The sequence below is a fragment of the Tasmannia lanceolata genome, unplaced genomic scaffold (genome assembly GCF_043159265.1).
Source record: "Tasmannia lanceolata isolate RefF3 unplaced genomic scaffold, GAP_Taslan_0.1 ptg000011l, whole genome shotgun sequence".
In the NCBI taxonomy this organism is placed as follows: Eukaryota; Viridiplantae; Streptophyta; class Magnoliopsida; order Canellales; family Winteraceae; genus Tasmannia; species Tasmannia lanceolata.
In genome coordinates, this window is record NW_027518688.1 from 21,479,096 (window position 1) to 21,600,991 (window position 121,896).

The following is a 121,896-nucleotide window of genomic DNA, read 5'->3' on the forward strand; positions in this document are numbered from 1 at the left end:
ATAGAAATTATTCTTGTAACTGTCGATAAAGGTTATCATTGTTTTTTTCTCTTTATAATGGACAGGTTCTCTTAGGACAATCGGTTTATGGAAAAACAATAAAATAATATGCTTGGATAGCTTACTTTGATGATAGCATCATGTATACTTGTGTCGTTTATAATTGAATAATTTCAAAAATACATGAACTGTTTTGATGATAATCTATTATTTCAATAGACTATAAAAATTATCATTGTGGTTTGGGTAATCCTTTAAACAATTAAGTGAGAATGATTATAATTTTTGTGAGAATATAGTGATAGCCTTCATCCAAAGGAAGATGTTTATATCATTTTTATTTTGGCAAGGATAATGACTATTATATTGTTTTGTTTGTAGTGTGGATACCTAAAAAGTTATGTATATCTGAATTACATTTTCTTTTATCTTAAATTTTCACCAAGTAAATATTAGTAATTGAATCCAACTTAAGGATTTATGCATATGCTACCTCTTTTATACTTCTGGACAGTATTATGCTTTATGAAGAGAAGTTTATTGTCCACTAGAATTCCAAAGTTTATTTTTCTCACTAACTGATTATCTAAGTCTTTTATTTGCTCTGCCCCTATTCATTAAGGGCGATGAAGGCGCTAGCCCAAGCCCATCCTTAGGGGACTTGCTCAGTCCAAGTAGTACTCCCCTCTTTTATTCAAAAGACTTACCTAAATCTTTTAGATGTATATCCCTTAAGACCATAGGACCTTTATCATTGTAAGGGCAATGAAAAGGGTATCTAGAGCCCTTCTTAGGAGACATGCCTTGTCTCATTTATCCTAGTGGTTATTATCTTTTGGAGAGACAGGCTTTGTCTCTTTTGCTTTACCCGTCATATCTTTTAGGGAGACATGCTTTGTCTTATTAGGAGGTCATTCTCATTTAAATTCGCCCGGTCTCATTTTCTTGTTTACCTCTTTTTCTTTTAGGAGACGAGTTTTGTCTCATTAGTTTTCTTTCTTGGAGACTAGCTCAGTCTTCTCAGAGCTTCACCTTTCTTGGGATTCTTTCCTTTCTTTCATTTTATTTGAGACACCGAATTACTTGTTTAGGACGACCCTTAGGCTAAAAGGGTTTTGTCTTTTTCATCTGACACTTCTCCAGGCTATGGATAACAAGAGTGTTCTTTTTCTTTCTGGTTGTCTCCTTATTTTCCCTTTGGCTAAAAGGGTTAAAACTTTTTTTGAAAATCCAAAATATCAGAAATTTGAAATATCAAAAACACTTGAAAACATTAAAAACTCAAAAACATTTGAAAAATCAAAAATCTCAAAAATCTTGAGTCATTAGAAGAGTAGTTAGGAATTATGTTCCGAACTACGTTGGCTTGATCCCTTTCCAAAGGATACGTAGTGCAGCTTGGGATCCACATCCCGAGTCCAGCCAAACCTTTAAAAATAAACATTTCAAACCCTCCAAAAATACAAAAAAATATTCAAATCCTTTTCAAAAAGATCTTCCCCTAGAGTTAGGAGTCTGTCCTAGATATTTAGGGTGTTTTAGAGTTAGGAGTCGGTCCTGATTTGTATTGATATAGTGTATCCTGTCGTATGAGTGTCCCTAGAGTTAGGAGGTCTCAAGTCGATCGGTTAGACATTTAGTCGAACTGATGGCTAGACTAGGAAGCATATAGTCAGCTCATGGTTTTCATTAGGTTGCACAGCCTAGATACACATAGGATGTGGGGCCCACCTGCATTAGCTTAAGGCTAAACAACTTGCATTGGTTAGGGTATATAGAGAGTCCTAAAAATTACAATTCACTTGAACTTAAGCAATCGTACAAAAAGCTTTAAAAATCAGTCGAGTCTAGTGGAATCGAGTCTAGGATAGCGGTTCTAGATGGTTAGGCATCGTAGTCTTAGAATAGGTCAACGAACTACGTTGACTCCGATTCTTCCCGAGGCCGGGATACATAGAGCAGCTGGGATGGACGGCCATCTTGGTCCGAGTCAAGTCGCATTAGAGTTTTAGGATTCATCTTGTCCAGTCATATATAGTGCCCAACCTACCAGTGGGTGAATACACAGGACGTGATCACGTAGACCGGTCAAATTTTCTCCGCCCGTAAGGTTGATCTCGGGCCGCCAGTAGGGAGTCCTCTGGCTATTGATAATATTACATTGCGCGCTTTTGGACCTGTGAGTCCTGCGAACGAGTGTTCGCCTTGGGTTACGCTACTTGCCAATAAGGTTGGAAATTGGCCACAGAGAAGACTATTAAGTATTTGATTTCTAAGTGAAAAAACTGCAAAACCAAGTGTTTAGAAATATATATTCTAAGTCATTGATTTCAAGGCGGAAAACTGCATAACCGAGTGGTTGGAACCTTTTTTGTAAAAGAATGTGTTTTTCTTATGTAGCTTATGTAGAAATGATTTTCTTGCTTCCTATCAATTTCTGCATTGGCTAAATTTCTATAGCATGTTACTTCTTTTCCCGCACCTACATTGTTTTCGTTTTCCTATTAGCTGGCTTGGATTTGGAAAACCGGCTGGGCTGTTAGCTCATTATGTGGTTTAACAATTTTCAGATTCAGAATGGCGGCAGTAGACTTGCTGAGATCAGGCACTTGGATTGGAGCTTAGGAGATTCTTGCTTTCTTTCATTAATCCAGTTAGAGACTTTTGTTATTTTATTAAGGTGACTGTTATCGAATGAGTATTGTTGGATTTAGATTTATAGACCTATATATGTATTTCCTTTAAGCCTTAATTGAGACTAAAATTTCCGCAATTATTAATCGCTCTGAATGTTGAGAATAGTTAATTGTAAACGAGCCTTGCATGCTTGTAGGGGCGACCCTATGGGCATGCAGCGGCTGTCACGTGCGCCTTACCTCGAATTCTGGGTTCGGGGCGTGACAAATACAATCATATGTCTAAAATAAATCTAGGCATATATCATAGTACTAAAGTCAATGTAAAACATCAATATTTATTAGAAAATTCATTAGGGCCCACCTTGTTCGAAGATCCAAACCACTCATTTGTTGGGCCCCGGTGCAAATCTCCTTTCCCATAAAAGCATATGACTAGAATGATCCCAACTCTTCAATCTGTCACACGGTGTCCTCGGTATAGAGATGGAAGAGTTAGGATCATCCTATGAAGATGATTTTATAGGAATGGCATGTTTGCATTGGGCTCAGCAAATGGATGGTTTGGATTTTGAATAAGGTGGGCCCAAGTATTTATTTAAAAAAAAGGTCATATATGGTCTTCGCATGTAGGTGCATGTATTTTTTTTTTAACACAGTTGGGCCTAGCTGTTCAAAGATAATACTCAGTTGTGTTCCCCCAAAAATCATCTTCATAGCTAAGATGATGCTAACTCTTCAGTTTGTTATATGGTGCCCTCAATTTTAGGATTAGGATCATACTATGGAGATGATTTTCTGGGCAAGGCCTACCTATTCAAAGACCTAAAACTTTTGCTAGGCCCACCAAGGAGTTGTGTTGACAGAGATAGAGAAGGTTATGAGAGTATATATATATGGTTTGTGTGTGTGTGTGTGTGAGAGAGAGAGAGAGAGAGTTGAGGGTGTGTACGGTTTTAAGAGAGAGAGAGAGAGGGAGAATGACTTTATTTTAGAAGGGTGTGAATTCATCATTGAACTTTAAGAGTTGTGAGGGTGGGTATGGTTTTAAGAGAGAGAGAGAGAGGGAGAATGAATTTATTTTAGAAGGGTGTGAATTCATCATTGAACTTTAATTTAATATAATAGGAATATGAGTCAGTAAACTCAGATAAAATTAGGGAGTCGGGTTCAGGTTATATTCGGTTGCCCGAGGCCGCAACCCTAACCCAACCCGGAAATAAAATTGGTTTATTAGCTGGCTGATCTGGACCACCATTTCTAGAATGCGTCATGGTTCAAAAACAAACGGATAAGACAATCTTACTCACAAACATCGGTGGAAAATTGGACAGTTTCACCATTTCTATTCCAGCCACTCTTTTAGAGTCGGTTACTCATGTGATAAATGATAATTATTTTTGAAATGGCAAATTTTATAAAAGAATTAGAAGGAACACCCGAAAGGGAATACCCAAAGTTACGGAACAAAAAATAAAAAACTAATTACACAATGAATGGGACATCAAATAGGAAATTGATCAGACCAATTCATCGAGTTGCATACTATCCCTCTTCAAGCCAACGCATCTGCCTTCTCATTAGCAGACCTTCTAACATGAATCAACTCAATATCTGATTCCGCCAATATATCTTCCATTTCTTCAAAAGGATCCAAAAACCTCCAAGGTCACCACATCTGATAAATGAAAATAAAAACAATTATTTGATCAGTTCAATATCCGTACTAAAATGGTTTGGAAATGTGATTATATAATGGTACGACTAGGATTGCTTGTCCTTGCACCCAACTAAACAATAACTTGAACTAGTATTGTTTAAGTTTAATTTAGTCGGACCGTCAATTTATATTGTTATCTTATGCAAGAAACAGTAGTTGAGTTCCAAAGACCAAACACAAAGTCCATAGAAAGGTCTTCCCGCAATTCATCTAGAACTGGAAGAGGCATTACCTGATAAGGAGGGCATTCATGCCACAAACCGATCATGATGATTTGCATTATTTCAAGCAGTGTGAACAAAATGCTTGCTACATGGAACTCCATCTTACAACTATTCAATGATGTACTAAAGAATAGATCCAAACAATAGAATATTGATACTGATGGCTTGAGTCAGAAGGCAAATAAATTTGAATGCAAGCTGAATTTGTGGGGTTCAAGCCTTTAAATGGACTACATGAGGAAGATGGGGACTTCAAAGAGAGATGAATGAGATCAAATCGATTAACAGGAGATACGGGATATGCATGTCTACGATGGGTCTCTGTTCATTGAAAATCTTTGGATTCGACAATAAAATTCCCATCATCGGTCTCAATCTCAGCTCGACAATTTCTTCTATTATGACCAGGCTTCCCACATCCATAACAATAAAAAACACATTTTTCTTGTGAATTGTCATTGTTATTAGCCCGATCATCCCTCTTATAGCCATCCTTTGGCTTTTTATTTTTCTTCCACTTCCGCTTGCTATTCACCGCAAGCGCTTCCTCATTTTCTTTCACAGACAATCCGGCCATTTGACATGCCAACATCTCTTGATTAATCAAGAGATTCTCCAACTCTAGGAGAGACGGTTGCGTTGGCCAACCCCGAATAGCAGTGATAAAACCACTACACTCAAGCCTCAAGCCGCGGATAATCATTCTGGGCATCCGACTTTCACTAATCTTAGACACCTCGTCTAATTGAGATATCTCATTACAAAAGTTTTTAGCTTTCATAAAATAATCAAAAACAGATAAATTACCTTGTGTTAATGAGCCGATCTCGTTCTTCAAGAACTGCAACCGTGCATCGTTCGCCCGTGAAAAGAGAGATGAGAGTGCCTCCCATGCTTCTTTTGGAGTTTTAGCATCTCTAATATGCTCAATCAACTCCTTCTGTATTGGATCAAGTACGCCGTGGTTTGCATATGTTTTATTTTCGAAAAATCTGTTAGTTGATTTACCCTTCTGTATTTCGTTGGATTTCATTTCATGCAAATCTCTAGATATTTGATCTGTGTTGTATGTTCATTATTACTCTATGGAACGTTTATGATTGGGCCCGAGTGGGCCGTGACTGATGATTAGGTCTGAGTGGGTCGGTTGGTGCCTTCTACATGGTGACTGATGATTGAGTCTGGGTGGGCAGGTTGGTGCCTTGTGCACGGTTACTAGCATAGCTATGAATTGATATCCCGACCTTAACTAGTTGGAGGGTGATAACTGGTACGTAGTCACGTAAAGATCGGTATTTTTCCTCCATAGGGAGTGCTTGATGGTGGGAAAGTTTCTGATTCGTTACCTCTGCCAGGTAGGAGCTGTAAAACTTGGCCGTGACTATGTGGGTCCGATCAACAACCATGCAAGTATGGGATGTTAAGCTGGCATATTGTGATAGCCCGTCACTTTGAGAGGTGATCGAGGCCATAGCTATGTCTAGTGTGGAATTGTGAACTAGTTGAATTAATTGTATCATGAAACCTGTGTGTACTGTTCCAAACTATTAGTTATGTGCGGATTATTCCAATTGATAATTATGTCGCTTTGTATTTATATCATGATACTAGTTTTGCTTTGGAAAAAATATGCATTTATCTTATTTAAATGCTTTGGTCGTGTTTTGTATACTTGATCCAACCGATGCAGATTCTTTGTTATGTATTGAGCATAAAAGCTCATTCCACGTTGTCTATCATTTTTTAGATAATCAACCGTAGGTAGCAGGTCGTGGGGAATGGGAGTGGGAAACGGCTTGGCTTTATTACAGACTATTGTAGCTTGTTAGACAATTAAATTTGTTTATTTACTTAACGAACATCATTATTCGTAGCGGTGTGAATCGGGCGATGTGTGGCCCTCAAGGTATTGGGATTAATTAATTATCTTTTGGATTTTCTTTTGAATAAATAAATGTTTCCGCTAGTTGCTCTGTATATCTCTGATATCGGTTATTTGTGGTTGTTTTGGCCTTGCATGTCCATGTGGTTGTTGTTGGAAATCGGGGCGTGCTACACTGTCTCAGGGACCCCGGTTTGGGGTGTGACAAAACTTTTGCTTTAATCTTATCTCTATAGACTGCCCGGGGCAGCTACAGATAAGGGACGAGAGAGACATTGTCATTCGGTAGAGATCTGTGACGTACCTTTAGTATCATCCACCAGGACAAGTAGAAATATCATTGAGGCTCCATTAATGCCATTTGTGGCAAATTCATAGCCGCCCTAAATTTGGACCCATCGATATTGTTCGATGCTTACACTGTTTTTGATATATGGCGGGTACGAAACTGGGGACCACACTGGATGACGGGTCACGTTCACCTAGAGCATGGTATATTCTTATATTCTCACAAAAAAATTATTTCCATAGGTGGATCCTAGCCTTCCAATCTATAGAGGTTTCCATAACATGTGGTTCATCTATAGACTAGAAGGCTGGGATCATCTTATGGAAATGATTTTTGGGGCACAACCTATTTACATTGTAGCCCATCAAAGGGATGGATTAGATCATCCAATCGTATGCCGTATAGTACTTTTTGAAAAAGACTGAACTACACAAGCTTACACCATATAAAAACTCTAAAAATCAGGGGATGTGGGAATATCATAATCTCACGCCTAAAATTCTTGGGGCACAACCTATTTACGTTGTGGCCCATCAAATGGACGGTTTGGATCATCCTATGACCCTAAATAGGTTGTGGCCAAAAAATTATTTCCATAAGATGATCCTAGCCTTCCGACCTATTGATGTTTCCATAACATGCATTTCCTCTATAGATCGGAAGGCTGGGATCATCTTATGGAAATGATTTTTGGGTCAGAACGTATTTACATTGTGGCCTATCAAATGGATGGTTTGGATCATCCAATTGTATGCCGTATAGTACTTTTCGAAAAATATTGATCTACGCAAGCTTACACCATATAAAAACTCTAAAACTCAGGGGATGTTGGAATATCATAATCCCACACCTAATTTGTGTGGGAATATCATAAAATTCAAGTTTCATACGCTTTGATTTAATTTGTGTTCATTGCATGTTCTAGTGTTAATTGTTGCATGATTAAAGGATTGTTTAATTAAAGCCCAAGTTGAAAACCATTAGGATTTCTTAATTACAATAGAATTTTGAATCTATGGCTCTAGGATCTTTTAATTTTTTTTGGAGAAAAACAATAAAAAATATCTACAGCCCATCTGTAGGCGGATCCTAGCCTTCCGAAATATCTACAGCCCATCAAATGGACGGTTTGGACGGTTGTGCCAAAAAAATTATTTCCGTAGGCGGATCCTAGCCTTCCGATATATAGAGGTTTCCATAACATGCATTTCTTCTATAGATCGGAAGGCTGGGATCATGTTATGGAAATAATTTTTGGGTCATTATATGGGCATTTTTCCTGTCACCTTTGTCATTTGGTGTACTGATTCCCTAACATTGAAATCCTTTTGCCTTAAATTGAATTGGGGATGACTATTCTTGACTAGTCATAAGGAAAAAAAATCCTCTCTCTCTCTCTCTCTCAGGTCAGGATCTGAGGAAGATCTTTCAGCCCCTCTACGTGGCCCAATAAAAACATGCCACCTGTCCCTGGGAAAGTTTCTTTAAGCAATTATGCCGCGTTCTATTTTCTATTGACGAAATGACCATTTTGTCCCTGCCTTTTCAATTACATGATAGTGTAAGCTAGTATGCTTCAAAAAGTGCGCTAAACCATAGGATGATCCCAACTGTCCATCTGACGGGCTATAGCCAAAATACATTCTACCCCAAAAATCAATTTTATAGGATGATCTTAGCCCTACGATCTGTAGAGGAAATAGGTTGTGCCTCCAAAATCATTTCGATGGGATGATCACAACCCTCCGATCTATAAGGTTTTTCCGTAAATCAGATGTACGGTTTAGAAATAATTTGGAAACCGGATATTTTGGAAACCTCTATAAATCAGCGTTGAGATTATCCTATAGAAATAATTTTTGGGCAGAGTCTATTTATGTAGTTGTCCATCAAATGGACGGTTTAGATCATCCTATGGGGCACAATCTACTTCGTAGTAGGATGATCTAAACCGTCCATTTGATGGGCGACAAATGGACGGTTTCCTTCAAACAACTTTCCAGTTTTTGAAGCGTACTGGACTGTACGGCTTACACTATCACGTAATTGGAAACGCAGGGACAAAATTGTCATTTTATCAATAAAAATAGAGCCGGGGTATAATTGCTTAATGCAACTTTCCCAAGAAAAGGTGGCTTGCTTTTATTGGGCCACATAGAGGCGGTGAATGATCTTTAGAAAATGCTTTTCTCCCCCTCCCACACTCTATAAATAGCGCTTATGTTTCTTAGGCAACACATCTATCTACTTGCAAAAATGAGGACCTGGATCTTGATTTTGCTCTCCTTAGCCTCTTTGTTTGGTTCCTATGCACAGCCGACATGTGGAAGACAAGCTGGTGGAGCTCAGTGCCCGGGAAGGCGCTGTTGCAGCCAATATGGTTACTGTGGCCTTTCCTGCGAGTACTGCGGGAATCACTGCCAGAGCAATTGTCATCCTGACTGTCCGCCACAAAACTTCACTACGAGCGGTGATGGGGGTGTGGCCTCCATCATCAATCCATCCCTCTTCGACCAAATGCTGAAGCATCGAAATGACCTCACTTGCCAAGGCAAAGGCTTCTACACTTACAATGCTTTCATTGATGCTGCAAATGCCTTTGATGGCTTTGGCACCGTTGGGGACGTTGACACACGTAAAAGGGAGATTGCAGCTTTCTTGGCTCACACATCCCATGAAACTAATGGTGGGTTTCTAATACCATCCTAGATAGAATGAGAAATAGCCAGTGGAGGGGCTAGGGCTTCCTTACTTCAAAACGTTTCATTCACTCCATTCCTCACTAGTAATGAAAAAGGATAACTAATAACTAGTTAGAATAAAGATAACTAAGATAAGGATCAAGACAACTATAAAGTAATCTAACAAAACAACTAATTAGCATGTGAATGGATAGAGCCGTGTGGAGAGAGGATGCCGGAAAGTAGAGTCGTTGATTGTTTAGTTCATAATCTTCTAGCTCGAGCTCAAAAAATGTTTTCCCTATATATATACGTATACGTAGGGAAAGTGGGCAACTAGTATCTGTGATTAATGGATTCATTAATTGATGTATTCAGGTAAGTGGGCAACTGCACCAGGCGACCAATATTCATGGGGATATTGCTTCCTTCAAAAACAAGGCAAGAATCCAGTAGATTACTGCGTTGCAAGTGCAGAATTTCCATGCGCTTATGGTAAAAAATACCACGGCCGAGGTCCCATTCAAATCTCATAGTAAGTTCTTCTTTTTCCATGCATTTTTTTTTGTTGTTTCTAGATTTAGCTTTCTAGAGATCTATCTTGACTTTTATTTTCGTGCTTGCAGCAACTACAACTACGGCCCAGCTGGAAAAGCCATTGGGGCAAACCTTCTCGCCAACCCTGATCTAGTTTCCACTGATGCTACCGTTTCATTTAAGACAGCAATATGGTATTGGATGACTTCTAAATCACAAAAACCTTCCTGCCATGATGCCATCACAGGCCGATGGACACCATCCAATGAAGATAAGACCGCGGGTCGCCTTCCTGGATTCGGTGTTTCCACCAACATCATCAATGGGGGACTCGAATGTGGCAAAGGGAACAATGTTGCGGTCGCAAACCGCATCGGATTTTACAAGAGATACTGCGACATACTTGGTGTGAGCTATGGTACCAACCTTGACTGCTACAACCAAAAGCCTTTTGCTTAGTTAATTAGGCTTTTTCTATGTATTTGAATAAGTGACTACTAGTGTCATCTATGTAAAAGTATATGTATATGTCAAAGACCATTTGGCATTAGTATTAAAATCCTCTCTAAATATAAGTTGATTAAATAAAACTATAAGGAGGATGCATTAGAAATCTAAAGTGTGATGATTCTACGAAACGTGGCGATCGTCCTTATATGACAAGATAATAAACCAGACCTACAAGCCGCGGATAATCATTCTCGGCATCCGACTTTCACTAATCTTAGACACCTCGTCCAATTGAGATATCTCATTACAAAAGTTTTTAGCTTTCATAAAATAATCAGAAACAGATAAATTACCTTGTGTTAATGAGCCGATCTCGTTCTCCAAGAACTGCAACCGTGCATCGTTCGCCCGTGAAAAGAGAGATGAGAGTGCCTCCCACGGTTCTTTTGGAGTTTTAGCATCTCTAATATGCTCAATCAACTCCTTCTGTATTGGATCAAGTACGCCGTGGTTTGCATATGTTTTATTTTCGAAAAATCTGTTAGTTGATTTACTCTTCTGTATTTTCTTGGATTTCATTTCATGCAAATCTCTACATATTTGATCTGTGTTGTATGTTCATTATTACTCTATAGAACGTTTATGATTGGGCCCGAGTGGGCCGTGACTGATGATTAGGTCTGAGTGGGCCGGTTGGTGCCTTCTACATGGTGACTGATGATTGGGTGTGGGTGGGCCGGTTGGTGCCTTGTGCACGGTTACTAGCATAGCTATGAATTGATATCCCGAACTTAACTAGTTGGAGGGTGATAACTGGTGCGTAGTCACGTAAAGATCGGTATTTTTCCTCCATAGTGAGTGCTTGATGGTGGGAAAGTTTTCGATTCGTTACCTCTGCCAGGTAGGAGCTGTAAAACTTGGCCGCGACTACTTGGGTCCGATCGACAACCACGCAAGTATGGGATGTTAAGCTGGCAAATTGTGATAGCCCGTCACTTTGAGAGGTGATCGAGGCCATAGCTATGTCTAGTGTGGAATTGTGAACTAGTTGAATTATTTGTATCATGAAACCTGTGTGTATTGTTCCAAACTATTAGTTATGTGCGGATTATTCCAATTGATAGTTATGTCGCTTTGTATTTATTTCGTGATACTAGTTTTGCTTTGGAAAAAATATGCATTTATCTTATTTAAATGTTTTGGTCGTGTTTTGTATACTTGATCCAACCGATGTAGATTCTTTGTTATGTATTGAGCATAAAAGCTCATTCCACGTTGTCTATCATTTTTTAGATAATGAACCGTAGGTAGCAGGTCGTGGGGAATGGGAGTGGGAAACGGCTTGGCTTTATTAGAGACTATTGTAGCTTGTCAGACAATTAAATTTGTTTATTTACTTAACGAGCATCATTATTCGTAGCGGTGTGAATCGGGCGACATGTGGCCCTCAAGGTATTGGGATTAATTAATTATCTTTGGATTTTCTTATGAATAAATAAATGTTTCCGCTAGTTGCTCTGTATATCTCTGATATCGGTTATTTGTGGTTGTTTTGGCCTTGCATGTCCATGTGGTTGTTGTTGGAAATCGGGGCGTGCTGCACTGTCTCAGGGACCCCGGTTTGTGGTGTGACAAAACTTATGCCTTAATCTTATCTCTACAGACTGCCCGGGGCAGCTACAGATAAGGGACGAGAGAGACATTGTCATTCGGTAGAGATCTGTGATGTACCTTTAGTATCATCCACCTGGACAAGTAGACACATCGTTGAGGCCCCATTAATGGCATTTGTGCCGGGGAAATTCGAAGCCGCCCTAAATTTGGAGCCATCTCCATATCAAGATATTGTTCGATGCTTACACTGTTTTTGATATATGGCGGGTACAAAACTGGGGACCACACTGTATGGCGGGTCACGTTCACGTAGAGCATGGTATATTCTTATATTCTCAATAAAAAATTCTTTCCATAGGTGGATCCTAGCCTTCCAATCTATAGAGGTTTCCATAACATGTGGTTCATCTATAGACTAGAAGGCTGGGATCATCTTATGGAAATGATTTTTGGGGCACAACCTATTTACATTGTGGGCCATCAAAGGGACGGATTGGATCATCCAATCGTATGCCGTATAGTACTTTTTGAAAAAGACTGAACTACGCAAGCTTACACCATATAAAAACTAGAAAAATCAGGGGATGTGGGAATATCATAATCTCACGCCTAAAATTCTTGGGGCACAACCTATTTACGTTGTGGCCCATCAAATGAACGGTTTGGATCATCCTATGGCCCTAAATAGGTTGTGGCCAAAAAATTATTTCCATAGGATGATCCTAGCCTTCCGATCTATTGAGGTTTCCATAACATGCATTTCCTTTATAGATCGGAAGGCTGGGATCATCTTATGGAAATGATTTTTGGGTCAGAACGTATTTATATGGTGGCCCATCAAATGGATGGTTTGGATCATCCAATTGTATGCCGTTTAGTGCTTTTCGAAAAATACTGATCTACGCAAGCTTACACCATATAAAAACTCTAAAACTCAGGGGATGTTGGAATATCATAATCCCACACCTAAAATTCTTGGGGCACAACCTATTTACGTTGTGGCCCATCAAATGGACGTTTGGATCATCCTATGGCCCTAAATAGGTTGTGGCCGAAAGATTATTTCCATAGAATGATCCTAGCCTTCCAACGTATTGAGGTTCCATAACATGCATTTCCTCTATAGATTGGAAGGCTGGGATCATCTTATGGAAATGATTTTTGGGTCACAACCTATTTACATTGAGGCCCATAAAATGGATGGTTTGGATCATCCTATGGTGTGTTGCACATTACTTTTCTGAAAAATACCGAACTATGCAAGCTTACACTATATAAAAGCTCTTAAAATCAAAGGTAGTGGGATTGTCATAACCCTGACCCTAGAGTTCTTTAAATAAAGGTACATTTGTCATTTTAAAATTTAAAATCATTATATGTTTGAATTCGGTCTAGAGACTTGTCAAATTTACCCCATTTGCAAAAAAATGGCCAAATGCCATTACCAAACTATGTTACTCTTTTCACAAATAGTGCATAGTTGGTTACTCTTCTTGCAAAAACCCCTACAAACACGAGAAGGCATATCCAGTAACTAATTTGGGCATTTTTCCTGTCACAATTGAATTCCTTTTGCCTTAAATTCAATTGGGGACGACTATTATTGACTAGTCATAAGGAAAAAAAATCCTCTCTCTCTCTCTCTCTCTCTCTCTCTCTCTCTCTCCTACCCTCTATAAATAGTGCTTATGTTTCTTAGGCAACACATCTATCTGCAAAAATGAGGACCTGGATCTTGATTTTGCTCTCCTTAGCCTCTTTGTTTGGTTCCTTTGCAGAGCATTGTGGAAGACAAGCTGGTGGAACTCAGTGCCCGGGAAGGCGCTGTTGCAGCCAATATGGTTACTGTGGCCTTACCTGCGAGTACTGCGGGGCAGGCTGCCAGAGCAATTGTCATCCTGACTGTTTGACACAAAACTTCACTACGAGCGGTGATGGGGGTGTGGCCTCCATCATCAATCCATCCCTCTTCGACCAAATGCTGAAGCATCAAAATGACCCCACTTGCCAAGGCAAAGGCTTCTACACTTACAATGCTTTCATTGATGCTGCAAATTCCTTTGATGGCTTTGGCACCGTTGGGGACGTTGACACACGTAAAAGGGAGATTGCAGCTTTCTTGGCTCACACATCCCATGAAACTAATGGTGGGTTTCTAATACCATCCTAGATCGTATTGTGAAAAAAATAAAAATTGAAGAAGAGAAAGAATGAGAAATAGCCAGTAGAGGGCCTAGGGCCTCCTTACTTCAAAACGTTTCATTCATTACATTCCTCAATAGTAATGAAAAAGGATAACTAACAACTAGTTAGAATAAAGATAACTAAGATACGGATAAAGATAACTATAAAGTAAGCTAACAAAACAACTAATTAGCATGGGAATGGATAGAGCCCTTTGGAGAGAGGATGCTGGAAAGTAGAATCGTATCAGTGTCCCTATTTACAATGTCCAATGTCGTTGATTGTGTTGATGGTTTAGTTCATAATCTTCTAGCACGAGCTCACAAAATGTTTTCCCTATATATATATATGCATATATGTGTGTGTGTGTATATATCCCATGAAACTAATGGTGGGTTTCTAATACCATCCTAGATCGTATTGTGAAAAAAATAAAAATTGAAGAAGAGAAAGAATGAGAAATAGCCAGTAGAGGGCCTAGGGCCTCCTTACTTCAAAACGTTTCATTCATTACATTCCTCAATAGTAATGAAAAAGGATAACTAACAACTAGTTAGAATAAAGATAACTAAGATACGGATAAAGATAACTATAAAGTAAGCTAACAAAACAACTAATTAGCATGGGAATGGATAGAGCCCTTTGGAGAGAGGATGCTGGAAAGTAGAATCGTATCAGTGTCCCTATTTACAATGTCCAATGTCGTTGATTGTGTTGATGGTTTAGTTCATAATCTTCTAGCACGAGCTCACAAAATGTTTTCCCTATATATATATGCATATATGTGTGTGTGTGTATATATCCCATGAAACTAATGGTGGGTTTCTAATACCATCCTAGATCGTATTGTGAAAAAAATAAAAATTGAAGAAGAAAAAGAATGAGAAATAGCCAGTAGAGGGCCTAGGGCCTCCTTACTTCAAAACGTTTCATTCATTACATTCCTCAATAGTAATGAAAAAGGATAACTAACAACTAGTTAGAATAAAGATAACTAAGATACGGATAAAGATAACTATAAAGTAAGCTAACAAAACAACTAATTAGCATGGGAATGGATAGAGCCCTTTGGAGAGAGGATGCTGGAAAGTAGAATCGTATCAGTGTCCCTATTTACAATGTCCAATGTCGTTGATTGTGTTGATGGTTTAGTTCATAATCTTCTAGCACGAGCTCACAAAATGTTTTCCCTATATATATATGCATATATGTGTGTGTGTGTGTATATATATATATATATATATATATATATATATATATATATATATATATATATATATATAGGAATTGCTAGCGTCCATCGCAAAAGCGTTTTCGCGGTTGGTCTGTCGGACATGGAGACAAAAGCTGTTGTTTTCATTAACGAGGTGGCTGGTCTGACGTGCACCAAACCAGCCGCGGAAACCCTTTTGCGATGCAGCTTAGAAAATCCCTTTATATGTATATATATATATATATATATATATATATATATATATATATATATATATATATATGAGAAAAGTGCGCACCAACGCCTCCCATTGGTGCGTTTTAGCAGGACCCAGCGGGACCCAAACATTTAAACGAATGGGAGGCGTTGTAACAACTTAAGCGCACCAAAAAAATGGTGCGCTTAACAGTTTTCTCGCTCTCTCTCTCTCTCTCTCTCTCTCTATATATATATATATATATATATATATATATATATATTATGCGTGTTAGTTTTTCAACTTAACGTGGATCTAGTATCTGTGATTAATTAATGATTCATTAATTGATGTATTCAGGTAAGTGGGCAACTGCACCAGGCGACCAATATTCATGGGGATATTGCTTCCTTCAAAAACAAGGCGAGAATCCAGTAGATTACTGCGTTGCAAGTGCAGAATTTCCATGCGCTTATGGTAAAAAATACCACGGCCGAGGTCCCATTCAAATCTCATAGTAAGTTCTTCTTTTTCCATGCATTTTTTTCTGTTGTTTCTAGATTTAGCTTTCTAGAGATCTATCTTGACTTGTATTTTCGTGCTTGCAGCAACTACAACTACGGCCCAGTTGGAAAAGCCATTGGGGCAAACCTTCTCGCCAACCCTGATCTAGTTTCCACTTATGCTACCGTTTCATTTAAGACAGCAATATGGTATTGGATGACTTCTAAATCACAAAAACCTTCCTGCCATGATGCCATCACAGGCCGATGGACACCATCCAATGAAGATAAGACCGCGGGTCGCCTTCCTGGATTCGGTGTTTCCACCAACATCATCAATGGGGGACTTGAATGTGGCAAAGGGAACAATGTTGCGGTCGCAAACCGCATCGGATTTTACAAGAGATACTGCGACATACTTGGTGTGAGCTATGGTACCAACATTGACTGCTACAACCAAAAGCCTTTTGCTTAGTTAATTAGGCTTTTTCTACGTATTTGAATAAGTGACTACTAGTGTCATCTATGTAAAAGTATATGTATATGTAAAAGACCATTTGGCATTAGTATTAAAATCCTCTCTAAATATAAGTTGATTTAATAAAACTATAAGGAGGATGCATTAGAAATCTAAAGTGTGATGATTCTACGAAACGTGGTGATCGTCCTTATATGACAAGATAATAAACCAGACCTACTATTTCTCAAAGTAACTTTATTATTGTGGTTTTTTCATAAAATTATCATCGATTACCCCTTGATATAAGGTGCATAGGACATACATATGTGTCACGCCCCGACTCAATATCCACGCCGGGCACACGACAGCGCTGCACACCTGCAAGGCGAACCCTCAAGCATGCAAGGCATTCGATACCACAAGCAATACAATCATATGTCTAAAATAAATCTAGGCATATATCATAGTACTAAAGTCAATGTAAGACATCAATATTTATTAGAAAATTCATTAGGGCCCACCTTGTTCGAAGATCCAAACCACTCATTTGTTGGGCCCCGGTGCAAATCTCCTTTCCCATAAAAGCATATGACTAGAATGATCCTAACTCTTCAATCTGTCATACGGTGTCCTCGGTATAGAGATGGAAGAGTTAGGATCATCCTATGAAGATGATTTTATAGGAATGGCATGTTTGCATTGGGCCCAGCAAATGGATGGTTTGGATTTTGAATAAGGTGGGCCCAAATATTTATTTAAAAAAAAAGGTCATATATGGTCTTCGCATGTAGGTGCATGTATTTTTTTTTAACACAGTTGGGCCTAGCTGTTCAAAGATAATACTCAGTTGTGTTCCCCCAAAAATCATCTTCATAGCTAGGATGATGCTAACTCTTCAGTTTGTTATATGGTGTCTTCAATTTTAGGATTAGGATCATCCTATGGAGATGATTTTCTGGGCAAGGCCTACCTATTCAAAGACCTAAAACTTTTGCTAGGCCCACCAAGGAGTTGTGTTGACAGAGATAGAGAAGGTTGTGAGAGTATATATATATGGTTTGTGTGTGTGTGTGTGTGTGTGTGTGAGAGAGAGAGAGAGAGAGAGAGGGAGAATGAATTTATTTTAGAAGGGTGTGAATTCATCATTGAACTTTAAGAGTTGTGAGGGTGGGTATGGTTTTAAGAGAGAGAGAGAGAGGGAGAATGAATTTATTTTAGAAGGGTGTGAATTCATCATTGAACTTTAATTTAATATAATAGGAATATGAGTCAGTAAACTCAGATAAAATTAGGGAGTCGGGTTCAGGTTATATTCGGTTGCCCGAGGCCTCAACCCTAACCCAACCCCGAAATAAAATTGGTTTATTAGCTGGCTGATCTGGACCACCATTTCTAGAATGCGTCATGGTTCAAAAACAAACTGATAAGACAATCTTACTCACAAACATCGGTGGAAAATTGGACAGTTTCACCATTTCTATTCCAACCACTCTTTTAGAGTCGGTTACTCATCTGATAAATGATAATTATTTTTGAAATGGCAAATTTTATAAAAGAATTAGAAGGAACACCCGAAAGGGAATACCCTAAGTTACAGAACAAAAAATAAAAAACTAATTACACAATGAATGGGACATCAAATAGGAAATTGATCAGACCAATTCATCGAGTTGTATACCACCCCTCTTCAAGCCAACGCATCTGCCTTCTCATTAGCAGACCTTCTAACATGAATCAACTCAATATCTGATTCCGCCAATATATCTTCCATTTCTTCAAAAGGATCCAAAAACCTCCAAGGTGGAGCCACCACATCTGATAAATGAAAATAAAAACAATTATTTGATCAGTTCAATATCCGTACTAAAATGGTTTGGAAATGTGATTATATAATGGTACGACTAGGATTGCTTGTCCTTGCACCCAACTAAACAATAACTTGAACTAGTATTGTTTAAGTTTAATTTAGTCGGACCGTCAATTTATATTGTTATCTTATGCAAGAAACAGTAGTTGAGTTCCAAAGACCAAACACAAAGTCCATAGAAAGGTCTTCCCGCAATTCATCTAGAACTGGAAGAGGCATTACCTGATAAGGAGGGCATTCATGCCACAAACCGATCATGATGATTTGCATTATTTCAAGCAGTGTGAACAAAATGCTTGCTACATGGAACTCCATCTTACAACTATTCAATGATGTACTAAAGAATAGATCCAAACAATAGAATATTGATACTGATGGCTTGAGTCAGAAGGCAAATAAATTTGAATGCAAGCTGAATTTGTGGGGTTCAAGCGTTTAAATGGACTACATGAGGAAGATGGGGACTTCAAAGAGAGATGAATGAGATCAAATCGATTAACAGGAGATGCGGGATATGCATGTCTACGATGGGTCTCTGTTCATTGAAAATTATTTAAAACAAATCTGTACGGTCTGCCAAAGCTAATAGTCTTCCCTTATTATTGGCTCGCTCTTTCATAAAATTGCCATCTATTACCCCTCGATATGAGGGGGGACATACGATATACACGGGATGGAGTTGATGCAGCGGCATGTCGAGCAAAGGAGAAGATCACCAACCTTCGAAAAAGAATCCTTGAATCCACGAGGAAGATGCTAGAAAATTAAACTTGTATTCAAATTTTCATTCATGGAAAACTAGTTTCATACACCGAATGTCCAATATTTATTGGCTTTTCTTATTTCTCCTTTCCTTAATTGACTCAAACTCTTCTTCACACTTAAACTCTAAATCCTAACTATGACTAAGACTCTAACTTCATCATCAACTAGGACTCAAACAGAAACCATCGTAAGTAAGAATTCAACATTTATATAAAAAATTGTCTACTTACAATATACACTTTAGTTGTATAGCTGGCTGATCAGGACTGCCAATATGGTGGGCCCCAACTAGAATGAGACATTCTCCAAAATCAAGATGATTAGACAATCCGACCCATTCAAATCAGTAAAAACTTAGACGTTTTCACGGTTTCTATTTGAGGCGTTAATTTGAAAGCGGTCGACCAGTTAATAAGGATAATTATCTGATAAGTGTAATTTTAATGTTAAAATGATTTGAGTACCTCCCTAAGAGGATGATAAGGCTTAACCCAGAGGATCAAACAAGAATCGTACCTGAAGCGTACGATACGAAAATTGCACTAGAATCCATTAGGGAATGATAGAACACCGTTTTATAAGAATAGAAAATATGGAAAAAGATGATAGGGAAAAGGGCAAGAATGAGTTAATTCGAGGAAACTCAGGCCTCCATTGAGTTAATTCGAGGAAACTCGGCCTCCAATAAGCTAACCGCACTAAATTTGATTATTCCTTGCTCAAAAGCCATACGACATAGGTAACTAATGCATTCCAAAGTGGGATCCCTTTTGGCCTCCTCCATCACCACCAGTCACCTCAATCTCTAACCCAATCCTCATCCCCATCTCCATTTCTCTTCATCTTCCACCATCCCACTTATCCTGTTCAAAATAACACCTTGGAGGGGAGGATGAATCAAAAGAGGTCAAAATTAAAAAATCAGAGGCAAGGGGATTGGTTTTGCCCATCCTGTGCTTATTACAATTCAAATGGATGACTAGGTGTCGATGATGCTTTCAGAGGAAGAAGAATTCATCACCCTCAGTTTATTGTCCGGTGACTGTGGCTAAGGACGGAAATAGAAAGCTTGATCAGCGGTGGAGGCAGGGGGATTGGTCCTGCTCATCTTGCAATTATTCAAACTTTAAAAAATGGAGTAAATGTCGTTGTTGCCACTTGGATCGTAAACAAAAGCCTTCATATCCATCCCCTACCACATCAGGGGCTGGAGGCCAGATAGTTTCGGAATCTGATCCATGGCCTGACTCTGGGATAATCTCGTCCTCTATGGTGGAAGATGGATCTCTGTCGATCTCTATTTCTGGCAAGGAGGTAGAAACAAGAATGGATTCCTTAAAGGCATGTTTGGTGGGTAGAAGGAATGATTTGTCTGGATCCCTTCAGGATCTATGGGTGTGGGCCAAAAATTCTTGGAATTCTCCCTCCCTCGCCTGCCCGTGTTTACTCTCCAACGACAAGATCCTTTTTATTTTTTATTATGAAGAGGTGGCCTATAGGATTCTGGTTTTGGAAATTGGAATGACTGAGTGCCCCTATCTTCCCTTTCCCATTGGTCCCCAGATTATATTAAGGGCTCTAAGACACTATGGGTCTACTTTTTCGATATCGCATTACATGTGTGGGACTCCTCGACGGTTGAAGGCTTGGGAAATCTTTTTGGGCAGGTTACGGAAGTGAAAATGGAGGGCCTCCATAATCAATGTATGTGTTTTGATTAGCCAAAATCTACGCCCCTCGTTGGAAATTTTCTCTCATTGGGAAGCTATGGATTTCCAATTATTGTTACATGGTTGGAGTCTCCATCCAGGGATCCAGGGGCCCCCAATTGGACCCTGAAAATGGTCAGAGAGATTCTTTGTTGATTGCCTCACCGGGAAATAGGACGTCGGTGCGCCCCCTGGAGATTCAGGCCAGGCGGCCAGTTGGCATTCTGAATCCCTCCCATCAGGATTCAAATTTCAAATTTCCAAGGGCCAGATTTGGAAATTTGCAAGGCTCGCTTCCCAAGCCTAGTCTGAAAGGACATCCGAATTTTGATTCAGGGTCGCGAGATCAGGGCCCTATTTTAGCTCAGAATAATAGACAGTGGCGCAATCCAGCTATGACCAGGATGAATCAGGATTCTAGAAATCATGGTCAGTATTTAGAAGAGGGTGGGCCCTCATTCGTGGCATGCTCGGTATAAGTGCAAATTTCTTTGGGTGTCTTACTTCCTGACAGTTGCACTTTTTGGATGATTCTGGCGTCTTCTGTTGGTGATGCTATCAAGAAGAAGTCCCAATTGATATAAAAATGTTAAAGGATATCTTCAAATAATGAAAAGATCTCTAATTCTGGAGCTACTTTCGAGGCATGGGAAGTTAAAGAGTCTTTGCGTCTTTTGGGTGTTGGCGGTTATTGTAATGTTCATCCCCTCAACGGCAATGGGGCCAGAACGTTGAGAAGCGTGAAGGACACCAACCTTCATAGGATTGGAGGATGGCTGAATTGTAGTAGAGATAATCTTAGTACCAGAAGGAAAATTTAATGATGAAATTAGGAAGCGCCACTTTGGCGCAATTAATGCCGCTTCATGATAGCAGGAGATTCTTCACAACTTTGGGTTACTGGCCTTCCCTTTGTATCCATTCTGGGCGATACGTTGTTTTTGGGTGATCTTCTTATCTGTTTCCTTTGGGTTGGGGACCTGGGATTTAAATGGAAAGTTAGAGCGATTCGGTATCTCCTCCCCCTTGCCCTTCCTCTACAACCCGTGGCAAAACAATAATGTTGCCGGCATGAACGGAGCCAGAGGGGGGGCAAGGGGAGGCAACTGCCCCCCTAAAAAATCTGAAAAAACAAAACTTATGTGGCTTTCTAATATTCCAAAACTATCCTTTTCTCAGCTTTCTAAAACGCAACCTTTCAAAATTTTAGTGATTTTTCTAAAACGTCTTCCCTCCAAGATTTTAGAGATTTTCCAAAAGCAAATCATGCTCTTTCCAAAATCACAACTATCCTAAATTTTATAACCGGATTCAATCTCTCTCTCTCTCTCCAACTCCATCTCTCTCTCCCTAATCTCCATCTCTCTCTCTCTCTCTCTCTCTCTCTCTCTCTCTCTCTCTCTCTCTCTCTCTCTCTCTCGGGTCTCCATCTCAAGCTCCTTCTCTCGAATCTCCCTTTCATCGAAGCAAATAGTGAATTTTGACTTGAGTTGTGATCTTGATTTTTTTATTTGTAATACGGTGTTGGGCTATCTCTCTCTGTTTTTTTTTTTTTTGCAATATAATTGCAAATTATGAATTCCAAATTTTTGTTTTTGATGAATTTCATTGAGTACTTCTCTTACCTCGTTTTAATGTTTGGTCCCACTTTGAAAGCCAATGGAAAGTTGGAAACCTCTTAATTAAATTAGAAATTTCTCAAATTACTAAACTAATAGTCTAATATAGTAATATCTAATTATCTATGGTTTTAGACTTTTAGCCCTAAACGAGCTTTTACGAGCCGAGCCGAGCCGAGCCAGGCTAACTTGGGCTCGGCTCGGCTCGTTAAGGATTCGAGCCGAGCTCAAACCGAGCCCGAGCGAGCCGCCGAGCCCGACCCAAAATTGACACCCTTAGTTGGATATGATATTTCTTGCCTCCTATTTTATACTTGCACTCTTCATCTTTATGTGACCCGGTTCTCATTGGCTGATATAATTCGCAACAATCTATTAAGAGAAGTGAAAATACAGATGATATATGCACTCCCTTGTTTTGCTCCGTTTTTATACCTTTCGTTTGGATGTTGTTAGCTTATTTGGTGAAAACAAGTTAGTTTCAGAGCATATCTGGCTACCATTAATTTTTTTTTTCCTGGAAAATATTAGCTTACCAAATGGTGAGGGAGGGTGGGAGAGGCGGGGACATAAGAGGGACTTAGTGAGGAAAGGGGAAGAAAAGAATGAAAAACAAGGTAACCAAGAAAAAAAAAGAGGGGCAGGGGGAGGGTGGGAGCAGGGGAGAGTGATAAATCAACCCCCATATATCTTAAATAGACCCCTTTTAACGTAAAACCTTTGGGGTGTGAGTTACTCGCTTGTACGGTGTTTAACAGCAGATGAAAACTTTTTTCACCTGCCCTAACAGTTTACCTTAAAAGGGGTCGATTTAAGATATATGGGGGTCCATTTATCACTGCCCAAAAAATATTATGGTTGCCAAACATGGCCTTGATATGAGCTTTTTTCAGAAAACTTATCAAACAGCCAAGCGGACTAAGTCTGTAACAAAGAAACCAGTTATAGAGAAAATCCTAGAAAAAAACTTAAGCCATTTATTGGGCCCTAATCTCATCTCTATAGACGGCTTGCAGGAAGATAAGTGGTGAGAGACATTGTCCTCATAAGGTAAAGATAAAGTGATGAAAAACTTGCGCCATTTATTGGGACCTAATCTTATCTGTAAACAACTTTCAATTTCTCGAATGCTATTAATTAATGACAAAGATTTTCTAGATATGGGGGTATGAAAAGGGGGGACCATCCTGAATGGAAGGTCGAGATCATGCAGAATGTGAGTGGGCCCCATTTTAAGCTTCGGGCGGTATATCCTTTTTTTTAATGAAGATGCCAATTTTATTAAATAATAATGGATTAGATGTGCACGGCGGGCTAAGGATTACGGTTACCACATATAAAATGATTCGTTAGAAGCTCTTAATTTGGCTGAGTGATATCAGAGCTTTGGTTGTTTGGAAGTATAATTGTCAGTGTGGATAGAAATGGAGAGTTCTATATGAACCATGATCAAGTCTATATTGAAATGGAGAGTTCTATATGAACCATGATCAAGTCTACAGGTCAAATTGGACATTTTGAAAATTGAAACTGGAGGATATCTTAGACCAGGTGTATCACCCTCTCTACTCATTCGTGGCATCTAAGTGTATATCTCCTCCCAACCGTCTAGCTACCTCTCTTTCACCACTTAAGAAACTAATTAATCATTGAAAAATATTCATGGTTGCAAAACATGGCCTTAATACGAACTCTTTTCGGAAAAGTTATAAAACAGCCAAGCCCACTAAGTGAATAACAAATTAAGAAACAACTAATAATGAAAATCCTAACTGAACTTATGCCATTTATTGGGCCCTAATCTTATCTCTATAGACTGCCCGCGGAAGCTAGAGGTAAGGGACGAGAGAGACATTGTCATTCGGTAGAGATCTGTGATGTACCTTTAGTATCATCCACCTGGACAAGTAGACATATCGTTGAGGCCCCATTAATGGCATTTGTGCAGGGAAAATTCAAAGCCGCCCTAAATTTGGAGCCATCTCCGTATCAAGATATTGTTCGATGCTTACACTGTTTTTGATATATGGTGGGTACAAAACTCGGGACCACACTGTATGATGGGTCACGTTCACGTAGAGCATGGTATATTCTTATATTCTCAAAAAAAGTGCGCTGCTGTTGGATCAAATATCAAGGATGTGATGATGAATTGATGAGTACGTGTTTGTAAGCCATTTCATCACATAATTTCTCTATTTTTTATAATTTTATGGGTTTTTGTTGCAAAAAGAGTAAACCAATATGCAGTATTTGCATAGAGCATGGTATATTCTTATGTTCTCACAAAAAGTGAGCTGCTGTTGGATCAAATATCAAGGATGTGATGATGAGTATGTGTTTGTACGCCATTTCATCATTTAATTTCTATATTTTTTATAATTTTAAGGTTTTTTTTTTTTTTTTTTTTTTTGCAAAAAAGAGTAAACCAAGATGCAGTATTTGCAAAAAGAGTAACATAGAAACCAATATGTAGCATTTCGCCACTTCATCGTATAATTTCTCTATTACAAAGACACCAATATGCAATTGGGATTTTTTTTGGAAGGAATTTTATTAAGTTAAATAGAATTCTTGCCTTCATTTTGGATTGTTGATCGTGTAAGAGTTTTTTTCATCAATGATGTTGAGACCCGGGTAGAACTCACCCTTAAAAGCTAGCTGTTTAGGGGAGCATGTCCATTCCCTTATAAGCCTAGCCATATCTCCTTGCTTTTCCGATCGTTGGTTATTAGGGGCATCCCGAAAACGTCTGGGTCGAAATATGGCTTTCAAATTAAGTTCCAAATTAGTGTATGCTGCCAAAGGGAGTGACAATGCCATACGCAAAAAGGAAGAGACTCATAGAATGACTGAGGCAATTAGAGGTTTTGCACATTTTCATTAATCCATGAGCAGGATCTATATAGACACATAGATCCACGGATCCATACATCTCGATCGGAAAAGAATCAATAGAAAAAAGAAAGAATCGGAATTGATCGATTTCTTTCTCAAAACAAATGAAAAGGAAAAGAAAGATGAAACTTAAATCATGTGGAACTCCCAAAAATTTCCCCCACACATCGTCAACATGGGAACTACGAGATATTCTCCGAGGCCTCGAGGGATTTTCACCGTCCAAGAGGGCACACCGGGGTTACCAAACCCCGTCTCTTATACCACTTGTTGTGACCTAGGTAGAACTCACCCTTTTAAAGCTAAACGTTAAGGGGAGGGAGTGTAAACCTTCTTTGGTATATTTGGAGAAGAGAACCAAATAATAAAGTTGAACCAAATTGAGATAATGGATAATATATCAAGAGGAGAGAGAAACAATTGCTTTAGAAAGCAAAACAGTGAATGTATCTCTTCTCTGCAAAATAACGTGAATTGCACTCGCTTAAAAATAACGTGGAAAGACCACTCACTTTATTCATTCGGTCACTATATATAGACATAGAATTTCAAAAGAAAACAAACTCTTCCTAATTGTTATCTCACTATAAAACAAAACCAAATAAAATAAGGACTCTAATGAGTCGGTGGTGAGTCGGTGGTGACACGTTCACAATTTTCCCCCTCAACACTGACTCGCCAAACTACTCAACCCCGTTATGAATCAACCCTGTCGGCCCAACCCCTTCGATGTCGTGCATGAATCAGTGATGACTCTAGCACTCCCCTTCAGCATAACTCTCCACTAGCAACGCTAAGATCCTTCCAAGACTTCACAAACTTCTTGTAGCTCAACCCTTCGAAAGCGTCATGAAACTTCCCTATCTCACCGTACCTCGCTTTCGGATCCTGTTTCAAACCATATAAAGCCTTCCGCAACTTGCACACGTATTGCGGATTTCTGGTACTTTCAAACTTCCTGGGTTGCTCCATGAAAATTTCTCGATCCAATTCACCATACAAGAATTCATTCTTAACGTCCATTTGCCACAACTTCCATCCTTTACAAGCAGCAAGGGCAATGAGCACACTTACCGTAGTGATTTTGGCTACTGCACTGAACGTCCCATCATAATCAAGCATGTACTTTGAGGGAATCCTCCAGCAAGAAGTTTCGCCATGAACCTTTCTATCGAACCATCCGCTTTGGTCTTTACCTTGTACACCCACTTACAAGAAATAGGGTACACTCCACCAGGTAGTGGAACCAAATCCCATGTTTCATTCTTCTTCAAGGCAGTGATCTCCTCGCCCATAGCGATTTGCCACTCCTTGATGTCTTTTGCCTCTTCAAAAGAAGTCGGCTCCTCCACCTTACTATTTTCTGAGACATTACAATCTACCGTAAGCGCCTCTTCCACCTCATGATCTTCTGAGACATTACACTTTTCTGTAAGTGTCTCTTGATCACCAACCAAATTTGTTTCACAATCATGATTCTTCACAACAGGGGATTCTGCAACATTCAGTGCAAAACAAACCTTCCCCTCAAAGTCATATTCCGTAGCAGTCTCTTCCACTGCCACATCACAAGCAAAAGAAGCTTGCATATCCCATTCACCATCGTCATCATCGTCCTTATCTTTGGATTCGACAATAAAATTCCCATCATCGGTCTCAATCCCAGCTCGACAATTTCTTCTATTATGACCAGGCTTCCCACATCCATAACAATAAAAAACACATTTTTCTTGTGAATTGTCATTGTTATTAGCCCGATCATCCCTCTTATAGCCATCCTTTGGCTTTTATTTTTCTTCCACTTCCGCTTGCTATTCACCGCAAGCGCTTCCTCATTTTCTTTCACAGACAATCCGGCCATTTGCCTTGCCAACATCTCTTGATTAATCAAGAGATTCTCCAACTCCAGGAGAGACGGTTGCGTTGGCCAACCCTGAATAGCAGTGATAAAACCACTAAACTCAGGCCTCAAGCCGCGGATAATCATTCTCGGCATCCGACTTTCACTAACCTTAGACACCTCGTCTAATTGAGATATCTCATTACAAAAGTTTTTAGCTTTCATAAAATAATCAGAAACAGATAAATTACCTTGTGTTAATGAGCCGATCTCGTTCCCCAAGAACTGCAACCGTGCATCGTTCGCCCGTGAAAAGAGAGATGAGAGTGCCTCCCACGCTTCTTTTGGAGTTTTAGCATCTCTAATATCCTCAATCAACTCCTTCTGTATTGGATCAAGTACGCCGTGGTTTGCATATGTTTTATTTTCGAAAAATCTGTTAGTTGATTTACTCTTCTGTATTTTGTTGGATTTCATTTCATGCAAATCTCTAGATATTTGATCTGTGTTGTATGTTCATTATTACTCTATGGAACGTTTATGATTGGGCCCGAGTGGGCCGTGACTGATGATTAGGTCTGAGTGGGCCGGTTGGTGCCTTCTACATGGTGACTGATGATTGGGTCTGGGTGGGCCGGTTGGTGCCTTGTGCACGGTTACTAGCATAGTTATGAATTGATATCCCGACCTTAACTAGTTGGAGGGTGATAACTGGTGCGTAGTCACGTAAAGATTGTTATTTTTCCTCCATAGTGAGTGCTTGATGGTGGGAAAGTTTTCGATTCGTTACCTCTGCCAGGTAGGAGCTGTAAAACTTGGCCGTGACTACATGGGTCCGATCGACAACCACGCAAGTAAGGGATGTTAAGCTGGGAAATTGTGATAGCCCGTCACTTTGAGAGATGATCGAGGCCATAGCTATGTCTAGTGTGGAATTGTGAACTAGTTGAATTATTTGTATCATGAAACCTGTGTGACAAAACTTATGCCATTTATTGGGCCTTAATCTTATCTCTATAGACTGCCCGTGGAAGCTACAGATAAGGGACGAGAGAGACATTGTCATTCGGTAGAGATCTGTGATGTACCTTTAGTATCATCCACTAGGACAAGTAGACATATCATTGAGGCTCCATTAATGGCATTTGTGAAGGGAAAATTCAAAGCCGCCCTAAATTTGGAGCCATCTCCGTATCAAGATATTGTTCGATGCTTACACTGTTTTTTATATATGGCGGGTACGAAACTGGGGACCACACTGTATGATGGGTCACGTTCACGTAGAGCATGGTATATTCTTATATTCTCACAAAAAAATTATTTCCATAGGTGGATCCTAGCCTTCCAATCTATAGAGGTTTCCATAACATGTGGTTCCTCTATAGACTAGAAGGCTGGGATCATCTTACGGAAATGATTTTTGGGGCACAACCTATTTACATTGTGGCCCATCAAATGGATGGTTTGGATCATCCAATTGTATGCCGTATAGTACTTTTCAAAAAATACTGATCTACGCAAGCTTACACCATATAAAAACTCTAAAACTCAGGAGATGTTGGAATATCATAATCCCACACCTAAAATTCTTGGGCACAACCTATTTACGCTGTGGCCCATCAAATGGACGGCTTGGATCATCCTATGGCCCTAAATAGGTTGTGGCCAAAAAATTATTTCCATAGGATGATCCTAGCCTTCCGACGTATTGAGGTTCCTATAACATGCATTTCCTCTATAGATTGGAAGCCTAGGATCAACTTATGGAAATTTGCCTATTTACATTGTGGCCCATCAAATGGATGGTTTGGATCATCCTATGGTGTGTCGCACATTACTTTTCTGAAAAATACCGAACTATGCAAGCTTACACTATATAAAAGCTCTAAAAATCAAGGGTAGTGAGAATATCATAACCCTGACCCTAGAGTTCTTTACATAAAGGGTACATTTGTCATTTTAAAATTTAATCATCGTATGGTTGAATTCGGTCAAGAGACTCGTCAAATTTACCCCATTTGCAAAAAAATGGTCAAATGCCATTACCAAACTATGTTACTCTTTTCAGAAATAGTGCATAGTAGGTTACTCTTTTTGCAAAAACCCCTACAAACACAAGAAGGCATATCCAGTAACTAATTTGGGTCATTATTGCAAATTTTTCCTGTCACCATTGAATTCCTTTTGCCTTCAATTCAATTGGGGATGACTATTATTGACTAGTCATAAGGAAAAAAAATCCTCTCTCTCTCTCTCCCACCCTCTATAGATAGCGCTTATGTTTCTTAGGCAACACATCTATCTACTACGAAAAATGAGGCCTGGATCTTGATTTTGCTCTCCTTAGCCTCTTTGTTAGGTTCCTTTGCAGAGCAATGTGGAAAACAAGCTAGTGGAGCTCGGTACCTGGGAGGGCTCTGTTGCAGCCAATATGGTTACTACGGGGCAGGCTGCCAGAGCAATTGTCATGGTTGTTTGACACAAAACTTCACTACGAGCGGTGATGGAGGTGTGGCCTCCATCATCACTCCATCCCTCTTCGACCAAATGCTGAAGCATCGAAATGACCCCACTTGCCAAGGCAAAGGCTTGTACAGTTACAATGCTTTCATTGATGCTGCAAATGCCTTTGATGGCTTTGGCACCGTTGGGGACGTTGACACACGTAAAAGGGAGATTGCAGTTTGCTTGGCTCACACATCCCATGAAACTAATGGTGGGTTTCTAATACCATCCTAGATCGTATTGTGAAAAAAATAAAAATTGAAGAAGAGAAAGAATGAGAAATAGCCAGTAGGGGGCCTGGGGCCTCCTTACTTCAAAACGTTTCATTCACTACATTCCTCAATAGTAATGAAAAAGGATAACTAACAACTAGTTAGAATAAAGATAACTAGGATACGGATAAAGATAACTATAAAGTAATCTAACAAAACAACTAATTAGCATGGGAATGGATAGAGCCCTGTGGAGAGAGGATGCTGGAAAGTAGAGTCGTGTCCCTATTTACTAAGTCCAATGTCGTTGATTGTTTAGTTCATCATCTTCTAGCTCGAGCTCACAAAATGTTTTCCCTATATATATACATATACATATACGTATACACACATATATATATATATATATATATATATATATATATATATATATAGGAATTGCTAGCGTCCATCGCAAAAGCATTTTCGCGGCTGGTTTGTCGCACATCAGACCAGCCACCTCGTTAATGAAGACAACAAGTTTTGTCTCCATTCACGAGGTGGCTGGTCTGACGTGCAACAAACCAGCCGTAGAAACCCTTTTGCGATGGAGCTTAGAAAATCCACATATATATATATATATATATATATATATATATATATATATATATGTAGAGGAAAAAGATTATACGCTTGAAGCGCATTTCTATAGGTACGCTTGAGGAAAGAGAAGCCTTCTGATTGGTCGAAATGGTGGGCCCAAATGCGGAAAAAGTTTACAAATGCTGCGGCGTTACGGAGGGTGCGTCTTCGACGTACCCTCGAAAAAAATTTAAAACAAAAACCTGCGGTGTTACGGAGGGTGCGTCTTCGACGTACCCTCGAAACCCATCTCTCTCACCCAAACCTGTGTTTTTGTTTCGCAAGAAAAACCCGAACCCATCCATCTCCATCTCTCTCACTCGTTCTCTCTCTCTCTCTCTCTCTCTCTCTCTCTCTCTCTCTCTCTCTCATTCTGTTTTTAAAGACGCACCAAAACCCAAACCCTCGAAAGACCCAAAACCCAAACACGGTTCATCTCTCTTCTCTCACGGTTTGGATGATCCAAAACCCCCAAATCGCTCACACAGGTACGCTCTCCTCTCCTCTCCTCTCTCTCTCTCTCTCTCTCTCTCTCTCTCTCTCTCTCTCTCTCTCTCTCTGTGTGTGTATTTTTTTTTTTTTTTTTAAAATCCAAACCCATCGACCCAAACACAGCAGATTTCAGCTGTGTTCGGCTATGGGTTTGGGTGATCCAAACCGTTAATTTACGTTCTCTCTCTCTCTCTCACTATTTTTTTTTTCAAAAAAACCCAAACCCATCGACCCAAACACAGCAGATTTCAGCTGTGTTTGGGTATGGGTTTGGGTGATCCAAACCGTTAATTTACATTCTCTCTCTCTCTCTCTCTCTCTCTCTCTCTCTCTCTCTCACTATCTTTCTCTCTCTCTCTCTGTATTTTTTTTTTTTTTAAAAACCCAAACCCATCGACCCAAACACAGCAGATTTCAGCTGTGTTTGGCTATGGGTTTGGGTGATCCAAACCGTTAATTTACGTTCTCTCTCTCTCTCTCTCTCTCTCTCTCTCTCTCTCTCACTATATTTTTTTTTTTCAAAAAAACCCAAACCCATCGACCCAAATACAGCAGATTTCAGCTGTGTTTGGGTATGGGTTTGGGTGATCCAAACCGTTAATTTACATTCTCTCTCTCTCTCTCTCTCTCTCTCTCTCTCACTATATATTTTTTTTCAAAAAAACCCAAACCCATCGACCCAAACACAGCAGATTTCAGCTGTGTTTGGGTATGGGTTTGGGTGATCCAAACCGTTAATTTACGTTCTCTCTCTCTCTCTCTCTCTCTCTCTCTCTCTCTCTCTCTCTCTCTCTCTCACACACACACACACACACACACACACACACACACTGTGTTTGGGTTTTAAAAATAAACCCAAACCCATCGGTGGAAAATCTTCATCTCTCTCACTCGTACTGTGTTTGTATGAAATATGGTTTTGTATAAAATCTGTTTTTCCCATAATTATTGCAGGTTGATCAATCTGTGTATTGGGGGATGAATCTGTTTTTGTATGAAATTGGTTTTTTGGTGGGATGGGTTCCAGATCTGTGGATATTCTGGGAGAAGGCAGTGGACATAGAGGAACTATGTGGGAAGGGGGAAGCATGGTGGGGGGTTAGAGGGGAGATGCGGGATGATTTCAACCACAGCAACAAAGTTATTTCTTATGCAGAACATTTTCGGAACAGCAGGTTTGTGGAGTCAGTGTTAGATGTCTATTGGGAGCTGAAAGCATTGGCGTATGTGTATGGTGATCAGAGCCATCGATTTGCTAATTCACAACCAATTTTGTCCCAATACTGGATGGAGATTGTACATGATTAATCAAGAATTGCAAATATGAATCCAAACTCAAAACATTGTGGGTCCCAAAATAATTTCTCTTCTAGCATTTATTTGTACATTTAGGCCTTTTTTGGCAGCCATATATTTTTATTTTCGGGTAGAATATTAGCTTACTAAGGCCATGTTTGGCAGTATGGATTTTTTTTTTCATGGAATATAAGTTTCTCAAGCTGTGGGAGAGGGCCAAGGAGGGTGAGATGGGGACATAATATAAAGGGCATGACAGCGGATTAGTGATTAATTAATGAAATCATCTGAGATTAGTCAGAAATCAAAAACTCTTTAGAAGCCATCCTCACAAGTGAAATGACAGCCATAAAGGGTGTAGTGCTTCAAATCATTTCCCGTTATTTGCAGTTGTACATTTAGGCCTTTTTTGGCAGCCATATATTTTTATTTTCGGGTAGAATATTAGCTTACTAAGGCCATGTTTGGCAGCATGGATTTTTTTTTTCATGGAATATAAGTTTCTCAAGCTGTGGGAGAGGGCCAAGGAGGGTGAGATGGGGACATAATATAAAGGGCATGACAGCGGATTAGTGATTAATTAATGAAATCATCTGAGATTAGTCAGAAATCAAAAACTCTTTAGAAGCCATCCTCACAAGTGAAATGACAGCCATAAAGGGTGTAGTGCTTCAAATCATTTCCCGTTATTTGCAGTTGTGTCTGGAGTCTGGATTATGGACAGATCAGCTCATTTATTGATTCATTTCGCCTTCTCAAAGAAAATTTGTTCATTTTTTATTGGGTCTTCAATTTATGATCTGATGAAATTGTTATTGATGTGGGTTGCCAACACTCCCAGTAGATGGAGAACTTGAAGGAAGCATTTCTAGGTAATCGACAGTTCAAAATACTTAAGTCTAGACACTATATAGATGGTGTCATGGTAATGTCGCAAAAAGAGATTGCTTGGGGTCTCAATTTAAGAGCTGCAGAGAGTGTTATTGTTTTGTGTGTCGCAAACGTCCCAATAAATGACAAGTGGGCTCTCAAAACCCTAACACCATGTTTGATCAGATGGCGGTAAGTAGGACCCTATTGATTTCCTCAGCTCTGCTCTCCTGAAATGTCATCATCCAGGAAAATCTTTCCAGTTTTACACTTCAATATCTTTTTCATGCAATTTCAACCTATATTGAGTGGCAATGCAAATTTAAAACAGCAAAACCAAAAAGCATAAAGAGGTAATTTTTGAATGTGCACCCATTTTATCACTCCCCAAACATTTTCCTTCCATACTTGCATAGAACAGGACTTTTGAGGTATAAAAACTCGGAAACCCAGCAACTCAATTGAGAAATCCTTAGGTACTTCATGTTAAAAAGTTGTAAGCTGAATGGAAACATCAAACCATTTGAAACTGAAATGCCTACTTCAATTGCAGCCACAAACACACATAATCAGTGCCAATACAGCCAAAACTGAAAAGTGCTCCAGTAACTGAGAATTAAAGCCATCGGCGGACACTAAGAACAGAATAGAACAAGTTTGGCCCTCCAGCTTATGAAATAAGGAAATAAGACTTCTAGGTATTGGTGGCTCTAGTGTAAATCTGGTGGCTGGAGTGAGTAGAAATCATCGTGATCGAACCTCTTGCCATTAGATCTTTGATTGCTCTCCGAGCAAGCGATCCGTTAACCTGAAAATGACATGCCAATCAGCTTTCCATTACTCAGTCATTGCGAAAACATGGTTATTTCAAAGTTTCACATTAATGCAAAAAAATATATTGAAAATACTTGCTCTTCTAAATTCTAAGTATTCAGTGAAGCTTACTTTTTTCTTAAATCCTCTTCTATATGTATCTTGATACCATTGCAGAATATCGACCCCAACCGGGCATTATATCAATGTCCACCTGGGAATCAGTTCAGTACTGTGTCCAACAATTCATTGGAGTAAAACAGAACTTGGGAAAATTGCAATTTCTTCTCATAAATCTCTGGTAAACACAACATCATCAAATATGTCAGCCAAAGAATTGACAGTAATTTGAAGAATATTAACACTTACCTCAAATGTGATGCTTCTCCACCTTTATTTTCTCCATTGAAAATGCTCCTTTTCACCTGAAAAATAAAGGCAGTTCTTTTACACTTACAACACATAATATACTTATGATGGCTGAAAAGAAGGTCAAGAACAATTTTTTGAACTTAATATCAAAGTATATGAGAGCACAAACATGGCAATGCTTTCAACATTTTGGTCCCCCTCAGCTTCTTCTCCCTTATCATCCTTTTTCTTCTCATTTGCAGCCACCTATTAGCAAGCACAATAGTAGATATTTAAACAAAAAAGAAAAAAATGCGAGGCATAGTAAAAATGACGAGTAATAACCATATTTTGTTTCACCTTAGCCCTCTTTTGACAGCTTGTTCTGTAATGTCCATATTCCCCACAGTTTTTGCACTGGCGTTGCTGTTTTTTTGCTTGAGTGGCCTCTATGCCAGATACATGACGCGTTGCACGCTTTGGCCTGCCCTTCGTCCTTACAACTTCGGGGTCACGAATTGTAAACCCAAGTATTTGACTGGAATCAATGTTTGACGGAGGTATTTGACTGGGACCAATGTTTGACTGAGGTATTTGACTTGGACCAATGTTTGACGGAGGTATTTGACTGGGACCAATGTTTGACTGAGGTATTTGACTTGGACCAATGTTTGACTGCACTTGGCTACCAACTGTTACCAAGTCACTCTGCAGAGCGACAATCTCCTTCTCCTTCTTTTCAACTTCTACAGCAAGCTCTGTACAAAAATCAGTCATCTTCTTGAAGAGAATCTCGTCATTACCAACTTTTTCAATCAATTGCTGACATGTTGACATTAGACACCACCTCTTCAGTCCATTCACGCCACTAGTATCTTCTTGGGTTACAGATGTTGTACCCGCAGCTCGATACCTTGCATCAATTGACCATCTCTGTAATAAATAGCGTTTGGGGATAGTGGGTACTTGCTTTCTATCCATAACGTGAATGACATGTCTGCATAATATTCCTTCCCTCTCAAACTTAGCACATTCACATGTCGCAGTTGCATCGTTAGAACTGTCAAACAGAACCCTGACGTATTTCTTCTTGTCATCTGTCCTAATTCCTACACTGTATTCCACAACATTACCGTTCTTTCCCAACTTATCTTTCCATAAGGCAAAAGTACCCATCATCTCATCTTGGAATATGGTGAACATCTTCTTCGTATAGAATTCCCCAGCCTTTCGTTCCAATGGGCTGGTTGTGTTCAATTTGGCAATTGTATTTTTAGACTTAAAATCTTCTTCGGATTCAGCTTTACGCCGTTCAACCAGTGCCTTATCGTATTGACTCAAGAATTCAACTAAAGAGGTGTTCTGGTTAACATAACCATCAAAGAATGAATTTATACTTTCACTCCGTTGACTAGATGTCATTCCTACTGTGAATGTGTCTCTCCAATAGGCGAGGACCCAATGCTCACGGAGATCCCACATTTTCCCTAACCAATGACTTTCATCAATACCATATTTATCAACCATAGTTTTCCATTCTGTCTCAGAATCCTCTATTTTTCTCCTAAAAAACCAATGATTGTAATCCTTGTAGAAATTATTGTCGGCATCTCTCATGTCTGCAACATGCTCAAGGAGATGCTTCTTTATGTGCCAGGAACAAAACCGATGTCTGGTATGTGGAAACACTTTCCTAATTGCATTTCGCATAGCTCCGTCCATATCAGTTATTATAGCACCTGGAGCCTTACCAAACATACACGTGAGCCACTGCTCAAATAACCAGGTGAAAGTCTCCTCTCTCTCGTCTGCAAGAAGTGCACATCCAAATAGAGTCGACTGCCTATGATGGTTAACTCCAGTGAACGGTGCGAACGGCATTTTAAACTTGTTCGTTTTGTAAGTGACATCAAATATGATCACGTCAGTAAAGGTAAGGTATGCTTCTCTTGCCCTTGAATCGGCCCAGAACATCGAACGCAAAGTCTCATTCGTGTCTAACTCCAACTCGAAATAGAAGTTCGGGTCTTTAGACTTTCTCTTTTGGAAATGGTTTGCCACTGTCACCGCTTCTTTACCCATATTGTTCTCCCTAAGTGCTCTCAAATGGGCAATAACTTGATTTGTTGAGACCACGGGAGCATTGGAAGTAGAGTTAATGGCGTTTTTGATCTGAGCAGGCTTGAAATTACTTCCACCGAGCTGTTCAATCAAATTCTTACAACTTTTGTTATTACGGAACTGACTATGTGAATGATGCATTTGCCTTTTAACTGGAGAAGTAAGCTCATGAGAATGAATGTCGTCGAAAGATGTAATTTTCCACTGATTATCTCTCAACTTGATGGTTATCTTCGCTTTACAATTCATTCTGGTAAGGCGACGCTCCCTCAACTCCTTCACATCATCTCTCTTCTCCTTAACTCTTTTCTGTCCCTCTTTGTCACATACGTATTGTCTCGATATCACCTGCTTCGTTATATTTGACTTCATTGTACTAGATATTCGTACTCCAAAACCAGTAGCGTACGCATAATTATTGTAGAACTCATATGCAGCTTCCCAAGTTTCAAAAACTTGATCCACAAACGGCTTATTCATAACACTTTTCTGACTGCCAACCTCGTTGGGACTACTAACTTCGTGACTACAACCCTCATCTCCGGCTTTCCCATCATTAGCCTCCGATACTAGCTCATCATCATTGAGATTCACCCCATCATTAACCTCAACCGTAGTCCCTTCCCACAGTAAATTATCATCACAGAGATCAAATCCATCGCCAAACTCAATTAAACCATTTGCATCTACTTCGTCAATAGATGGATCCATTTTTTATACCTAAAAAATACAACATAGACATGGCCCATCATCATAATTAGAAATGGTTAAATTTACAGCTAAGAAAATCAGAGACAAGAATAGATGATAAAGATAATGACATTTTTTTTTCACATTGCCAACAATAGAACCTAAAAAATGGATCCATCTATTGACACGACACAAAAGAATAAGATTACATATTTTTCAAGAAACTCTGAACAGGGCAATTTTTATAAGACTCAAAATATGTATCCCCATGAGAACAAATGGATAAAAGTCTAAAGACAGGGTAATCCTGTAAAACATGTACCTGACAGAAACTATGGCCATGAGAAGTCTACAATCCAATAGCCAATATTCCAAGATAAAAATATATAAAATATCCCAGAAAAGTAATTTTTTTAAAAAAAGGAGTATTCTCACCAAATGTTACTCCCAGATCATGCCCAATTGTCTAATTTTATTATCTAAAAAAGAAAAAGAAATCTACACAATTCCAAATAGCCACAGATCTGGAACCCATCCCACCAAAAAACCAATTTCATACAAAAACAGATTCATCCCCCAATACACAGATTGATCAACCTGCAATAGTTATGGGAAAAACAGATTTCATACAAAACCAGATTTCATACAAACACAGTACGAGTGAGAGAGATGAAGATTTTCCACCGATGGGTTTGGGTTTATTTTTAAAACCCAAACACAGTGTGTGTGTGTGTGTGTGTGTGTGTGTGTGAGAGAGAGAGAGAGAGAGAGAGAGAGAGAGAGAACGTAAATTAACAGTTTGGATCACCCAAACCCATACCCAAACACAGCTGAAATCTGCTGTGTTTGGGTCGATGGGTTTGGGTTTTTTTGAAAAAAAATATATAGTGAGAGAGAGAGAGAGAGAGAGAGAGAGAGAGAGAGAGAATGTAAATTAACGGTTTGGATCACCCAAACCCATACCCAAACACAGCTGAAATCTGCTGTGTTTGGGTCGATGGGTTTGGGTTTTTTTGAAAAAAAAAATATAGTGAGTGAGAGAGAGAGAGAACGTAAATTAACGGTTTGGATCACCCAAACCCATAGCCAAACACAGCTGAAATCTGCTGTGTTTGGGTCGATGGGTTTGGGTTTTTTTGAAAAAAAAAATATAGTGAGAGAGAGAGAGAGAGAGAGAGAGAGAGAGAGAGAGAGAGAGAGAGAGAGAGAATGTAAATTAACGGTTTGGATCACCCAAACCCATACCCAAACACAGCTGAAATCTGCTGTGTTTGGGTAGATGGGTTTGGGTTTTTTTGAAAAAAAAAATATAGTGAGAGAGAGAGAGAGAGAACGTAAATTAACGGTTTGGATCACCCAAACCCATAGCCGAACACAGCTGAAATCTGCTGTGTTTGGGTCGATGGGTTTGGGTTTTAAAAAAAAAAAAAAATACACAGAGAAAGAGAAAGATAGTGAGAGAGAGAGAGAGAGAGAGAGAGAGAGAGAGAGAGAGAGAGAGAATGTAAATTAACCGTTTGGATCACCCAAACCCATACCCAAACACAGCTGAAATCTGCTGTGTTTGGGTAGATGGGTTTGGGTTTTTTTGAAAAAAAAAATATAGTGAGAGAGAGAGAGATAGAGAGAACGTAAATTAACGGTTTGGATCACCCAAACCCATAGCCGAACACAGCTGAAATCTGCTGTGTTTGGGTCGATGGGTTTGGGTTTTTTTTAAAAAAAAAATACACAGAGAGAGAGAGAGAGAGATGGGAGAGGAGAGGAGAGGAGAGCGTACCTGTGTGAGCGATTTGGGGGTTTTGGATCATCCAAACCGTGAGAGAAGAGAGATGAACCGTGTTTGGGTTTTGGGACTTTCGAGGGTTTGGGTTTTGGTGCGTCTTTAAAAACAGAATGAGAGAGAGAGAGAGAGAGAGAGAGAGAGAGAGAGAGAGAGAGAGAGAACGAATGAGAGAGATGGAGATGGATGGGTTCGGGTTTTTCTTGCGAAACAAAAACACAGGTTTGGGTGAGAGAGATGGGTTTCGAGGGTAACGCCGCAGGTTTTTGTTTTAAATTTTTTTCGAGGGTACGTCGAAGACGCACCCTCCTAACGCCGCACAGCATTTGTAAACTTTTTCCGCATTTGGGCCCACCATTTCGACCAATCAGAAGGCTTCTCTTTCCTCAAGCGTACCTATAGAAATGCGCTTCAAGCGTATAATCTTTTGCCTCATATATATATATATATAATCTTTTGCCTAATATATATATATATATGAGGCAAAAGATTATACGCTTGAAGCGCATTTCTATAGGTACGCTTGAGGAAAGAGAAGCCTTCTGATTGGTCGAAATGGTGGGCCCAAATGCGGAAAAAGTTTACAAATGCTGTGCGGCGTTAGGGAGGGTACGTCTTCGACGTACCCTCGAAAAAAATTTAAAACAAAAACCTGCGGCGTTACGGAGGGTGCGTCTTCGACGTACCCTCGAAACCCATCTCTCTCACCCAAACCTGTGTTTTTGTTTCGCAAGAAAAACCCGAACCCATCCATCTCCATCTCTCTCACTCGTTCTCTCTCTCTCTCTCTCTCTCTCTCACTCATTCTGTTTTTAAAGACGCACCAAAACCCAAACCCTCGAAAGACCCAAAACCCAAACACGGTTCATCTCTCTTCTCTCACGGTTTGGATGATCCAAAACCCCCAAATCGCTCACACAGGTACGCTCTCCTCTCCTCTCTCTCTCTCTCTCTCTCTCTCTCTCTCTCTCTCTCTCTCTTTCTCTCTCTCTGTGTATTTTTTTTTTAAAAAAAAACCCAAACCCATCGACCCAAACACAGCAGATTTCAGCTGTGTTCGGCTATGGGTTTGGGTGATCCAAACCGTTAATTTACGTTCTCTCTATCTCTCTCTCTCTCACTATATTTTTTTTTTCAAAAAAACCCAAACCCATCTACCCAAACACAGCAGATTTCAGCTGTGTTTGGGTATGGGTTTGGGTGATCCAAACCGTTAATTTACATTCTCTCTCTCTCTCTCTCTCACTATCTTTCTCTCTCTCTGTGTATTTTTTTTTTAAAAAAAAACCCAAACCCATCGACCCAAACACAGCAGATTTCAGCTGTGTTCGGCTATGGGTTTGGGTGATCCAAACCGTTAATTTACGTTCTCTCTCTCTCTCTCTCTCACTATATTTTTTTTTTCAAAAAAACCCAAACCCATCGACCCAAACACAGCAGATTTCAGTTGTGTTTGGGTATGGGTTTGGGTGATCCAAACCGTTAATTTACATTCTCTCTCTCTCTCTCTCTCTCTCTCTCTCACTATATTTTTTTTTTCAAAAAAACCCAAACCCATCGACCCAAACACAGCAGATTTCAGCTGTGTTTGGGTATGGGTTTGGGTGATCCAAACCGTTAATTTACGTTCTCTCTCTCTCTCTCTCTCTCTCTCTCTCTCTCTCTCACACACACACACACACACACACACTGTGTTTGGGTTTTAAAAAAAAACCCAAACCCATCGGTGGAAAATCTTCATCTCTCTCACTCGTACTGTGTTTGTATGAAATCTGTTTTTGTATAAAATCTGTTTTTCCCATAATTATTGCAGGTTGATCAATCTGTGTATTGGGGGATGAATCTGTTTTTGTATGAAATTGGTTTTTTGGTGGGATGGGTTCCAGATCTGTGGATATTCTGGGAGAAGGCAGTGGACATAGAGGAACTATGTGGGAAGGGGGAAGCATGGTGGGGGGTTAGAGGGGAGATGCGGGATGATTTCAACCACAGCAACAAAGTTATTTCTTATGCAGAACATTTTCGGAACAGCAGGTTTGTGGAGTCAGTGTTAGATGTCTATTGGGAGCTGAAAGCATTGGCGTATGTGTATGGTGATCAGAGCCATCGATTTGCTAATTCACAACCAATTTTGTCCCAATACTGGATGGAGATTGTACATGATTAATCAAGAATTGCAAATATGAATCCAAACTCAAAACATTGTGGGTCCCAAAATAATTTCTCTTCTAGCATTTATTTGTACATTTAGGCCTTTTTTGGCAGCCATATATTTTTATTTTCGGGTAGAATATTAGCTTACTAAGGCCATGTTTGGCAGCATGGATTTTTTTTTTCATGGAATATAAGTTTCTCAAGCTGTGGGAGAGGGCCAAGGAGGGTGAGATGGGGACATAATATAAAGGGCATGACAGCGGATTAGTGATTAATTAATGAAATCATCTGAGATTAGTCAGAAATCAAAAACTCTTTAGAAGCCATCCTCACAAGTGAAATGACAGCCATAAAGGGTGTAGTGCTTCAAATCATTTCCCGTTATTTGCAGTTGTACATTTAGGCCTTTTTTGGCAGCCATATATTTTTATTTTCGGGTAGAATATTAGCTTACTAAGGCCATGTTTGGCAGCATGGATTTTTTTTTTCATGGAATATAAGTTTCTCAAGCTGTGGGAGAGGGCCAAGGAGGGTGAGATGGGGACATAATATAAAGGGCATGACAGCAGATTAGTGATTAATTAATGAAATCATCTGAGATTAGTCAGAAATCAAAAACTCTTTAGAAGCCATCCTCACAAGTGAAATGACAGCCATAAAGGGTGTAGTGCTTCAAATCATTTCCCGTTATTTGCAGTTGTGTCTGGAGTCTGGATTATGGACAGATCAGCTCATTTATTGATTCATTTCGCCTTCTCAAAGAAAATTTGTTCATTTTTTATTGGGTCTTCAATTTATGATCTGATGAAATTGTTATTGATGTGGGTTGCCAACACTCCCAGTAGATGGAGAACTTGAAGGAAGCATTTCTAGGTAATCGACAGTTCAAAATACTTAAGTCTAGACACTATATAGATGGTGTCATGGTAATGTCGCAAAAAGAGATTGCTTGGGGTCTCAATTTAAGAGCTGCAGAGAGAGTTATTGTTTTGTGTGTCGCAAACGTCCCAATAAATGACAAGTGGGCTCTCAAAACCCTAACACCATGTTTGATCAGATGGCGGTAAGTAGGACCCTATTGATTTCCTCAGCTCTGCTCTCCTGAAATGTCATCATCCAGGAAAATCTTTCCAGTTTTACACTTCAATATCTTTTTCATGCAATTTCAACCTATATTGAGTGGCAATGCAAATTTAAAACAGCAAAACCAAAAAGCATAAAGAGGTAATTTTTGAATGTGCACCCATTTTATCACTCCCCAAACATTTTCCTTCCATACTTGCATAGAACAGGACTTTTGAGGTATAAAAACTCGGAAACCCAGCAACTCAATTGAGAAATCCTTAGGTACTTCATGTTAAAAAGTTGTAAGCTGAATGGAAACATCAAACCATTTGAAACTGAAATGCCTACTTCAATTGCAGCCACAAACACACATAATCAGTGCCAATACAGCCAAAACTGAAAAGTGCTCCAGTAACTGAGAATTAAAGCCATCGGCGGACACTAAGAACAGAATAGAACAAGTTTGGCCCTCCAGCTTATGAAATAAGGAAATAAGACTTCTAGGTATTGGTGGCTCTAGTGTAAATCTGGTAGCTGGAGTGAGTAGAAATCATCGTGATCGAACCTCTTGCCATTAGATCTTTGATTGCTCTCCGAGCAAGCGATCCGTTAACCTGAAAATGACATGCCAATCAGCTTTCCATTACTCAGTCATTGCGAAAACATGGTTATTTCAAAGTTTCACATTAATGCAAAAAAATATATTGAAAATACTTGCCCTTCTAAATTCTAAGTCTTCAGTGAAGCTTACTTTTTTCTTAAATCCTCTTCTATATGTATCTTGATACCATTGCAGAATATCGACCCCAACCGGGCATTATATCAATGTCCACCTGGGAATCAGTTCAGTACTGTGTCCAACAATTCATTGGAGTAAAACAGAACTTGGGAAAATTGCAATTTCTTCTCATAAATCTCTGGTAAACACAACATCATCAAATATGTCAGCCAAAGAAACTGAAAGTAATTTGAAGAATATTAACACTTACCTCAAATGTGATGCTTCTCCACCTTTATTTTCTCCATTGAAAATGCTCCTTTTCACCTGAAAAATAAAGGCAGTTCTTTTACACTTACAACACATAATATACTTATGATGGCTGAAAAGAAGGTCAAGAACAATTTTTTGAACTTAATATCAAAGTATATGAGAGCACAAACATGGCAATGCTTTCAACATTTTGGTCCCCCTCAGCTTCTTCTCCCTTATCATCCTTTTTCTTCTCATTTGCAGCCACCTATTAGCAAGCACAATAGTAGATATTTAAACAAAAAAGAAAAAAATGCGAGGCATAGTAAAAATGACGAGTAATAACCATATTTTGTTTCACCTTAGCCCTCTTTTGACAGCTTGTTCTGTAATGTCCATATTCCCCACAGTTTTTGCACTGGCGTTGCTGTTTTTTTGCTTGAGTGGCCTCTATGCCAGATACATGACGCGTTGCACGCTTTGGCCTGCCCTTCGTCCTTACAACTTCGGGGTCACGAATTGTAAACCCAAGTATTTGACTGGAATCAATGTTTGACGGAGGTATTTGACTGGGACCAATGTTTGACTGAGGTATTTGACTTGGACCAATGTTTGACGGAGGTATTTGACTGGGACCAATGTTTGACTGAGGTATTTGACTTGGACCAATGTTTGACTGCACTTGGCTACCAACTGTTACCAAGTCACTCTGCGGAGCGACAATCTCCTTCTCCTTCTTTTCAACTTCTACAGCAAGCTCTGTACAAAAATCAGTCATCTTCTTGAAGAGAATCTCGTCATTACCAACTTTTTCAATCAATTGCTGACATGTTGACATTAGACACCACCTCTTCAGTCCATTCACGCCACTAGTATCTTCTTGGGTTACAGATGTTGTACCCCCAGCTCGATACCTTGCATCAATTGACCATCTCTGTAATAAATAGCGTTTGGGGATAGTGAGTACTTGCTTTCTATCCATAACGTGAATGACATGTCTGCTTAATATTCCTTCCCTCTCAAACTTAGCACATTCACATGTCGCAGTTGCATCGTTAGAACTGTCAAACAGAATCCTGACGTATTTCTTCTTGTCATCTGTCCTAATTCCTACACTGTATTCCACAACATTACCGTTCTTTCCCAACTTATCTTTCCATAAGGCAAAAGTACCCATCATCTCATCTTGGAATATGGTGAACATCTTCTTCGTATAGAATTCCCCAGCCTTTCGTTCCAATGGGCTGGTTGTGTTCAATTTGGCAATTGTATTTTTAGACTTAAAATCTTCTTCAGATTCAGCTTTACGCCGTTCAACCAGTGCCTTATCGTATTGACTCAAGAATTCAACTAAAGAGGTGTTCTGGTTAACATAACCATCAAAGAATGATTTTATACTTTCACTCCGTTGACTAGATGTCATTCCTACTGTGAATGTGTCTCTCCAATAGGCGGGGACCCAATGCTCACGGAGATCCCACATTTTCCCTAACCAATGACTTTCATCAATACCATATTTATCAACCATAGTTTTCCATTCTGTCTCAGAATCCTCTATTTTTCTCCTAAAAAACCAATGATTGTAATCCTTGTAGAAATTACTGTCGGCATCTCTCATGTCTGCAACATGCTCAAGGAGATGCTTCTTTATGTGCCACGAACAAAACCGATGTCTGGTATGTGGAAACACTTTCCTAATTGCATTTCGCATAGCTCCGTCCATATCAGTTATTATAGCACCTGGAGCCTTACCAAACATACACGTGAGCCACTGCTCAAATAACCAGGTGAAAGTCTCCTCTCTCTCGTCTGCAAGAAGTGCACATCCAAATAGAGTCGACTGCCTATGATGGTTAACTCCAGTGAACGGTGCGAACGGCATTTTAAACCTGTTCGTTTTGTAAGTGACATCAAATATGATCACGTCAGTAAAGGTAAGGTATGCTTCTCTTGCCCTTGAATCGGCCCAGAACATCGAACGCAAAGTCCCATTCGTGTCTAACTCCAACTCGAAATAGAAGTTCGGGTCTTCAGACTTTCTCTTTTGGAAATGGTTTGCCACTGTCACCGTTTCTTTACCCATATTGTTCTCCCTAAGTGCTCTCAAATGGGCAATAACTTGATTTGTTGAGACCACGGGAGCATTGGAAGTAGAGTTAATGGCGTTTTTGATCTGAGCAGGCTTGAAATTACTTCCACCGAGCTGTTCAATCAAATTCTTACAACTTTTGTTATTACGGAACTGACTATGAATGATGCATTTGTCTTTTAACTGGAGAAGTAAGCTCATGAGAATGAATGTCGTCGAAAGTTGTAATTTTCCACTGATTATCTCTCAACTTGATGGTTATCTTCGCTTTACAATTCATTCTGGGAAGGCGACGCTCCCTCAACTCCTTCACATCATCTCTCTTCTCCTTAACTCTTTTCTGTCCCTCTTTGTCACATACGTATTGTCTCGATATCACCTCCTTCGTTATATTTGACTTCATTGTACTAGATATTCGTACTCCAAAACCAGTAGCGTACGCATAATTATTGTAGAACTCATATGCAGCTTCCCAAGTTTCAAAAACTTGATCCACAAACGGCTTATTCATAACACTTTTCTGACTGCCAACCTCGTTGGGACTACTAACTTCGTGACTACAACCCTCATCTCCGTCTTTCCCATCATTAGCCTCCGATACTAGCTCATCATCATTGAGATTCACCCCATCATTAACCTCAACCGTAGTCCCTTCCCACACTAAATTATCATCAACGAGATCAAATCCATCGCCAAACTCAATTAAACCATTTGCATCTACTTCGTCAATAGATGGATCCATTTTTTATACCTAAAAAATACAACATAGACATGGCCCATCATCATAATTAGAAATGGTTAAATTTACAGCTAAGAAAATCAGAGACAAGAATAGATGATAAAGATAATGACATTTTTTTTTCACATTGCCAACAATAGAACCTAAAAAATGGATCCATCTATTGACACGACACAAAAGAATAAGATTACATATTTTTCAAGAAACTCTGAACAGGGCAATTTTTATAAGACTCAAAATATGTATCCCCATGAGAACAAATGGATAAAAGTCTAAAGACAGGGTAATCCTGTAAAACATGTACCTGACAGAAACTATGGCCATGAGAAGTCTACAATCCAATAGCCAATATTCCAAGATAAAAATATATAAAATATCCCAGAAAAGTAATTTTTTTAAAAAAAGGAGTATTCTCACCAAATGTTACTCCCAGATCATGCCCAATTGTCTAATTTTATTATCTAAAAAGGAAAAAGAAATCTACACAATTCCAAATAGCCACAGATCTGGAACCCATCCCACCAAAAAACCAATTTCATACAAAAACAGATTCATCCCCCAATACACAGATTGATCAACCTGCAATAGTTATGGAAAAAACAGATTTCATACAAAACCAGATTTCATACAAACACAGTACGAGTGAGAGAGATGAAGATTTTCCACCGATGGGTTTGGGTTTTTTTTTAAAACCCAAACACAGTGTGTGTGTGTGTGTGTGAGAGAGAGAGAGAGAACGTAAATTAACGGTGTGGATCACCCAAACCCATACCCAAACACAGCTGAAATCTGCTGTGTTTGGGTCGATGGGTTTGGGTTTTTTTGAAAAAAAATATATATATATATATAGAGAGAGAGAGAGAGAGAGAGAATGTAAATTAACGGTTTGGATCACCCAAACCCATACCCAAACACAGCTGAAATCTGCTGTGTTTGGGTCGATGGGTTTGGGTTTTTTTGAAAAAAAAAATATAGTGAGAGAGAGAGAGAGAGAGAACGTAAATTAACGGTTTGGATCACCCAAACCCATAGCCAAACACAGCTGAAATCTGCTGTGTTTGGGTCGATGGGTTTGGGTTTTTTTGAAAAAAAAAATATAGTGAGAGAGAGAGAGAGAGAGAGAATGTAAATTAACGGTTTGGATCACCCAAACCCATACCCAAACACAGCTGAAATCTGCTGTGTTTGGGTCGATGGGTTTGGGTTTTTTTGAAAAAAAAAATATAGTGAGAGAGAGAGAGAGAACGTAAATTAACGGTTTGGATCACCCAAACCCATAGCCAAACACAGCTGAAATCTGCTGTGTTTGGGTCGATGGGTTTGGGTTTTTTTGAAAAAAAAAATATAGTGAGAGAGAGAGAGAGAGAGAGAGAGAGAGAGAGAGAGAGAGAATGTAAATTAACGGTTTGGATCACCCAAACCCATACCCAAACACAGCTGAAATCTGTTGTGTTTGGGTAGATGGGTTTGGGTTTTTTTGAAAAAAAAAATATAGTGAGAGAGAGAGAGAGAGAGAGAGAGAGAGAACGTAAATTAACGGTTTGGATCACCCAAACCCATAGCCGAACACAGCTGAAATCTGCTGTGTTTGGGTCGATGGGTTTGGGTTTTTTAAAAAAATAAAATACACAGAGAGAGAGAAAGATAGTGAGAGAGAGACAGAGAGAGAGAGAGAATGTAAATTAACGGTTTGGATCACCCAAACCCATACCCAAACACAGCTGAAATCTGCTGTGTTTGGGTAGATGGGTTTGGGTTTTTTTGAAAAAAAAAATATAGTGAGAGAGAGAGAGATAGAGAGAACGTAAATTAACGGTTTGGATCACCCAAACCCATAGCCAAACACAGCTGAAATCTGCTGTGTTTGGGTCGATGGGTTTGGGTTTTTTTTAAAAAAAAAAATACACAGAGAGAGAGAAATAGAGAGAGAGAGAGAGAGAGAGGAGAGGAGAGGAGAGGAGAGCGTACCTGTGTGAGCAATTTGGGGGTTTTGGATCATCCAAACCGTGAGAGAAGAGAGATGAACCGTGTTTGGGTCTTGGGTCTTTCGAGGGTTTGGGTTTTGGTGCGTCTTTAAAAACAGAATGAGAGAGAGAGAGAGAGAGAACGAGTGAGAGAGATGGAGATGGATGGGTTCGGGTTTTTCTTGCGAAACAAAAACACAGGTTTGGGTGAGAGAGATGGGTTTCGAGGGTACGTCGAAGACGCACCCTCCGTAACGCCGCAGGTTTTTGTTTTAAATTTTTTTCGAGGGTACGTCGAAGACGCACCCTCCGTAACGCCGCAGCATTTGTAAACTTTTTCCGCATTTGGGCCCACCATTTCGACCAATCAGAAGGCTTCTCTTTCCTCAAGCGTACCTATAGAAATGCGCTTCAAGCGTATAATCTTTTTCCTCTATATATATATATATATATATATATATATATCTATGGGAATTGCTAGCGTCCATCGCAAAAGCGTTTTCGCGGCTGGTCTGTCGCACATGGAGACAAAAGCTGTTGTTTTCATTAACGAGGTGGCTGGTTTGACGTGCAACAAACCAGCCGCGGAAACCCTTTTGCGATGGAGCTTAGAAAATCCCTTTATATATATATATACATATATATATATATATATATATATATATATATATGTGAAAAGTGAGCACCAACGCCTCCCATTGGTGCGTTTTAGCAGGACCCAGCGAGACCCAAACATTTAAAGAAGGCAAGAATCTCCTAAGCACCAACTCTCTCTCTCTCTCTCTCTCTCTCTCTATATATATATATATATATATATATATATATATATATATTATGCGTGTTAGTTTTTCAACTTAACGTGGATCTAGTATCTGTGATTAATTAATGATTCATTAATTGATGTATTCAGGTAAGTGGGCAACTACACCAGGCGACCAATATTCATGGGGATATTGCTTCCTTCAAAAACAAGGCAAGAATCCAGTAGATTACTGCGTTGCAAGTGCAGAATTTCCATGCGCTTATGGTAAAAAATACCACGGCCGAGGTCCCATTCAAATCTCATAGTAAGTTCTTCTTTTTCCATGCATTTTTTTTTTGTTGTTTCTAGATTTAGCTTTCTAGAGATCTATCTTCACTTGTATTTTCGTGCTTGCAGCAACTACAACTACGGCCCAGCTGGAAAAGCCATTGGGGCAAACCTTCTCGCCAACCCTGATCTAGTTTCCACTGATGCTACCGTTTCATTTAAGACAGCAATATGGTATTGGATGACTTCTAAATCACAAAAACCTTCCTGCCATGATGCCATCACAGGCCGATGGACACCATCCAATGAAGATAAGACCGCAGGTCGCCTTCCTGGATTCGGTGTTTCCACCAACATCATCAATGGGGGACTTGAATGTGGCAAAGGGAACAATGTTGCGGTCGCAAACCGCATCGGATTTTACAAGAGATACTGCGACATACTTGGTGTGAGCTATGGTACCAACCTTGACTGCTACAACCAAAAGCCTTTTGCTTAGTTAATTAGGCTTTTTCTATGTATTTGAATAAGTGACTATTAGTGTCATCTATGTAAAAGTATATGTATATGTCAAAGACCATTTGGCATTAGTATTAAAATCCTCTCTAAATATAAGTTGATTAAATAAAACTATAAGGAGGATGCATTAGAAATCTAAAGTGTGATGATTCTACGAAACATGGCGATCGTCCTTATATGACAGTCCTTATATGACAAGATAATAAACCAAACCTACTATTTCTCAAAGTAACTTTATTATTGTGGTTTTTTCATAAAATTATCATCGATTACCCCTTTATATAAGGTGCATAGGATATACATATGTGTCACGCCCCGACTCAATATCCACGCCTGGCACACGACAGTGTTGCACACCTGCAAGGCGAACCCTCAAGCATGCAAGGCATTCGATACCACAAGCAATACTGTAACACCCAGCCCCAATGCTTGAACATGTTTTAACTACCTGTAATGGGTGTTATTATCATATGGACTTAAGATTAATTTTATTGGAATGAGTGCCGTTACCAATGTCAAGTTTAGGAATAATTACTTGGAAGTGGGTGTCTTTTTCAAATTGAAGCATTATGTCTAGGCAGGAGACATTCAAAATGGTAAAGGGTGCTATTATCATCAATGGAGTAAAGTCCATTTAAACACTTTTTACAAGGCTGCTCATTTTGGAAAGCAATTGACCGAATATAACACCTTCACTAAAGTTAAATTTGACCTTGAATAGAATCTTCCACTAGTGGGTAGGATGTATTAGGAAGCTCTATCATATCAAGATGCAATCTTGGTAGGTTTCCTCCTATAGATTTTCAGCTAGTAGAGAATAAGGTAGCATCTATTTATTCAAAAAGGAAAATGACAGATCAATAATTCCTTGTTCGAAATATTGCTTGCATAACGAAAAAGGCATGTGAGCCACATCGTTTTGGACAGTTCCTATGGGTGAAATTTTGGGTTATCGTATCTATAGAAAAGAGCTGCTTCATAGGCTTATTGGAGGTCCTTGCTTCCATAGTTAGATGGGATTCCATTCTTATTAGAGGAAGAGAAGAAATCTGTTGGTAGTGGCTGACTCATTTTGGATTACCTTCTAGAAATAAGAGTGCCTTTATAGATGGAATGTAACCATTGAAAACCTCTACATTGGAAATAAGTGGTCGTGAGTTTTTGAAGGCTTGAAACCTTATAATTTTTCCCTTCTAACCCAGCCTTTGCAATGGAATTTCTTGCCACTTGTTGATTTCTTCTAAGATTTATAAGCTGCTGAAATTCACCCAGTAGTTCTTTATTCCAAGAAGACATCCCTCTGATCCAATTGAAGCCCTTGTTGTCCTTCATCATTTCGGATTTCGGCAACCTGCAAACAGATTATAAAAGCAATATTCTTGATAATGGATGTTCACAAATTGACTGAAGTTTTCTGTTACCATGGATCTCGCCCAAAATAACAGCCACAAGTTTCAACTGGGTGCTTCGCTAAAGGAAATTCTTAGAGTAGCGCTTAAGATAGGTGATCCTACCCTATGCCAGTATATTATCAAATATTTACATTAGCTAAGTTGAAAGCTTTCTATTACAATTTTTGCATATCTACTCTCGCTTGGAACCTGTTTTGGAGAAGATTCTCACTGGCCGATTTTGAGCATGTCATTCTAAATAGTTGAATGTCATTATGCATGGTATCCTTTAGTCTTGAAATGTTTTCATTCCTATACATAAAAAGATTTATGAAGAACATGATTTTGAAAACTAGAATTCATGAAGTAAACAATTTGAAAAGCACTTTGTTTACGATATGGTTTTCATAGATTGGAATGGGGGGAGTCCCCTATGGCTTGAAGCGTTTTCAAAATTTATGGCACGGTATTGCAAACATTAAATTGCTTCTCTCTATAATTGTATACAGTCTTGGTATGGAATGGATTCCGCCAGTAAGGTTGATCTCTGGTGGGGATCTAGTGCCCAACCTACCAGTGGGTGAGTACACTGGACGTGATCACGTAGACCGGTCAAATTTTATCTGCCCGTAAGGTTGATCTCGGGCCGCCAGTAGGGAGTTCTCTGGCTATTGATAATATTACATTGTGCGCTTTTGGACCTGTGAGTCCTGCGAACGAGTGTTCGCCTTGGGTTATGCTACTTGCCAATAAGGTTGGAAATTGGCCACAGAGAAGACTGTTAAGTATTTGATTTCTAAGTGGAAAAACTACAAAACCAAGTGTTTAGAAATATATATTCTTAGTCATTGATTTCAAGGCGGAAAACTGCATAACCGAGTGGTTGGAACCTTTTTTTGTAAAGGAATGTATTTTTCTTATGTAGCTTATGTAGAAATGATTTTCTTGCTTCCTATCAATTTCTGCATTGGCTAAATTTCTATAGCATGTTACTTCTTTTCCCGCACCTACATTGTTTTCGTTTTCCTATTAGCTGGCTTGGATTTGAAAAATCGGCTGGGCTGTTAGCTCATTATGTGGTTTAACAATTTTCAGATTCAGAAGGGCGGCAATAGACTTGCTAAGATCAGGCACTTGGATTGGAGCATAGGAGATTCTTGCTTTCTTTCATTAATCCAGTTAGAGGCTTTTGTTATTTTATTAAGGTGACTGTTATCGAATGAGTATTGTTGGATTTGGATTTATAGACCTATATATGTATTTCCTTTGAGCCTTAATTGAGACTAAAATTTCCGCAATTATTAGTCGCTCTGAATGTTGAGAATAGTTGATTGTAAAGGAGCCTTGCATGCTTGTAGGGGCGACCCTATGGGCATGCGGCGGCTGTCACGTGCGCCTTACCTCGAATTCTGGATTCGGGGCGTGACAAATACAATCATATGTCTAAAATAAATCTAGGCATATATCATAGTACTAAAGTCAATGTAAAAGATCAATATTTATTAGAAAATTCATTAGGGCCCACCTTGTTCGAAGATCCAAACCACTCATTTGTTGGGCCCCGGTGCAAATCTCCTTTCCCATAAAAGCATATGACTAGAATGATCCTAACTCTTCAATCTGTCATACGGTGTCCTCGGTATAGAGATGGAAGAGTTAGGATCATCCTATGAAGATGATTTTATAGGAATGGCATGTTTGCATTGGGCCCAGCAAATGGATGGTTTGGATTTTGAAAAAGGTGGGCCCAAGTATTTATTTAAAAAAAAAGGTCATATATGGTCTTCGCATGTAGGTGCATGTATTTTTTTTAACACAGTTGGGCCTAGCTGTTCAAAGATAATACTCAGTTGTGTTCCCCCAAAAATCATCTTCATAGCTAGGATGATGCTAACTCTTCAGTTTGTTATATGGTGCCTTCAATTTTAGGATTAGGATCATCCTATGGAGATGATTTTCTGGGCAAGGCCTACCTATTCAAAGACCTAAAACTTTTGCTAGGCCCACCAAGGAGTTGTGTTGACAGAGATAGAGAAGGTTGTGAGAGTATATATATATGGTTTGTGTGTGTGTGTGTGAGAGAGAGAGAGAGAGTTGAGGGTGTGTACGGTTTTAAGAGAGAGAGAGGGAGAATGAATTTATTTTAGAAGGGTGTGAATTCATCATTGAACTTTAAGAGTTCTGATGGTGGGTATGGTTTTAAGAGAGAGAGAGAGAGAGAGAGAGAGAGAGAGAGAGAGAGAGAGAGGGAGGGAGAATGAATTTATTTTAGAAGGGTGTGAATTCATCATTGAACTTTAATTTAATATAATAGAAATATGAGTCGGTAAACTCAGATAAAATTAGGGAGTCGGGTTCAGGTTATATTCGGTTGCCTGAGGCCTCAACCCTAACCCAACCCCGAAATAAAATTGGTTTATTAGCTGGCTGATCTGGACCACCATTTCTAGAATGCTTTCTGGTTCAAAAACAAACTGATAAGACAATCTTACTCACAAACATCGGTGGAAAATTGGACAGTTTCATCATTTCTATTCCAGCCACTCTTTTAGAGTCGGTTACTCATCTGATAAATGATAATTATTTTTGAAATGGCAAATTTTATAAAAGAATTAGAAGGAACACCCGAAAGGGAATACCCAAAGTTACAGAACAAAAAATAAAAAACTAATTACACAATGAATGGGACATCAAATAGGAAATTGATCAGACCAATTCATCGAGTTGCATACCACCCCTCTTCAAGCCAACGCATCTGCCTTCTCATTAGCAGACCTTCTAACATGAATCAACTAACATGAATCAACTCAATATCTGATTCCGCCAATATATCTTCCATTTCTTCAAAAGGATCCAAAAACCTCCAAGGTCACCACATCTGATAAATGAAAATAAAAACAATTATTTGATCAGTTCAATATCCGTACTAAAATGGTTTGGAAATGTGATTATATAATGGTACGACTATGATTGCTTGTCCTTGCACCCAACTAAACAATAACTTGAACTAGTATTGTTTAAGTTTAATTTAGTCGGACCGTCAATTTATATTGTTATCTTATGCAAGAAACAGTAGTTGAGTTCCAAAGACCAAACACAAAGTCCATAGAAAGGTCTTCCCGCAATTCATCTAGAACTGGAAGAGGCATTACCTGATAAGGAGGGCATTCATGCCACAAACCGATCATGATGATTTGCATTCTTTCAAGCAGTGTGAACAAAATGCTTGCTACATGGAACTCCATCTTACAACTATTCAATGATGTACTAAAGAATAGATCCAAACAATAGAATATTGATACTGATGGCTTGAGTCAGAAGGCAAATAAATTTGAATGCAAGCTGAATTTGTGGGGTTCAAGCGTTTAAATGGACTACATGAGGAAGATGGGGACTTCAAAGAGAGATGAATGAGATCAAATCGATTAACAGGAGATACGGGATATGCATGTCTACGATGGGTCTCTGCTGATTGAAAATCTTTGGATTCGACAATAAAATTTCCATCATCGGTCTCAATCCCAGCTCGACAATTTCTTCTATTATGACCAGGCTTCCCACATCCATAACAATAAAAAACAGATTTTTCTTGTGAATTGTCATTGTTATTAGCCCGATCATCCCTCTTATAGCCATCCTTTGGCTTTTTATTTTTCTTTCACTTCCGCTTGCTATTCACCGCAAGCACTTCCTCATTTTCTTTCACAGACAATCCGGCCATTTGCCTTGCCAACATCTCTTGATTAATCAAGAGATTCTCCAACTCCAGGAGAGACGGTTGTGTTGGCCAACCCCGAATAGCAGTGATAAAACCACTAAACTCAGGCCTCAAGCCGCGGATAATCATTCTCGGCATCCGACTTTCACTAATCTTAGACACCTCGTCTAATTGAGATATCTCATTACAAACACTACAACAAACGTGGCATTTAGGGGCGGACATTTAGAAGCGGTCATAAAATCTGCCAGCAATTGTGGATTAGCCCGTGGTTGAATGTCCCTCGAAGGACTAAACTCTGCAGCGGTCATGACCGCTACTAAAGATGAAATATGACCGCTCGTATATACAAGCAAGTTGGGCGCAAAAATTTTATTCGCCCGCGCACGAGTATTTTCTCCGTCCCGCTTACGTTTCATCTCTTCTCCCTTCCCACAATCAGCCGAACCACCCAAACCCATTTTCCCCTGTTAAATCCCTACTCAAACCCTCTTCTTCATTTTCTTCTTCCTCTAAAATTCCATCAGCCACCTCTACGCCCCTCAAACCCACCTCAGCCAATACTCCTTCCCCACCGACCACCTCATTCTTACCACTACCAAACCCTCTTCTATCTCCTAAACTCATTTTCCCCATCATCGCTCCACCATCTTCTTCTTCTTCTTCATCTTCTACCTCAAACCCATCTCAGCTAACACCCATCACCATCCCAGCCACCCAACCCTAACCTCCTTAAACCCTTCTTCCTCATTTTCTCCAGCAAGGCATTGTCGGATTCCGACCAATTTCCCCTCCCCACGTCAGATCTACTATTTCTGCCCATCTCCTTCAACCACCATCTATCCCCCATTTTCTCTTATCTGCTCCACCCCATCTCCACCTCCATAGAACCCATTTCCATTCCCATTTTCGCCAAAATCAACCACCATCAAACCTTCCTCCATTTCTCTGAACCTTAAACCCTCTTTTCATCTCTCCCGTTTAACCTCCATCGGCCACCACCTCTGCAAATCACCGTCACAGCCCTTCTACCATCTCCTCTGAAATTTGGGTTTATCATCTCTATCAATCTCTTTCTCAACTTTTAGGGTTTGGCAAAAAGGGGAAAAAGCTATTGAGGAGAGGGTTTTTGCAGAGAAAGAAAGGAGGATGCGATTCCTTTAGGGTTTGGCTGAGGAGAAATAGGAGGAAGAAAAATGAGAAAGGCATCGGCTCTGTGCTCAATGGTTTCTTCTTGTTACTTCTTTCCCTCTCTATCATCATCTCAACCGACAACTATTTCGCCTTTCCCTCTCTTTCGATATTGCCCTAAAAATCTCGCTCTGTTTTGGAATTTCGTAGAAGAAATCCGTGGATTTCGGATATAGGTAATCATCTGTAATGTTTCCATCTTTATTTTATAGGATTTCTTCTGTTATTTCTTTTTTATTGTCTCATTTCTTCTTTGATTTTTCGTTTTTCTCTTTTCAAGGTCTTCAGGGTTTAGGGTTTGAAGAAGAAGAAGAAGAAGAAGAGTAAGAAGAAGAAGGTATGTTTCCTATTCAATCAAAGAGGTTGACACATTTTTTCATTAAAAATGGCCATTAATATATTTTTAGAGTTTTTGCACATGGTCCTTCTGAATTTTTAAAATAAATTGAACATTAAAAAAATTATGATACTTTTATTTATTAATAAATTTATTTCGACTTTGTTGAATCTGTCACTTATTCTATTTTTTTTTTTTTTTTTTTTTTTTTGCAGGTCAAACGAACAGGAAGCACTTAAGCCAGCTTCTTGTGTCTGTTCTATTTCTATTCTTTGGATTTTGGTAACTTTTTGTATGGGGTTTTGATGTACTTAACCAAACACGAAGCACTTCGGTCCCTTTGTCTTATTCCATTTCACTAATATGATGGGTCTGCTTCTCTGTAAGAAATTTGAGGAATTTGTCTTTCTTAATACAGGTCAGTGATTTGAAAGAGAGTGAGGAGGAGCTAAATCTATTTTTAGAAATGTACAGACGTGAATGCAATGATTCAAGGTCAGAATATCTTGTGCTTAACTTTCATTTCAAGGTCTTGAATTTTACTTGCAATGTTTCATCTTATGATATTCTGAATACAGATTGATTCATTGCAGTAGTTTGAAAAATATGTTGAGTAGTTGATCGGTGGTTATAATTTATTCTATGCAATGATTTATTCTCTATGCACTATTGTCATCTCTTGTTATACTTTTATTTCTCTTTTTAACAAACACAATGAAATGCTTATGTGTGTTATTTGCTAGATCTTCTCATTGTTCGTTAACACAGAACCAAGACTTAGTTGGAATACAAGAGCGCATCAACATGTCAATTTGTGAAACTTAGAACCAAGAAGAAAGTATTTTGTAACTCCTGCTTTGCTCTTAATGCTCCATGCCTGCTAAAGTTGAGCTGCACCTGGTTGCACGAAGTCGTTGACTTTTCTGGCCACTTGAAAGTGGGTGTTATGCTACACCAATCTTCTTTGCTTATTAGAGATATGTTGGGATTTAGCATTTAAAGCTTTACAATGTTTCTGATCTAGGTTTTGGAGCATTGGACAAGAGTGGTTTCTGTATATTGGGTTTTTAATTTTAGCTAGCTTCTATTTTAGTTATTTCCTTTTAGTGCTAAGAGGATTAACTTCACTTCAGAATGTCTGTGGCGCTTCCGCCAAGATTGGGTCAGCTCTGAATAGTGGGGTTGGGAGTAAGAGCGATTATTACTTAATTTGGACCTTCGAGTGGTTCTAGAGAATGTTCATCCATACAGCTCAATAAATTTATAAGATTCTTATTAACCTTTCCATAGGTTATCCCTTGAAAGCAGTTAAAGCATTTTCTAAGGGTAGATTTGTAAAAGTGAATCATGATGCTTCTCTCAACTATCAGCGAACTTAGAGGTTGGGGATTTCTCAAGGTTATGTCAAAGATTTTTAACCAACTTTGGCGTAGTTGAATTGGCTAGTGGAGCATTTCAAAGGTAGGCCAATCTTTCATGGAGGGTGATGTTGTTGAAGGCTATTTGGTCCAATCTATAGAATCAGGGAGTAGAGCTCAAGAAATTCAATGCTAGAGGCCAAATATGCAATTTACTTATTTAATTATTATTGTTATTATTGTTATTATTATTATTTTTTTGGGGGGGTGGGGGTTGGTCTATAACAATGGGTTATATGGCAATCAACCAAGAACCAAATCCTAAGCCAGATGACACGTCAAACAAGTCTCTGTTGATGTAATGATAAGCCTTTTTCATGTGCTTAATTATGTCTGGGCTTACCCTGTTGGGCTTCAAATCTAAACAAATATGGTCATTTGAGTTATTCAAGGGAGTGGTCAGACTAGACACAGGCGCCTCCCTAGATGGAGGTAGAGCAGAGATTGGAGCCATCTTATGGGACAAAGAGGGTTCAATCCATACAGACCCGGAAGAGATCCATGCTCTTGAAATAAACACAACTCATCAAGGAGTCTGTATTGCCATGGAGAAAGAGAATGATGATATTTGGGTGGAGTTGGATTCTGTCATAGCTGTAAATGTGATTAAGGGAATCTATAAATGCCCGTGGAAGAAGAAGCTCAGTCTATCAAAGATAAAAAAAACCTCGCATGCTTCAAAACCTTGAAAATATCTCGTGTGGAGAGGCAAACACTGCAGCCGATTTCTTGTCCAAAGCCGACTGCCCGTGCAAAGGAGACAGCAGCATCTCTCTTTCTGTCATTCCTCCACCTCTCCTAGACATTGTATCTTTGCAGGTACTTGTTATGTAAAACTCTAATTGTTATATTTTCTAATGATCTGGTAGTGTCTGTCAAAACCCCAACTTACCTACAAAAAAAATGCATTAAAAGACTTGCACTAAGAGGTTAGTGTACACATGGGGGAACTTTATTAGAAGAAAAGATTAGGATTTAGAAGTGGTTACAGTTTGTGAGTTATATTTCTGTAATTATTTTCCCCATGTCAGAGCCCCTTGTAGATTCGGCTGAACTTCCACTTTCTTTGACTCGTTGTCCCAAACAGGCTGAGGTGCATCAATTGCTCATGATGGAACATCTAGGTCTGGAAATTTTAGATGAGTTTATTAAGAGCAGATTGGCATTTCAGTTTGACCTACTATAGGATGCCTGATTAATCTGTACACAGTAGAACTGTTGAATAGCTGAGGAGACAACACAGTGTTATGTAAAATGCTTTCAAAGGCCCAAACAATTGTCTTATGTATCCGAAAGGCCCATCCCTATATTTGTGTCTTCTTAGTCAGGATCCACCTTGGTTCCATAGTACGACTATGTAGTCAAATGAATTTCTCGGAATCCTTTGATTCATTAAAGCAGGATAAGTTTGCCTGCAATATGGGCCTTTTGGTTATGAACTTTGCTGAGTTGATATTAGAAATATGGAAGTGGAAACAAAGTCAAGGGGTCATTTGGAGTTCTATTCTGCCAACTAGTGGCTCTCACTCGAGTCAAAAAATTTGACAGAACAAGAATTGTAAGATATGATTAAATACAAGGCCGGTGGCTCCGGTTTCTCATGTGAGAAATCAACTGCCAAGACTGATGAAGCAAATCACAATCAATCTAGTCTAGGCCATTAATGATGAGTACTGAAGGAAATTTGGATTCTAATGGCAGCGTCTTGCTTTCGCCAATCTCAAGGATAAGAGAAGATGTGTTGGTAGGGAACTACGAGTTCCATCATGACATGTGACAGATGACTTTTAGAGCATGGAACTTTGATGAATTTAACTTGATTTCCCTATACATACTTTAGTTGTTCTCTTCATTGTGTGATGGTTTTGCTAAACAGACACTGTTAATTCAGCCTATGATGTCATACTTGAAAGAGATGGTTTAGTCAATGTGAACTGTGAAGTGTTCACTTCATTTCTGATATAAATTGATGCCATAATTTCTGCTTTGATATCTTTTCCATCTGCAGGGATGTCATTGACGCTACGGACTTGGAATATAAAGAATGGACCCACGTTCAAAGTCTTAAGTCTTCTCTTGATGAGCACAACTTGGAGTTGCGTGTTAAAGCAGCAAATGAAGATGAAGCAATCTCTCAGCAGAGGCTAGCTACTTCTGAAGCTGAGATTGCTGATCTGAGGCAGAAGTATGAAGCTTCTGGAAGGTTAAATTCTTTAATTATAATCTTCCTATGTTTCTGAATTATTCTGACCTCTATTTTTAGCATCATGTTTGAGTACTCCTGGCTTTTGCATCACTGCATTCTCATTTCTGTCAATGAATTTGCATCCTTAAGGCCCTGTTTGGATTGCAAGAAAAACATTTTCGATAGAAAGTTTTTTCATGGAATTTTTTTCCTTCTTGATTTAAGAGTGAAATAATAAGATTAGGATTAATTTAGAGGGATATTAAGTAAAAATTAATAGAGTTGGTTACATTGAGCATTTTTTGCGTGTAAAAGAAAGTAGGAACTTCTAGAAATATTTTTGCTTTCCAAACTTTTCCATAAAATTCCTGCAATCGAAACAGGGCTAAGGACAAACATTTCTGTTTATTTACTTCTATCTTAGTTTAACTTAATGTTTGGTATGCTTTTTCTAATTAGTATGTAGCTACCATACACAGATACATCTAGAGCCCGAACGTATCGTGCTGACAAGACATAATACTTGGATATTTAAAGTATATTTCATGGTAGATGCTTCAATTGGTCAAATAATTGTCCTGTTTCAAACATATGTATCTCTATTTGAATTAGCTGTCATGTTTTTTTTTTGCTCGTGAGAGTATCTACATTTATAATTTTGAGTATTTGGATCTTACAAATGATATTTTAAATCAGAAAAGGGTTCCTGAGGTGGCGCTAGCGCTACCTTATATGAGGTGGCGCTCACAAAACATAGGGTCCCACTTTGTTTGGTTGATCCAAAGCATTCATTTGATAGGCCCTCAGATAGATAGGGTGCCCACAAAAAATCAACTTCATCGGATCATCCTAACCCTTCCATTTGTGGAGTTTAAAATGGATGTGTATAAACCTCCACAAATGGAAGGGTTAGGATGATCCTATGGACCTGGTTTTTTGTGGGCACCCTATCTATGTGAGGGCCTATCAAATGAATGCTTTGGATTATCCAAACAAAGTGGGCCGCCCCCTATGTTTTGTGAGCGCCACCTCATATAAGGTAGCGCTAGCACCACCTCAAGAACTGGTTAGTCATTTTAAATTTATTATTAATTTCATCTTCCTCATGAAATCTAGTTAAGTTTTATGATATTTTATTTATAGATGTCTTGTGTCTTATCTCATGTCCCTGTCCTACATTTTAAAAAATTCCGAGTTGTCATTTAACAGGACATTGGGCAATTTGCTTCAAGAGTCACTTATCTTACCATTTAAAAAATTCCGCATCTCAATTTTTTCTCTTATTCAGGGATATATCTAAACTCTCTGAGGTCTTGAAATCTAAACACGAGGAAGGCGAAGCCTACTTATCAGAGATTGAGGTTCATAATTTCTCCTTTCTTTTCCATTTGTTAGGTGGACTGTATTACTTTTGAAAACATGAATAGGGCTGTAAGTCTTGTGTTCCCTGCAGTCAATTGGGCAAGCATATGATGATATGCAAACTCAAAACCAACACCTGTTGCAACAAATTACAGAGAGAGATGACTGCAATATCAAGGTACTTCCTCTAAATATGTTTTATACTATCGCCTCACAGGAAAAAAACAATAATAAGGTTGTTTGATGTTTGTTTCATCTTGATCGTGCCTTTCCTGTTAATGTATGCATGTAACTTGTAATCTTATTTTGGTTCTAGCAGTTTGAAGTCCGTTATTTTCATTTAGCGCATATAATGATTTGTTCCATGTATGAAATTCAGTGCAAGTTAGCGTTGCCTGAGAACTGTATTTCATGATGATAACACTGGCATGGACAAATTGGGTCCACAGATTTCTTAGATGGATACAACTTTTGAGACTTATTTATTCAGTTTATCGGTTAAAAGATCCAAAAGAAAATCCTAGTGTGGATTTATATGCTATATTCGACTTTTTTGTTAGGTAAGCTGGGATCACCATCGACCTCAAGGTTGAGATACAAAGCCTCAACCATTGAGCTACAGGACCAACCCTGTTATATTGGACTTCTTTCAAACACAGAACTGTATTCCATGATGATAACACTGAGATGTATTTCAATGGACAATCAGGCAACATGTATTTAACATGGCCGATGAACGGCAGAATTTCATGACTTGGGGCTTTTGGTGTATGCTTTTAGAGGTGCTCGTGCAATATTTTTTTTTTTGATAGTTGAATGACTGCAAATTCAGGGTGTCTTACAAATAACTGTTCTACGCTCATTAACCTACAATTAATGAGAAAATCCTCAATAAAGTTCTCTCCAACAACTACTGAGCTCCAATCAAAGTTCATATGTACAGAACCCAAGTAGGAATGACCTGCAGGATATTGGGACAAAATCTCTTCATTCCCTGTGGACTGCAACTTTTGTATGGATTGAGTCCCAATTTGGGCTGTATTCATTCATTAGTTCGAATTGGGTTAGGCAGTTACCAAATTCATTTCTCTACTCAAACTTCTATTTACTATATTCACTTTATCACCTTTATGCACTTCAATTTTTAAGCTGAGCTCTACTTTCGTTTGCTTGACTGTGTGGGGTAGACCAACTTAGAGGGAAACCAGTTGAATTTGTTGCCACAGTTCATAACTCATCTGGATTTCGCTATATGCCTTCAATTGGCATTTACTTTGAGTCATCCATCTATTCACAATTTTAGTGGCTTGCAATCGAATGAAATGAGCCAAAAGGATCAATAGAGGTGGCAACAATCCCAGTTAGTTCAGCCTAGCATGTGACTGAAGTTGTGCCCACTTGACCTTTCCTGTATCCATTCCCCTTGCCAGGGTCACTGAACTTCTAATTTATTTGATCATTCACTACAGCTTTAGATATCCAACTAATCAAAAAAAAAAAGCTTTAGATATCGAGATATCTTTGTTGCACGATCATAAACTATTGTTTGGTTTATGTGTGGCTACTCACTGGTATTTATGGATCATTCTGATGCAACTATTGGCACGAAATACCACTGATAGACAATCAATTTGTAACCCTTTGAGCACATTGAATAGATGTTTGAATTCCTATTAATTTTTCAAATATATATTCCTAGATAAGAACTTCAGGTTTTCATTCAATTTTCATCAGTTTTATAATTTCAAACTTGACATGCATGGACCCATATATAACCTATTTATTTTAACTGTTCTTTTTTTATTTTTTCTGTGTTTGGATATTTTTTCCTCAAGGAGCGGTTCTGTTTTGATTACAGCTTCTGCATTGGATTATCTTCACCATCAAGGTCATACTCCAATCATTCACTGTGATTTGAAGCCAAGCAACATTCTTCTTCTTGATGAAGACATGAATGGCCATGTGGGTCACTTTGGGATAGCGAGGTTTGATTCAAAAATCTTTCGCAACTCCTCTGAAGATCAAGGCAGCACGATTGGTCTAAAGGGAACTGTTGCGTACATTGCTCCAGGTAACAATTTATTTAGTTTCAACACATGAATCAGCCCCTGTTTCATGCACATTTTGAACCCACAAATCAGCCCTGCTACTAGCATTTGAGCCCATGAATATGCTCCCTGCTAGCACATTTCAGCCCATAGATATACTCACTGTTTTAGCACAATTCTGTCCTTGGATTCAGCCTTAGTTTTTAGCACAATTCTGTCCATAGTTCACCCCCCGAATCAGTCCCAGTTCTTTCACAATTCAGTCCTTTGATTCAGCCCATGTTTTGCACTGATTCAGCCCTTGTTAAGCACAGTACAAGTCTATTTTTTTTAAATCCCAATTTTAGCACAATTCAGTCTATGTTTCAGTCCCCATTACATGCTAAGTATGAGATAGTTGCGACTGTGTCACTTTTGGATTTTGTACCCATGAGATCATTTGAGGTAGGTATCAAATGTTAATGAGGAGTTGTTTGATTAGGATCAGAGTAGCGCACATGAGAAGTCACTCATGTCATCCTTTTTATAGTTGAATATCAACATAAGTGAATGGTCATGTCAATGCTATTTTAGGCCCTTATGATTACCTGATGGTATGGACTGAGTAGGTGTAAGGTAACCATAAAATCATGACATATGTATATTGTTTTTGGTTTCCTTCAATAGGGCATGGTTTGTTTTTCTTAATATTTACTCATTTTGGGTTCAATCGTTTGGTCTGCTATGTTATCATTTGGGGAATTTTGATATTTTGGCACTATTTTGTCTGCATCCTTGAATAAAAGGAGAGGGAAGTGATGGGCTGTTGTTGGAGGATCTGTTTGCATGCAACAAGCAAGGCCAGTATAGGTTCAGATGGGGTTTGGGATCAAGGATTGGGGTCTGAAATTTAAAGATCGAGTCACTTTTAAGAGGGCTGTTTGTTTGATTTTGGGTTGGGTTGGATCAATCAAAACAGGGGTAATCCTAAGGCTAAAGCAAGGGCTGTTTTGGGAAGAATTTGAAAGTGTTAAGCTCAGTCACAGTGGGCTGATATGGTTGGTGCAAGAGAGGCTTTCAGATAACATTTGGGAAGGGTTTCTAGAGCTAGCAAAAGCAGCCATTTAATTTCAGGGACGTATACCCCTGTTAAGTGTGTAAGCAGCTTAAAGTTTCCTAGTTCCGCTAGACTTCCGGATGAATGTTATGATTCTGAGGCACCTCCATCTGCGGCTTAGTCCTTTTCTTGCTTTCCAGTCATGTTTCAGTTCGCGATCTGTTTGTCCATCTACTAGAATAAATTTGATGAGAGCTTTCTGATCTCAGTTTGTCAGCAAGCCCGTTGGTACCCGCCGTTGAAGAATGAGGTCACGCCTGAGGACAGTAGATGCAAGCAATTCGAAAATACTGGAGTCTAGAATTGTAAAATCTGAGCCAGCTGGGAGGGGTAATATTACCCAATTCCATCTTCCAAAGAATGATCATGGAGGGAAATATGCTGTCAGGACAAATCCCATCTTCCATCTGTAATATTACCCAATTAAACCTGCTCACGTTAGATGAAAACAACCTGACAGGAAGCATACCTTCAGCCTTAGGAAACTGTAAGAAACTGGAAACATTGAATCTTTCTAAAAATAACCTTCGTGGTGCCATACCGAGACAAGTCATCGTCCTTTCTTCCCTATCAATAGCACTTGACTTGTCTCACAATTCATTGACTGGCTCCCTCGCACTAGATGTCGGTAACTTGATACATCTAGCAATGTTGGATGTTTCGAGTAATAAATTGTCTAGTGAAATTCCATATACAAGACAGCTATGTTTTAGAAGAGATGCTGCCTTCGTGTTTGTACTTGATCGAGAAATCAAGAATGTCTTGGGCAAAAGCTCATGTATCAATTTTGACATTTCCGCAAATTAATGATATATAATTTCATCTGATGCAACAATTTTATGACATGGTTGAATCACACTTTAGCTCTTATCAGTTTTCTGGTTTTGGTAAACCTTTTCCTTTTACCTTTTTCCTAAAATTGGAACACTGTGGTTGCAGAGGGAGCTTCTCTTAGGAGGCGGAGAGGAGTCCACAATTCGTAGACGCAATTTACAGTATGTGCTACCTATTCTTTTTCGCCTTAGTGAGAGATTTCCTTTTTTAATCCACGAAATGCTGATGCATTTACAATTAGCAGATGTTTGCCTAGAATAGAGTCTTTCACTTGTACTTATTCTTGGAACATAAGCTTATGTATTAAAAAAAATCTCAAATCACTAATTTCCTGTAGCTGTGGTCTTTCTTTTAATTCAGGTGTCTGCATAAGTGTAGGCATTTCGTGTTCCAAGGTCTAGTTCATTTGTCATGAAAGGACCATGTTTGGACCATAAAGGGGTAGGCTAGTTCTGTTAAAGTTGTTTTGGCTATCTTTCTTGTTTGAACTTTGTAATTGTAGTATTAGAGGCAACATTCCTTACCTTTATCTGGCCACATCTTGTCTAAATATTAGTAAGGAGTTTTATATAAGGTTCTTATGCTCTGTAATTGTCTTTCAGGACAAAGGCTGGAATGACATTTGCTGCAGAAAGCATTACGGAGAGCCTTCGTCGCACTCGTCAGTTGATGGTTCAGGTTATGATTCATGATAGAACTCACCCATCCTTTATCATTTTGTACTTTGGTTCTTTAATGGTATAAGATATGTGATGTGTATATAACAGGTTCTAATTGTAAAACAGGTTATGTATCAAACAAATTTGTTTTTCCCGTGTATTGGGATCTGCTGAAAATAAAAAAATTTTAAAAAAAACTGTAACTTTTAGCGGCGGTCATGACCGTTGCTGTATGGTGCAAAACCCACTCCATTGTTAGATCTTTAGTTGCGGTGACAACAACTTCAGCAGCGGTCCTAACCGCTGCTATATTCAGATTTTTAGCAGCGGTCTTAACCGCTGCTATATTTAGATATTTAGCAGACAACTTCAGCAGCGGTCTTAACCGCCGCTATATTCAGATATTTAGGAGCGGTCATAACCGCTGCTATATTTAGATATTTAGCAGCGGTGAAGCCCGCTGCTATATTGGCGAACCTAGACTCCTAAGAGTTGAAAACAAGAGCGGTCATAACCGCTGCTAAATAGTTCCATACACAAGCGGTCCATTTAGCAGCGGTTCTCACCGCTGCTATAACATATAGCGACGAGAGATTTAGTAGCGGTTAAATAACCGCTACTAAAGGTAATGGTAGCGGTTTAGCCTGCTTTGAGCAGCGGTCTTGCCCGCTGCTAAAAACCATTTTTGTTGTAGTGAAAAGTTTTTAGCTTTCATAAAATAATCAGAAACAGATAAATTACCTTGTGTTAATGAGCCGATCTCGTTCTCCAAGAACTGCACCGTGCATCGTTCGCCCGTGAAGAGAGAGATGAGAGTGCCTCCCACGCTAGCTTCTTTTGGAGTTTTAGCATCTCTAATATGCTCAATCAACTCCTTCTGTATTGGATCAAGTACGCCGTGGTTTGCATATGTTTTATTTTTGAAAAATCTGTTAGTTGATTTACTCTTCTGTATTTTGTTGGATTTCATTTCATGCAAATCTCTAGATATTTGATATGTGTTGTATGTTCGTTATTACTCTATGGAACGTTTATGATTGGGCCCGAGTGGGCCGTGACTGATGATTAGGTCTGAGTGGGCCGGTTGGTGCCTTCTACATGGTGACTGATGATTGGGCCTGGGTGGGCCGGTTGGTGCCTTGTGCACGGTTACTAGCATAGCTATGAATTGATATCCCGACCTTAACTAGTTGGAGGGTGATAACTGGTGCGTAGTCACGTAAAGATCGGTATTTTTCCTCCATAGTGAGTGCTTGATGGTGGGAAAGTTTCCGATTCGTTACCTCTGCCAGGTAGGAGCTGTAAAACTTGGCCGTGACTACGTGGGTCCGATCGACAACCACGCAAGTATGGGATGTTAAGCTGGCAAATTGTGATAGCCCGTCACTTTGAGAGGTGATCGAGGCCATAGCTATGTCTAGTGTGGAATTGTGAACTAGTTGAATTATTTGTATCATGAAACCTGTGTGTATTGTTCCAAACTATTAGTTATGTGTGGATTATTCCAATTGATAGTTCTGTCGCTTTGTATTTATTTCATGATACTAGTTTTGCTTTGGAAAAAATATGCATTTATCTTATTTAAATGCTTTGGTCGTGTTTTGTATACTTGATCCAACCGATGCAGATTCTTTGTTATGTATTGAGCATAAAAGCTCATTCCACGTTGTCTATCATTTTTTAGATAATCAACCGTAGGTAGCAGGTCGTGGGGAATGGGAGTGGGAAACGGCTTGGCTTTATTAGAGACTATTGTAGCTTGTTAGACAATTAAATTTGTTTATTTACTTAACGAACATCATTATTCGAGAGAGACAAGTAGACATATCGTTGAGGCCCCATTAATGGCATTTGTGCAGGGAAAATTCAAAGCCGCCCTAAATTTGGAGCCATCTCCATATCAAGATATTGTTCGATGCTTACACTGTTTTTGATATATGGTGGGTACAAAACTGGGGACCACACTGTATGACGGGTCACGTTCACGTAGAGCATGGTATATTCTTATATTCTCACAAAAAAATTATTTCCATAGGTGGATCCTAGCCTTCCAATCTATAGAGGTTTCCATAACATGTGGTTCATCTATAGACTAGAAGGCTGGGATCATCTTATGGAAATGATTTTTGGGGCACAACCTATTTACATTGTGGCCCATCAAAGGGATGGATTGGATCATCCAATCGTATGCCGTATAGTACTTTTTGAAAAAGACTGAACTACGCAAGCTTACACCATATAAAAACTCTAAAATTCAGGGGATGTGGGAATATCATAATCTCACGCCTAAAATTCTTGGGGCACAACCTATTTACGTTGTGGCCCATCAAATGGACGGTTTGGATCATCCTATGGCCCTAAATAGGTTGTGGCCAAAAAATTCTTTCCATAGGATGATCCTAGCCTTCCGACCTATTGAGGTTTCCATAACATGCATTTCCTCTATAGATCGGAAGGCTGAGATCATCTTATGGAAATAATTTTTGGGTCACAACGTATTTACATTGTGGCCGATCAAATGGATGGTTTGGATCATCCAATTGTATGCCGTATAGTACTTTTCGAAAAATACTGATCTACGCAAGCTTACACCATATAAAAACTCTCAAACTCAGGGGATGTTGGAATATCATAATCCCACACCTAAAATTCTTGGGGCACAACATATTTACGTTGTGGCCCATCAAATGGACGGTTTGGATCATCCTATGGCCCTAAATAGGTTGTGGCCAAAAAATTATTTCCGTAGAATGATCCTAGCCTTCCGACGTATTGAGGTTCCATAACATGCATTTCCTCTATAGATTGGAAGGCTGGGATCATCTTATGGAAATGATTTTTGGGTCACAACCTATTTACATTGTGGCCCATCAAATGGATGGTTTGGATCATCCTATGGTGTGTCGCACATTACTTTTATGAAAAATACCGAACTATGCAAGCTTACACTATATAAAAGCTCTAAAAATCAAGGGTAGTGGGAATATCATAACCCTGACCCTAGAGTTCTTTAAATAAAGGTACATTTGTCATTTTAAAATTTAAAATCATTATATGTTTGAATTCGGTCTAGAGACTTGTCAAATTTACCCCATTTGCAAAAAAATGGCCAAATGCCATTACCAAACTATGTTACTCTTTTCACAAATAGTGCATAGTTGGTTACTCTTTTTGCAAAAACCTCTACAAACACGAGAAGGCATATCAGTAACTAATTTGGGCATTTTTCCTGTCACCATTGAATTCCTTTTGCCTTAAATTCAATTGGGGATGACTATTATTGACTAGTCATATGGAAAAAAAATCCTCTCTCTCTCTCTCTCTCTCTCTCTCTCTCTCTCTCTCTCTCCCCACGCCTCCCACCCTCTATAAATAGCACTTATGTTTTTTAGGCAACACATCTATCTACTACAAAAAATGAGGACCTGGATCTTGATTTTGCTCTCCTTAGCCTCTTTGTTAGGTTCCTTTGCAGAGCAATGTGGAAAAAAAGCTAGCGGAGCTCGGTGGCCGGGAGGGCTCTGTTGCAGTGAATATGGTTACTGTGGCACCAGCTGTGCGTACTGCAGGGCAGGCTGCCAGAGCAATTGTCATTGCTGTTTGACACAAAACTTCACTACGAGCGGTGATGGAGGTGTGGCCTCCATCATCACTCCATCCCTCTTCGACCAAATGCTGAAGCATCAAAATGACCCCACTTGCCAAGGCAAAGGCTTCTACACTTACAATGCTTTCATTGATGCTGCAAATGCCTTTGATGGCTTTGGCACCGTTGGCGACGTTGACACACGTAAAAGAGAGATTGCAGCTTTCTTGGCTCACACATCCCATGAAACTAATGGTGGGTTTCTAATACCATCCTAGATCGTATTGTGAAAAAAATAAAAATTGAAGAAGAGAAAGAATGAGAAATAGCAGTAGAGGGCCTAGGGCCTCCTTACTTCAAAACATTTCATTCACTACATTCCTCAATAGTAATGAAAAAGGATAAGTAACAACTAGTTAGGATAAAGATAACTAAGATTCGGATAAAGATAACTATAAAGTAATCTAACAAAACAACTAATTAGCAAGGGAATGGATAGAGCCCTTTGGAGAGAGGATGCTGGAAAGTAGAGTCGTATCAGTGTCCCTATTTACTATGTCCAATGTCGTTGATTGTGTTGATTGTTTAGTTCATAATCTTCTAGCTCGAGCTCACAAAATGTTTTCCCTATATATATGCATATATGTGTGTGTGTGTATATATATATATATATATATATATATATATATATATATATATATATATATATATATATATATATATATATATATATATATATATATATATATATGAGAATTGCTAGCGTCCATCGCAAAAGCATTTTTGCGGCTGGTCTGTCGCACATGGAGACAAAAGCTGTTGTCTTCATTAACGAGGTGGCTGGTCTGACATGCAACAAACCAGCAGCGGAAACCCTTTTGCGATGGAGCTTAGAAAATCCCCATATATATATATATATATATATATGAGAAAAGCGTTGGTGCGCTTAAGTGCACCAACGCTTCCCATTGGTGCGCTTTAGCAGGACCCAGCGGGACTCAAACATTTAAACGAATGGGAGGCGTTATAACAACTTAAGCACACCAAAAAAATGGTGCGCTTCAGCACACCAACAGTTTTTTTCTCTGTGTGTGTGTGTGTGTGTGTATATATATATATATATATATATATATATATATATATATATATATATATATATATATATATATATTATGCGTGTTAGTTTTTCAACTTAACCTGGATCTAGTATCTGTGATTAATTAATGATTCATTAATTGATGTATTCAAGTAAGTGACAACTGCACCAGGCGACCAATTTTCATGGGGATATTGCTTCCTTCAAAAAACAAGGCAAGAATCCAGTAGATTACTGTGTTACAAGTGCAGAATTTCCATGTGCTTATGGTAAAAAATACCACGGCCGAGGTCCCATTCAAATCTCGTAGTAAGTTCTTCTTTTTCATTAGGCCAAGCAAATGGATGGTTTGGATTTTGAATAAGGTGGGCCCAAGTATTTATTTAAAAAAAAAGGTCATATATGGTCTTCGCATGTAGGTGCATGTATTTTTTTTTAACACAGTTGGGTCTAGCTGTTCAAAGATAATACTCAGTTGTGTTCCCCCAAAAATCATCTTCATAGCTAGGATGATGCTAACTCTTCAGTTTGTTATATGGTGCCTTCAATTTTGCTAGGCCCACCAAGGAGTTGTGTTGACAGAGATCGAGAAGGTTGTGAGAGCATATATATATGGTTTGTGTGTGAGAGAGAGAGAGGGAGAATGAATTTATTTTAGAAGGGTGTGAATTCATCATTGAACTTTAAGAGTTGTGAGGGTGTGTACGGTTTTAAGAGAGAGAGAGAGAGAGAGAGAGAGAGAGAGAGAGAGGGAGGGAGAATGAATTTATTTTAGAAGGGTGTGAATTCATCATTGAACTTTAATTTAATATAATAGAAATATGAGTCAGTAAACTCAGATAAAATTAGGGAGTCCGGTTCAGGTTTTATTCGGTTGCCCGAGGCCTCAACCCTAACCCAACCCCGAAATAAAATTGGTTTATTAGCTGGCTGATCTGGACCACCATTTCTAGAATGCGTCATGGTTCAAAATCAAATTGATAAGACAATCTTACTCACGAACATCGGTGGAAAATTGGACAGTTTCACCATTTCTATTCCAGCCACTCTTTTAGAGTCGGTTACTCATCTGATAAATGATAATTATTTTTGAAATGGCAAATTTTATAAAAGAATCAGAAGGAACACCCAAAAGGGAATACCCAAAGTTACAGAACAAAAAATAAAAAACTCATTACACAATGAATGGGACATCAAATAGGAAATTTATCAGACCAATTCATCGAGTTGCATACCACGCCTCTTCTAGCCAACGCATCCGCCTTCTCATTAGCAGACCTTCTAACATGAATCAACTCAATATCTGATTCTACCAATTTATCTTTCATTTCGTCTAAAGGATCCAAAAACCTCCAAGGTGGAGCCACCACATCTGATAAATGAAAATAAAAACAATTATTTGATCAATTCAATATCCGTACTAAAATGGTTTGGAAATGTGATTATATAATGGTACAACTAGGATTGCTTGTCCTTGCACCCAACTAAACAATAACTTGAACTAGTATTGTTTAAGTTTAATTTAGTCGGACCGTCATTTTATACTGTTATCTTATGCAAGAAACAGTAGTTGAGTTCCAAAGACCAAACACAAAGTCCATAGAAAGGTCTTCCCGCAATTCATCTAGAACTGGAAGAGGCATTACCTGGAAGGGTCTCTGTTCATTGAAAATCATTTAAAACAAATCTGTACGGTCTGTCAAAGCTAATAGTCTTCCCTTATTATTGGCTGGCTCTTTCAGAAAATTGCCATCTATTACCCCTCGATATGAGGGGGGACATACGATATACACAGGATGGAGTTGATGCAGCGGCATGTCGAGCAAAGAAGGAGAAGATCACCATCTTCAACCTTAGAAAAAGAATCCTTGAATCCACGAGGAAGATGCTAGAAAATTAAACTCTGGTATTCAAATTTTCATTCATGGAAAACTAGTTTCATACACAGAATGTCCAATATATATTGGCTCTTCTTATTTCTCCTTTCCTTAATTGACTCAAACTCTTCTTCACACTTAAACTCTAAATCGTAACTATGACTAAGACTCTAACTTCATCATCAACTAGGACTCAAACAGAAACCATCCTAAGTAAGAATTCAACATTTATATAAAAAATTGTCTACTTACAATATACACTTTGGTTGTATAGCTGGCTGATCAGGACTGCCAATATGGTGGGCCTCAACTAGAATGAGACATTCTCCATGGCCTGACTCTGGGGTAATCTCGTCCTCTATGGTGGAAGATGGATATCTGTCGATCTCTATTTCTGGCAAGGAGGTAGAAACAAGAATGGATTCCTTAAAGGCATGTTTGGTGGGTAGAAGGAATGATTTGTCTGGATCCCTTCAGGATCTATGGGAGTGGGCCAAAAAGTCTTGGAATTCTCCCTCCCTCGCCTGCCCGTGTTTACTCTCCAACGACAAGATCCTTTTTATTTTTGATTCTGAAGAGGTGGCCTCTAGGATTCTGGTTTTGGAAATTGGAATGACTGAGTACCCCTATCTTCCCTTTCCCATTGGTCCCCAGATTATATTAATGGCTCTAAGACACTATGGGTCTACTTTTACAATATCGCATTACATGTGTGGGACTCCTCGACGGTTGAAGGCTTGGGAAATCTTTTTGGGCAGGTTACGGAAGTGAAAATGGAGGGCCTCCATAATCAATGTATGTGTTTTGTATTAGCCAAAATCTATGCCCCTAGTTTGAAATTTTCTCTCATTGTGAAGCTATGGATTTCCAACTATTGTTACATGGTTGGAGTCTCCATCCAGGGATCCAGGGGCCCCCAATTGGACCCTGAAAATGGTCAGAGAGATTCTTTGTTGATTGCCTCACCGAGAAACAGGACGTCGGTGCGCCCCCTTGAGATTCAGGCCAGGCAGCCAGTTGGCATTCTGAATCCCTCTCATCAGGATTCAAATTTCAAATTTTTAAGGGCCAGATTTGGAAATTTGCAAGGCTCGCTTCCCAAGCCTTGTCTGAAAGGACATCTGAATTTTGATTCAGGGTCGCGAGATCAGGGCCCTGTTTTAGCTCGGAATGATAGACTGTAGTGCAATCCAGCTATGACCAGGATGAATCAGGATTCTGGAAATCATGGTCAGTATTTAGAAGAGGGTGGGCCCTCATTCGTGACATGCTCGGTATAAGTGCAAATTTCTTTGGGTGTCTTACTTCCTGACAGTTGGACTTTTTGGATGATTCTGGCGTCTTCTGTTGGTAATGCTATCAAGAAGAAGTCCCAATTGATATAAAAATGTTAAAGGATATCTTCAAATAATGAAAAGATCTCTAATCCTGGAGCTACTTTCCAGGCATGGGAAGTTAAAGAGTCTTTGCGTCTTTTGGGTGTTGGCAGTTATTGTAATGTGCATCCCGTCAACGGCAATGGGGCCAGCACGTTGAGAAGCGTGAAGGACACCAGCCTTCATAGGATTGGAGGATGGCTGAATTGTAGTAGGGATAATCTTAGTACCAGAAGGAAAATTTAATGATGAAATTAGGAAGCGCCACTTTGGCGCAATTAATGCCGCTTCATGATAGTGGGAGATTCTTCACAAATTTGGGTTATTGGCCTTCCCTTTGTATCCATTATGTGGCGACACGTTGTTTTTGGGTGATCTTCTTCTCTGTTTCCTTTGGATTGGGGACCTGGGATTTAAATGGAAAGTCAGAGCGATTTGGTATCTCCCCCTTGCCCTTGCTCTTCAACCCGTGGCAAAACAATAATGTTGCCGGCATGGACGGAGCCAGAGGGGGGCAAGGGGAGGCAACTGCCCCCCTAAAAAATCTGAAAAAAAAAACTTATGTGGCTTTGTAATATTCCAAAACTATCCTTTTCTTAGCTTTCTAAAATTCAACCTTTCAAAATTTTAGTGATTTTTCTAAAACGTCTTCCCTCCAAGATTTTAGGGATTTTCCAAAAGCAAATCATGCTCTTTCCAAAATCACAACTATCCTAAATTTTATAACCGGACTCAATCTCTCTCTCTCTCTCTCTCTCTCTCTCTCTCTCTCTCTCTCTCTCTCTCTCTCTCTCTCTCAGGTCTCCATCTCAAGCTCCTTCTCTCGAATCTCCCTTTCATCGAAGCAAATAGTGAATTTTGACTTGAGTTGTGATCTTGATTTTTTTATTTGTAATTACGGTGTTGGGTTATCTCTCTCTGTTTTTTTTTTTTTTGCAGTATAATTGCGAATTATGAATTCCAAATTTTAGTTTTTGATGAATTTCATTGAGTACTTCTATTGTAGTGCTACGCGTCTCTTACCTCGTTTTGAATTATAGAGAAAAAAATAGACCTTACTTGTGATTTTCTTGGAATGGGGCTGTTTTAATGGATCCTGACTTATTACCTGGACTCTTTGTTTGGAATAAATTATTCTCAAATAAATAAATATTATATGATGTATTCTTAGTTTAGGGACATAAATTATTTACTTGCCAATCGCAGTAAAATAGGGCACATTACGGTAAAGAATGCACTGGCATCAAAACTTTTACCACCTTCGTAACATGTGCAAATATGGAGTAAATTATTCCCAAATAAATAAATATTATATAATGTAATCTTAGTTTAGGGATATAAATTATTTACTTGCCAATCGCAGTAAAATAGGGCACATTACAGAAAAGAATCCATTGGCATCAAAACTTTTACCACCTTTGTAAAATGTCCAAATATGGGTATCAGCCTAAAACAAAGTTTTACAGTCCATTTACTTCGAATGGAACAGACCCTCATTGAAAATTCATTCCAAGGAATTCCTTATATATATTCCATGTTCTGTTCTATAAGATTGTAATTGTCAAATATTTTTCGTAAAAAATATTGTCATGTACTCTTTTATCATATCAATAAACCAGCTGGTTTCTTAGATACATTTTGTTTAATTGTTTTTTTTTTTTAATATTTGCCCCCCATGGAGCAAATTCCTGGCTCCGCCCCTGGTTGCCGGTGGATTTGTTTGAGTTGGAAACCTCCCCAAAAGTTCTGAAAAGGATGGCATTCCAAGAGGAATTCGCATCCAAACACTCACCAACTCAAAAGGAAGTTACTAGGGATTTTTCAAAACAACAGTGGAAGATATTAAAAAGAAGAAGCTAGTAGGTCACCAGAAGCTCTCTTTAGGTTGATTGGTATGTGGACCATCAAAGAATTTCATTCCCCTTTGCAAAAGCACCCATTTTTCATGAAATTATTCGAGGAGGAACAATCCTCAACGCACTTCCGTTGGGAGGAAGATAAGAAGAAGGGGATTAAGAAATTAGAGCATATGATTTCTAGAAAGAGAGCATCAGAAGAACAAACCCCAACGGAGGAGGAGCTCTCAGTCTTGAGTCTTGATGAGGAGGTTTTCATCTCTGAAGTGGTGGGCCGGGCTAATCCTGGAATTAAAGAAGTCCTCAGTCTAGCTTGTCCCTTCGGGGTTTTTGTGTGAAAAGATGCTTTAGATCGAGTTTTTGAGAATGTTATAGTGGGATCTGACGGATCAGTGATAAGATATTTTTTTGGGTTTGATGGTAGCCCTTATGTCAGTAAATTAGGGGCTACTAATCCCCACACATATTTCGTAAATATTGAAGTACTCTAGAGGGGAAAACATTTGTATAAGTCCTATTATGGCTTGAGTGACCGTAGTCATTCGCCTAATGGGGTGTTGGTAGTGCTTTAACAATCCAATCATAGGATTGACTCGATGAATGTTAGAAGTTCTGAATTGCAAAGATCAGTGATATAGGGGTCTGGATGTGTGCGATGGGATACTGTAGACACCCCATTTTGACCATACCCTAAACCTCCATTGTTTGAGCAAAACCCTATCAAATCAATGAGATGGGATTCCAAATTTCACCCCACGCTAGTTTAGGGTCTTACCAAGGTCCCTGTAAAATTTCGTCGAATTCCGAGTGTGTTTGCCTAGCGAACGAGCCGAGATAGTGTTGTAATGCAAATGCGTCTAAGGGGGGTGGATTATCCTGAAACGGTACCAACCCGATTTGGAATGGGACACGATCCAAAAGTGCGCCCATCAAGATTCGCGCAACTGCGCGCTCATCCTTTTTTGGAGTGCCAATATCAGCACCCCGTATTACTTATATAAAAAAAAAATTCGTTTAAAGAAGAGAGGATCATTTTCCAGATCTAAAAAAACAGAGAGCGAGAGAGATTTTCTCCCCAAATTCCCTAAACCTATTTTTTTTTCCGATTGTCTTCTCCTGCCATTCTTCTGTGAAATCCCGGCCGGATTTCTGCCATTTTTTCCATCGGTTAGATTCTCTTTATCTCCTTTTCATTCTAAGCCCTAACTCATGCATTTTAACCTTAGATCTACATTTTCTTAAACTCCAAACCCTAGATCCACACTCATAAACCTCAGATCTACTCTCTTCCATTGATATTTTGTTCACTTCACTATCTTGCCTTCTCAGATCTGCTTTAGAAGTTTTAAAATTTTCAATTTCTAAATATGAAACCCTAGCCTCTGCTTCTTTTCCGATCTAAACACTAACCTTTGATTCTCTCCTACGATCAATTCACCAAAACTCCGGTAAGCCTGTCATCATCATGTTTTGATACCTCATTGGAATCTGAAATCTCCATAGCTCAAGATCTGTGTGATTTGATGAAAAGAAGAAGAGCTGGATTGAAAAAGAAGATCAGAAGAGTTTATTTGATTAAAAGTCCTAAAGGTCAAATTAGGTAAGTAATATTGTCAATTCTTTTAAATTACTTGCTAAGGATAAGGAATATGAGGATTCTTGTTTAAATTATTTTGCTGAATATGTGATTCATGTTTTGCCTATCTTGTTCTTTATGAGATTTTAATATATGAAAGTATAGATGATTTTAAAAAAATTGTTGCCAAAGTATTATAGTGTCTGTAGCTATGCCTTTGCAAATTAAAAATTTACGTGTCTTATTTCGACAAATGCTTGTGGATTTTTTATGAAATTATAATACAGTTTTTATTTAGTTGAAATTTTTCATAATATTCATCTAGTTTGTCAAATTTTTATGCTATGCAAGGTTGTTTTCTTTGGCGATACAAATTCAAGCATAAGGAATGAACATGTTCATATAAGAGTCGAGCCTATAAACATCATTTCTTTAATTTTATGTTTTAAAAGAAAAGTATACTGTAAATCTTGTAGTTTAGAGTCCATTAATGTCATTATAATCTCGAATAGCTTCATTTGATTGTATTTTCTATTTGATTCTAAAGGAAGCAATGTTATTGATAATCATGTTCTGTATTTTTATTTTTGAGGCCCTGGTAATTACACAAGAGTGGATTTTTAATTGCCTTGCAAATGGATTGGTGGTTATTTTGACAAAAATGATTTAACAGTAAAAGGGGATTTGGATTTTATACAATTATTAAGAATAGGTGCCGCCCATATTAACACTCCCACAACTATTTTGTTTTAAATGGCAGTCCTCACACCCTTTATTATTTCCAGTTTTCTTTCTATCATATTATCTCATATCTTGATGTGCCGATCATTTCTTTACCTAAGTCTTAGAATATCATATGTGAGCACTTTAAGAAAACTCAACCCCTGTTTTGTCCCTTGTGAACATTGATATTAACCCATTCCCAACAGCCCAATAAGTCAAACTTATTTCATATTTCCCATAAACCTGCTCTCAACACACCATTCATGTGAAGTATTTGGTTGAGCTTTGTTGAAGGTTAGCTTGTAGGATGGTTTGGGTTAAGGTTAGTGATCAGCTACTCCACTTCGAGTGCCACTTCAGGTGCAAATGGTTCGTTGTCTTCATTGCCAAGAGCATATATAGAAGGAATTTGACAGGTTCAGTAGAGTCACTCATGTCTTGTCTGGATAAAGTCATATCTATGATTTTGGAGTTACACCTTCAAGTTACACCGAAGTGATTGATAATATGATGTTTCTCTTCTATGTATCTTGATAGAATAATGACTGTGTGGTTTTGTTTGTTAAAATTCCCTAAGGTTAAGGGGATAACACTAAGATCATTTTGATGATTTGGCTTTTGCTGATGGAATCTGTTAATTGTATGATGTTAAAAGCTTGTATGTCTGATTTTATTGAGGTTGAAATTGAGTTTTCATTATATGTTCAAGAAAATGATTCTAAACTATATTGGTGTGATTATTAAAGATGTGCCTATGCTGTCCATAATAATTCAATTCATGAATATCGTGTAGAAGTCACTATCATGATTCGATCCCAAAAGCTTAAACCTTATGTTGATAATCATAGATGTTGGGATCACTACACATATATGAATGCCTAGAACCAGTTGGTTTTCATTTAAGTCTGTGGTGGTTTTCAAATTTAGTGTCAGGTCAAGAAGAAACTTTACTGTTCATTGGCTTGATTGAGAATAATACTAGCCCACTCATATATGTTTTCATGTTGGTAGTGTTTTAGTTGAGTTTTGATCCTGATACAGTCATAACAAATTTTGACTCTATCCATAGATAATCTTACTCTATGAAATTGCATGTTGCTAAACAAGAAAGGAGTGCAGAAAAGTTATATTGCATGTGCCCCTCCAATGTATTCCCTTGTGGTCTTCCTGTATTTGCATATATGATCCTTATCTTCACGAGCTTGTAGGGGAATTCATTTTTGTGTCAGATCATGACTGAGGATATTAGTCAAAGTATACCATACATATAATGATCATTGACTAACAGAGCATTAAGTTCAAATAGAGTAAATTTTTTTTATGAATAGACTAAATTGCTTAGTTTTTTATTTACCTATGTCTTAAAGAAAAACAAGTGTTGCATTTCAAATTCAGATGTACTGCCTGAATTCATTGTATTGAATTTTTTTTTTAAGACTTATGGCAGATTTCGGTATTTTTAGTTGGTTCATCTTAAAATATATACAATTATTGTGTTTAGGTTCATGGTGAAAGGAAAAGTCTTATAATATGTTATTCATAGTTATTTCCTGCCTACACATAAAATTCTCTTTTGTAATTCTACCAAGAAAATAATTGTGTAACAAATGTTGTCTTTACTTCTTTGTATCTTAATAGCTACATATATCTAGTACATATTTATATTGTGATGGTGATGTAGCTATGTAAGTTTATTCTATCTATCGTTTCATAGCTTATTGATATACATATACAACGGTTATGAAGACATTAGGTTTGTTAGATTCAAGATTTAGGTGCGGTTGCTTTGGAATAAATCATACATATGCTTTATTCATGAGAACTGAAGGCTGTGTGCACTTACTTTTTATCCTATGAGCTAGATAATATGGTGCACATTTTAGTACAGGCTTATGTTTACAAGTTTGTAATAATTGTGAAGTTGGATGAGAAATAAGTAGAATCTAATTGTTTGTTATAGATAGTAGTTCTTTGATTGCATGATCTTCATCTTGATGCACCTGGACATCTATCTCTAACCCTTTAAATATTAGAATGTGGTTTTGCCATCAATGTCTTGAAGCCCATAATGTTTGACAAAAGGAATTATTGTTACAAAAATCTAATGATTTTGGGTGATAATTTGAAATAACTCCCAGTGTATGGTTTTAATTTGAAATATTTAAGTGCTTTCCTCATAGGTTTCATGACCTCATATCTTTGATTCATATTTGTTAGTATATTTAGAAGTTCAGTATGTACCCTCTGTTGCAAAAGCAATGCATTTTCTCCTTCCCCATTCTTCATTTATTGGCTAATATAGGAAGTGCACAGGTAATGATATTTCACAACTCTAAATTTCTTGTATCTTTGCCATATTATTGTATCATATTGTTACTTATAATAAACAAATGAATTCATAAATGGAAAAGCATGCAGAGAAAGTTAAAATGATATTTTACTATGAAAAGGTTCATGATAGAAATTATTCTTGTAAGTGTCGATAAAGGTTATCATTGTTTTTTTCTCTTTATAATGGACAGGTTCTCTTAGGACAATCGGTTTATGGAAAAACAATAAAATAATATGCTTGGATAGCTTACTTTGATGATAGCATCATGTATACTTGTGTCGTTTATAATTGAATAATTTCAAAAATACATGAACTGTTTTGATGATAATCTATTATTTCAATAGACTATAAAAATTATCATTGTGGTTTGGGTAATCCTTTAGACAATTAAGTGAGAATGATTATAATTTTTGTGAGAATATAGTGATAGCCTTCATCCAAAGGAAGATGTTTATATCATTTTTATTTTGGCAAGGATAATGACTATTATATTGTTTTGTTTGTAGTGTGGATACCTAAAAAGTTATGTATATCTGAATCCAACTTAAGGATTTATGCATATGCTACCTCTTTTATACTTCTGGACAGTATTATGCTTTATGAAGAAAAGTTTATTGTCCACTAGAATTCCAAAGTTTATTTTTCTCACTGACCGATTATCTAAGTCTTTTATTTGCTCTGCCCCTATTCATTAAGGGCGATGAAGGTGCTAGCCCAAGCCCATCCTTAGGGGACTTGTTCAGTCCAAGTAGTACTCCCCTCTTTTATTCAAAAGACTTACCTAAATCTTTTAGATGTATATCCCTTAAGACCATAGGAGCTTTATCATTGTAAGGGCAATGAAAAGGCTATCTAGAGCCCTTCTTAGGAGACAGGCCTTGTCTCATTTATCCTAGTGGTTATTATGTTTTGGAGAGACAGGCTTTGTCTCTTTTGCTTTACTCGTCATATCTTTTAGGGAGACATGCTTTGTCTCATTAGGAGGTCATTCTCATTTAAATTCGCCTGGTCTCATTTTCTTGTTTACCTCTTTTCCTTTTAGGAGACGGATTTTGTCTCATTAGTTTTCTTTCTTGGAGACTAGCTCAGTCTTCTCAGAGCTTCACCTTTCTTGGGATTCTTTCCTTTCTTTCATTTTATTTGAGACACCGAATTACTTGTTTAGGACGACCCTTAGGCTAAAAGGGTTTTGTCTTTTTCATCTGACACTTCTCCAGGCTATGGATAACAGGAGTGTTCTTTTTCTTTCTGGTTGTCTCCTTATTTTCCCTTTGGCTAAAAGGGTTAAAACTTTTTTTGAAAATCCAAAATATCAGAAATTTGAAATATCAAAAACACTTGAAAACATTAAAAACTAAAAAACATTTGAAAAATCAAAAATCTCAAAAATCTTGAGTCATTAGAAGAGTAGTTAGGAATTCTGTTCCGAACTACGTTGGCTTGATCCCTTTCCAAAGGGTACGTAGTGCAGCTTGGGATCCACATCCCGAGTCCAGCCAAACCTTTAAAAATAAACATTTCAAACCCTCCAAAAATACAAAAAATATTCAAATCCTTTTCAAAAAGATCTTCCCCTAGAGTTAGGAGTCTGTCCTAGATATTTAGGGTGTTTTAGAGTTCGGAGTCGGTCCTGATTTGTATTGATATAGTGTGTCCTGTCGTGTGAGTGTCCCTGGAGTTAGGAGGCCTCAAGTCGATCGGTTAGACATTTAGTCGAACCGATGGCTAGACTAGGAAGCATATAGTCAGCCCATGGTTTTCATTAAGTTGCAGAGCCTAGATACACATAGGATGTAGGGCCCACCTACATTAGCTTAAGGCTAAACAACTTGCATTAGTTAGGGCATATAGAGAGTCCTAAAAATTATAATTCACTTGAACTTAAGCAATCGTACAAAAAGCTTTAAAAATCAGTCAAGTCTAGTGGAATAGAGTCTAGGATAGCGGTTCTAGATGGTTAGGCATCATAGTCTTAGAATATGTCATCGAACTACGTTGACTCCGAGATATTCGTTCCCATTTCCCATGACTTTGGCTCAAAACTCTTCAAAATCAATAATAAATTGCATAAGAGACCAGGTGCTTGCACTTGGGCAGACGGGGTGCTCTTCGGACCTTCCAAATTCGTAACCAGGCACGAACCTTCTTTTATATCTCTGGTTATCCGTTGCAACAGAGTATAGTATGGGATCCTTAGCCCACTTCCTTGGATGACGACTCCTCTTTGTTTAAGATACGCCTCGAATCTGGGCTAGTCCCCGAATCGAGAGGTATCTCTCTTTGTATCGCCACTCATGCTGTGAGAGGCACATTCTTTCGAGAGTTCTTTGGTAGAGCTCTCCATTCACGTGGATATTGCTGAGACTGTCTCGTGCGGGGCTCGTCCCTCCGACTCTCTCGGATCGGGGTCCATAGATACTCAATATAATGGTCTATTTTCTTATTATATGTTACCCTTCTACCTCCATGGTCAGGAGTATATTTCTGGCTTTTTATTTATGCATTGTAATACTTGGCGGGACCTCTAGTCCCCAATGTATCTTTCACAGTATCAATGAAATTTCTGTCATCTTTCAAAAAAAAGAAAAGCCATACGGCATCTACATTATATAGAAATTAGGGAAAGCAAAATATGAAAACAGAAATCAGCAGAATAGAAAAAAGGAAAAAAGGAAACCCTACTCTAATATGGAAATAACTTAAATAAAGAAGACAATCTAAATTAGGAAAACTAATTCTAACATATCCCTGCCTTTAGTTTCAACCTCATCCTCAAGGTTGACTATCCTCATCATCGTCGTCGGAATAGCTAGCTGGCTCGATCATCAACATCCGTTTTTGTCCGCAACGATGACCCTTATGCCACTTTGCATCACAGTGCCAACATAGATCTTTAGCTGCTCGGTCCTTGAGTTTCCTTTCCGTCAATCGCTTCGCATGCATGTTACGACTCATGAATTCAATGGGACCTTCTTGAGGAAGATCAGGAGGTCGTCCATTAAAGCCTTCATACGAACGTCGACTATCTTTATTTAGTCTTTCCTCCTACAATCACGCATAAGAGATAGCTGTGGTCATCATGCAAGGATGATACATCTTGATATCCCATCTAACGTCTGGACGGAGTCCTGCGACAAACGTCCCAACCAACTGTGGCTCCAACCAATCTCTGGCTTGGTTTGAGAGTCGTTCAAAGCGACCTTGAGACTCCAAGACAGTTGTTGTTTGCTATATTTTTGCTAGTTCTCCATGGAGATCTTCTTACCCAGATGGTCCAAAACGAACTAATAGACCCTGTACGGATTCCTTCCAAGTAGGAATTTCATTACAAGGATCTTTGTTAGCCCAAGGGTTCCCATGGGTTCAACTATTCACCTTTACTTTCTTGTTTTGATGCTAGCAAATCCAAATTGATTAGTCTTTACGGACTAATGTGTTGCTTTGGAGTGTTGTGCCTTAAATAGGAACTTCATATGTCATATCGCCATTACACAATACAACACGACACAAGGCTTGAGGTTCAACATACGAAAATGAACTAAGAGAGGTTGCACACATTGGAGGAACCATCTTTGGAAGATGTCCAAGCATAGAGTTCAAGTTGAGGATCCCACAACCATGCCTAGCATATGCCAAGAGGAGCTTGAAGTTGAACAAAGTATTGGTGACCTTCTCATGCCTCAAAAGTGAAGATTCATTCAAGAAGAGAAGTCACATGTACCAAAGCTTTCTCAAGTGTTCACTTACAAGCCAAAAGCCCGATGAAGACCTTTGAAGCCAATACGATTAAGGTGCTAAGTAGTTTAACTTTATAGATTGTATTAGAGATCTTTTTCAAGTGGTTTTGCATTTCAAAGTGTTTTTCATTCCTCTTTCAAAACCAATCTTGAAATCTATTTGTATTTCATGTAAAATTATATTCAAAGGTCCTAAATGTTATTAAAATAAAAGTTCATAGCCCAAGAACGAAAGCCCAAGTGCTAACCAAAGTTTACAAATGAAAAGGAAAGACATTAGCACTTGAATTGTAAAAACAGCAGATTAAAACTGATTTAAATGGTTCAAAATACTATCAAATATTTTTAAAAATATTTTTAACAGATAGCTCTCATTTTTCTCATGTCCGTAGAGTATAAGAACATCAAAATCCGATAAAAAAACGAGGGAGATATGAATTTATCAAGAAGCGGCTAAAAAACTGTTTTTTGCTGGAATTCCAGCATACCAGCGGTGGGCTACCGCCCTACCGCGGTTGACCGGGCCCAGTCGACTAGGCACCACTGCAGGCTGCCGTGGTTGGGCAAAAAACTAGCCATTGGGGCATAACGGTGTAGACACCCCATTTTGACCGAGCCCTAAACCCTTGTTTTGAATCAAAATTCCATTAAACAAGTGAATTAGGATCCCAAGTTTCATCGCAAAGTAAGTTAGGATCGCCAGTAGCCTCCTATAAATTTTTGTCGAAATCCGTTGAATATGCCAAATAAGACGAGCTAATTTTTACAGAGTTGAATTTGTATCATTAATAGAGGGAGGGTGATTAATATTATTTGGAGTTGCCCAGGAAAGAAAATAGGCTAATATTCTAATTCCTTTAAAGGTAAAAGGGGGGCCAAATTATCTAAATGGGGTGCCCCATCTAAGAAAGGTGGTGTGCTATTTCCTATTAATTGAAGCCAAAGGGGAGTGGATTATTCAAGAGAGGGTCATGTCCCAATTCATTTACATAGTCTGATCTAGAACCTCCAATCGAATCATTTGTTTGGACTACGCTTGAAGGGGTAGATAAATAGTCAATATACATAGATGGGGGCTGTCCAAATGAGAAGAAAGGGGTACGAATATATCATTTCCCTTTTCACCTTGGACCACCTCTTTTGTAAGGATAAAATGTATAAAATACACATTAAGGGGCTGTCCAAGGAGGAAAGGGGGGTCTGTTATATCATTTCCCTTTAGGGCCATCCGAACAAGGGTTTTAAGGAGGGAATCTTCCTCATTTTCTCTCCCAACAGGGGAGCCTCATTTGCAGCCAAGGAAAAAAAGAAAAAAAGAGAAAAAGAGGAGAGGGGAGTGCAGCCACCACCTTCGCCCCATCTTCTCCGGGCGCCCATCGCCATTGCCACCACCATTTTCAACCCTCTTCTCTACCTCCACAGCCATCATCCCTACCACTTCTTTCATAGCCACCACCATCTTCTCACCACCATAGCCATCTCCACCTCCGACCATCATCTCCGGCCAGCCATCTCCCTCTTCTTCTTCTTCTTCTTCTTCTTCTTCTTCTTCTTCTCCGACCTCACTCCGCCGGAGCTCCGTCCGAATCCCACCACCATCTCCAACCGGGCTTGCGACCTCCATCAAACCCTCCTTCTCCGGTAGGATTCTCAGCGGAATCCGACCACCCGTACCTAAATCATCATCACCCATCCTCACCCGACCATTCCATTCACGGCCACCTCTTCTTCAATATTCCCTAAACCCTAGATCTAATCCAAACCCCAACTCCGGTCACCCTCTCCAATCATCCCGGAGGAATATCGCTACCCTTCTCCCATTTCAGCCCCAAACCCACATCAAAACCAACCTCCACTTTCCATCAAACCCATTACAACTCCGGCCACCTTCATTGCTTGCGGTAATTTTCCCCTCCATTTAGATCCTAGCGTCTCTATCAATCCACCTCTTCATTTCTCATCTCTATTTTGTCTTCACCTCTCTGAGATTTGTAAACAAAAAGAGGAAGAAGAGGGCTTTGAGGTTCGAGGTCGTGGCAATCACCGGATCATCAAATTTTAGAGAAATAGAGAGGAAGAAGGAGAAGAACTAGAGTAAAGGTAACTCTCTTTTCATCTTACTTTCTTTGATTCGTTTTATGGGAATCCATTCATGATTGCTTATAGTCTTTGCTGTGTGCATTTTTCTTTTGATCACGGATTCCATTTCCGAGCAGTTTCACAGATTTCTTTAATTTTGGGTCTTAATTACTGCTTGGCTTCCAATTGAATTTCTCTTTCTTGCTGGGTCATCAAGAATCTAATTAGTTCATACAGTTTTGCATAGTGTTATGTGCATTATTATTCTCCTTGACCTCGTCCCGTGAAAATAAGTATAAATCATGTTCCCTTAGAAAATACTAATTAGTTGGATTGCTAGCCTATGATTCCACATTTGTTCATGCTTATATTCTAAATCAGCCCCTATCTTGTATGGCTCAAATACGTGATTCAACTCCTGTTTTGTATGGCTCAAATACGTGATTCAACTCCTATTTTGAATGGCTCAAGAATATGATTTAGTCCTGGTTTGTTTTGCACAATTTAGCCCAAGATATATGTTTATAAAGTCAGCCCTGCTACTTGCATTTCAGCCCATGAATATGCTCAATGCTAACACATTTCAGCCCATGGATATGCTCCCTGTTTTAGCACATTTCAGCCCATGGATATGCTCCCAGTTTTTAGCACAATTCTGTCCATAGTTCAACCCTATTTTGGCATTAATTCGGTCCATAGCAGCCCTCATCAGAACAACCACTCTAATCTCGAAGAGGAGCTGACCAGCTTTACCCATTTCCATATGACCTGGTCTCACAAGAGCTGAAGCGATATCCAAATGCAAAGATAGTGTGGTGCCAGGAAGAGTCAAGGAACAAGGCAGCGTACACTTACATTTCACCTCGGTTTTCAACAGCCATGAAAGCTATGGAAGAGGGAGCGTGGACGGCCTGAAATATGTTGGGCGAGCACCATATGCTGCTCCAGTCGCTGGTTTCTATCAAGTTCACTAGCAAGAACATAATGAAGTACTTATCTAGAAGGCCTTGCAGCGTGAACCAGTCAAATTCCCCTATTGGTCCCACTTTTTCAGGTACAGGAAGTCTAAAGAATAATAATGTGGGTTCAATCTCCACTGTAGGTGCGCAATCTCCGTTATTCAGGGTATTTGAGCTTGGGAAATTGTTTTCAGTCATTTAGCTTATCCTCCTGTCCTCAAATGCATAAGGAGTGAAGTTAGACTCTCAGTTTCATTTTACTCATGTTTGAATTTGATAGGAAGGTCAAATAGGATGAGATGAGAGGTTTGAATCCCAAATGCACCCTCACTCCGATTCATTATATGTGTGTATGTGTTTGAGTATGTGTAAGTATGTGTGTCTGTGAGTGTTTGTGTGCATGAGTATATGTGCATGTGTTTGTGAATATGTATGTGAGAATACATGTGTGTGTATGTGTGCTTGTGAATATATCTCTATATGAGAGTCTGTACCTGTGTATAAAGGTGCGTGTGTGTGTACAGTTGCGTATGTGAATGTGGGCAGGGATGTGTGAGTAAATGCTTGTGAATGTGAAGGTACACACATATATGTGAATATGAGTGTATATGTGTGTAAATGTATGTGTGTATGTGTCTGTGTTCTCCTACGTATAGTGATCCTTAGTTCTGAATTTTCCATTTTTCGACCTCAAATGCTCAGAACTTCTAAAAACAAACATTTCAATCTTGTAGATCTAGTCGAGCCGGCCAGTTCGACATATGGCAGTCCAAATTTGGCCAAAAGACGAGAGAGTTATGCCTGTTTAAAGTTTTCAGTCCATAACGCCGTTTTTGTTCAAGTTTTTTCAAAATTATTGTGTTGAGTAAAATTTGGACTACTTCTGGTCGGAATTGTTCAAAACTGTCAACTGGAAAAGTGTTTGTTATAATATTTCCTAAAACTGTCTTGTTGAGAAAATGTTTCCATAAAAGCTTTTTAATATGTCAAAAACTACTTACAAGCTTCAGTTGTTTGGAAACAACTGTCATTTCTGCAACAACAGCTTTTTGGCCATTTTTAGGCTATTTCAGTTCTGTTTCGTCCGAAGCCGTAGAATGAAAAAATGTTTTTCACAAGATTTTCTAATACTTTGTAAAAGCTGAGCTCGAACTTTCAGTTAAAACACTAATATGTCTTTTAATGGTGATGGATCGGAAGAGGCCATTTTCCGGCCACTTCTGGCCAGTTCCAAACAAAATGGTCAACTGAGAGAATGTCTCTTATGCTGAGATCTATAATTTTGATTAGTAGAGTTTTTGATGGTTTTGATGTTTGAGGGGTCCAAAAGTCAGTGCAAAGTCGCATTTTTCACACTATATGTCATAGCTGTGCCATTTCTTGAAAATCACCGACAACTTGAGCTCTATTCAATTTTAATGATTGTTTTGGATATTTTGAGCTTGGTAGCAAGTTTTAAATCATATATTGAATCATTTCCATAAATTGTTTGGCATTGTTTTACCCTTTTTAGTGAAAATTACATGTTGGGTGGAAATTTCATCTCTTTTTTTTTTTAGATTGTTTTGAGCCTATATTGATTATAATGCTTGTATTGGGATATGATAAGCATGCTAGCAAGTCACAAATCATATATTGATCAATTTTCATGATTTACTTTATATTTTAGAGCTTTATTTGCGAAAATTACATGTTGTGTAGAGTTCTTTCAATGTTTTTTTTTTTATGCTAAATGAGTGGAACCTGTGTTCCATGTCAACCTAGACCTCTAAACTTCTACGATCACTTCCAAATCATGTCTAGACCTTCCAAGTTCCATGAGTCCTCTTTTAGGAGACATCCTTAGTCTCATTAAGGTGTTTCTCCCTTGGGGGCAAGCCTTATTGTTTAGAGCCTACCCTCAGGGAGGTTACCTTGATTTTGATAGACAGTGTACCCATAGGAGGCATGCCTTGCCTCATTTATAGAGTCCCTCTCTAAGTTGTACACCAACTTGTACCCCCTACTAGTTGGAGACCAACTTGGTCCGTTAGTTGCCTAATCCCTTACTTTATCATTGCAAGGGCGATGATATGGATACTTGGAGCCCACCTTTCTTTCTAGGAGGCATGCCTTGCCTCATTTATAGTGCCCCGATTTGGAGACAAGCCTTGTTTCATTTAGAGTGTTTCCCCGTTAGGAGGCTTACCCAGCCTCTTGTTAGAGTCACCCTTTCTTCTAGAGTGAGTCTTTGACTTATTTACTCATCTCTTTTTTGTAGTGTTATTAGAGAGTCTCTGACTCATTTGTACTCCCTCTCTAGTGTTATTAGCTAGGAGTTTTTCCATTAGAGACTAACTCAGTCTTATTAGAGCTTACCTGCTCGGGATCTTAGATCATTTTCTTTGTTCATGGGGTACTTGTCTACCTGTTTGTGGATTGTTACATCTTGTTTTGGGTTACTAGTTTGTTGGTTTGGGGTTTCCCCTTTACCCTAAGGGTTTTACCCTAGGGTGTTGCTTTGTGTGTTCCCTTTGGCCTTTAACCAAGAGGGTGAAGGTATTTGAAATTTTAAAATTCATAAACATTTGAAATCTTAAAATCACAAGAACATTGAAACCCTTTAAAAATCCCAAAAAATAATTGAATATTTCAAAATTCAAAACCATCAAAACTGTAAAAGTCAAAAACATTTGAAAAGCATTAAAAACCTTAAGTCATTTGCGGTGGTAAGTTTTAGTTTGGAGAGTTCGATTTCGAACTACGTTGGCTTGTTCCTCTTCCACGAGGTACGTAGTGCAGCTTGAGATCTTTATCCCAAGTCCAGCCAAACTTTGTAAATAAATACTTTAACCATTTTTTTCTTTAAAACCGTGTTTTCAAAAAGCTCTTCCTCTAGAGTTAGGAGTCTCCTAGATAGAGTTTTTTTTAGAGTTAGGGGGTTTGTCCTTGATTTGTTGTGGTTGTTTTTAGAGTTAGGGGTTTGTCCTAGAGTTATAGGAGCGCCTCCGTCTGGTCAGTTGACGATCCGCATCGCCGACTGATGACTAGAATAGGATGTGTTAGTCCGCCCTTTGTTTTCTTTAGAAAATGCAGCCTAGTTACACATAGGTTGTAGGAACCACCTGCATTAGCTTAGGGCTAACCTGTATTTAGTTAGGGCATATAGGGTGTTCTAAAATCTACAATTCACTGGAATCTAAGTAATCGCTCAAGAAGCTTTAATAACTAGTCCGGTCTTTTAGATCGAGTCTAGTATAGAGGTCTAGGTGTCTTAGGCATCATAGCTTAGAATAGGCGCGAAGAACTACGTTGCTCTTATTCTCGTGGAGGCGGGGATACGTAGGCTTCTTTGGATGAACATCAGACCATCCAAGGACTCGGGCTAAATCGTTTAGAGTTTAGGATTTGTCTTGATTGTATTTTATGTGATATCGAGTTATATTGTATGTTTTGTTGTGTTTTCTTACTTTCTTGTATAGACCTTATACCTTTAGCTGTAGTGTGTATGTGTTTGTCCACCAGAACTTAGACACCAGTTAGACATGTCACTCATAACCTAGCTGTGCTTAGAAGACACTTATCTTTTATTTTATTCTGTGTGTGCTTATTATTTCATCCTCGAGTCATGCATGATTAGATAGACGTTCACTCGGAAATATTTCTTCCCATTTCACATGATTTTGCCCAAACTTCTTTGGAGTTAATAATAAATGGCATAAGAGACCAAGTGCTTGCACTCGGACGAATTGGGGGTGCTCTTCGAACCTTCTCCATTTGTAACCAGGCACGAGCCCATATATATTTCTGGTTATCCATTGCACAGAGGATTTGATTTTGGGGTTCCATGGCCTATCTATGGATGGCGACTCTGAGTTATTTTAGGTACGTCATGGTTTGGGGATTTATCCTTAGATCAAGAGGTATCTTATTTATCGCCACTCGTGCTTTGCTATGAGGGTGGCATCTGTTTCGAGAGTTCCTTCGTAGAGCTCTCCTTCACATGGTGGAGATCTTAGAGGATTACAGAGGATCTCGTGTCCTCAGTACCCGTCCTCTCGGATCGGGGTCCACAAACGGCTAGTTGCTTTTTTGACCCATTTTTTGTCTTTTCTTGCCCAAACTACTCCCAAACATTGAGGAATCATTGTGGACTATAAATATGATGTTTTCTCATGGATTCTACGACTTTTGGACTTATTGAAAACCTCATTTGAGCTTTAACCTTCAAAATCCATTATTTCTCTTCAAATGCTTTGAACTTGCATATCCTTTTGAAGAATATCTCCATAGGGCTTTTATCTTTGTTATCTTTTGGAGAGTTTTGTAAGCTTCCATTATTGTAAAATCTGCCTATCAAGAGGCTTTGAGAATTCTTCTTTTATTGTTCTTCATTGGAAGAGGGTCTCCGATTCGACCCGTTAAGAAAGGAGGATCTTGACATTGTAAGAGGGTCTACGATTCGGCCCGTTAACAAAGGTGAATCCGGAGCAAAGAGGGTTTGTGCCCTCGAAGGTGGAGAAGTGTTTGTATGGCTCGGAGATTCGATTCGGCGTGTAGAATCTCACCATTAGTGGAGTACCCAAGGAGACCAACTTGGAAGAGTGGAGTGGTCTTGTTGATAGACCGAACCACTATAAATCTTGGTGTCTTCATTGTGATGTGCATCTTCTTCTCCCCTTTCCTTTGGTGATTGGTAATTTCTCTTCTTTATTTTCTTAAGCATACTTAAACAAGGGTTAGAATAAACTAGGATTGATCTCAGACACCCTTTCTAATTAAGGTAAAAATTTTAAATTACCCAATTCACCCCCCTCTTGGGTTTCCCTAATGGGATTTCAACCTTCAAACCAATTATAACTTTGAGTAGCATCTCCCTTGAGATTGATAGAAGCGATTGCGACCCTGAGATTCTCCGTTGTCTGACGGAATAAAAAATAACGCTCCGCTCGGGACACCCAACCAATCAGATCGCCACTATCCCACCTTGAAAACATGATTTTAATGCGAGTAAAATTTTGATCCCTATCAATATACTATTATTTGATCATTTCAATATTCGTGCTAAAATGGTTTGAGGATGCCCTTTTAGGACGGTACGACTAGGATTGCCAAGTCCTTGCGCCACTCTGCATGTGGGTCAGATTACCTAGGTGGTCTGGCTCAATAGCAATGTGCTTGACCACTAAAACCTGCCTCAATAGAATTGTGCTTGAGGACTAAAAACTTCTCCAAACTTTTATGATTATATCAAGTGAACAAAATGCTTGCTAGATGGAACTCCATCTTACAACTTTCCACTTTTGTATTAAAGCACAAATCCAAACAATAGAATCGAGTTGCAGATGGCTTGAGTCAGAAGGCAATTTTGAATACGAGCTGAATTTGTGGGATTCGAGTGTCTAAATATACTATACGAGGAAGATGGGCACTTCAAAGCGATATGAATGGGATTGAATCAATTTAAAGGGGATATGCATTTCCATGATGGGTACCTTTTTCTTGAAAATCTTTTGTTTTTTGCGGAGTTTGTTGATGGGGCATATTATATGGGAGTTGCAAGGAGGCAGATTAGGAGATCACATGGGATGTGACAACACCATTTCTTTTGTAGAGGAGTGATATTGTTGGCCAGTGGAAGAAGGATATGATTAATTATGACCAGAAATCTGTTGAGATATTCAAATGTCAATCCTAGAATCCCAGCCTTTACCTTCCACTACAAGAAATATAGATATCGGCAACAAACAAAATCCATCCCCAATAGGCCAAAATCCGTCCCTGAAAGTAATTAGCAACGGAAAATTTTCCGTCTCCATTAAAGGCGTCACTTAAAGGTTTTGTTATAGAACTTCAAGGAAATGGTGACGGAGATATTTGTTAGAGTATTTTCAAAGAGTAATTTTGAAAAGGTTTTAAAAGAAATGTGAATCTTGTTTGTAAACTGGGTCGCTTTGGGAAAAGAGAGTGAAAAGTGCTTTGGGAGAATAGTCCCACATTGGAAACTCAAGAGATTGGAGAGGGGTATAAAAAGCATTACCTACGTCTCTCTCTCTCTTGCTTTGTTGCACAATCGGTTTTGGAATGGTCTGCACCGTTGCACCATCCGCACATGCGTGACGTGTGTTGTAGGGCGCTAGTTGCTCTTTTTGGCGCACTTTGTGCTGTTAGGAGGGTGGACGTTGGTATTACACAAACCCACAAACCAACAGTCACTTCAGGAGTAATCTGGACCATAGAATCGTGGATGTGAGCGATCTAATGGTCAGATTTCTTTCCAATCTTAAAAGGTGACTTGTAGGAGTGTGCTTTTTCAAACAAAAAAGACATCGGAAGCTCTATATAAAGACCAAAAACCACTCATTTACAGTAGATTAAGAAAACCCACAAGGGGAATTCGAATTTGTGAATTTCCATAAGCAATTTCATTCTCTTAAAGCCTTTCTAAATTCGTTTTTACCATCTTTTAGAAGTTTTCTTCTAGTTTTCTGTCATTCTAGAAACACAAACACAAGTATCTTGCATATTTGTTAAATCCAAGGGTGACACGGGATTTGTCTACGTTTAGTGCAAAACGTTAACAAACATTTGGTGAAAACTTCACCGGGCTTGAGTCGAATTTGTGGTTCTGATGCAGCCCACACCCATGAGGTTGACAAGTTTGAAGCCCAGATGAACCATCCTAAGCAAGTGAGAAGGTCAGCCCGCATCCAAGCCCAACACAAGGCCCATGTCCAACTTGAATCCATTAAGCATAAAGACCACCATGGACACGCTGATCGAGCTGGAGTCCCGCATTAATGAGTCTGACCACTTTTTGGAGTCCGTTTTTGGACCTCTAGATGGACGAATTAGAGAAAATTCTTAACTAGGAAGTTGTAGGTCTTTGAATTATATTTCCAACAAATATTCATGGTCCTAATTTGACTCAGTGGTTGAAGAGTTATGGCTATTTTAGTAGACCGTATTTGCTAGCTTTGACTAATTAATGTGTTTAGAGTTCCTAAAACTATTAATGATGTATGTGAGTCCCTAAACTAGTTAGTGGACTAGTTTGAACGAATTTTCTCATGTATTTATCTATTTAAAGAATATCAAACATATGTAATGGAGTTAGTTGAATATTTGAATGAAAATTTGCTTAGTGCATTTTTCCTTGAACCTTGAAGAGTTCTTCCTTGAAACCTAGAAGAGTTTCACTCCTTCCTTGAAGAGTAGGAGCTTTCCCCTATTGTTTGCATCCTTGAAGAGTTGCAACCATCAATCTAGAAGAATTGATGTTAGCTATCTTCCTTGGCAACCTAGAAGAGTAGCCATTGAAGTTATCTTTCTCTATCTTGCCCCGCTCTATTTTCAGAAACCTATCCATACGCATTCATCCACTTCCATCACCATTTCAAGCCCTTTCCAGTATTTTTCTGAGCAAACTTTTGTCAGCAAAGTTGTAGATCTTTGAGTCCTTAAAATTTTGGCTTCTGAATCAAGTCATTCCGACGTATATCAAAGGAGATACGCTCATTTTACTGAACTTGTGCAAATCTGTTTTTTTTTCTTGAATCCGAATTCTTGAGCATTTGAGTGTGTGTCTGTCACTCTCCCGATCCTTAGTCCAAGAAGCCTAGGAGAGGCTTGCATCAGGTTCCCCTTGCGCACAATTGGTGGGGGCGAATATCGTCTTAAGGAAAGCGACAATGCACCTTGAAGCATCTCAATTTACATCTTCCTTCATCTCCACAGTCAACAATTTTCTCCCACAGTATTTCTTTCATCAATTGCCAGTAGCCTAAATTGAACGTCACATTCTTTGGGACTTCCAACCCATCTTTTTTAGTGGGATATAGGGGTGTAAATGAGCCGAGCCGAGCCGAGCTTGGTCCAGCTCGGCTCAGCTCGTTAAGGGCAAAACTTGGGCTCGGCTCGGGCTCGGGCTCGAACCAGGCTCGGCTCGGCCAGGCTCGGTCAGGCTCGCGAGCCTTAACGAGCTTGTTAGTGGACCTGGAACCAGTCTGATCTGTTTAATTTTTTCCCATAAATTAGAGCTCAATAATCAGTTTTGGACTCACAAATGGTTTTCAAAATTCAACAAACAATGACTCAATGAGATATTTCATATTTAGGATGTCTTTTGATTAGAATCATACAATTATACAAAAAGACAAAATCCTGAATAAAGGCAAATTTCATAGGGATTTGCTACTTGCTAGTTTCCATCACATAAGGCATTTTGAGGATGGCCCGTTGCATGTGAGAGCAGCCACCTCGTGAATAAAGACAAAATCTGATTAAAAGTGAGCCTCTGTGGCTCTCACATGCAACAGACCATCCATGCCAATGAATACAATGAACGTCCCGACCCATTTGGCTCTAGCTTTCCTGTTTTCTTGTTACTGAGAAGAGAGTTGCAGAGTTTAAATAGGAGCATCTTCTTCTTATTTTTTCTGATTCAGTAGACACATACAGAGATATATAGGGAGAGAAAGCCTTCAAACAATGTCAGGCCTTTCATTTTCTAAATCTTGTTTATTATGTATCATTCTATTGCCGCCAAAAATCTACTATTAATAATAACACCAACTTCCAACATGCATTTTCGAAAAAATAATAATTACACCAACAGGCTACAGCAACAAGATGATGAATTGACGATGATGATCAGATGATGGATAAGAAGACAAAATACAAGAAGAAAACATACAGAAGAACGAACCAGACTACCAGAGGATTTGTCCATGTAGAGCTAAATTTCTCTTCCTTGGTCAAGAGAGAAGACATGGTCTCCACCCCAATTGATGACGTAGTTCTTATCAGAACTAGGACCTTCCTGTGTTGAAGTGTTCTGTCCAATTGCCCCACCAGGCCACCAACAAAAACAAATACAAGAAAAACCCATAGTGCCATGAGTCAAGACTGTATAGTATAAAACTAATCTGCCAAAAGTATATAGTATAAATTATAAAACTATAAAAGGGTTCAGACACAAACCTATCAAGAGTCAATAGTGCCATCACTGCCATAGTGCCATGAGAATTGAGAAACATTAGTACTAACCTGCCAAAAAATTAAAAGAAGGAGCACCAAGTTAATAAGTGTAAACTTTGGTTTTATAAAATCTAATTACCAAGTAGAAAAGCAAGGGAAATGTTATTACTTATCTGCACAACCTTATTTTGATAACCTGCCAAACTAGCTGTCTTTTCTTCTTCAATTGACTTGTGATAGCTTTTTTGGTAAATGTAATAACCTTTTTTTGACAGCTCTTTAAATACTAAAAGACAAGAGTCACAAGATGGTTTGTGATTGTGAAAATATTAAATATCATAAGTTCTCATGTTCTAAATTAAATAACACTGCCATCACACAAATACTAAATACCATAAGACATAAGTTCTTATAATCTTATGTTCTAAATTAAATTACAATCCAACAACTACCAAACTAAAACAATCATTCCAAAGAAAATTCTTCTTGTCATTCTTGCCAATGTCCAAACTTCAAAAGTTAATCAGACCTACAAAAATAAAAAAAATAAGTCAACTTTAATGTTATACACAATGAACATTTAACAAGACATTGATAAAGTTTAGACATTGGCAACCTGTTCGGCACCATCTGGAATAACAACTCTTATATCTTCCTCCTCGATATAATCACACTGCAAAGTTTAGTGTTACATAAGCAACTAAAGCAAGTAATATATAAAATAATGAAATAAAAAAATTGTAAGTTATGATATGACACTTACTGAAGGGGGAGAGATGGCCTTCTGAGTAGCTCTAAGCCAACTACCAGAGCAAATCAAACCATCCACTGTCTTTGGAGATAGAGAACTTCTTTACTGGTCCAATACCCTTCCTCCCGCACTAAATGCAGACTCAGAAGCAACTGTAGTGATTGGTATAGTGAGTATATCCCTTGCCATTTTTGAAAGCGTAAGAAACTTGAGTGTATTCATTTTCCACCACTCCAAAACATCAAAATGTGCTTTCTCACATTTAAAACGAATTTCCTCCAAATAAGTGTCCATCTCTGACTTGGAAGGTCTAAAGGTCTCAGTAGATTGGCAAAATTCTTAAAATTCGTCAACTCTTTGTATATCTTGAAATGATTGTGAATTTTGCTCAATGGAAGATTGGCGCTCGGACTCTACGACAAAAATATCATACAGCTCATACAATGAGTCCCGAACTGTTTTCATGTGAGTTTCATACTCAAAGACTGAATAGATTTTGGGGAAACAAAACTCAATTAGTTTCATCTTGTACCTAGGATCAAGGATGCTGGAAATAGCCATAAACAAATTGCAATCGCCCCAGTACTTGTCAAAATTTTCACCCATAATCATTGCCATTCGTACCATATACTCATCATCAGAAAGTGAGTGGTTATTCAACTCATGCTTAATTTTCCATACTTCAGAAAGAAAGACATTTGCAGTGGGATAAGATGTTCCTGAGAATAATATTGTCACTCCATTGAAAACCCCCAAAAACTTGCAAATTTTTTCTGCCTTCTCCCAATCAAGTGGAGTGGGAAGCCACTTGTAATTTGCATCCCTATCAGCATGTTGACTAAAAACATACTTATATGTGAAGGCAAGCTCAAGCATCAGATAAGTAGAGTTCCAACGAGTAGGAACATCAATACATTAACCATTTAGAAGTAGGAACATCTAGTTGTCTTGCAATTTCCCCAAACTTGAAAAGACGGGATGTAGATTTCTTTAAGTATTCAACACTTTCCCTTATCTTTTGAATGATTGAATCAATTTCTTTAAGACCATCATGCACCATTAAGTTAAGATTATGCGCACAACATCTAATGTGAAAAATCTTTCCCTTATAGTGTAATTTATTCCTTGATTGAAAATTGATCTTCAATTGATTGGCAGCCACATCTTTATTCCGTGCATTATCCAATGTGATGGATTGCACCTTATCCTGAATTCCCCACTCTGTTAGAAATGTTGAAATGGCATCACTTATGACTACTCCAAAATGGGGTGGCTCCAAATCACAGAAGCTAATGATGGGCCTTTGTAACTTCCAATCCGAATCAACAAAATGAGCAGTTAAACACATGTAACTAATAGTTTGATTTGATGTCCAGCAATCAGATGTGAGAGAAATTCTACCAGCATCCTTGAAATTTTTTTTCAACTTCTTCTCAATTTCATAAACCTTCATGCACTCTACTTTAATTGTGTTCATTGACATCTTCTCATAGCTAAGATTTAAAGACTTACATAAGATGTTAAACCATGTGTGTTCAACCATCTTAAATGGGTACTCATGCATAATAATCATCTTAGCAATGATTTCCCTAATCTTCATTTGGTCATACGAAGTTATACCAAAACCTCCAAAATCAACCCCACTACCATCAACAGGTAGAAAAGAAATTGTAGATTGTTTGGGTCTTTTCCAACTCAAAGATCGATATGAATTCATATGCCTTTTAAGCGTAGATGTGGTACGACCTTTCATCTTAGTAAATGTAGATTGACAACCCTTGCATTTATGTTTTATAACCTTCTTCCCACTCTCAATAATTTCTATATCCACAAAACAAACCCAAACATCAGATTTCTTTTTCCTCTTTTTATCTAGATTCGTGTCAATGTCTTGAATCGTCTCATTCGCACTATCAGAAATATTCAGATTATCATCCTCATTCACATTCTCAACATTCACATATTGTTGAGATGATGGTACTGACAATGGCAAAGAATTCATCTGATAGAAAATAATAGCATAAACAATATCCATATTAATAGAACAAACAACAATGTATAATAAAAGTAAACACTGAAGGATAAAACATAGCTTTTCTATGTTAACCAATAAGGATAAAAAAAACATAGCTTTTCTCTTCTCCAAATCAATAGCCATTATTAACTAATAGGGATAAAAAAAATATGACCATGCAAGTTAAGTTGCCCATGGAGAATTTTACAAAACCTGAAGCAATTGTATAATGAAGTCATCTAATGAAATAAAATGGTTTTCGAATTCAAAATTACCACACGGCTGCTTGATTAGAAAATGGTTTACACCCCTACTTGTAGGACCTTTTTTAGCACAAAACATAGCTTGATTAGAAAATTACCACAAAACATAGGTTTTCTTTTTAGGGATTTGCTAGACAAAATTGTGGACAATTGGAAATACATTTCCCTGCTAACTTTTGCAGGAGAGAACAGCCACATAAGCTTACTTTTTAGCATAGTTTGTCTTATTCATTTAATAGAAGTGAGGTGGTTGTTCTTTCCTACAAAAGTGGGCTGCTAAATGGCTTTCTGAAAAATTACCTAGCAAATCCCAATTATTGATGAAAACAATCCAAAACAGAGGCTTTTTTAACTACACGTTGAGGCCCGGTTTGGATTGAAAGAATAACATTTCTGACAGAATTTTTTTCCTGTAAACTTTTTTCCTTTCCACGATTTAGATGAAAATGATATGATTTTGGCTAAATTACCGAGATATTATCATAATTCGAAGATCCTTCAATGTAAAAATTGAGTAGTGTTTATTTGAGTTTTTTCTCTTGTAAAAACAACTACCAATTTTGAAAAACATTTTTCCATTCCAAAAAGAATCAAGCAGTTGAAACTACAGAATCAAAATCTCCACTAAATTGGAGGACAAAACAAACATTACTTGAGCAAATAAAGCCCTTGTTTCCACCGAATTTAGTGGTTTGATTGAAACCCTAAAAGGGAAGCAAAAGGAGAAAAAAAAACCTGAAACCCTAAAACGGTTTGATTGAAACCCTAAAAGAGAAGCAAAAGGTAATTTTTGTTTATGATAAAAGGCCAAAATCTAAAGCTCGATACCCATTTTCCCCTATTTGTTTTGTATTTTATGTATTTTTAGAAAAAAATACCTCCAACGACGAAGAAGATGCAGCGCGAATGGCGAGAGTGCCGCAGGTTTGGAGAAGATGCCGGAGGCCGGAGGCGTGGAGAGTGGAGAAGAGGCCGGAGGCTCAAAGTCGTAGAGAGGTGGAGTCGGAGAAGAGAAGGAAGCGGCGCTAGGGTTTTGGAGTTCTCACTTCTCGTTCTGTTTTGCAAAAGAGCAATCCCAAATTGATTTTGATACATTTAGACTTTTAGTGGAAAATCAAAAACTTTTTTTAATGTTTGGTCCCACTTTGAAAGCCAATGGAAAGTTGGAAACCTCTCAATTAAATTAGAAATTTCTCAAATTACTAAACTACTAGTCTAATATAGTAATATCTAATTATCTATGGTTTTAGACTTTTAGCCCTAAATGAGCTTTTACGAGCCGAGCCAGGCCTAACTCCGGCTCGGCTCGTTAAGGATTCGAGCCGAGCCCGAGCGAGCCGCCGAGCCCGAGCCAAAATTGACACCCTTAGTGGGATATGATATGTCTTGTCTCATATTTTATACTTGCACTCTTCATCTTTATGTGACCCGGTTCTCATTGGCTGATATAATTCGCAACAATCTATTAAGAGAAGTGAAAATACAGATGATATATGCACTCCCTTGTTTTGCTCCGATTTTATACCTTTCGTTTGGATGTTGTTAGCTTATTTGGTGAAAACAAGTTAGTTTCATAGCATATCTGGCTACCATGAATTTTTTTTCCTGGAAAATATTAGCTTACCAAATGGTGAGGGAGGGTGGGAGAGGCGGGGACATAAGAGGGACTTAGTGGGGAAAGGGGAAGAAAACAATGAAAAACAAGGTAACCAAGAAAAAAAAAAGAGGGGTGGGGGGAGGAGGGGAGGGGGGGAGAGTGATAAATCAACCCCCATATATCTTAAATAGACCCCTTTTAACGTAAAACCTTTGGGGTGTGAGTTACTCACTTGTACGGTCTTTAACAGCAGATGAAAACTTTTTTCACCTGCCCTAACGGTTTACCTTAAAAGGGGTCGATTTAAGATATATGGGGGTCCATTTATCACCGCCCAAAAAATATTATGGTTGCCAAACATGGCCTTGATATGAGCTTTTTCAGAAAACTTATCAAACAGCCAAGCGGACTAAGTCTGTAACAAAGAAACCAGTTATAGAGAAAATCCTAGAAAAAAACTTAAGCCATTTATTGGGCCCTAATCTCATCTCTATAGACGGCTTGCAGGAAGATAAGTGATGAGAGACATTGTCGTCATAACGTAAAGATAAAGTGATGAAAAACTTGCGCCATTTATTGGGCCCTAATCTTATCTGTAAACAACTTTCAATTTCTCGAATGCTATTAATTAATGACAAAGATTTTCTAGATATGGGGGGTATGAAAAGGGGGGACCATCCTGAATGGAAGGTTGAGATCATGTAGAATGTGAGTGGGCCCCATTTTAAGCTTCGGGCGGTATATCCTTTTTTTTAATGAAGATGCCAATTTTATTAAATAATAATGGATTAGATGTACACGGCGGGCTAAGGATTACGGTTACCACATATAAAATGATTCGTTAGAAGCTCTTAATTTGGCTAAGTGATATCAGTGCTTTGGTTGTTTGGAAGTATAATTGTCAGTGTGGATTGAAATGGAGAGTTCTATATGAACCATGATCAAGTCTATAGGATCAAATTGGACATTTTGAAAATTGAAACTGGAGGATATCTTAGCCCAGGTGTGTCACCCTCTCTACTCATTCGTGGTATCTAAGTATATATCTCCTCCCAACCGTCTAGCTACCTCTCTCTCACCACTTAAGAAACTAATTAATCATTGAAAAATATTCATGGTTGCAAAACATGGCCTTAATACAAACTCTTTTCGGAAAAGTTATAAAACAGCCAAGCCCACTAAGTGAATAACAAATTAAGAAACGACTAATAATGAAAATCCTAACTAAACTTATGCCATTTATTGGGATCTAATCTTATCTCTATAGACTGCCCGCGGAAGCTACAGATAAGGGACGAGAGAGACATTGTCATTCGGTAGAGATCTGTGATGTACCTTTAGTATCATCCACCTGGACAAGTAGACATATCGTTGAGGCCCCATTAATGGCATTTGTGCAGGGAAAATTCAAAGCCGCCCTAAATTTGGAGCCATCTCCGTGTCAAGATATTGTTCAATGCTTACACTGTTTTTGATATATGGTGGGTACAAAACTGGGGACCACACTGTATGATGGGTCACGTTCACGTAGAGCATGGTATATTCTTATATTCTCACAAAAAGTGCGCTGTTGTTGGATCAAATATCAAGGATGTGATGATGAATTGATGAGTATGTGTTTGTAAGCCATTTCATCATATAATTTCTCTATTTTTTTATAATTTTATGGGTTTTTGTTGCAAAAAGAGTAAACCAATATGCAGTATTTGCATAGAGCATGGTATATTCTTATGTTCTCACAAAAAGTGAGCTGCTGTTGGATCAAATATCAAGGATGTGATGATGAGTACGTGTTTGTACGCCATTTCATCATTTAATTTCTCTATTTTTTATAATTTTAAGGGTTTTTTTTTTTTTTTTGCAAAAAGGAGTAAACCAATATGCACTATTTGCAAAAAGAGTAAAATAGAAACCAATATGTAGCATTTCGCTATTTCATCGTATAATTTCTCCATTACAAAGAAACCAATATGCAGTTGGGATTTTTTTTGGTAGGAATTTTATTAAGTTAAATAGGATTCTTGCCTTCATTTTGGATTGTTGATCATGTAAGAGTTTTTTTCATCAATGATGTTGAGACCCAGGTAGAACTCTCCCTTAAAAGATAGCTGTTTAGGGGAGCGTGTCCATTCCCTTATAAGCCTAGCCATATCTCCTTGCTTTTCCGATCGTTGGTTATTAGGGGCATCCCGAAAACGTCCGGGTCGAAATATGGCTTTCAAATTAAGTTCCAAATTAGTGTATGCTGCCAAAGGGAGTGACGATGCCATACGCAAAAAGGAAGAGACTCATACAATGACTGAGGCAATTAGAGCTTTTGCACATTTTCATTAATCCATAAGCAGGATCTATATAGACACATAGATCCACGGATCCATACATCTCGATCGGAAAAGAATCAATAGAAAAAGAAAGAATCGGAATTGATCGATTTCTTTCTCAAAACAAATGAAAAGGAAAAGAAAGATGAAACTTAAATCATTTGGAACGCCCAAAAATTTCCCCCACACATCGTCAACATGGGAACTACGAGATATTCTCCGAGGCCTCGAGGGATTTTCACCGTCCAAGAGGGCACACCGGGGTTACCAAACCCCGCCTCTTATACCACTTGTTGTGACCTAGGTAGAACTCACCCTTTTAAAGCTAGCCGTTAAGGGGAGGGGTGTAAACCTTCTTTAGTATATTTGGAGAAGAGAACCAAACAATAAAGTTGAACCAAATTAAGATAATGGATAATATATCAAGAGGAGAGAGAAACAAATGCTGTATCTCTTCTCTGCAGAATAACGTGAATTGCACTCTCTTAAAAATAACGTGGAAAGACCACTCACTTTATTCATTCGGTCACTATATATAGACATAGAATTTCAAAAGAAAATAAACTCTTCCTAATTGTTATCTCATTATAAAACAAAACCAAATAAAATAAAGACTCTAATGAGTCGGTGGTGACACGTTCACAATTCTCCCCCTCAACACTGACTCGCCAAACTACTCAACCCTGTTATGAATCAACCATGTTGGCCCAACCCCTCCGATGTCGTGCATGAATCAGTGATGACTCTAGCACTCCCCTTCAGCGTAACTCTCCACTAGCAACGCTAAGATCCTTCCGAGACTTCACAAACTTCTTGTAGCTCAACCCTTTGAAAGCATGATGAAACTTCCCTATCTCACCGTACCACGCTTTCAGATTCTGTTTCAAACCATATAAAGCCTTCCGCAACTTTCACACGTATTGCGGATTTCTGGTACTTTCAAACTTCCTGGGTTGCTCCATGAAAATTTCTCGATCCAATTCACCATACAAGAATTCATTTTGCACGTCCATTTGCCACAACTTCCATCCTTTACAAGTAGCAAGGGCAATGAGCACACTTACCGTAGTGATTTTGGCTACTGCACTGAACGTCTCATCATAATCAAGCATGTACTTTCACGGAATACTCGAGCAAGAAGTTTCGCCATGAACCTTTCTATCGAACCATCCGCTTTGGTCTTTACCTTGTAAACCTACTTACAAGAAATAGGGTACACTCCACCAGGTAGTGGAACCAAATCCCATGTTTCATTCTTCTTAAAGGCAGTGATCTCCTCGCCCATAGCGATTTGCCACTCCTTTATGTCTTTTGCCTCTTCAAACGAAGTCGGCTCCTCCACCTTAGTATTTTCCGAGACATTACAATCTACCGTAAACGCCTCTTCCACCTCATGATCTTCTGAGATATTACACTCTTCGGTAAGTGTCTCTTGTTCACCAACCAAATTTGTTTCACAATCATGATTCTTCACAACAGAAGATTCTGCAACATTGAGTGCAAAACAAACCTCCCCCTCCAAGTCATATTCCGTAGCAGTCTCTTCCACTGCCACATCACAAGCAAAAGAAGCTTGCATATCCCATTCACCATCGTCATCATCCTCCTTATCTTTGGATTCAACAATAAAATTCCCATCATCGGTCTCAATCCCAGCTCGACAATTTCTTCTATTATGACCAGGCTTCCCACATCCATAACAATAAAAAAAACATTTTTCTTGTGAGTTGTCATTGTTATTAGCCCGATCAACCCTCTTATAGCCATCCTTTGGCTTTTTATTTTTCTTCCACTTCCGCTTGCTATTCACCGCAAGCGCTTCCTCATTTTCTTTCACAGACAATCCGGCCATTTGCCTTGCCAACATCTCTTGATTAATCAAGAGATTCTCCAACTCCAGGAGAGACGGTTGCGTTGGCCAACCCCGAATAGCAGTGATAAAACCACTAAACTCAGGCCTCAAGCCGCGGATAATCATTCTCGGCATCCGACTTTCACTAATCTTAGACACCTCGTCCAATTGAGATATCTCATTACAAAAGTTTTTAGCTTTCATAAAATAATCAGAAATAGATAAATTACCTTGTGTTAATGAGCCGATCTCGTTCTCCAAGAACTGCAACCGTGCATCGTTCGCCCGTGAAAAGAGAGATGAGAGTGCCTCCCACGCTTCTTTTGGAGTTTTAGCATCTCTAATATGCTCAATCAACTCCTTCTGTATTGGATCAAGTACGCCGTGGTTTGCATATGTTTTATTTTCGAAAAATCTGTTAGTTGATTTACTCTTTTGTATTTTGTTGGATTTCATTTCATGCAAATCTCTAGATATTTGATCTGTGTTGTATGTTCGTTATTACCCTATGGAACGTTGGGCCCGAGTGGGCCGTGACTGATTATTAGGTCTGAGTGGGCCGGTTGGTGCCTTCTACATGGTGACTGATGATTGGGTCTGGGTGGGCCGGTTGGTGCCTTGTGCACGGTTAATAGCATAGCTATGAATTGATATCCCGACCTTAACTAATTGGAGGGTGATAACTGGTGCGTAGTCACGTAAAGATCGGTATTTTTCCACCATAGTGAGTGCTTGATGGTGGGAAAGTTTCCGATTCGTTACCTCTGCCAGGTAGGAGCTGTAAAACTTGGCCGTGACTACGTGGGTCCGATCAACAACCACGCAAGTATGGGATGTTAAGCTGGCAAATTGTGATAGCCCGTCACTTTGAGAGGTGATCAAGACCATAGCTATGTCTAGTGTGGAATTGTGAACTAGTTGAATTATTTGTATCATGAAACCTGTGTGTTGTTCCAAACTATTAGTTATGTGCGGATTATTCCAATTGATAGTTATGTCGCTTTGTATTTATTTCATGATACTAGTTTTGCTTTGGAAAAAATATGCATTTATCTTATTTAAATGCTTTGGTCGTGTTTTGTATACTTGATCCAACCGATGCAAATTCTTTGTTTTGTATTGAGCATAAAAGCTCATTCCACGTTGTCTATCATTTTTTAGATAATGAACGTAGGTAGCAGGTCCTGGGGAATGGGAGTGGGAAACGGCTTGGCTTTATTAGAGACTATTGTAGCTTGTTAGACAATTAAATTTGTTTATTTACTTAACGAGCATCATTATTCGTAGCGGTGTGAATCGAGGGACATGTGGCCCTCAAGGTATTGGGATTAATTAATTATCTTTTGGATTTTCTTTTGAATAAATAAATGTTTCCGCTAGTTGCTCTGTATATCTCTGATATCGGTTGTTTGTGGTTGTTTTGGCCTTGCATGTCCATGTGGTTGTTGTTGGAAATCGGGGCGTGCTACACTGTCTCAGGGACCCCGGTTTGGGGTGTGACAAAACTTATGCCTTAATCTTCTCTCTATAGACTGCCCGGGGCCGCTACAGATAAGGGACGAGAGAGACATTGTCATTCGGTAGAGATCTGTGATGTACCTTTAGTATCATCCACCTGGACAAGTAGACATATAGTTGAGGCCCCATTAATGGCATTTGCGCAGGGAAAATTCAAAGCCGCCCTAAATTTGGAGCCATCTCCATATCAAGATATTGTTCGATGCTTACACTGTTTTTGATATATGGTGGGTACAAAACTGAGGACCACACTGTATGACGGGTCACGTTCACCTAGAGCATGGTATATTCTTATATTCTCACAAAAAAATTATTTCCATAGGTGGATCCTAGCCTTCCAATCTATAGAGGTTTCCATAACATGTGGTTCATCTATAGACTAGAAGGCTGGGATAATCTTATGGAAATGATTTTTGGGGCACAACCTATTTACATTGTGACCCATCAAAGGGATGGATTGGATCATCCAATCGTATGCCGTATAGTACTTTTTGAAAAAGACTGAACTACGCAAGCTTACACCATATAAAAACTCTAAAAATCAGGGGATGTGGGAATATCATAATCGCACGCCTAAAATTCTTGGGGCACAACCTATTTAAGTTGTGGCCCATCAAATGGACGGTTTGGATCATCCTATGGCCCGAAATAGGTTGTGGCCATAAAATTATTTCCATAGGATGATCCTAGCCTTCCGACCTGTTGAGGTTTCCATAACATGCATTTCCTCTATAGATCGGAAGGCTGGGATCATCTTATGAAAATGATTTTTGGGTCAGAACGTATTTACATTGTGGCCCATCAAATGGATGGTTTGGATCATCCAATTGTATGCCGTATAGTACTTTTCGAAAAATACTGATCTACGCAAGCTTACACCATATAAAAACTCTAAAACTCAGGGGATGTTGGAATATCATAATCCCACACCTAATTTGTGTGAGAATATCATAAAATTCAAGTTTCATACGCTTTGATTTAATTTGTGTTCATTGCATGTTCTAGTGTTAATTGTTGCATGATTAAAGGATTGTTTAATTAAAGCCCAAGTTGAAAACCATTAGGATTTCTTAATTACAATAGAATTTTGAATCTATGGCTCTAGGATCTTTTAATTTTTTTGGATAAAAACAATAAAAAATATCTACAGCCCATCTGTAGGCGGATCCTAGCCTTCCGAAATATCTACAGCCATCAAATGGACGGTTGTGCCAAAAAAATTATTTCCGTAGGCGGATCCTAGTCTTCCGATATATAGAGGTTTCCATAACATGCATTTCTTCTATAGATCGGAAGGCTGGGATCATCTTATGGAAATAATTTTTGGGTCATTATATGGGCATTTTTCCTGTCACCTTTGTCAATTGAAATCCTTTTGTCTTAAATTGAATTGGGGAATTGCTAGCGTCCATCGCAAAAGCGTTTTCACGGCTGGTCTGTCGCACATGGAGACAAAAGCTGTTGTTTTCATTAACGAGGTGGCTGGTTTGACGTGCAACAAACCAGCCGCGGAAACCCTTTTGCGATGGAGCTTAGAAAATCCCTATATATATATATATATATATATGAGAAAAGTGAGCACCAACGCCTCCCATTGGTGCGTTTTAGCAGGACCCAGCGAGACCCAAACATTTAAACGAATGGGAGGCGTTATAACAACTTAAGCGCACCAAAAAAATGGTGCGCTTAACAGTTTTCTCTCTCTCTCTCTCTCTCTATATATATATATATATATATATATAATATACATATATATATATATATATATATATATATATATATATATATTATGCGTGTTAGTTTTTCAACTTAACGTGGATCTAGTATCTGTGATTAATTAATGATTCATTAATTGATGTATTCAGGTAAGTGGGCAACTGCACCAGGCGACCAATATTCATGGGGATATTGCTTCCTTCAAAAACAAGGCAAGAATCCAGTAGATTACTGCGTTGCAAATGCAGAATTTCCATGCGCTTATGGTAAACAATACCACAGCCGAGGTCCCATTCAAATCTCATAGTAAGTTCTTCTTTTTCCATGCATTTTTTTGTTGTTTCTAGATTTAGCTTTCTATAGATCTATCTTGACTTGTATTTTCGTGCTTGCAGCAACTACAACTACGGCCCAGCTGGAAAAGCCATTGGGGCAAACCTTCTCGCCAACCCTGATCTAGTTTCCACTGATGCTACCGTTTCATTTAAGACAGCAATATGGTTGGATGACTTCTAAATCACAAAAACCTTCCTGTCATGATGCCATCACAGGCCGATGGACACCATCCAATGAAGATAAGACCGCGGGTCGCCTTCCTGGATTCGGTGTTGTGGACCCCGATCCCGAGGACGAATGGTGGCGAGGGACACGAGATCCCACGCCGATCCTCTAAGATCTCCACAATGTGAAGGAGAGCTCTACCAAGGAACTCTCGAAATGGTGCCACTCACAGCATGGGTGGCGATATAAATGAGATACCTCTCGATTCAAGGACTAGCCCGGAACCAAAATGTACCTATAACAAAGAAGAGTCGCCATCCAAGGAAAGAGGCCCTGGATCCCATGAAATACTCTGTTGCAACGGATAACCAGAGATACAAAAGTCCGTGCCTGATGACGAATGGGGAAGGTGTTAAGCGCCCCCAATTCGCCCAAGTGCAAACACCTGGTCTCTTATGCCATTTTTAATTAATTTTGAAGAGTTTTGGGCTAAAATCATGTGAAATGGGAACGAGTATCCCCGAGAAAACGTCTATCTATGCATGCATGACCCGGGGATGGGCAGAAGAAAATATACATCCAAATCCTAACTCACCGTCACATCTAGGAAAGCAATAACATCCTGATGCACAACTACAGCTAAGCAAGTAATAGCAGATATGATAAGCAGAAAAGCGGTAAATATCTACAGCTAAGCATATGATCATGATAAGTAAGCCAATAAATGTCACAGCTAAGCAAGTAAATAAGCAGGTGAAACTAAACGCACAAGGAACAAGCAAGCTGAAAGTAAACACACACGGAACTAAAGACAAACACATGATAAGCTAAAAGATGCGAGGAAAGAAAGGAATAAGAAAATAGACGGTATGCGCAAACCCAAGATGCCAGGGAAAAGAAAATGGGACATACGATAGACTCAGGGAGCGATTCTAAAGGAATCGAGCTCAGTGATCCTGATCCGCTAAAATCGGACAAGTCTCGCGATCGTCATAGCCTATCGTTGCGCTCAGCGAGGACAATCCCTGTAAAGGGGCCACGCTACGTCGTCGTCCGTCCCAAAACCAGATAAAACGTCGGAAAACCAATAAAACCGGCAAACCACGATCAAAACCGGTAATGAGATAAAAAGAAGGCTCTAAGTGACCTGGCAATCACCATCCTTGCCTATTTTGGTTTTTGTATTGTTGAGAAAAGCTTGAAAGATATTTTTGGATGCTGGAATAATTTTTTTGAAGGGTTTAAATGATTTTATTGAAAAGTTTGACTGAACTTGGGATGACGATCCCAAGCTGCCTACGTACCCTGTGAAAAGGGATCAAGCCAACGTAGTTCGAAACAGCTTTTCGAAAAACGCTTTGAGTGTTTTTTTTTAATGTTTTTTTGGATTTTTGTTATTTGATTTTTATGTATTTTTATCCCTTTTGATCGAAAGGGGGTTTTGACTCAAGAGGTTGCCGTCCGTCATCGCCTAAAACCCGAACAATTGCTCCCAAAATCGATGGGATCCCGAAATACAAAGAGCATCCCGAGGAACGTATGAAGAGAAGACTCGAAACTGAGGAAAGGAAAGAAACCCCTAACCCTGTCAGAAATGATGATCATGGAGAAGAGAAGACCTCTAGGCTCCGTGAGAAGTGATGAGATGAGAAAAGAGATATGAAGGATTAGGGGTGGCTCAAGAATCATTCCGTCATCGCCTTGACTCAAGAGGAAGTTCTTGAAAATCGATGGAAAGATCATATACGTATGAAAATCCTGAACCCTAACGAAAACAAGGATGACAAGAGGATTCAATCAGGAAATGAAGATATAAGTATTACTCCACTTCTATGATCACACTAGGATCATAGGCCGAAAAGACAAGACAACTTCGTGGAAACCTCGAAATCGAATATTGCCGATATCAACAAATAAAGGCCGACACCTATACTCTAGCATCTTTATAAAGATGCTACTATCTTTTCATGTATTCAAAACCTAATGTCAACACCATTTTCGAATTATTCAATACCAATCTCGAGTCTAAAAAAATGGTTTACAGAACACGGTTAATAGAATGACAAGCAAGGGTACCTATCACACAGTGAATCTGCAAGGGTACCAACCTGTTCAGATTGTTGTGATGCATTGGATCCCTCGAACCAATCAAACTACCGATTCCATTTTCCTCTCATCAATTGATGACGGCGATGACTGATAGCAATGAGATCGACAGTATAAGTGTTTAGATCTGTGAAGTAATTGGAATTGGGTTGTGACTGCCGGATTCAATGGGTTTTGCTGAAATGGGTATGAAACTTGGGGTTTATAATGAAAATGGAGAGGATTGTGTTTGAGGAGATGTGGGTTTTTTAAAGGATAGAAATGGTTTTGGGTTAGAGAATGGTGGTGAAAGGGGAAATTGGGGTTTGATGGGGGGAGAACAAATGGGTTTAAGTGATGGGGTTTGATCGGATTTAATGGGGTTGCCGGATTCCGGCGGGTTATGGCTGGATTCCGGTGGTATGGGTTGTATTGGGTTGTGAAGAAGAAGAAAACGGTGGAAATGGGTTTCGGATAAAACAGGGGATGGGTTGGAAGGGGTTTTGGTGTGGCTGAGATGGAGAAGGAGAGAAGAAGAGGTCGGTTTTGAAGTGGGTTTCAAAAGAAATGGTGGCTGGAGATGGTGATGGTGGTGGTGGTGGTGGAAAGGATGTTGACCGGCGGTTGGAGGTGGCTCGGCTGGTGGTGGGAAGAAGGAGAAGAAGAAGAAGAAGAAGAGGAAGATGGTGGTGATGATGGTGGGTGACCGGCCGGATGAGATGGCCAGAGAAGACGAGCCCAACACCCTTTTTCCCTTCTCTCTCTCTCTGTTACTCTCCCCCTCTCTGTTTTGCAGAGAAATGGGTTTTCCCCTCTCTCTTTTTTTTTTAGAAGGGTTTTGAAGGGAGGCTGAGGGTGGTGGTTGGGAGATTGATGGTGGCTGTTGAAGGAGAAATGGTAAGGGTGGTGGCGGTTTGGAGAAGATGGAGAGGCGGTGGTGGCCGGGAGGATGCCGGAGAAGGTGGTTTGAGATGGTGGCTCGGGTGGAGGCCGATGGTGGAGCTTGATGGTGTTGGTAGAGAAGGTTGAGGATGGTGGTTGCTGTTGATGTTGGTGGTGGTAGGCAAGGAAGAGGGTGGCGGTGGTTTTCGACGGAGGTGGTGGTAGGCAAGGAAGAGGGTTCTTTCTTTTTCAGCTCTCTCTCTCTTTTCTTCTTTTTTTAGAAAAATTTCGGCCTCCCCTCTCATTTACCCATGAGATTTTCTATTTTTTATAGTTAGGGTAAAAACCCTCCTCCTAATCTGAGCCATCCATTTCCTTCCCTTCTCATCTCAGCCATCCATCTCTCTCTTTTAGCCTTAATGCCCTCCTAAAAACCCTAAAACCTAAAACATTCTAGATGATCTGAGCCCTACACTTCACCTCTTTGATCTAATGGCCTATGCTTGTGGCTTGCAAAGAAAGCAATGGAAATTTCCAATAATGCCCCCTTGCAAATGGGAAATGATATATTAGGCCCCCTTTTCTCTCATGGGCAGCCCCCCCCCCCCCCCCATCTAGTGTATTTTATTTCTTCCTTTTGCACTTGAGTGGGCTGCCCCAAGTAATAAAAAAAAAACAAATATATCTTTCTTCTTTTAATACAAGGGCTTGGTATCGCCACTCCTTCCTTGTTTAAATCAACCCCCTTCCATTTGCAAATGAAACAACCTCACCCTCGCTTTGATAATCACACAAACTCAGCTTGTCCCTTGACAAATTTTATTCGAAAATATACCCATTTAATCATGGTCTAAACACTAAGAGACAAGGTAAGTTAGTAAAATATCAAGGAGAGGTCGAGTTAGCATCATCCACACTTGAGAAATTTGTATAGAGAGGTGCCAATACCAAAACTCAGGGGTGTTTTGTAACTCTTTCAAATTTTTGCGAAAATGAGCTGGAGGATCAGGGCAATTTGAAAGGAGGATGCCGACGGGGTTCAGAGATCACCCAGGCCTTCAAGCGATTTCCAAAATATAAGGAAATGGGCATTTTTAGGGTTTTCGGGTTTGATTTTTCAAAAATTTTGGGATTCGGTTCCGGGATCTCGACTCAACTTCGGGATTGGGACTTTATTCGATTTCGAGAATTTATTCGATTTTGGGGAAAATGGTCCGGTCAAAATGGGGTGTCTACAGGTGTTTCCACCAACATCATCAATGGGGGACTTGAATGTGGCAAAGGGAACAATGTTGCGGTCGCAAACCGCATCGGATTTTACAAGAGATACTGCGACATACTTGGTGTGAGCTATGGTACCAACCTTGACTGCTACAACCAAAAGCCTTTTGCTTAGTTAATTAGGCTTTTTCTATGTATTTGAATAAGTGATTACTAGTGTCATCTCTGTAAAAGTATATGTATATGTCAAAGACCATTTGGCATTAGTATTAAAATCCTCTCTAAATATAAGTTGATTAAATAAAACTATAAGGAGGATGCATTAGAAATCTAAAGTGTGATGATTCTACAAAACGTGGCGATCGTCCTTATATGACAAGATAATAAACCAAACCTACTATTTCTCAAAGTAACTTTATTATTGTGGTTTTTTCATAAAATTATCATCGATTACCCCTTGATATAAGGTGCATAGGACATACATATGTGTCACGCCCCGACTCAATATCCACGCCTGGCACACGCCAATGTTGCACACCTGCAAGGCGAACCCTCAAGCATGCAAGGCATTCGATACCACAAGCAATACTGTAACACCCAGCCCCAATGCTTGAACAATGCTTGAACATGTTTTAACTACTTGTAATGGGTGTTATTATCAAATGGACTTAAGATTAATTTTATTGGAATGAGTGCCATTACCAATGTCAAGTTTAGGAATAATTACTTGGAAGTGGGTGTCTTTTTCAAATTGAGGCATTATGTCTAGGCAGGAGACATTGAAAATGGTAAAGGGTGCTATTATCATCAATGGAGTAAAGTCCATTTAAACACTTTTTACAAGGCTGCTCATTTTGGAAAGCAATTGACCGAATATAACACCTTCACTAAAGTTAGATTTTACCTTGAATAGAATCTTCCACTAGTGGGTAGGATGTATTAGGAAGCTCTATCATTTCAAGATGCAATCTTGGTAGGTTTCCTCCTATAGATTTTCAGCTAGTAGAGAATAAGGTAGCATCTATTTATGCAAAAAGGAAAATGACAGGTCAATAATTCCTTGTTCGAAATATTGCTTGCATAATGAAAAAGGCATGTGAGCCACATCGTTTTGGACAGTTCCTATGCGGGAAATTTTGGGTTATCGTATCTGTTAGACCGAAAATCGGTAACAGGTACGACAGTGACGTAAGAGCTGAGCTGGATGACCAGAGGAGCTGAGTCCTGAGAGACCGGGGTGAAGGGGAGCGAAGTGGCTGAATCCTGCTACGAGGGCTGAGTCCTGCACAGGGCAAGCGAGGTCAGAAGACCAACCCGGGTTTTACTCCGAACAGGCCCTTCGACACTCAAGTCAGTATGAGCAGGAGTGCAGAGCTAGTCTTAAGAGTTTTGGGTGGAGAGAGGGTTTTTCGTATTACCCATTGGTTTGAGCTTTGAACCCCTATTTATAGGGGAAAACGTGGTGACGTGAGATGACCTGGGCGAGGACAGGTGGTGGCCTGTGAGAGGCTGGAGTTCACCTACTCCAGGACAGGTGGCGGCCTATGAGAGGCTGGAGTTCACCTACTCCAGGACAGGTGGCGGCCTCTGAGAGGCCGGAATTTTTACACCCCATCAGTTGCCCCCCAGTTTTCCAAGTCCTTGAGTGACTTGGGAAAGTGTGGTTAATGGATTACCTGGACGGCCAGGCACCGTATGGAAGTGAATCGAAGGGTTCAGGTCGGGAGGTCCAGTCCGGAGTCCGGCTGGAAATGAGTCCGGAAATCCAGTCCGGAGTCCGACTGGAAATGAGTCCGGAAACCCAGTCCGGAGTCCGGCTGGAAGCGAGTCCGGGAATCCAGTCCGGAGTCCGGCTGGAAGTGAGTCCGGAAATCCAGTCCGGAGTCCGGCTGGAAGTGAGTCCGGGAATCCAGTCCGGAGTCCTGCTGGAAGTGAGTCCAGGAATCCAGTCCGGAGTCCGGCTGGAAATGAGTCCAGGAATCCAGTCCGGAGTCCGGCTGGAAATGAGTCCAGGAATCCAGTCCGGAGTCCGGCTGGAAATGAGTCCAGGAATCCAGTCCGGAGTCCGGCTGGAAGTGAGTTCGGAAGTCGACTGTCCGGAGTTGAGCCAATCTGGAGTTGGGCCAGTCCAGAGTTGAGCCAGTCCGGCTGGAGATGAGTCCGGAGTTCGCCAGTCCGGTCTAGGCCGGACTGGCTTTTGTCGTTTAGCGAACGCGTTATATCCAGTCCGGCTTGGGCCAGACTGGTTTTTGTCGTCTTGCGTCCAGTCCGGCTTGGGCCGGACTGATTTTTGTCGTTTTGTAGAAACGCGTTATATCCAGTCCGGCTTGGGCCGGACTGGTTTTTGTCGTCTTGCGTCCAGTCCGGCTTGGGCCGGACTGATTTTTGTCGTTTTGTAGAAACGCGTTATATCCAGTCCGGCTTGGGCCGGATTGGTTTTTGTCGTCTTGCGTCCAGTCCGGCTTGGGCCGGACTGATTTTTGTCGTTTTGTAGAAACGCGTTATATCCAGTCCGGCTTGGGCCAGACTGATTTTTGTCGTTTTGTAGAAACGCGTTATATCCAGTCCGGCTTGGGCCGGACTGGTTTTTGTCGTCTTGCGTCCAGTCCGGCTTGGGGAAATCCAGTCCGGAGTTCGGAGATCCAGTCCGGAGTGCGGAAATCCGGTCCGGTTGCCCTTTGGAGATTCAGTCCGGAGGGCGGAGATTCAGTCCGGAGTGAAGAGATTCAGTCCGAAGTGCTTTGGTGGTGGGGGTAAGCGTATTCGTACGCTCGTGCTCAATCAGTTTTTTGTCTGGGAGAATGTGTCAGTCATAAATAAGGGACAAGTGGCGTCCTTTGAGTGCCCTCGAGATGCGTGCGTCGCATTTAATGTCCCATAGCCTTCGAAAGGTTATAAAAGGAGGTTTTTACCTCCCATTTTTCACTTTTCACTTTTCACCTTTTACCTTCTCTTCTCTTGCTTTGCGAGTTCGGCTTTGCAGTTCGGCTTCGCAGTTCGTGGTTTGGAGTATCGCGCGAGCTCTCTACTCACAGGTATTCTTCTCAGTCCCTCCTTTTTCTACATGTCTGATAGTAGTTCAAGTTCCGAGTTCGGTTCTGAGTCTTCCACCAGTAGTAGCTCAGAGCTTAGGCCACGGCAGGAGCCTGTAATGGCTAGTCCGGCCGCTAGCGTAGATATTATAGACAGTGACGACGGAGGGGAGAAGGGCGAAGTGATATTAGATCTGAACGCCACCCCGCTCCCGACTGATAGTCTCGACCGAGTAGGGGGGAGTGGAGGCAGCGACGTTGCTGAGGCGTCCACAACGTTCCTTCCTGGCCGGGCCGTGGAGGTCATTGCTAGAGCACGGATGGAGGCCAACCCTAAGTACAACATGCGGGCTCTAGTTGAGGAAAATCACCTCACCGAGTCCATGCTGAAGAACATTAGGGATAAATACTGTGTGCCCCCATCCTTCGAGCTGAGAGCGGCAATAAAGGGAGATAGGGCGTGCAACGAAAGCTCTGATCTCTGCATTTACGAAGAGTCGTTGAGAGCAGGGTTTCGCTTTCCTTTGCACCCCTTCTATGTCGCGGTGCTCCGATATTATGGACTGGCTCCTGCCTAGGTGGCTCCGAACTCATGGAGGTTACTGACTGGGTTTTTGTATCTTGTTCATGGCCGGCTGGAGAGGAGCGTGTCCGTGCCTCTATTCCGTGCTTGTGGTCGTCTGAAGAGGCACAAAGAAGGGGGATGGATTTACATCAGCCAGCGCCCTGATATGAAAATCATCACTGGTATCCCTTCGTCGATACACTCGTGGAAGAATAGGTTCTTCTACGCTAAGGACTCGGAGTCCAGGGAAGCCTGGCCGGTTCCTCTGGTGTGGGATACTCCGAATACCAGCGGACTGAGCCGCAAACCGCTTCTTGAGGGCGACGATAAAAGGACATTAATCCTGATGCGGGAGGAAGTGGAGCGAACAGGTCCCATTCACTGTTCGGAATTTTCAGGAGAAGATATTCTGGTCGGACTTGGTATAAGTACCGCGACTCCGGCACGTATGTAGCTAGACTCTAAAAACTGCTATTATTTTTTTTTTTTCTTTCATCTGCTTCTGACTGCTTCTGACTGCTTCCTTACTTGCAGAAATGAAGAAACAATCAACAGTGGAGAAGATAAGGCAAGGAGCCCAGCCAAGGGCGCAGGAAGGGGCTCAACAGGCTCTCCAAGAGCGCCAAAAGAGAAAGGCGACCGAGCTGGCGAGTCCGGCCCCCTCACGAGACACGGCGCCACCCCCGGCACAGAAGGCAAAGACCACGGTGAGGCTAGTGGGCCCCTTTGCTCAAGGAGGTGGTTCTTCTAAGTCTGGTGGTACATCCACCGGAACTGGAGCTGGGGCCCGCCCTCCCGTGAGGACGGGTGACAATGTTTTTCGGCCCAATTGGGTCGTTCAGAAGGATGACACCGGACTGGGCGAGAGTCGAGTCGCGGCTGAGATTGTGAGCAAGTGTCTCCTTGTAAAGGATAAGCAACAAGTTATCCACGAGCCGCCGGCTACTGGCGAAGAGGCGGTGTTCTCTTCACTCTATCAGGTGATAAATTTGTTTACTCTCTGTCTGTCTTTTGCTTTCTTCCTATACTGATGCTTGTCTCTGTCTGCAGATCGGTTTGTACTACAACGATCTTAAGGAGAAGAGCAAGAAGTTCTCCGAGGCCATCACCAAATCTGAAGAGGTGAACGGAAAACTGGCCCGCGAAGTCCAGGAGCTCCAAACGAGCATCGGACGGGTGCAAGCTGAGAAGAAGTTGCTGACGGATGATCTGGCCCTAGAGAGGCAGAAGTTGAACAAGGCTGCCGAGGCCATTGACGCCCAGAGGAGGAGAGCCCAAGAGAGACAGGAAGCGGCAGTAAAGGCGGCCGCGGAGGCGAAGGAGGCCGAACTCTTCAGCCTGTCGAGTGAGGCTTATAGTCTTGGGTACTACGACTGCCTCCAGGAGCTCCAGGCGTGCAACCCGAACTTGGTGATGGCTAATCTGACTCTTCCTTCCAGGCCGACGATTGTCGACGAGGATCCAGAGGCCCCTGCCGATACTGCCACCGTCCCAGATGCCTCTTAGTATTTCTTTCTGCTTTCTGTAGTGGTCTTTGAGTCCCTAGGATCTCTTGTTTGTTTTGTTGTTTTTCTTCTTCTTCCTCTCTTTTTTTTGACGGCCTTCAAGGCCAACCCTGTAATGGTCCTCGAGGCCCTACATTTTGATGAATGAAATTATATTTGTCCGTATCTATTCTCCTCTTTCTGATAAGCTTCAGCTGAGTAACTTATCTGGCTTGCCAACTACTTTCAATAACCTGGGATTTGGGCGTTTGAGAGCACCCATGTTTTCTAAGCTGGGTTTCCAGAGAGTACCCAAGTTTACGAACTGGGTTTCCAGGCGGCTTCGGTTTTTTGCTGTCCGGCTTGCTCCTAACCAGGAGTGGGCTCCTGGTTTTTGTGGAGACAAGCCGCAGCGAACCAAGCGGCAAGTACCCTAGTTTTAATGAACCAGGGTTTTTCAGCAACGAGTACCTAGTTTTAGCGGACCGGGTTTCCAAAAAGTACCCAAGTTTTATGAACTGGGTTTCCAGGCGGCTTCGGTTTTTGCTGTCCGGCTTGCTCCTAACCAGGAGTGGGCTCCTGGTTTTTGTGGAGACAAGCCGCAGCGAACCAAGCGGCAAGTACCCTAGTTTTAATGAACCAGGGTTTCTCAGCAACGAGTACCCAGTTTTAGCGCACCGGGTTTCCAAAAAGTACCCAAGTTTTATGAACTGGGTTTCCAGGCGGCTTCGGTTTTTGCTGTCCGGCTTGCTCCTAACCAGGAGTGGGCTCCTGGTTTTTGTGGAGACAAGCCGCAGCGAACCAAGCGGCAAGTACCCTAGTTTTAATGAACCAGGGTTTCTCAGCAACGAGTACCCAGTTTTAGCGAACCGGGTTTCCAATTATAAGAGGAAAATTTGAATCTGCAAAAAGAATGATTTATTCATATTATCATAAACATAATTTACAAAATCACCTCTCACACCAGACGATGTGCCTACTGATAATATTTCCTGAGGTTTTTGGAGTTCCATGCGTGGTGTAACAAATGCTCCTCCAGTGTCTCTAGCTTGTAGCTTCCTGGGCGGATGACTTCTTTCACTCGATATGGCCCCTCCCAAGTCGGGGAGAGTTTCCCGACTTTAGTTGGTTGGGATACTGCTGCCCTTCTCAGGACAAAATCTCCTGTTCGGAATTCTCTGGGGCGTATCTTGGAGTCATGATAGTTGGATACTTTCTGTTTGTAAGCGGCGACTCGGATTCGAGCTTCTTCCCGGATCTCCTCTAGTAGGTCGAGATTGGCGCGGAGCCCGTCACTATTAAGCTGCTCGTTGAAGCTGGTGACTCTGGGAGACGGATTGCCTATATCGACCGGGATCACAGCCTCTGTTCCAAAGGAGAGGTTGAATGGCGATTCACTAGTTGGCGTGCGAGGAGTAGTGCGGTATGCCCATAGAACGTGATAAAGCTCGTCTGCCCAGCGGCCCGCTTTGTCGTCCAGTCTTTTCTTTATCCCCTGAAGCAGGATTCTATTAGTAACTTCCGTTTGCCCATTGGTCTGGGGGTGAGCTACTGAAGTGAACCTCTGTTCAATCTTTAGGTCAGAGCAGAACTTCCGGAAGTTACGGCAGTCGAACTGTTTGCCGTTGTCCGTTATCAATGCACGGGGAATCCCAAATCGGCAAACTACTGATTTCCAGAAGAAGTTCTGCACATTTTGCTATGTGATTTGGGCTAGAGGTTCTGCCTCCACCCACTTAGTGAAATAGTCGATTGCCACTACCACGAACATGCGCTTTCCAGAGGCCGGTGGGAAAGGGCCTAAGATGTCCATCCCCCATACTGCGAAGGGGAGTGGACTGATAATTGGAGCCATTGCTACGGCGGGCTGGTGGATGGTGGGAGAGAACTTCTGACACCTCTCACACCTTTTAACCAAACTCAGTGCACCCTGCCTTATGGTAGGCCAATACAGTCCTCTGAGCAGCACTTTTATCGCCAGGGCTTTGCCCCCCAGATGTTCTCCGCAAATTCCTTCATGCGTCTCCTGGAGTGTATATGCTGCATCGCCCGGCCTAAGGCACTTCAGATATGGGAGAGTATAGGATCTCTTATACAAGATGTCACTGCTGAGGGAGAATCGGGCAGCTCTCTGTGTCACCTTGCGGGCTTCCTTTTTATCCTCGGGGAGTTTGCCGTCGCGCAGATAACTGATGATCTCATCCATCCAGCACGGCTCATTCTCTACCTGCATTGTTTCCGCGGCTTTACTTTCGATGCTGGATCTTGGTAGGAACTCCATGCGTATGCTCCCAAGGGTGGTATATCCGGAGGCAGCCAGTTTTGACAGCACATCTGCCTTGGCATTTTCTGTTCTGGGTACCCTGATAACCTCAAAACTTTCGAACTTGCTGACGAGTTGGAGGACCTTGGCGACGTACTTGATCATACGCTGTGTCACCTTGCGGGCTTCCTTTTTATCCTCGGGGAGTTTGCCGTCGCGCAGATAACTGATGATCTCATCCATCCAGCACGGCTCATTCTCTACCTGCATTGTTTCCGCAGCTTTACTTTCGATGCTGGATCTTGGTAGGAACTCCATGCGTATGCTCCCAAGGGTGGTATATCCGGAGGCAGCCAGTTTTGACAGCACATCTGCCTTGGCATTTTCTGTTCTGGGTACCCTGATAACCTCAAAACCGACGTACTTGCTGACGAGTTGGAGGACCTTGGCGAGTTGCAAACCAGATTCGTAGACCCCCTGAATCTGGTTTGCAATCAGCTGAGAGTCACAGTATGCTTTTAAGTCCCGGGCGCCGGTTTGGATTGCAAGGCTCATCCCTGCTAGGAGAGCTTCATATTCTGCCTCGTTGTTGGATGTGCGGAATCCAAACCTTAAGGCATAATCCGCAGTGAAGTCATCAGGTCCGGTGAGGATGAGGCCAGCTCCACAACCACTTTTGTTTGAAGACCCATCGACATGTACTTCCCAAATTAGTGCGCTGGTCGCGGAGCCCTGCTCGGCTGGCGGATGGATGGTTTCTGTTTCAGTTCCCTCTGCTATACATTCTTCAGGGGCTGCTTCTTCCGCAACTGGGAGCTGCACAGCTTCAGAATTGACGAACTGCTGGGGGATGGTGCACTCAGCCACAAAGTCTGCGAGTACTTGAGCCTTGATGGTTGGCCTAGGCGCGTACTGAATATCGAACTCGCTTAGCTCCACGGCCCAATTCACAAGTCGCCCGGAGATATCTGGTCGATGGAGTACTTGCCGGAGTGGCTGATCAGTCAAGACTTTTATGGTGTGGGCTTGAAAGTAAGGCCTTAGCTTCCTGGCCGCCATTACCAGCGCGTAAGCCAATTTCTCGACCCGCTGGTATCTTATTTCTGCGTCGTGAAGAACCTTGCTAACATAATAGATAGGCTTTTGCTGTCGATGCTCTTCGCGGACGAGGACAACTGCCAGAGCCGTGGAGCTAATGGAGAGATACAGAAATAGCTCCTCGCCCGGCTCCGGCTTTGTTAGTAGTGGTGGGGAGGACAGGTACTTCTTCAACTCCTCAAATGCGGTTTGGCATTCCTCCGTCCAGGGCGCAGTCTTGAGTCCTTTGACCGCACTAAAGAAAGGCAGGCACCTCTCCGCGGACTTGGAGATAAAGCGCCCCAGCGAGGCTATCATTCCCGTGAGCCGCTGGACTTCTCTGATAGTTTTTGGAGCAGTGAGCTCCATCACAGCTTTGATCTTCTCTGGATTTGCTTCTATCCCTCGTTGGCTTACCATGAACCCTAAGAATTTTCCTGAGCTGACTCCAAAACTGCACTTGGTGGGGTTAAGCTTCATGCTGTGCTTTTTCAGGACCTGAAATGTTTATTTGAGATCAGATACATGATCCTGCGCACTGCGACTCTTGACCAGCATATCGTCCACATAAACTTCCATATTGCGGCCGATCTGGTGTTGAAAGAGTCGGTTCACTAGCCTTTGATAAGTAGCTCCAGCGTTTTTGAGGCCAAAAGGCATAACACGGTAGCAATAAGTCCCTTGATCTGTGACGAAGGAGGTCTTCGGTATGTCTGATTCATACATCCTGATCTGGTTGTATCTGGAGAAGGCGTCCATGAAGCTCAACAATTCGTGACCCGCAGTGGC

The 121,896-nt window shown here is 39.8% G+C and overlaps 7 protein-coding genes, 1 long non-coding RNA gene and 2 pseudogenes across 15 annotated transcripts in view; 6 read left to right on the forward strand and 4 right to left on the reverse strand.

Annotated features, from left to right (window-relative positions):
* LOC143886631 (uncharacterized) overlaps positions 1-2,773 on the forward strand; it is a 6,489-nt gene extending 3,716 nt beyond the window's left edge. The window contains exon 2 of the long non-coding RNA XR_013253884.1: positions 2,571-2,773. This is a non-coding gene — a long non-coding RNA (uncharacterized LOC143886631). The remainder of the gene's footprint in view (positions 1-2,570) is intronic.
* A 6,203-nt stretch (positions 2,774-8,976) lies between these two features.
* LOC143886630 (endochitinase-like) lies at positions 8,977-10,582 on the forward strand. Its single transcript, XM_077390675.1, has 3 exons — positions 8,977-9,437; positions 9,811-9,967; positions 10,059-10,582. Exons 1-3 carry the CDS (start codon positions 9,008-9,010, stop codon positions 10,426-10,428), a joined length of 957 nt encoding a protein of 318 aa, XP_077246790.1. The 5' UTR covers positions 8,977-9,007; the 3' UTR covers positions 10,429-10,582.
* A 3,171-nt stretch (positions 10,583-13,753) lies between these two features.
* On the forward strand, positions 13,754-16,604 carry LOC143886028 (endochitinase pseudogene; annotated as a pseudogene).
* An 11,288-nt stretch (positions 16,605-27,892) lies between these two features.
* LOC143886029 (endochitinase-like) lies at positions 27,893-49,730 on the forward strand. The gene is made up of 4 exons (XM_077390028.1): positions 27,893-27,910; positions 29,577-30,003; positions 48,933-49,089; positions 49,182-49,730. Exons 1-4 carry the CDS (start codon positions 27,893-27,895, stop codon positions 49,549-49,551), a joined length of 972 nt encoding a protein of 323 aa, XP_077246143.1. The 3' UTR covers positions 49,552-49,730.
* On the reverse strand, positions 34,233-39,187 carry LOC143886632 (protein FAR1-RELATED SEQUENCE 5-like). The gene is made up of 5 exons (XM_077390676.1): positions 39,039-39,187; positions 34,808-37,288; positions 34,638-34,714; positions 34,466-34,521; positions 34,233-34,394 (listed from the first exon to the last, which is right to left on the reverse strand). The coding sequence occupies exons 2-4, from the start codon at positions 37,277-37,279 to the stop codon at positions 34,518-34,520; spliced, it is 2,553 nt and encodes an 850-aa protein (XP_077246791.1). The 5' UTR covers positions 37,280-37,288; positions 39,039-39,187; the 3' UTR covers positions 34,233-34,394; positions 34,466-34,517.
* Positions 42,262-48,302, reverse strand: LOC143886254 (protein FAR1-RELATED SEQUENCE 9-like). Of its 2 annotated transcripts, XM_077390192.1 has the most exons (6): positions 48,027-48,302; positions 43,592-46,070; positions 43,422-43,498; positions 43,250-43,305; positions 43,012-43,177; positions 42,262-42,874 (listed from the first exon to the last, which is right to left on the reverse strand). In XM_077390192.1, exons 2-4 carry the CDS (start codon positions 45,518-45,520, stop codon positions 43,302-43,304), a joined length of 2,010 nt encoding a protein of 669 aa, XP_077246307.1. In that variant the 5' UTR covers positions 45,521-46,070; positions 48,027-48,302; the 3' UTR covers positions 42,262-42,874; positions 43,012-43,177; positions 43,250-43,301. The 2 variants fall into 2 exon arrangements, with proteins under 2 accessions (XP_077246307.1, XP_077246308.1); XM_077390193.1 differs by lacking the exon at positions 48,027-48,302 and having other exon boundaries at positions 43,592-46,169.
* A 6,831-nt stretch (positions 49,731-56,561) lies between the features above and the next one.
* Positions 56,562-67,318, forward strand: LOC143886633 (putative LRR receptor-like serine/threonine-protein kinase At3g47570). Of its 4 annotated transcripts, XR_013253886.1 has the most exons (6): positions 59,170-59,829; positions 61,100-61,172; positions 61,265-61,351; positions 63,032-63,244; positions 65,257-65,312; positions 65,754-67,318. XR_013253886.1 is itself a non-coding variant. In XM_077390677.1 (4 exons), exons 1-3 carry the CDS (start codon positions 56,694-56,696, stop codon positions 65,298-65,300), a joined length of 267 nt encoding a protein of 88 aa, XP_077246792.1. In that variant the 5' UTR covers positions 56,562-56,693; the 3' UTR covers positions 65,301-65,312; positions 65,754-67,318. The 4 variants fall into 4 exon arrangements, 2 of the variants coding, with proteins under 2 accessions (XP_077246792.1, XP_077246793.1); XR_013253885.1 differs by lacking the exons at positions 59,170-59,829; positions 61,100-61,172; positions 61,265-61,351 and adding exons at positions 56,562-56,703; positions 65,512-65,592; XM_077390677.1 differs by lacking the exons at positions 59,170-59,829; positions 61,100-61,172; positions 61,265-61,351 and adding an exon at positions 56,562-56,703.
* A 1,872-nt stretch (positions 67,319-69,190) lies between these two features.
* On the forward strand, positions 69,191-112,890 carry LOC143886635 (endochitinase-like; annotated as a pseudogene).
* On the reverse strand, positions 95,458-100,044 carry LOC143886634 (zinc finger BED domain-containing protein RICESLEEPER 2-like). Of its 4 annotated transcripts, XM_077390683.1 has the most exons (6): positions 99,872-100,044; positions 96,729-98,718; positions 96,582-96,638; positions 96,148-96,494; positions 95,969-96,034; positions 95,458-95,822 (listed from the first exon to the last, which is right to left on the reverse strand). In XM_077390683.1, the coding sequence occupies exon 2, from the start codon at positions 98,716-98,718 to the stop codon at positions 97,624-97,626; it is 1,095 nt and encodes a 364-aa protein (XP_077246798.1). In that variant the 5' UTR covers positions 99,872-100,044; the 3' UTR covers positions 95,458-95,822; positions 95,969-96,034; positions 96,148-96,494; positions 96,582-96,638; positions 96,729-97,623. The 4 variants fall into 4 exon arrangements, with proteins under 4 accessions (XP_077246798.1, XP_077246796.1, XP_077246797.1 ...); XM_077390681.1 differs by having other exon boundaries at positions 95,458-96,034; XM_077390682.1 differs by having other exon boundaries at positions 95,969-96,494.
* A 5,758-nt stretch (positions 112,891-118,648) lies between the features above and the next one.
* On the reverse strand, positions 118,649-121,476 carry LOC143886030 (uncharacterized). The gene is made up of 4 exons (XM_077390029.1): positions 121,150-121,476; positions 119,683-121,026; positions 118,981-119,262; positions 118,649-118,669 (listed from the first exon to the last, which is right to left on the reverse strand). The coding sequence occupies exons 1-4, from the start codon at positions 121,474-121,476 to the stop codon at positions 118,649-118,651; spliced, it is 1,974 nt and encodes a 657-aa protein (XP_077246144.1).
* Positions 121,477-121,896: the final 420 nt, after the last annotated feature.

Coding starts and splice junctions, on each gene's coding strand:
- LOC143886630 (XM_077390675.1), top strand. CDS start 9,008: ATGAGGACCTGGATCTTGATTTTGCTCTCCTTAGCCTCTTTGTTTGGT. Junction 9,438..9,810: donor CACATCCCATGAAACTAATG/GTGGGTTTCTAA, acceptor TGATGTATTCAG/GTAAGTGGGCAACTGCACCA. Junction 9,968..10,058: donor GGTCCCATTCAAATCTCATA/GTAAGTTCTTCT, acceptor TCGTGCTTGCAG/CAACTACAACTACGGCCCAG.
- LOC143886029 (XM_077390028.1), top strand. Junction 30,004..48,932: donor CACATCCCATGAAACTAATG/GTGGGTTTCTAA, acceptor TGATGTATTCAG/GTAAGTGGGCAACTACACCA. Junction 49,090..49,181: donor GGTCCCATTCAAATCTCATA/GTAAGTTCTTCT, acceptor TCGTGCTTGCAG/CAACTACAACTACGGCCCAG.
- LOC143886632 (XM_077390676.1), bottom strand. CDS start 37,279: ATGGATCCATCTATTGACGAAGTAGATGCAAATGGTTTAATTGAGTTT. Junction 34,715..34,807: donor GCTGTCAAAAGAGGGCTAAG/GTGAAACAAAAT, acceptor GCTTGCTAATAG/GTGGCTGCAAATGAGAAGAA.
- LOC143886254 (XM_077390192.1), bottom strand. CDS start 45,520: ATGAGCTTACTTCTCCAGTTAAAAGACAAATGCATCATTCATAGTCAG. Junction 43,499..43,591: donor GCTGTCAAAAGAGGGCTAAG/GTGAAACAAAAT, acceptor GCTTGCTAATAG/GTGGCTGCAAATGAGAAGAA.
- LOC143886633 (XM_077390677.1), top strand. Junction 63,245..65,256: donor TGTTGCGTACATTGCTCCAG/GTAACAATTTAT, acceptor CTGTGGTTGCAG/AGGGAGCTTCTCTTAGGAGG.
- LOC143886634 (XM_077390683.1), bottom strand. CDS start 98,718: ATGAATTCTTTGCCATTGTCAGTACCATCATCTCAACAATATGTGAAT.
- LOC143886030 (XM_077390029.1), bottom strand. CDS start 121,476: ATGGAGCTCACTGCTCCAAAAACTATCAGAGAAGTCCAGCGGCTCACG. Junction 119,263..119,682: donor GGCAGGGTGCACTGAGTTTG/GTTAAAAGGTGT, acceptor ATCCTGCTTCAG/GGGATAAAGAAAAGACTGGA. Junction 118,670..118,980: donor TCGCCGCTTACAAACAGAAA/GTATCCAACTAT, acceptor TTCTTTTTGCAG/ATTCAAATTTTCCTCTTATA.